The sequence below is a fragment of the Peromyscus californicus genome, unplaced genomic scaffold (assembly GCF_007827085.1).
Source record: "Peromyscus californicus insignis strain IS unplaced genomic scaffold, ASM782708v3 Scaffold_1__1_contigs__length_55948999, whole genome shotgun sequence".
In the NCBI taxonomy this organism is placed as follows: domain Eukaryota; kingdom Metazoa; phylum Chordata; class Mammalia; order Rodentia; family Cricetidae; genus Peromyscus; species Peromyscus californicus.
In genome coordinates this window covers 48,984,216-49,128,394 of record NW_026294492.1, presented here as the reverse complement: position 1 = coordinate 49,128,394, position 144,179 = coordinate 48,984,216, and the positions used below count along the sequence as shown (strand labels likewise).

Here is a 144,179-nt window from a genome sequence, read left to right as displayed (position 1 = left end):
CTACTCTTGGATCAGGACCTCAGGCCAGGAGTGGCCCTTAGGCATGCAGCCAGGGGCTGCTCTGGTTAGTCTGTGCAACACCTTGATCAGGCATGCTGGTTAAGGCTTGCTCCTCAGCTTGACACAAATGACAGTCACCTGCAGGAGGGAATCTCAGTGGAGGAGCTGCTTCCCTCAGATTGGCCTGCAGGCAACTCTGGGGTGTTTTATTGATTGATGGTTGCTGTGGGAGGGCCCTGACACCCCTGGGAAGAGGGAAGAGCAAGCCATGAGGAGTGAGCTAGCAAGCACTGTTCCTCCACGGCTTCTGATTCAGTTCCTGTCTCCTGATTTCCATCCTGACTTCCTGTCCAACTTCCCTCAGTGACGAACTGCTATTTGAGGGTACGAGCCAAATCCACTCTTTCCTTCCCAAAGTTACTTTTGGTCAGTGTTTTTATCATGGCAACAGAGGAGCAAAGTAGGGCAGCAGGTATCTGAGATTCTGGAAGCCACCCATGTAGAAAGACTTAACAAGGCTGGCTCCTGGGAATTCGGGTTTGGGGCTAGTCTGTGTCATTCTTAGTAGCCAGAAGAATGACTCAGGGTGACCACATACTTGTGACTACATAATCTTGCTTCTGAGTTTTTAATGGTCATCCCTGGTAGATGGCCTTTCATAATGTTGTCACAAGTTGACGGAGGAGTCAGCTGGGCTCTGTAGGACTCCACAGAGCAATCATTCTTGGATATTTACCTGGCATCCTGTGGGCCTCAGCCCACGAACCCTTTGTTCTTGTTGATTTATGATTTGTTGTGTGACTTTCCTGGAGACAGCCATGAGTAAATGTCTATTTATTCCAGGCACCAATAACAGATCAAAGAAATGACTCCATGCTGTCTAGCTTAGTGAAACAATGATTTTTACATGAAGGACTCAACGGTAGTTGTGTCACATAAAAGCCACCAAGCATAAGTGATGATTCATTTATGGGCAGCCTAGAGCTCTCTGTGGGACTTGTAGGCAGCTCCCCAGGTTGAAAAGTGTCCCTCCTTAGCAATCGTTTCTGCTTATATAACTTGGCAAGGGTCCTTCTCAGTCTTGTAAGTTTAGGGCCTTCCTGAACCTTGTGAGTTGTTGACTATTGGCTTCCTTTCTGAGACTCAAGGAGCATCCCTAGGATAGGATGTATCAATTCCCAGGAAAATGATAACCAGTATAGTCTAGGAAGGCTTCCTGGAGGAAGAGGTCTTTATGCTGGAAAGGATACAGGCCTGCAGGTGAGCTTGTTTCAGATGTGACATTAAGACATTAACTGAAGGCAAAACTACAACTTTTATTTATGAAATTTTGAAGACCAAGATTATAACTTTTATCTATGAAATTTTAATATGTAATGAAAATGAAATATATTTCTGCATTCTGAAACATTTGTTAAATGAGAAAATGTCATATGAATATACAGTGAATGTACCTGTTGTATTGGCAAGTTCTGACTTGGAGTGTTCAATTCACAATTTCCTGTGTGTATATATGAGTAATTTATTGAATACAGAATGACACAATGTAAAGCAGATTGGGAAATGGTACAGAGTCCATTTTAGGGATTTATGCAAGGCATCCCCGAGGCTGCACTCTTAGCAGAAGAGGAACTGGGGGGACATCTCAGCAAGTGTCGTAGTGACTTTTCTTTTTGCTGTGATTAAGTGTCACAAAAGCCACTTAAGTCAGGAGGTTTGAGGAATTCAGCCCACCTTGTGGGAGTGTGAGGCAGCTGGTGACGTTGTGCTCACAGTCAGGAAGGAGAGAAGGAGAGGGAGAGGGGGAGGGGGAGGGGGAGGGGGAGGGGTAGGGGGGAGAGGGAGAGGGGGAAGGAGAGGGAGAGGGAGAGGGGGAGGGGGAGGGGGAGGGAGAGGGAGGGGGAGGGGAGGGGGAGGGGGAGGGGGAGGAGGAGGGGGAGGGGGAGGGAGGGGGAGGGGAGGGGGAGGGGGAGGGGAGGGGGAGGGAGAGGGAGAGGGAGGGGGAGGGAGAGGGAGAGGGAGAGAGGGAGGGGAGGGGGAGGGGGAGGGGAGGGGAGGGGAGGGGGAGGGGAGAGGGGAGGGGGAGGGAGAGGGAGAGGGAGGGGGAGGGAGAGGGAGAGGGAGAGAGGGAGAGGGAGGGGGAGGGGGAGGAGGGAGGGGGAGGGGGAGGGGAGGGGGAGGGAGAGGGAGAGGAGAGAGAGGGAGAGGGAGGGGGAGGGGTAGGGGAGGGAGAGAGGGAGGGGGAGAGGGGGAGAGGGGAGGGAGAGGGGAGAGGGAGGGGGAGGGAGAGGGAGAGGGAGAGAGGGAGAGGGAGGGGGAGGGGGAGGGAGGAGGGGGGAGGGGGAGGGAGGGGGAGGGAGAGGGAGAGAGGGAGAGGGAGGGGGAGGGGTAGGGGGAGAGAGGGAGGGGGAGAGGGGGAGAGGGGGAGGGAGAGGGGAATGCAGGTGCTCAGCCCACTCTCCCCGTTCCCACCCATTAAACAATTGTTTGAAACTTGACAGTTCATACGCATATACAAGGGACTTCAAACTCTGTTCCTCTCCTGCTGAAACTCCCTTCCTAACAAGACCCCATCTGACTTTCACATCTTCTTTTTGAATGTGTATTTTCTCCTTTTTATTCAGCCTGGGGCCCCAGCCTGTGGAAAGGCACCACCTACATTCATGGTGGGTCTTCCCCCTCAGGCCTCTCCAGCCTCTCTCTTACAGGCAGCCTCAGCACCATGTCTCCCAGCTGATTCTGTCAGGTTGGCCACGAAAATGGACCATGGCAGCTAAGATATGGTCTCAGCTAACCCTCAGCTTGGCTCTACAGGGAACCTGGGACCTGGAGAGCCCAGGGAAGCTTGTCGCCCCCCGCCCCCCAGAGCCCGTGGATTTCTGTGCTTCTGTGATCTTTGGATATGGGCTGCAATTCAGGTCTGTGGTTTTCTGCAGCTGGTCAGCGAAGGGCAAAAGGGGGGAAGCTGTGAGCTGGTGGCAATCGTCAGAGCAGTTGGGGGGATGGGTACAGCAGCCAGTGCATGGTGCCTGGTCAGGGAGTCCCCAGGATCCACTGCAGAGGCCCCTCAAGTTTTGGTGGATGTATGGGGCAATGACTCAAGATGACAGACGTCCTGGATTTTTTTTTTTTTTTTTTTTTGTCAACTTGACACAGACTAGAGTTGTCTGGGAAGAGAGCAGCTGAGAAAATGCCTCCATGGGATTACCTGTGGGCAAGCCTGTGGGGGCATTTTCTTGATTGATGGTTGAGGTGGGAGAGCCATGCCCACTGTGGGCTGTGCAACATCTGGGCAGGTGGTTCTGTGTTGCAGGGAAGGCTGGCTGAGCGAGCTGGTAATCAGTGATCCTCCATGGCCTCTGCTTCAACTCCTGCCTCCAGGTTCCTGCCCTGCTTGAGTTCCTGCCCTGACTCCCTTCCCTCAGTGATGGAGTGCGACCTGGGAATTGTTAAGATGAAATTACCCTTTCCTGCTTATATTGCTTTTGGTCATGATGTCTATCCCAGCAACAGAGACCTTGAATAAGACATTAGACTACACTACGCCTATACACAGGCCTTAGGACCTTGTGGACTCAAATGTCCTCTCCAGGGCAGTGGGGAGCCATGGATAGGCGTAGAGTGCTAGAGGGGCATGGTCAATTCAGATGGGGCTTCCCCGGAGATCTCGTCTGGGGTCCTCCAGGTTCCTTTCCCCTACTCAGGGTGACAGCGAGTGGTCTGGGGACTCTGCTCAGCAGACTTCTCTAACGGTGACTGTCTGGTGCTTTCTCCACTGCTGGGAAAGTTATAAAAGGCTTTGGCTTTTGGAGCTGCTTGGCTACAATCACTCACTTCCTCTGCTGCATCCTTCCCCTTCTTCCCCTTCCCCCCACCTCCAGGATCTCTGCAGTCCAGGCTGGACAGCCCCAGGCATCCTTTAGGTTAACAAGGTGTGTAGAGTTTTCTGTCTTCAATGATTCTCACCATCTAGGGCTCACCTGGAGCAGGTAGAGTAAGGTGTGACTCCTGACTTCCCGAATTCCTATGTCCTTGTCAAGGCCGAGTATTTTCTCTTCCATGGAAAAGGATGGGTGTGTTAAGGACTTTTTGGCTGAATGTTATCCCAGGGTCCTTATATGATCAAGAAGGAGAGATGGCCGGGCGGTGGTGGCGCACGCCTTTGATCCCAGCACTCGGGAGGCAGAGCCAGGCAGATCTCTGTGAGTTTGAGGCCAGCTGGTCTACAGAGAGAGTTCCAGGAAAGGCGCAAAGCTACATAGAGAAACCCTGTCTCAAAAAAAAAAAAAAAAAAAAAAGAGGAGAGAGACAGAGACACGGAGAGAGAGAGAGACAGAGACACACGCAGAGAGGAAAATATGTGAGAAAGAAAGGAAAGAGGAGGGAGGGGAGAGAAACGAGGGGAGCAGAGAGAGGCTGAGTGGAGAGAGGGAAGGATGAGAGATACAGAGACAAAGAGAAAGGGAGAGATACCACCGTGGCATCTCTGGAGTCAGTTATCTCTCCAATGTGGGATCTGGGGATAGAACTCACACAGTCAGACTTGGCTGCCATCACCTTTTACGCTGAGCCTCCTCACCCCCCACAATGCTCTCTCTGGAGGCTAAAGGAGAACCACAAGCCGAGGGAGGTGGGAGCCAGATTCTTCCCCGCAGCCTCCAAAGGGCACCGACACCGCCAGCACCCCGACTTTAGCCCCGGAGAGTAGAGAAGCTCCCTGTAGTCTAGCCTTAGATTCCAGCTTCTCTCTCAGACTCATCTTCCTGTCCGTAGCCAGATGTACCCCACATGTTCTTGCTTTATGCCCCCACTTGTTCCTTTTTGCACATCTGAACTCCACTCCAGCCAGTGCACACCTTACACGGCGCCAGTGACGTCATCACGGGGCGCACCCACACTGTCCGGAAGGTCGGAGCCGGAGATGGAGTCCGAGGTGGTGTGAGCAGCCGGACGGGGCGTTGGACCGGAGCGCAGGCCATCTGATGGAGCAGTCAGAGCTCTTAAACGCTGAGCCACATCTCTAGCACCAGACACGGTTTTTCCTGAGATGGGGTCTCACTGTGAGGGCCAGGCTGGTCTCCAGCCCTCAGTTCCCCCATCTTGAATGCTGGGATCACAAAAGTTTACCGTCATGCCCATCTCAGAAAAAATACTTTCTTTTTGAAAATTTAAATAATATTTTTTATTTATTCTTTGAAAATTTCATAGGTATATCCATCCCATGTCCCTCTCTAAGCCTCCTGGCACCCTGAACACATCTCACTCCCAAATTTCATATCTTACTTTTTTCCAAAATATATTTATTTTTATTTCTTGTTTGCATGAGAATAGAAGAAATCTATTTAAGAAATTTATCTAAATTAAGAAATTATTAAAAATGACTAGCTTGTGTAATCTTGCTTAATATTATACATTACAAGTCCATCCATTTTCCCGTTAATTTTGTGAGTTCAGTTTTCTTTGAGATGAAATTCCCTTTTCTGTACATATCTGGTTTTCTTTTTCTTTTTCTTTCTTTCTTTCTTTCTTTCTTTTTTTTTTTTTTTGAGGCAGGGTTTCTCTGTGTAGTTTTGGTGTCTGTCCTTGATCTCTCTCTGTAGACCAGGCTAGCCTCGAACTCACAGAGATCTGCCTGGCTCTGCCTCCCAAGTGCTGGGGTTAAAGGCATGCGCTACCACTGCCCGGTCATACCTGGTTTTCATTGTCCATTAGAGAAGACATCAAGTTAAGGTAATGTTTTGTGAAGAACACATGAGTCATGAATGGAGGCAGGAAGCTGATGGTTTCAGTTTTAACTCTGTCGTGGATTTGTTTTTGTGGTGAGGGAGTGCATAAGAATGTATTGGTAGTGAAAGTGTAAAATCCAAAGTGGAGGCTCCACAGCTTCAGAACGGCTGTTCTAAGGTGTGTGCCCATGTTCACTGAGGCGTGCAGCCTTGGGTCTGACTGATCTCACTTTATGGTGTCTTTACTTTTTGGATGCTTTTTAATTGTAAGCTCTTCACAATAAAGTGATTTTTTATTAAAGAAATAAAAAAGAACTTAAGAGAAATCTGGGATGAACAGACATTTGCTCACATCTTTTCAGGAGAAGTGCTCAAAAACAGAGGCCTGTGGGAGGCGGCTGAGTGGGTGCTGTCTGGGAAGGATTAATGCAGCACCCTGGGACTGGGTTGGTTCCTGTGACGGTGGCCATGTCTCCCTCTCAGCTTCTTGCCTCCTGTCTTGTTATTCGATCTCTTTTGTACTTGTTTCTACTCTTGGATGCTCTCTGTCAAAAGGTCCTCCGACAAGCTGGGCACATGCCAGAATCATATTTTATCTTCAGAACTGTGAGCTAGGCAGACCTTTTGTCTTTGCAATGTCTTCAGTGATATTTTGCTATAGCAACACAGAATGGGCTAAGACACACGAACTCCTCCATAAGTGTTCTCAAACATCCTCACATTAGTGAACAATTGTGCCAAGTCATAGTGAGGAGGAAGAAAGCCACATGTCACCATAGCCTAGTCTCAGTGGTCAGACACTGTCACATTCTCTTTTTTATGACCATAAGAATCAAACCACTGAGTTCAGCCTGCACCCAAGGAGGGTGGAAATGAGCCCAATTGTTTGAAGGAGGATGTATCAGAGAATCTGTGGACATGCGGACAAAGTGCATGATATATTTAAATGAAGTTGTCGTTATGGGGCTGATGGTAGGCATGAGGATGCAAGGCTAATCCCAGGCACATAAAACAGTCACGCATGGTGATGTGTGCTTGCAATTCCAGCCCTGGGGATGCAGAGAGACAGGGGGTCCCTGGGACTCACTGGAGCTGTGGTTACCCAAATGAGACTGGCATTAAGATTGAGCCAGACAAACTTCTGGCATCGATGAGGGGATGCTCTTTAGGCCCCACCCTTACTGGAGAGTTACTGGCAGGTGCTTGGTGCTGGGGAGGAAGAAACCACCATTTCTGAGGGCGCAGCCCCTGGCTGGGTGTCTGTGCTTCTGTGTACCCCCCACCCACACCTACGGGCAACACTAACTGGACTTAGTGGGTTATTAAAAAAAGACCTGAAGTTGAGAAGGGGTGTGTCTGTGGGGGACATGAGGGTGCTGGAGGTGGAAATAGGGGTTGGATGTCATCATATTTCATTGCATGTATAAACTCGTGGATAAAGAAAATTTACTTTTAAAAGAGAATTAGAGAAGAAAACAGCGCTTGGCAGTGGCAGGGAGCTGACAGTGTCCCCTCGGGTGATTGGTTGTGGTTTCCACGTTACTGATGTGTGTCTGGGGAAATCCTCTTTGTGGCTATTTGGGCTTCTGGGACCTTCCTGTACCCAGCTTTGCATGTTCAGAAGTATCTTAAAAAGTCCTGGAGGAGCTGGGCATGGTGACCATACCTCTATTCCCAACCCTTGGGTGTAGGGGGACAGAGGCAGGTGAATCTCTGTGAGTTCCAGGCCAGGCTGGTCTACATAGTGAGTTACAGGACGGCCTGGGCTACAAAGTCACCAGCAAAGAAAAAAAGACATAAGGGAGGGACCTTAAGAAGATGCTCCAGTGAAAATTTCAGCAAAATGAAAGGGACAAACCCAAGAGAGCCGCTGTGCCATGTGGCTGCTGTAGCTGAGAAGAGACGCCGTCTTAAGCAAAGGGCTGGGAAGTCACAGTTAATCTAGGTTGAGCAGCCTCCACATCTGAGCGGGGCTGCTTCGGGGAAACGTTGGCGTGGGCTGAGAGATGGCTAAGTGGGTGAAAAGCCTTGCCATGGAATCCTGATGCTGGGGCTCGTGCCTGTGACCCCAGCTTCCACCACCCTCTCCAGGGGTCTCACTGTGTACTCACTGAGTAGACCAGGCTGGCCTCAGACTCACAGAGACCCACCTTCCTCTGCCTCCCGAATGCTGGGGTCCCAGCTGCTTTAGCATCCTTATAACAAGATAGGAGATAGAGACAGGAAAATCTTCTGGAAGCTCGTGGGCCAGCCGGCCCGGAGTATGGAGCATCAGGAACAAGACAGACCTGCCTCAACCAGGCGGAAGGCGAGGACCCATGCCTGAGGCTGTTTTCTGACCCCCATTCTCAAAGGTAGCACACACGTGCACACACACACACACACTCACACACACACACAAAGACACACACATTCACACATAAACATGTACACACACAACATGCTTGCACACATCCACGACACAAACAGGAACACATGCACACACATTCACTAACACACACAGGAGTGCTCAGACATGTACACACAAAACATTTGCAGACACATGCACATATATACATGCACATACATACCACACCCACCCACACACTCCCACATAGGCCCCCACACATATGTACGCACATACATGTACACATATGCATGCATACATGCACTCTAAACATGGACGGAATCCTAGAGCTGGAGGACTGTGGAAAGTTCCTGCAGAATCTGTCTCTCCTTGAAGTTCGTGGCATACATGTGAGCCTTGCCCTGTCCAGCACCCTCTTTCTGCTAAGCTTGATTGACAGGAGCCAGAGTGACCCGGGAGACTGATTCTGTGCTTGTCTGTGATGCCTTGATTAGGTTAGCCTGTGGTCATGCTTGTGAGGGGCAGTGTTAGGCTCACTGAGGTGGGGAGACCCACCCTGGATGTGGGTGCAGGTTCTGGACTGGAGATTTTCCAGGTCTCCTCTTATACTCCTCCAGAAGGCCATTGTCTCCATCCCAGCCTGGGTCACAATTCTGGCTTTGGCGTGTGTCCCCTGGCTCTGGCTGCTTGTATTCAACAGCGAAGGGACAAATTATCGCCCACCCCCGGCTGCCAGGAGTTTCAGCATCATTCATACGTGATGACCAGGGCCAGTGCTGCTCACGGAGCACATAGCAGCCCCAGACACCGTTTGCTGGGGACTTACCAGTTCCTGGACTCATTGCTGTAAGAAAACGCTCTGACACGGGCTGGAGAGACGGCTCAGCAGGTAAACGCACTTGCCACCAAGCCTGCCAAACCGGGTTTGACCCCTGGAGCTCACACAGTGGGAACAGAGAACCTGCACCAGCCCGGTTTCCTCCACTCTCCACAGTGCGCTACGGTACCCCGTGTCCTCTGCTCCCGTGACCCCAGGGGAGTCCTTGCTCTGGAAGAGATGGGGCTGGGGGGAGGGTGGGGGGTGCGGGAGGAGGGAGGACAGGGGAATCCGTGTGGCTGATATGTAATATTAAACCAAATTATATTAAAAAAATACCCTACAGAGCAACTTAAAGAAGGGTTTTATTGGCTCACAGTTTGAGGGTGCAGTCCATTACGATGCGGGTGTCAAAGAAGACAGCAATGGATGCCTACGCTCAGCTCACTTTTTACATTTTATTCAGTTCAGGTCCTTCAGGCCAGGGAATGGTGCCACTCATATTTAGCATGGTTCTTGTCACTTTAATTAACCTAATCATCCAGAGGCTAACCCAACCTAGGTCATCCCCCATAGGTGTGCAAGGCGGCTCATCTCCCAGGTGATTCTAGATTCTGTCAAGCTGACAATCAATATGAACCACATCATGTCCTTAGCGGTAGAGTTGATCATTGCCCCCATTCTCCAGAGAAGAAACTGATGCTTAGCCAAGTGTGGTAGAACTCAGGAGACTGAGGCAAGAGGATGATGAGTTTGAGTCCAGTCTCAGTTATGAAGTGAGTTCCAGGCCAGCCTGGGCTGCTTAGTGAAACCCACTTTCAAAAGAGCCAAGGGTTGCAGTTGTGCTCAGCGGCAGAGCTCTGGCCAAGCACCCCTGCCACCATGTCAGTTGTGGAGCGCTGTCCCTCTGAGCATCCCAGCTATTACCATCAAAATCGTTAGAACCAGCCTTGATGACTCCATGAGAGACCTTGGAGATGGGGCCGACTGGCATTCCCTCACAGCAAGGGGGTGATTGTGATCAGAGTACATTAAGATAGGTATGAAAATGTCATCATCAAACCCATTATTATGCATAGTTGATATATGTTAACAAAACATTTAGAATTATACATTGTTATCACAGAGGACCTTCAGCTATATCTTGTGTTTGCGCAACAAGGGACTGTCACTGCTGGTGCTGTGGTGAAAACTCTCAGGAGCTTGTCCCACTGAGGAGGATGCTAAAGAGACCTGCAGAGATGTGCAGATGGGATGGAGGGTGAGCCCGACTCCAGGCCATCAGACCATCTCCTCAAGGCTCAGTCCCTCCCTCCGGAGCCTTCCTGACAGCTGTGCCCTAGCCACATGTGGTTCTGAAGGTGCTGGAGCATATAGAGGTTAATTTTTGTCACTATGGGGAAGCTGTCATCCATTCAAGGGTGAGATGTGTTGTTGGTGAGGATGCTTTGGGCTCACCTGCACCCCTGAAAGTCACCTTCACTCATTGTCCTGTAACGAAGCCCGATAAACTCGTTGGCTCAGCAAGCTGGGCGTGGGTGGAACTGTCATTTTGATCTGTCATTGATGCCCTATCTGGGGGTGAGTAGATGTTTGTTTATGACTTCTAGGAGAAGTTCATGCAATGATGTAAAAAAAGTGAGGCTCAGCGTAAACTGAAGTTTCTCAGTCCTGCCCGGGCCCTCCCTTTTTAAAAATTATTTTTTTACTTGTTACAGAAGAGCTAATTTATAAAATAAGCTAGAAACACACATACTCAGAGTAAATCCCAGATGAAACCCAGCTTACTACATACTGGAGCTACAAGGATGATAAAAAGGACTTTCAATTCAACTACATTTACAGTGATATCTTGACATAGTCCATTCCATTGTAATCTGTACACAAATTCAAATTGTGGAGTTTTGGGTTTTATTTTTTTTTTAAAAAGATAACCTTAACCCTCAGACTAACTAGAAATTTATTGAGGCTTGAGGTGGCAATCTGCTCTTTGTGACAAAGTGCTCTGAGCTCTCTCTTCCACTTTAGACTGCTCCACCGGTTTAATGCCTGTTTTCTTTGTCCTTTCCATGTGACTTTTTATGCTAGAAAAATGGAGCACAGCCACTTGAGCAATCCACACTGGTATATACAAATATCACTTGACTTAAAAGTTCTTCAGTACATTGTTCCAGAACCTCCTTCTCTTCATGCATATCCTGACCAGCCTCTTTGTCATTTTTGAGCAGTTCAGCATCATTAACAGCTTGGGCTGTTTCTTTTGCATCTGATCAAGGAGCTATTTCTGTGGTTCAGTTCTCACCAGTGCTGATGGATATAAATAATTTTTCCTCTCTGGTGTCATACCTGTTGGGATATCTAGTTTCAGATCCTATTGCAGAAAGCAATTATATGTTGTCAAACCAGTTTTTTATAGTTTCATCAAGCTCTAGACTTCCTGCTTTTATTTTTTTTCACTAAACATTATCTCTATTAAGTTCTGAAGTTCCTCCTTCCTCTTGCTTAAGCACTGTGACCCCTCTTCAGAAAAATGAACTGTGCTTGTGTTCAAAGCTTCACACCTCTATTTGGTCTCCTGAGATACAGTTTCCAGGTTGCTGTTGAATGAATCACACTGCTTACAGATTCTTTAACCAACTATGTGCCTTCTTGGATAAAGTGTCAGAGTTCTTGTAATAATCCATCAGAAACAGCAATAATCCTTTCACTGTGAACTATTGTTTTGTTATTTTATCTGTAGACTTCTTCTCTGTATTTCCTTGAATCCTGTTCAGTGGTTTCTGGATGTTGTCACACTTCTTCTCCAAAGCACAGAGTCTCTCTGTCCAGCTGTTTATTAGCTGGGAAAGTTTCTGTGAGTGGGTTTACTTCATTGTCTTCAGGTCTTCGTTTAGATTTCCATAAAGCTTCTGTGATTGAACAAGGAAGAAACTGTATTTTCTTGGAGTTCAGGTAGATTGTTCAGGTAGATTACAATACACTGAGAAAACCATGCATTTCTTTTTTTTTTAATCTTCTATCTTTTCAGCCATTGCCAATGAAGCCCTGAAAATATGCTGCAGTTGCCTATTGATGTTCAAGATGGAAACCACACCAGGGGATAAGATGGTCTTCAGGGAATTGAGAAGGTCAGTCACAAGTTCATTTCCAACTTGGTAAGGTTCAGCAGTCGCTTTTCCTTGTGTCCTGCTTGTCCAGAATGGACAGAGTGCTTACTGTCAGCAGCCAAGGCAAGGGCAGTTCTTTGCCCAACAGGCCATTTATTTATTTATTTATTTATTTATTTATTTGCCAAGAAGAAGACAAACTCCATATGGAGTTTCTTTGATGCCCAACATCCTCTCAGTGCTTCCAGGAGCAGGACGTGTCTCACTGTCCAAGAAAAGTCTAAGTTCTTAAAGCATTTTAAATGCCATATTCTGTAGGTCTTTGAAGTGTTTGAAGAGTGCCTATCTATCTGAAATATATCTCTGTATGACCTTGAAAACATACCTAACATGACCATAAGCTTGCTAATACAGATGACTATTAATCTGTATTTCTTAATTATATATTACATTTTAAAATGAGCTGCATAAACATAATACCCTAAACAAGAGTAGAAATATACACACAGTATAACAAAATTAACTTTAAACTTGTATCAATAAACTAAAATCCATACTGATGTAAAATACATAAGATTAATAGCTGTTTTTTTTGGATAAAAGTAGATTTTCCCCATCATTTTTGTATCATATCCCCTTTTCTTCTTTTAGAAAGAGATTGACTATGACCAATAACAATTTGTAACCAAACCCCCTAAACAAAAACAGACATCTGTAATCCAGTTTTTGGGAATATGGGCATAGTATTCTAGGCTACTTCCTGCTTATTGGGGGCACTGGCAATCTTACAGGGATCCTGAGATAATTTAGAATTATAGTTAAATCTTGTCTGTAGTGGTCTGTGAGGGTGTATCGTCACAGTTGCCTTGCAGCTGTTTTGGATGTTGGATCATCTGGGCCATAGCTGTCATCAGAGACCTTTCAAAGGGTCTTGTTAATCAAACCATATTAGCCTGTAAGCAATCCACAGGTTCTCATCTTCTGTGGAAACAAAAGCAGAACCTCTTTTCCAAAGCAACATATCCTTAGACTCAAATTTTGAAGTCAAGATACCTTTAAAATATATGTATGTTGGTTTATCTTAGCAGCCCCCACAATCAAATGTCTCTCTGCAGTTAAAAATCCCAAAGACAACACAATGATATTCAGTATCCAGACTCTCTGTGTATTTTCCATTCTTATGTGACTTTTTTTTTACTCTATTTTTTTTAAGGACTTTCTCTATCCTTTTTCTTTTATCTCTCAAGTCTTTGAATATTTTTAAACACACTGTAAGCTGTCTAGAGTTTTTTTCCATTTGAATCCATTTTATTGTGTATCTGTAATCCTTTTCTGACCAGGAGAGTTTTTAAACTGCTAAGCTGCATTGGCTAGGACCAAAGTGTGACTTTGGTGGCTGGCTCTGCCCCACTCAGCTTTTCAACATGGCACAGGCACCAATCAGTCATGAGTCACACTTACCTCCCCAATTCTGGGAAGCAGTATTAAGTAGCGTACAGCTGTGTTTTTAAGCCTGAGGCTGTGCTCTCAAGCCTACAGGCATTGGCAGGGGGTTGGGAGAAGCCTCTCTGTACTGAAGCCTGTGGGAGAGACTTCAGGAGTCCACCATGCCCCTTAGCTCATGGTGGCTGGTGGCCAGCTCCATTTTGTAGGCAGCTATTGGGAGACGTGTCTCTGTGCTGCTGCTGGCATGAGACTTTGAGACCAGGAAGCCCAGTGTGGCTCCGTTTCTGTGCGTTAAGAATCCTTTTTAAGCTTTATCAGGTCTATGTGGATCAATGCCCAGTGGTGACCCAGAAGTAGCTCTCATAGTCCTGAAAGGTGCTGTGCTGGCAGCTGAGTGCCAAGAGATGTCAGTGGTCCCACTCAGCTGTGAATCCTATCTGCAAGACTGACCTTACCAGCAAGACGTCCCCACTTACACAGTAGTGGCTGTATTGTTATGGGGTAACCAACTACTCGCTGGTTGGTTCTCAGGTCCACTCCACAGGAGGAAACCTATGCCTGGTACTGTAAACCCATCAGAAATCCAAGGCGGGGGAAGTCACAGGCCATCGGGAGGACTGAACATTGTTGCTTGGTTAGCTTGACGCAGCATCAAGCTACCTTCTAAATATTTACATTTATGACTTCAGACAAATGCTACTCTGGGATTTGACCTGAAAAGTCTCTTGCGAATGGTGGTGAACGTAGAGACTCATGGTTTCACAGGGTGCTGAGACTAAGTGACAGATGAGTGCTCACCTCTGTGTAAGACATTCATACCATCCCTTCTGAGGGTCAAGGAACACTGTTAAGAGGGGGGCAGAAGAATATAAGAGCTGTACATTAGGGAGAAAGGCTGAGAAGTGTCACCTTCAAGGGGAAGAGACAGTCACTTCAACCATGAACCCACAGCTGTAGATGCACACAGTGGGTCTGCACAAGAACAGGCCAGATGGGGGAGGGGCTCAGGATCTCACCCCTCACTGCTGAACTATTTGTTAACAGATTTGGAAAGGGAGGAGCTGTTGTCTTTTGTTGTATATCCACTGATGGCCCAATCCAGATGGGGCCCTGGTCAAGCTAAGCTTTCATAAAACAAACCTAAAAATCGGGAGTCTGGGAAAGGGACAGGTAGGGATGGGGTGGAATCATGAATGAAGGGAATAGGAGGGGGGAAGAGAGGTACTAATCAGAATGCAATTTTCATGCATATTAAATTGTCAAACAACAGAATTAATCAATAAAAATGTGGAAAAGGTGAAGTTCAGAAAGGTGAATCATCACCTGTGGACACCTTGGGACTATTAAGAATTGAGATTTGATGACACTTCTTGGTGCCATATCTTATTGGCCAGAGTGCCTGGAGCATTTCTTATGCCAGGCTATGTTCCAGGCATGTAAGCACCAGGAGGTCAAGCTTATTGTATCTCTCTGTGCCGGAGAATCAAAGCTCAGCCCTTGGGCAGCTGTCCAGGGCCTCTACAACTATTGCTCTGGTGTCCTACCATTAAATAACCCAGTTTCCACACTATGATTTGACTCTCCAGCTGTCTGGGGTTATGTTCATCTCTCAGGGCATCTAAGGAACAAACTCATGAGCTGGTGAGATGTTGTTTCATGGGTAAAGGCACTTGTTGCCAAGACTGATGGTCTGAGCTCTGTCTCCAGGACTCACACAGTAGGAGAGAACAGACTCCTGCAAGCTGCCTCCTGACCTCCACATGCATGCTGCGGCACATGCACCCTGGCCTCACACGCAACAAAGAAGTCTGCCCGGCCGCTCCCTTTGCCTCCCTCCCAGGTGGATAAACTATATGGTCACAGTAGCTTTTTAATATGACATTTTAGTAATTCTTTGAGGATTCGTCACAAGGTACTTTGGTGATGCACATTCTTCTACTCTCTAAACCCTCCCAGATCAACTCCTTCCCAGCTTCATGTCCACCAAGTCTTATTTGTGTTGTCTGTGTGCTCCTGGGTGTGGGGTCAGCCTGGGAACCCCCCAAAGAACACAGACTCTCATTTCTGCAGAAGCCACCAACTGCTCTCAATCAGGAGTGGGGCTCGTGAACCCCTCCCTCCTCGTGCTTGAAGGCCGACTGGCTTGATCTGGTGCAGGTAACCACAGCCGCTGTGGGCTCATGAGTAATGGGGTCCTGCCATGTCTGGAAGGCACTGTCCGCTCCAGTCCTTCCAACTTCTGGCTCTCACAGTCTTTGGGGCCCCTCTTCTGCGACGGTCCTTGAGTCTTGAGGAGGTGACCTGATATTGTAACAGGGCACCAGACCTTAGTAGGTCCTGAGACCTTAACACAACTGACTCCATGATGGAAGTGCCATTCAGGCTGTAAAACTCAGCGGTAGACGACACCACTGGCCAAAAATAAAAACAAAGGCCTAATCCTTCCAAGTCCATATTTATTGGAAGTCTCTAGATGTACTAACCTTGCTTTTTAATCTGTAGTTCTGCTTTTGGTTGACTGTTCTTGTTAACTGAAATATCTCAACTCAGAACATGGTTTTTGTACTTAAAAGCTCATTCTGAGAAAGGCTTGGGGTTATACTGGGATCCCGAACACTCAGTGTGGTCCCAGGCCAGCTAATAAAGACTTTCTATTGGCTTAAACTCATGCCCCAGCAGTCTTCTCTGGTGAATACCCACAGCATTTCTGGAGGTCCCATGAAGATCCCAGAGGCCAGACCTTGAGGTGCCAGCGGTCTCATAGCACCTTGGAGTGAGACAGGGGGCAACAGTCAGAGGACTCTCGGGTGCCCAACTTGAGATGCCCCAGGTCCCCAGGGCTGCCTTTGACAGATCTCTGCCTAACACTTCAGAGGGGTCTGACACCCCAAAAGGAAACAAATTAGAAAGTTGCCTGGTCTGTTACCTCCAGAGGTTAAGTCTAGTTGAGGTGCCTTCTCTTTGGACACACAGGAGAGGTCAGACATGGCTGCTGAGCCAGTGTCCAAGGACCATGTGACACAGCACTGAACCCCTCTGTTCGTGTGTGTGTGTGTGTGTGTGTGTGTGTGTGTGTGTGTGTGTGTGTGTGTGATGGCCACCCCTAGTTGTTTTTACTGTGTTTCTGTGTGTGCATGTGTGTGTCCTTGTGTATCTTTCTATGTGTTTCTGTCACTTTTGTTTCCTGGTATTGACCAGTGACTTTCTCTTGTGTGAGACCCTTCCCTTACCCTGCTTAAGACCTTTGCTTTCTCCTGTTGGGGACCTGAATCATTTTGGCTTTGCTAGGTCATCTAGAGAAACCCAAAAACCATCCACCTGTCCCACTCCAGGGGCAGGAACACTTGCTTGTTTTATTGCTTGACTCCTGCTGATGGTCAAGGTGGGTCCCTGTGTGGGGGTCGGGAGGGGCCAGGGCTCTAGTTCAGGCTGCAGCCCCCGGCCATCTCAGCAGAATGTGCACAGGGAGGAGGAAATAGTCCCCCAGGTGAACCTTCTTCCCTCTGCTCTGAGTCTGCTCTTAAGCAGCCCCTGGGGAAGGGGAAAAGTTTCCCTGGGCTGAGCCTGAAGGAAAAGAGAAAGTTCCACTCCTTTCTCTCTCATGATTTATGTCTTCTTTTCAGTCAATGATCTGAATAATTGGAAAACTCAAAATCTACCATTCTCTGAAAAAAAAAAAAAGAAAAATGAAAAACAAAACAACCAACAACAAGAACAAAAATGCCCTGGGCTGGGCAGGGGATCACTGCCAGACAATGCAGCTTGGACAAAACAGATTTTCCTTTCTGTCCAACACTGACCAAGGAGACTTGAAACAATTATTGCTAGGTCCTTTTTAAAAGGATTAAGGGAGAGCTGCTAAAAAGATTTCCTTTGTACCAAGTCAGCACCAGATATTAGAAAAAAGTTACAAAAATCAGAAAAATTTAAAGGTATAAGTAGGCCACAGTTGCTGGAGGTAGCTCAAAAGGTGTTTAACAACAGAGAACTAATTGGGACAAGACCTTTTGCATAAACTGAAAGCCACCATCACCTTCTCTGATGTTGAGATGCAGTTAGATTTACAGACAACATCTCCTAGATGAAAGTTCTGCCTCCAATCAAAGGATACAGTGGATTATCTCTCAGACTGACGTTAAAGATTCCCAGGGGGATGGGAAGAAACCAGCCTCCCAGGATGGGTCAAACACCAAGTTCCTATAATTGTTCAACCAACTAGTTCAGCTACCCCTACCCAGATTAAACAATACACAGTGTTCCTGGAATAAAAAGGGAAATTGAAGTCCGTGTTGCCTGGTTTGAAGAGATAGGCATCCTGGTGCCTTGCCAATCACTCAGAATATACCTCTCCTGCTGTGAAGAAACCTGGGCCCTGATTTTTCATGAGTCCAGTTCTTCCAGAGAAACAGGTGTGCACTGTCTTGGACCTAAAATGTGCATTCTTCAGCCTCCCATTGGAAGAGGTGAGTCAACCCATCTTTGATCTTAAATGGACAGACCCAGATGGAGGTTATAGTGGGCAACATATCTGGACCAGGCTGTCCCAAAGATTAAAAAAGTTCTCCAACCCTGTTTGATGAGACACTAAATGATGATCTCCTGATCTTCCATGAGAGGTTTCCCAGGAAAGCAGATTATAAAAGGGCCACTGATGGACTGCTGCAAGAGTTACAAACCTTGGCCTATAGAATGTGAGCTAAGAAAACTCAACTTGTACAGCAGAGGGCTACCTATGCTGCCTACCAGCTGAGGGGAGGCAAAAGGAGGCTGTCTCAGAATAGCAATGCTGCCATCCTTCAGATCCCAACTCAAAGACTAAGAGACAGGCTCAAGAGTTTGTGGGTGCAGCTGGATATTGATGCCTCTGGGTACCAGTGTTTCTGGAAATGGCAAGGCCTCTATACATCAACACAAAGGGGGCCCCGAGCCCCTAATGTGGACTGAGACTAAAAACACCTGTGCCTTCTGCGCCAGCCCTAGCACATCCAGATGTGCTCAAACCTTTTCATCTGTTTGCCCATAAAATGAAAGACAAAAGAGGTTTTAACCCAAACTTTGGGGCCTTGGAAATGCCCTGTTCAAATGATTGGACCCTGTCTAAGAGCTGTGGTGGCTGATGCTAGTCTAATGAACAAACAAGCAAACAAGCAAGTTAACTCGGGGTCAGGATCTTATACTCATAGAGACCCATGATGCAGTTGAGGCCCTCCTCCGAGGGATACCACAACACTGGCTGTCTAACACCTGTGTGACCCAGTATTAGACTCTACTCCTGGACCACCCTCGAGTCCAGTTTGAGAAACTCAGCACCATCAATCCTGCTACCCTCTTGCCTGGTGATGATCTGTCATGATTTGTAAGATAAAACCAGGTATGTAGGAGTTGCAATAGTTACTTTAACTGAAGGGATTTGGGCCCATGCCAGGTACCTCAGCCCAGAGACTAAAACGGATTGATCTGGACCCAGGCGCTCAGGTGGGGAAAAGGAAAGTCCTTCACCATACACATGACAGTCACTATGCTCATACTGTCAAGCATGTCCAGAGTATGATCTATAGAGTAAGAGGCTTCTCACTGGGAAAAAGGACATTGAAAAATCTTGGCTCTTCTGGAAGCTATTTGGCTTCCCCTATAAGTTGCTGTCCTCACCTGCTGGGTTCTGAGTTGGCTGCCCAACAAAAGACCCTAAGACCAGTGGGGTCTATTGATACTCCTACGACATACTATGCATTTCTTCTTTACCATGACCCATTATTGCCTGAGACTCCATGGTAAAGAAGAAATGCACAGCTCAATCCCACAGGTTTCTGGAGGACACAGAGGGAGGATCATTCTCTCAGAAACAATTAGCAGGACTGTTGGTAACTAACCTTCACCAGGCTACTCATCTGAGGTTCACAAAACTTTCTGAGTTTCTAAGAAAAAGGTATGTTATACCTAGACTGCACAGCCTAACAATGGATGTCTCAGTCAGATGCCAGGTTTGTGCTCAAATAAATCCAAAAACAGAGAGCTCTTATCCAGAAATGCATCCAAACGAGAGAGCAAGACCCCCAAGAACTCTTGGAAAATGACTTCACCAAGATCCACACTGCCCAGGGAGGATTGCTAATTTTCATAGATACCTTTTCTGGGCAAGTAAAAGTGTTTCCCCACCCAGAATAAAAGCTCCTCTGGGAACTAGACCCCTGATTTAGCCTCCCCCTAGCAATGGGGTCCAACAATGGTCTGGATTTCATAGCCATTTAATTCAACTAATTGCTAAATTTTTTTGAGACAGGGTTTCTCTGTGTAGCTTTGGAGTCTGTCCTGGATCTCGCTCTGTAGACTAGGCTGGCCTTGAACTCACAGAGATCTGCCTGGCTCTGCCTCCCGAGTGCTGGGATTAAAGGTGTGCTCCACCGCTGCCTGGCTTAATTGGTAAATCTTTACACATAGATTGAAAACTTCACTGTGCTCATAGACCTCAGTGTTCTGGGCAGGTAAAAAGAATAAACAGGATATTAAAAGAAACTCTAACAAAACCCTCATTAGTAAAATAAATGGTCCTTAGGACCAACTACACCTCTTTAGGGCAGGATGAGTCCACAATTTTACTCATTTACTAAGACCAGTGGGGAATGTAACAGGCCCAGACCTTAGCACTGACTCCATGATGGAAGTGCCAATCAGGCTGTAAACATAGACAGCACCACATGCCAAAAAATAAAAACAAAGGCTGAATCCTTTAAAGTTCATATAGTTTTGGGAAAGTCTCTAAATGACTAACCTTGCTTTTTGGCTTCTGTATTTCTACTTCTGGCTAACTGCTCTTGTTAACGGAAGTATGTCAACCAATCCATGAAAAAGGCTCAGGGCTACCCTGGGACATTGAACACCCAGTGTAGTTGCCGGCCAGTTAATAAACTTTCTTGTGGTGATATTGTGTTCCCCAAAATATTGTGCACCCTAATAAACTTATCTAGGGTCAGAGAACAGAACAGCCACTAGATATAGAGGCAAGAAAATGGTGGCACTCACACCTTTAATCCTAGCATTCTGGAAGCAGAGATCTCTGTGAGTTCAAAGCCACACTGGAAACAGCTAGGCATGGTATCGAGAGCCTTTAATCCCAGGAAGTGATGTCAGAAAGCAGAAAGGTATATAAGGCACGAAAGCCAGGAACTAGAGCTGGTTAAGCTTTTAGGCTTTTAGCAGCAGTTCAGCTGTGATCCATTCTGAATGAGGACTCAGAGGCTTCCAGTCTGAGGAAAGAGGATCAGCTGAGGAATTGGCGAGGTGAGGAAGCTGTGGCTTGTTCTGTCTCTCTGATCTTCCAGTGTTCACCCCAATAACTGGCACTGGGTTTGATTTTATTAATAAGACTATTTAAGATTCATACTATAGTTTCTGTTGGTTTAAATCCATATCTGAGCAGTCTTCTCTGGCAAATACCCAATAACAGTATAGCTCACATTTGTCTGCTGACACTTTTTCTGCACTTTGACCAGTTGTGAGTTTCTGTGTTGACCGCTGTGCACTATACAAATGCACTTCTCTGATGAGGCCTGAGAGCTGCCAGTCATGATGGTGTCACCAATGAGAACTCCCTACCACACAAGCAGGTTGATATTACTGAAACTTTCAAGTGATGATGACATCAGATTAAAATATGTTTCTTAGAAGATACTGTGATTAATGATGAGTCTCATTATGATGTAGTCTGAGCATATTCACACCCCTTGCTGTGAACACATCTCTCCTGCTTATTCCAGCCAATCCCCTCCTCTTCCTGTGAGCCCTCCTCCTCTTCCCACCAAATCCCCCTTCTATTTTCATGCCTTCTTTGGTGACCTAGTGAATTTCATTGGGGTTGCTGGCATTTGAGTGGGTATGGGATTGGACACCTTACCGGTGGCCACACAACTTCACAAAAATGTCTCTCTTTCCTCCACCAACCATTAATTGCCAATATGAACTGAGAGGGGCGTTCTGAGCACTCCCCGCAGCTACCACTAACTGCGTGCGTCTAGATTCTCAGGGAGGGGTGGTTGTGCCTCAGGAGCTCTCCCTCTAGCCAATATTGATGGGTTCAATCCTGCACAGTTCTTGCCCATGTGACCACAGCTTCTGTGAGTTTGTAAATGCGAGAAATACAGCATTGCACAGCACTCCACCCCATCCTGAAACTCTCGCTTTCTTTCCACTCCTTCTTCCATGACACTCCCTGAACCTTGGGGGTGTGATGCTGATGTCCTCTTTAGGGCTGAGTGAGCATCTGATAGTCAGTTACTCCCTGTGACCTGTTATGAGCGTCTACACTGCCTAATGGAAAAAAAAAACTTCTCAGGATGTCAGAGTTCTGACCCAGAGCAAAAAGAGAGATTTTGCACTTCAAAGAGCAAAGGAAGTGTACAAACAACAAAACAAAACAACAACAAAAACCCCAAACCAACCAACCAACCAACCAACCAACTAACCAAGCAAGCAAGCAAGCAAGCAAGCAAGCAAAAAGCCTCCATAAATTGAGTGTTCACTCCAAGAGCTAGACCTGAACTTGCATTTCTTTGGTAGTTTGTATCTTGTTTGATCATACCTGTGATCCTTAACTGACCAGTACACACTAGCCTGATGTCCCACAGGCTGTTTTATTAGTGATGGAATGGTGTCAACTGGAACCAACCACCTGCTTGTGGGGCCCAGGCTCAGAGTGTCGTCATGCTGGAATCCCCAAGAGCAAACTGCACTGGATGACTGACAGCAGTGGAAACATTGACACCACTCAGGAGCACTCTGGGGAGTTTGCTCTCTGATGTTCTGGACACATTAAAGTCATCTGAGGGGAGGGACCCTCAACTGAGAAAATGCCTTAATAAGATCTGACTGTAGGGCATTTTCTTATATAGTAATTGATGAGGAGGGCCCAGCTCACTGTGGGTGGTGCCATCCCTAGGCTGCTGGTCCTGGGTTCTATAAGAAAGCAGCCTGAGCAAGTCATGAGGAGCAAGCTAGTAAGCAGCACCCTCCATGGCCTCTGCATCAGCTCCTGCCTCCAGGTTCCTGCCCTGCTTGAGTTTCTGTCCTTGGAAGCCAAATAAACTGTTTCCTCCCCAGCTTGCTTTGGTCATGGTGTTTCCTTGCAGCAGTGATGACCCTGAGTAAGATGGATGCTCTGCCTCCCAGAGAGCACTCATTCTTGGCTCTTTACTTTCCTTTTCTCACTGACCCCGAATTGGTCTATTGTTGGGTCATCTTTCTGAAAAGCTACTTTGACCAGGATCTTTGTGTTAGAGCCTACAACTAGGGGACCCCAGCTACCTCATGACTTGGCTTCTGCATTTCTGAGGTGGTGTTTGCACACATGTTGGGGGCTGGGGTTGGACTGGAGTGGTTGCTATGGGGGGGCAATCGGAGTATGGTAGTGTGTTTGTGTGTGTGTGGTGTGCTGTGTGTGTGGTGTGGTATGTGTGTGGTGTGGTGTATGTGGTGTGGTATGTGTGTGGTGTGGTGAAGTATATGGTCTGTGTGTGGTGTGTTGTGTGTGGTGTGATGTATGGTGTGGTATGTGGTTTGTGTGGTGTGATGTATAGTGTGGTGTGGTATGTGTGTGGTGTGGTGTGGTGAGGTGTATGGTGTGTGTGTGTGTGTGTGTGTGTGTGTGTGTGGTGTGATGTGTGGTGTGTGGTGTGTGTATTCTATGAGGTTGACATAATGACAGAATAGAATTTTCTCGGCAGCAAGCCCATGGATCACGGTGCCTGAGGCAGTATGGCTGTGAGGGTGGCTTTGAGCTCTTGAAAGCTGAGATGTGCTTCTCTGTGGGCAGCACATGTGGTCTCACTCGGTTGGTGCCATGGAAGGAGGGGGCAAGAGATGGGAGATAAATGGTGGTGCTGAAAAAGAGAATGAAAGGGAGAGGAGGCGGGAGATGGTGAGAGGAGGGAGAGGAGGGAGAGGAGGCGAGCAGGCGGTCAGGGAGGAGGAGAGGGAGAAATGTATGCACCGCCAGATTTAAGGGAGAAATTAGGGGATTGCCAGGCTGTCCACCTCTGATGGTGGCAACTCAGCAGAAAGTTGCTGGGGCTCCGTCTGGCTGCGTTGAGCAACCCTGGCTCCACCCCTTCCCTTCTTCACAAAGTAAGCTTTTAAAGGGAAGGCTCTCTTCATTGAATGACTGCCACAGTACGATGTGGGGCTTCTGGCTGCTCCTCTTCTGGGGTGAGTGTCAAGTTGAATGGGGCAAGGGAGGGATTGGTGAGGTGTGGGCTGGAAACGGATGTCAGGGAGAAGGCTCGGCCTTGGAAGGGTCCGGCCCATAGGCTACTGTCTCAGGTCTGTTGTACACAGCAAAGACCTACCTTGGGAAACCTTTGACAAAATTCCTTGACTCAGGGAAGCCCATCCACCAGGGTAGATCTTCCTAGGGCTGTTCATTTGGTATGTGTGTGTTTGTGAGCCATCTCAGTTCTAGCCAGAATGCAGCACTGAGTAAACACCTGGGGTTCCCATGTGTGCATCCAGGTCCCCCAGGACGGTGCAAGGGCAACAGAAACCCACACAGCAATGGCAACCATTCCTTTACCATTGCACAACACTTCATCTTCACAAAGCCCTTATCAGCCTTATCTTGCAGAGCAGAACCAGGGGGGTGAAGGAGGTGACTTGCTGGCTTGGGCAATAGCTCAGTGTGTAAAGTGCCTACTGTGCAGGTTGAAGATCTGAGTGGTTTTTTTGAGACAGGGCTTCTCTGTGTAGTTTTGGTGCCTGTCCTGCAACTCGCTCTGGAGACCAGACTGGCCTCAAGCTCATAGAGATCTGCCTGCCTTTGCCTCCTGATTAAAGGCGTGTACCACCACTGCTGGGGAAGTAGAGACCTGGTTCTTGATGGTCAGCCAGCCTAGCCTACTTGGTGGACTCCAGGCCAGTGAGAGAATCTGTCTCTAAACAATTAAGGTGGATGGCACCTGAGAAAAGATGTCTGAGGTCACACACACACACACACACACACACACACACACACACACACACAACAAACACACCCCACATGCAATGCACACACACAACACACATACATACTCACAAATACAAAAAGAAATACTTTGGACAAAGCTTAGCTAATGAGGGGTGGAACTAGAATGTAAAGTCGGTCCAGCTCTGGTCTTGTTCAAGATGGGTAAAAGAATTCCAGGCGAGTGTGAATTCTTTGAGAAACTGGGCTGTGGTTGGGGTTGTGCAGTGGGGAGCCAGGGAAGACACGTTCTGTGCTGGGACCAGACCAGGGGTGGTGTGGGGGGCTGCAGCGTCCCTTACTGGCTCCTGCTGCTTTTGTTTCAGGCACCAGAGTGTCTCACTGCGTGATCTTCCACTTCCCTGGTTTTCTTGCATGTTTTCAAGATTTTTTTGTTTTTTGTTTCAGGAGATAGAGATTTCCTGTTTTAGAGATGAGAGAAACTGAGTCATGGAGAGTTGAAATAACTTTTCTCAGTGCATAAAGTGTTATTGGTGAAGACGTAATTAAAAACCACCCAACATATTAAGAAATTGTGTGTATGTGCATGTGCACATGTGTGTGCCCACACATGACTCTAGAGGTCAGAAGACAACTTCAGGTGTTGGTTCATGCCTTTTACCTGCCAAGAAAGAGTCTCCTCTGTACACCAGTCTAGAAGGCTCTTGGGCCTCTGTGGATTGTGTGGTTTCTGCCTCGAATTTTGCTGTAGGCATGCTGCTGTTATAGACATGCACGAGGGCTAAATTTACATGCTTTCTGAAGATCTGAAATCAGCTCCTTGTGCTTGCATGGTCAGTGTTCTACCCACTGTCTGGATGGGCGTCTGTCTAGTGGAATGTCTGTGTAACAGCTCTCCATAGTCATTATCTGTCTGTCTATTTATGTATACGTGTGTGTATGTGTATGGATCTAACATCTATCTATCATCTCTCTCTCTCTCTCTCTCTCTCTCTCTCTCTCTCTCTCTATCATCTATCTACCTATCTATCTATCTATCTATCTATCTATCTATCTATCTATCTATCATCTATCTATCTATCTATCTATCTATCATCTATCTATCTATCTATCTATCTATCTATCATCTATCTATCTATCTATCTATCTATCTATCTATCTTTCTATCTATCTATCTGTCATCTATCTTTCTATCTATCTATCTATCTATCATCTATCTATCTATCTATCTATCTATCTATCTATCTATCTATCATCTATCCATCCATCATCTATCTATCTAATCTACCATCTATCAATTATCTATCTCTCACCTACCTATCTCTATCATCTCTCTCTCTATCTCTCTATCTCTCATCTATCTCTCATCTATCTATCTATCATCTATCTACCTATCATCTATCTATCTATCTATCTATCTATCTATCTATCTATCTATCTATCTGTCTATCTATCATCTATCTACCTATCATCTATTTATCTATCTGTCTATCTATCATCTATCTATCTACCTATCATCTATCTATCTATCACCTATCTATCTATCTATCTATCTATCTATCTACCTATCTATCATCTATCTATCTATCTATCTATCTATCTATCTACCTATCTATCATCTATCTATCTATCTATCTATCTATCTACCTACCTATCTATCATCTATCTATCTATCTATCTATCTATCTATCTATCTACCTATCTATCTATCTATCTATCTATCTATCTGTCTGTCTATCTATCTATCATCTATCTACCTATCATCTATTTATCTATCTGTCTATCTATCATCTATCTATCATCTATCTATCTACCTATCATCTATCTATCTATCACCTATCTATCTATCTATTTATCTATCTATCTATCTATCTATCTATCTATCATCTATCTATCTATCTATCTATCTATCTATCTACCTATCTATCATCTATCATCTATCTATCTATCTATCTATCTATCTATCTATCTATCTATCTACCTATCTATCATCTATCATCTATCTATCTATCTATCTATCTATCTATCTATCTATCTACCTATCTATCATCTATCTATCTATCTATCTATCTATCTATCTCTCTATCTATCATCTATTTATTTTCATAGCATTCATAAAGCTGCGGGCTTCTTCCTCAGCGCTGCATAAGCTGGGTTGGTGCACACTTTCAACCTCAGACAGAGAGATAATAACGATGGAGAGCTGTAGAGAGACATTAGGCTAGACAGACGCCCATCCAGGGAGGTGGAGGGAGGAGGATGAAAGGCCGAAGGTAGCCTTCAGCTCCATAGTGAGTGTGAGACCAGCCTTGGCTACATGAGACTCTAGCTAAGAAAAAAAGACCTATGGCAATGGTTACTCTCATGGCGTTGATCATAATAGTGACGAGGCATGGAGATGATCACAGTAATTGCACAGGTGGTGATGATGGTGACCACACAGGTGGTGATGGTGACCACACAGGTGGTGATGATGATGACCACACAGATGGTGATGGTGACCACACAGGTGGTGATGGTGACCACACAGATGGTGATGGTGACCACACAGGTGGTGATGATGGTGACCACACAGGTGGTGATGATGGTGACCACACAGGTGATGATGGTGACCACACAGGTGGTGATGATGGTGACCACACAGGTGGTGATGATGGTGACCACACAGGTGGTGATGATGGTGACCACACAGGTGGTGATGATGATGGTGACCACACAGGTGGTGATGATGGTGACTACACAGGTGATGATGATGACCACACAGGTGGTGATGGTGACCACACAGATGGTGATGATGGTGACCACACAGGTGGTGATGATGGTGACCACACAGGTGGTGATGATGGTGACCACACAGGTGGTGATGATGATGGTGACCACACATGTGGTGATGATGATGGTGACCACACAGGTGGTGATGATGATGATGTTGACCACACATGTGGTGATGATGATGGTGACCACACAGGTGGTGATGATGATGGTGACCACACAGGTGGTGATGATGGTGACTACACAGGTGATGATGATGACCACACAGGTGGTGATGGTGACCACACAGATGGTGATGATGGTGACCACACAGATGGTGATGGTGACCACACAGGTGATGATGATGATGACCACACAGGTGGTGATGATGGTGACCACACAGGTGATGATGGTGGTGACCACACAGGTGGTGATGATGGTGACCACACAGGTGATGATGGTGACCACACAGGTGATGATGGTGACCACACAGATGATGATGGTGACCACATAGGTGGTGATGATGATGACCACACAGGTGGTGATGGTGACCACACAGGTGATGATGGTGACCACACAGGTGGTGATGATGGTGACCACACAGGTGGTGATGATGGTGACCACACAGGTGGTGATGATGGTGACCACACAGGTGGTGATGATGGTGACCACACAGGTGGTGATGATGGTGACCACACAGGTGGTGATGATGGTGACCACACAGGTGGTGATGATGGTGACCACACAGGTGGTGATGATGGTGACCACACAGGTGGTGACGATGGTGACCACACAGGTGGTGACGATGGTGACCACACAGGTGGTGACGATGGTGACCACACAGGTGGTGACGATGGTGACCACACAGGTGGTGATGATGGTGACCACACAGGTGGTGATGATGGTGACCACACAGGTGGTGATGATGGTGACCACACATGTGGTGATGATGATGGTGACCACACAGGTGGTGATGATGATGATGTTGACCACACATGTGGTGATGATGATGGTGACCACACAGGTGGTGATGATGATGGTGACCACACAGGTGGTGATGATGGTGACTACACAGGTGATGATGATGACCACACAGGTGGTGATGGTGACCACACAGATGGTGATGATGGTGACCACACAGATGGTGATGGTGACCACACAGGTGATGATGTTATTGTTGGTGACTACATAGATGGTGATGATGATAGTGACTATGCAAGTGGTGATGATGATGATGATGATGGTGACTACACAGGTGGTGATGGTGATGGTGATGGTGACTACACAGGTGGTGATGATGGTGATGGTGATGGTGGTGGTGATGGTAATGGTGATGGTGGTGGTGATGGTGGTGGTGATGGTGGTGGTGATGGTGGTGATGATGGTGGTGGTGATGGTGGTGGTGATGATGGTGGTGGTGATGATGGTGGTGGTGATGATGGTGGTGGTGATGATGGTGGTGGTGATGATGGTGGTGGTGATGATGGTGGTGGTGATGATGGTGGTGGTGATGATGGTGGTGGTGATGATGGTGGTAGTGATGATGACTTCACAGATAGTGACGGTAATGATGGTGACTTGACAGGTGGTGATGATGGTGGTGACCACACACATATCAGTGATGGTGATGGTGACCTCACAAACTGTGAGACAATTTCAAGGAAGATTTTGTCTCACCGTCTGTGATGGTGGGGTCTGCCCTGTTGGGGAAGCCTTGGCAGAGTTCATGGTTGGATTGTGGGGCTGAACTGCTTTCTTCTTGATAGTCTATGAAGCAGAGAGTTAGGAAGTGGCACTGGAACACAAATCTTCAGCCACTTTCCAAGGCCTCACCTCTAAACCTCCCCAAATAGCTCCACCATCTGGTGACCAAGTGGTTAGACACTGTTTTGTAGGTTAAATGTCACATCGAGGCACAGCAAACGGTAGCCTTCATGTTTATATATAGTACGTGAACATGTGTCTTATATACAAAAGAGCAGTTGAGGCACCCTCTTCTCAGATGACTCTAGCTTGAGTAGAGTTGACATAAGACTAGCCAGGGACATACACACACACACACACACACACACACACACACACACACACACACACTTAAACTAAATGTGTGTCTGTGTGTATGTGCACCTCAGTGCAGGTGCCCATGGGGGCTAGAGGTGTCGAATTCTCCTAGACCCAGAGTTACAGGCAGAGCCCTCCTCCTATCCTCCTTCTCCCTCCTTCCTCCCCTTGTCCTCCTCCTTCTCCTCCTCCTCCTCCTCTTCTGCTTCTCCTCTCTTCAATTGAGAAAATACCTCTGTAAGATTGGGCTGCAGGCCAGCCTGCAGGGTACTTTCCCAACTAGTGATTCATGCAGGAGCATCCAGCCCACTGTGGGTGGTGCCATCCCTGGGCTAGTGGTCCTGGGTTTTATAAAAAAGCAGGCTGAGCAGGCCATGGGGAGAAAGCCAGTGAGCAGCACCCCTCCACGACAGCTCCTGCCTCTAGATTCCTGCCCTGTGTGAGTTCCTGACTTGCTTCAATGATGAACAGTGGAAGTATAAGCCAAAGGAATCTTTTCCTCCCCAACTTGCCTTTTGGTCATGGTGTTTCATCACAGAAATAGTAACCCTAAGTGAGAAAATACATACTCTTAAAATTAACCACCCTGCTCTCCTATGAAATTTCAATCCCACAGTGATCAGTCTGATCCTATGAGACATAGAAGTTGGTTCTGTGCCCATCTTCTGCAATAGTTCCTGAGCCAGAGTTGGGTGTTGGGGAGGGCTGGAGTGAAGCTGTGTCTTCTGAGCATGATTGCACTTCAGGATTTACAGCAGCTGCGGCCACCTGCACGAGACCTGCACTGGGTCAAGTCAGTCAGCATCCTAGTCTGGCTCCATCCCCAGCTAAGGATCTGCGGAGAGTTGATGGCTGCCGGGAGAAGAGTCCGCTTGCTCCAGGGATATGCCCCGGAAGGCTGCCTGTGCTCTAGTGGATAGCCCTGTGCCTACATGCAACTAGAAAGCACTTATTAGATTCAGTGGATTGTTTTTTAAGTAGAGAGTGGTCATAGAGAGCAAGGAGAGGTCTGAGAGGAGTTTTAAAGTAGTATGGGGGTGCATATGATCAAAATTATTGCATACATGTATGAAATCCTCAAAGAATAAATTAAAATATAATTAAATAAATGAATGTAATGGTATTTTAAGTTGGTTCTTGAGAAGACATTAAAATATGGGTTCGTTTCCCAGCACCCTCGTGGCAGTTCCCAAGCTCCTGTGACTCCAGTTTCAGGGGCTCCTTCCAGCCTCTGTGACACTGCACCTCTTAAAAAAGAAAAACGTCGTGAAAACGAAGCGCATAGAAATCAGGAGCACTCCGTGAAGACTGTGCAAAATGGCACAGCTCCCTCTGCGGGCTCCCTCGGAGGGCTCCCTCGGCGGGCTTCCGTCCAGCTTTGCCACGCTGACTTACACCGGGTCAGGCTACCGTTAATTTTGCTGGTTGAGCACAAACCACTTGTCAGCAGTTCATGCCTTTTCCTCCCTCTCTTCACAGGCTGCAGTGGTGTACACAGATGGGGGATGACCACACTCCCCACACTGGGACAAAGTCTGCAGGGTAAGTTAGCCAAAGAGAACAAATGACTGGTCTGAATGGGATGTGTTTTGGAGAGCGCTCATGTCCCAGCAGCCGAGCCTCACACTTCGTGGGACTGAGTTACAGGCGGAGCCACGGTATCTACATCCCCTAGTTCCCGCTCCAGGACATTTCCTTTGAGCTCTGAAATAGTTGTGTAACTTCAGGCAAGATACATAACCTGTCTGATCTTCACTACCATCAAGTGTGGGTTTTAGAAATTGATGTGTGTATGTCACAGGGGTGCTGTGAAGGCTCTCTTTTGGTATAAGGCCCCCCATATTCTGAGGTATTAATTCAAATTCTCTTTTCTAGTCTTCTAATCCTTGTTTTTGAGATAGTAATAAGGACATTAGCATGTCTTTTCCTGTTTTGTAACTCTGGAATGCCATAATCAAACCTGGTCATTGGGTGTGACCTTGTTTTGGGTCTGTGGAATCCAGCTTTGACAAGAATAAATATCGGAGTCAATTCATAAAGAGAAGAGGTTTATTTTTGTTTATGTTGATAGGGATCTCCATCTGTGGCTGGCTAGCCCCAAAGCGAGTGGAGCATCATTATCGCTCTACTTCTGGACTGCAGGTGCAGGGGACCGCTTGGTCCTCTCGCCGTGTTTCCTCCTGAAGAGGCATTTTGTCACTTTGTCACAGCATCGAGAAAAGCAGCTAACAAAGGCAGGGATCTGAAACTTACCTGAGATATGGTGTCTGTATTACTTATCTGAGAGTCTCAAGGACACCGTGTGTTTTGGTCGCATTCACTCCCATCTCCCCTCTGCCTCCTCCCAGAACCACCCCATCCTTGCCTCCCAGTTCTGTGCTCTCTTTTAGAAGTTATTCACATTTTTGTATTTTATTTAATATTAACACCCGAATTCCCTTCCCTCCAGCTCCTCCTCTGTATTTGCCACCACTTTTCCTCCTAACTTTATCTTCTATTTTTCCTTTTATTTTTTATGTGAAAATAATTAAAAAATTACATCATTTTGCCTCTCTTTCCTCCCTCCAACGTTTCCCATGTCCCTCCCCTGCCACTCTTGACATTCCTGGCCTTTTCCTTTAATTGTTCTTGTGTTATTGACACACACATTATACACACACACTCACACACATACACTCACACCCTCTCTCAACATACCAACACACATACACATGTACACACACATACACACAAACAACCCCTAATATACCATACATATATATGTATGCAATACACATACACACATACCCCTCCATACTCACACATACATATACATACAAAAATATACCCCAAATACCAACACAACATACCTATATACATACATACATACATACATACATACATACATACATACATACATACATACACAGACACCATCCCACATCAACACATACCCATATATACACACATGCATGCAACCTGCTCAGTCCAGTTAGTTCTACTTGTATGAATATGATTTCAGGACTGACCACTTGGCATGGGGTAATCAATTGGGGACTTTTCCTCGGAAGAATGATTCTCCCTCTCTCCACATTCCTTGGTTGTCTACATCTTTAGGGGTGGGAGCCTGTGAGGTCCTCCATCCCACGTTAGCATGTCTTTGGCGACCTCCTTGTTCAGTCATGCTTAGGCAGCTGTATTGCTGAGGTGTCATGGGCAAAGGGTCTCTGTCACTTCTTGGAGACAGGATCTCTCATCAGACTTCCTTACCCCCTGGCTCTTGCAAACCATCCACCCTGTCTTCTTTGGTGTCCCTGAGCCTTAGGTGCAGGGGTTGTGATGTAGACGTATCCTCAGGGGCCGGGCTCCCCCACGATCAGTTAGCTATGTCTGCACCTTGACCTGCTGTGCTGTGGTTTTCCGTGATGGTCTTCCTCTGCTTCAGAGAGACACTTCTTGATGAGGGTGAGATCTGTGGGAATGTGAATGCGTTTTTAGAATGCACTTAGAGGTTATGCTGGTCTGGTAAAGTGGCAGTAACGGGCTCTCCTTTAGGATCCATGACTTCACTAGCCCTGGGTAGTTGGCTGGGTTCCCAGCCATGCTTTCCCTTCTGTTTAGTGGGCCTTACGCCCAATTAGACAGCCGTTGGTTACATCTGAGATAGGAGTGCCACTGATGCACCTTTAGGGACATCTTACCATTGGGAAGCATTGTCTGCTCAGGTGGTATGACTTTATTTTATATGTATATATTATATATGCATACACACATACTTATATGTATTATATATAATTTTAGGTAAATATAAAATAATGATTCTTTATGGCTTTTCCAAAAATCCTTAGTGTTACTTATCCCTCCTCTCTACCCAGTCTTCCCAATGAAAACATCTGTATCCCGACGTTTCCCTCTATAGGGTACCTGCCCCCTGTGGCCCATTTTTACCTTCCTGGTTTCTGCAGTTACTCCAGGATCTGTACTCACATCTGAAGACATGGAGCTAGGAACTGAGGATGGGAGAGAACATGCCTGCATGTGCACATGTGAGGGACCATTGCCGGGGGGGTGGGGTAGAGGAGAGTCAAGGTTTTTTTAAAATTGCTGTGTGTGTGTGTGTGTGTGGTGTGAGTGTGTATGTGTGTGTGGTGTGTGTATGTGTGTGTATGTATGTATGTATGTGTGTATGTGTGTGTGTGTGAGTGGTGTGTGAGTGTGTGTATGTGTGTGTGTGTGGTGTGTGTGTATGTGTGTGTGGTGTGAGTGTGTATGTATGTATGTATGTGTGTATGTGTGTGTGTGTGGTGAGAGTGTGTATGTGTGTGTGGTGTGAGTGTGTATGTGTGTGTGTGTGTCTGTGTGTATGTGTGTTTGTGTCTCACTGTATAGTCCAGACTGGCCTTGAACTTGTTGTGAACTCTTGTCTCAGATTCCAAGTGTCTTGGATTGTAGGCGCACACTTTCACAACCGGTGTTAGTTCATCTTTTAACAATAAAGATCCATGTGCTCTATTGGCTGTGGGTACTAACAGGAAGTACAGGGACCAGAAACAAAGGCTCAGGGGAGAGTTGAACTGTTACAGTCTTCCACATCCCCTGATTGATTTGCACCGTGTCTGTCTTCCATGACTTGAATTTGATCAAGTAGCTATTGCTTCTACTGTGGTACACTTTCTGCTTATCAAAACTTACAATTTTATTAGATTTTTATTTACTCATGTCTGTGTATGCACATGCACACATGTAGCACACGTGTGAAGGTCAGAGGGCAGCCCAGGAGGGTGGAGTCTGCCTCCACCACATGGGTCCTGGGGTAGAATTTGGGTAATAAGGTTTGGGGGAAGCACATTCACCTAGTGAGACATTTATTTATGATTTAGTTCTTTGAGAATTTCTCATGTCCAAACAATGGAATATCATTTCCACCCACTTCCCCTGAACACACCTTCCTAACTTCAGCTGTGCTCTCTTTTAAAAAAATGACCCACCACATACAGTGAAGGTCTCGGGTAGTCCAATCAGGCCATGAGCTCACTATGTAGCCATTGTTTTAAATTTATGTTTTGAATGCTCCTGTCTTCACCTCACAGGTCCTGGAACGACAGGAGTGAACCATCATACCCTCCTCTCTTTTGTTTTCCTCTGAGAATTATTTACGTCATTAAAAAAAAAAGGCATCACCTGCTTCTTGTAGGACTTTAAAAAGAGGATCTGTTGAAAATGGGAGTATTGAAGCTGCCCAGATGAAACTGTGGAGACAGGAGGCTGGCGTAGCAGCAGGACAGCACGTACAGAGGGCCCGGGGCTATGGAGACTTTGGCTTTTAGGTCAAGGCAGGCTGTGAGCTGGGGAGGTCGTCAGATGACCAGGCTCCCAGGACAGGGTTCTTATTCTGGTTTTTGGAAGGACTTGAAGTTTGAGAGGTTTAGGATAGAGGGCCCCCAAAGAAAAAAAGATAGAAGGTCCCAGAAGTGTGCAATGTGGCCACTGCAGAGAAAGAGGAAGCTGGAGAGAGATCTGAGGCTCCGTGGGTGGGTGGGAAACACTGGGTAGACTGCAGGGCCAGGAAGTGGCTCTGAGCCAGTGTGACAGGAACACAAGGGAGACATGTAGGGCAGTGGTAATCTGTCTTTGGGGTGTAGGGCAGTGGTAATCTGTCTTTGGGGTGTAGGGCAGTGGTAATCTGTCTTTGGGGTGTAGGGCAGTGGTAATCTGTCTTTGGGGTATAGGGAAGTGGTAATCTATCTTTGGGGTGTAGGGCAGTGGTAATCTGTCTTTGGGGTGTAGGGCAGTGGTAATCTGTCTTTGGGGTGTAGGGCAGTAGTAATCTGTCTTTGGGGCATAGGGCCATGGTAATCTGTGTAGGGCACTTCCCAGGGTTTCCACTCTCCCATTTGATGTCTGCACCATCACTGCTTTTCAATGCTTCACTGTTCGCACATAAACTCATATGTAGTAATAGGTTTTGCTATAACACTTTCTTACATGTATATTCACCCCAAATGCCTTGTCTTGTGCCCCATCCCCTACTTCCACAGATCTCTCTCTTCCCAATAAAAATATAAATAGTATTCATACACAAATGATGTAGATGCTGAGAAAGAAATCAAGGAACAAAATCCACTCACAATAGCTCCAAACCAAACCAAATCAAACAGGACATGCACACGTGCACAGACACATACACATATGCCCACATATACACGTGCACACACGCATACACACATATGCACACAGACACACAGACATATATATATATATACATACATATGCACACACACATATGCACACAGACACACAGACATATATATATATATGCACATATGCACACACACATGCATGCACACAGAAACACATAAACAGATGCACACATACACACACACAGACAAATATGGACACACACATATACACATACACATAGATACATACAAACAGGAATGCACACACACATATGCACAAACATACAGACACAGGCACACATAGTCACACAAACAGATACACACACAGACACATGTACACATACACAGACAGACAGACAGACAGACACACACACACAGAGACTCACACACACATACAGACTCACACAAATCCACCCCACCTGGGGATAAATCTAATCAACAAGGGAACAGAGTCTACCCTGACAGTTATAAAACACCAAAGCAGGAAACTGAGGCCGTCACCCCACAGTGGGAAGTGTGGTCCACTCCTGGAAGGGCCTCTTGTGTTCATGGTGGGAAGAGTGAACAGAGTGACCATTCTGCTAAATGCAACCCACACAGCCAATGCAATCCCCATGAAAACATCAGCACTATTCCTCACAGAAATCTTAAAATCTGTACAACAGGCCTGGAGAGCCAAAGGCAATTCAGACTAGGGGACAGCACCGGAGGTGTCCCTTTCCTGATTTCACGCTATCCCACAGAGCTGCAGTTAGACAAACAGCATGGTTCTGGCACAAGAGCTGGTTCATGCCAATATCTGAATCCATTCCATCTACCACTCATATCAGCATCCTGTTCAAAGCATACCCAGAATCCCAGGCTCTTCCTGTTCCTGCCTGGATTGTACTGAACATTCCACTTACAGGCACGGGGCAATCGCTCCACCCCTGACCATCCTGCTTCTGAATCTCCAAAGCTAATGGATCCAGCAGTTGCTGGAAGGGCTGTTAAAATCATCACCATGTTTCCTCTACCCAAACCCTTGCCACGGTCCCCATCGCTCATCTCATTAGCTGCTTCTCCCATTGCTGTGACCTCACACGCAGCAAGAAGCAGCCTGAGGGAGGAAGAATTGATTTTGGCTCCTGACTTGAAGAGATGCAGTCTGTTAATGCAGGGAAAGATGTGGTGGCAACTGTTCACACCACATCTGTGGTAAGGAAGCAGAATGAGGTGGGTGATGGCACTCATGACCCTGTGCCTTTGCTCTGTCTCTGTCCCCAGCTGATGAGGTGCCAACCCACTTCAGGAGGTGTTTTTTCCTGGAAGTATATCACAGACTCATGCAGAGATGTCTCCCAGGTGACTCTGAATTCAGTCAAACTGACAATGAAGACGAATCACCACACTCATTTATACATAAAAACATCAGAATCATACAACAACCTAGGAGGCCCTGTGTGATCGGACTGTGGGTCTCCTCTGCTCTTTCCTCTTTTCTTCACCAATTCTGGCCTCAAATTTATACTGACCTCCTTGCTACCTGTAGGATCAGGAATGGTTTTGCTGGAGTGCCTTTACATTTATTATATTTACTTATATGTCTCCATAACTCATCTTTAAAAGAAATATTATTACTGTGTTATCTATCTATCTATCTATCTATCTATCTATCTATCTATCTACCTACCTATCATCTATCTGTCTATCTACCTATTATCTATCTATGTATCTATGTATCTATCTATGTATCTATCTACCTATCATCTATCTATCTATGTATCTAGGTATCTATGTATCTATCAATCAATCATCTATCTACCTATCATCTATCTATCTATCTATCTATCTATCTATCTATCTATCTATCTATCTATCATCTCTCTCTCTATCAATCATCTGTCTATCTATCTATCTATCTATCTATCTATCTATCTATCTATCTATCTATCCATCCACCCAACATCTTTATTTGTATGTATACACGTGCAGCTCAGAAGACAATGTGAAGGGAGTCTGTTCTCTCCTTCTATCATGTGGATCTTGGGGACTGAACTTAAGTCATCAGGACTGGCCCAAGCACCTTTACCCACTGGGCCCTCTTGCTGGCCCAGGCTCCATAAGTCTTTTGTTCATTCCTTTGAGAATTTTGCTAAATGTCACACTTGGAAGGAAGCCCTGTATGGGAGTCCTTCTAAAAAAATTATGCCTCCTCCCACCTTTCAATTCTCTCCTCCCTAGTTCTCTTTATTTTTAATATGATCTTTGCTCACCATCTGACATTGTATAAAGTTTAATTATTTAGTTCTCTACACCCTTTGCAAAGCCTCTCTCCATTCATTTCCCACCAAGAACCTACTGCTGTATGTATAGGGCCCAGCTCTATTCAGTGCACCTCATGCCCCAATTTCTTGGCATGGTGGTTATGGGTGATACAAATCACTTTCTGATTGGCTGTAAGGCCTGCTCCATGGTAGGGGTTCCATGCCTGATTCTGTAAACTGAGTCAAAAGACTAAGGGACCTAAGTGGGAACCAACTGGTGGTGTTTTGATAAATGGTCACATTGTCAATTTACATTTATGTCTGTAGGTTTGTGGTCTCAGCCTTGGTCAGAGGCTCATGGGTCTTGCAGACACTCTCCACTAGCCAAAGTCCTGAGAATAAGTGACTCAGAAAGTCAAAACACCTTCCACATCAGATTCACATGATTATATGAATGATCATCAGTTGAGCTGCCTGAGTATGGTTTGGAGATAATTTCTTTTGCCTGTGGCCAGTGTCCTATCTGGGGTCAGAGTAGAGGTTTATTTGTTTCTCCTCAGGAAGTCACACAACAGAAACTCACCTTGACATTCCACTCTTGGGCCCTTAAAGTTGGAGTGCCATCTTTGGGCAGTGGCAACACCTTTCCTTGATGGCAGTTGCAGGCAGGGTTCTCTAATTTCGTCCTCCATCCTGACATTGCTTTTCTGCTTGGTAGTGGTCTGTTCATGGTTCCTACTGTGGTTTAAAAATTTGAGTCATGGCTTTCAGTTGCTTTCCTCTCAACATGTCTGTTTATTTATTTATTTTTAACCCCCCCCCCCCCCCCCCCCCCGCCACTGCCCCAGGAACTCCAGCTTTGCTCACTGGACTGTGTTTCAGACTCCCCTCTCCTGAGTCACCTTTGTCTTCTATGTTGAGTCTCTCCTCTTTCCACTCAGGTTCAGTCTCCTCATTTCACTCCTCTGCTTGCTGGCACGACCTTTAAGGTCATGGATCATTCTGTTAGCACAGTTTCAAGATCTTCACTCAGCCTTTGACTCATGTCAGCACTGATGGACTGAGTAGCCCAGCAGTCATGGTCTTTGGAGGAATTACGTCACCTGGCTTCTTCATTCCCGGGTTTCCGCTGTCGTTCACTCTTGTGCTGGTTTGGACATCTCTTCTGCTCTTTGAGACACCTACACTGGACAAATGTGCTGGTCTCTAGGCCGTTCTTATAAAGACCAGTTGCTCCATCCATTTACCTTCATCTCTCACATCCACAAGACCACTTTCTGAAGAAGATCACCCTGACAGGCAGTAGACTCTAGGGCATGGCTCCTTCATTCCTTTATGCGACTCCTTGGAAGCCCCACTCTAGTGCTTTATACACACCCATGCTCTTCTTTCCATGCTACCTAGGTGTGAATGAATGTGAAGACACTACAACGTGCCCAGCTTACGCCACCTGCACGGACACCAAAGACAGTTATTACTGTACCTGTAAACGAGGCTTCCTGTCCAGCAATGGACAACACAACTTCAGGGGCCCAGGAGTGGAGTGTCAAGGTGAGTTTATGCTGTGTGACTTTCTGGGGAGGCATGAATGAGTATCTACTCTCACCTCATGTAGGGCACTGGTCACAGGCCAAAGAAATGATCCCCACCCCACCCCATGCTCAGGCAGCCCAATTGTTTATTGCTCATATAACCATGGGGAGGGGCCTTGTGATTTTGATGTGGAAGGTGTCTTGACTTCCTGAGTCATGGGAACCTCCTCCTCCCCGGGGAGGGAGTGCTTCAGTTCAGAAGAATCACTCCACAAGCGTTCACATTCCATCAAAGCCTTCCAGGGTTTGGTAGGTCAGGCTCATGCTAGCTTGGTATTGGGTATAGTTACTCCCAATTCCTGTCACATGCCCCCAAATTCCTCCTTTCCCAGCCCCCTTCCTTTATATCTATCCATTGGTACAAATACATATCTAAATATGCACAAACTTTCCCTTTTCTCTCCCTCACATCCTCCCTTCTTTCCCGTTTTCATCTATACATCCATTCATGCATTTGCCTATCCATCCACCTGTGGCTGATATAATGCACCCCAATAAACTTATCTGGGGGTCAGAGAACAGAATAGCCACTATATTAAACATAGAGGTCAGGCAGTGGTAGCACATACCTTTAATCCTAGCATTCAGGAGGTAGAAATCTATCTGGATCTCTGTGAGTTCAAAGCCACACTGGAAACCGCCAGGCATGGTGACACACGCCTTTAATCCCAGGAAGTGATGGCAGGAAGCAGAAAGGTATATAAGGCGTGAGGACCAGGAACTAGAGTCTTGTTAAGCTTTTAGGCTTTTAGCAGCAGTTCAACTGAGAACCATTTGGATGAGGACTCAGAGACTTTCAGTCTGAGGAAACAAGATCAGCTGAGGAATTGGCAAGGTGAGGCTAGCTGTGGCTTGTTCTGTCTCTCTGATCTCTCAGTGTTCACCCCAATACCTGGCTCTGGGTTTGTTTTTATTAATAAGACCTGTTAAGATTTGTGCTACATCCACGCATCCATCTTTCTATCTGTATGCCCATCCATTATGCTCCTCAGTTCATCCATCTGGCCATACATAGGAAAGCTGTCTACACTCAACTGCCTCCTTGCTTCACTCTCTATCTCTTTCTTCTTCTGTTCCTTCACTCTCTATCTCTTTCTTCTTCTGTTCTACTCACCTGTCTGCCCATCTGTCTGCACACAGGGATACTTATCTCCACACACCCCTCTCTCCTCCCCCACCATGCACTTTTCCTCTGACTCTTGTTCCCTACAAAAGTTCACAGGTGGCTGTGCTTCAAGACTGAGTATCTCGAGAGGACAAGGTGAGGTGTTTGACTTAGCAACCGAATTTTATGAGCTGGGAACCCAAGTTGAAGACTGCTCAGGTTTAAATAGAGAGACCCTAGACCTCACCAAAGTCACCAGATGATGACCATGTAGACGGAGGTCCAGCCGTTGTTTGTAGGGTGAGAGCAGTTTGTCACTCCAACCTTTTCGTTTGCTCAGATGTTAACGAATGTCTTCAAAGTGACTCGCCGTGCGGTCCTCACTCGATCTGCACCAATATCCCAGGGCGAGCCCGGTGCAGCTGTCTTAGCGGCTTCTCTCCTCCCACTGGGAACAGCTGGATCCTGGGAAGACAAGATGATTTTCTCTGCACAGGTAACATTTTTCAGGCTCTCTGCTGTGGGGCTTTGGTGGTCAGCACAGGATTCCCTTCACTCACTCTCTTCCTCTGCCCTGCAGATGTTGATGAGTGTCTGACGGTCGGGATCTGCCCTGATTATTCCAACTGTTCTAACTCTGTGGGAAGCTACAGCTGCATCTGCCAACCTGGTTTCACTTGGAATGGCCTTGCTTGTGAAGGTTTGTGGCACCTGGTCCTTGTCATTTCTCATAGGGTTTTGTTTGTGCTGAGGACAGAACCCAAGGCTTTGCACCTGCCAGGATGGGTCACTCATCTACACTCCTGTTCTTTTAAAATTTAACCATTCACAAATCCTTCTGCCACCCCCTTCTTCTTTCCAATAGATCTCTCCCCTCCTTTCCTGCCTTTGTTGTGGCCCTGTTGTGTTTGACGTGACCAAGGAAAACCTAACAGTGTCTATACCACTAAGGAAATCTCCCTTCCTACCATCTCCAGTAACCATAGCTGCTCAGGGAGGGGTGGGGCCTCAGGACTAGCCACAGCTGTTATGAGTTCATGTACACAACAGTTCTGTCATGTGCAGAAGATGTGGTATCTCACAGCACCCCCTCCCCATCCTCTGGCTCTAACATTCATTCTGTCCATTTTCTATGAACACTCCCATTCTTTACATTAACCTGGGTCTCATTCATGTGGAAATGCCAGTCAGTCCCAGAGAAAGAACAGAGGCAATCAGGCTTCTTGTGGCCCAAAGTTTGGAACTGACACTCATCACTTGTGCCTTCTATTGGCCAATACAAGTAATAGGACAATATGGATTCAAGAAGGTGGGGAACCAAGTGTCATTTCCTCATGGGAGTAGTGGAGAAACCACATGGCATGTTATCCACACCCCAAAATGTGGTTACAGGAGGTACAAGGATTATGGCTATTTTTGTGAATGTTGATAATTATGTTTTTAAACTGTGCAACATTTCTGCTTACATTCTATTTGCCAGGATTTATTCTTATGTGTATGTGTAGCTGCAAGGGAGGCTGAGAAACACACCTCTGAGTGACCAGGAAGAAAGAGAGCCCACATGTGTTGGAGAGTCTTCAATTTGTCTGCTACCAGTTAGCACACAGCGCATCTCTAGTGTGTAGTCCTCGCTTCTTAATCCCCTCTTAAATTCTCCTGCATTTTATCCCCAACTCATCAGATAAGGATGAATGTTCAGAACACAATGCTTGCCCAGAACATGCAACGTGCCACAACACTCTTGGAAGTTATCGCTGTACATGTGACTCAGGATTTGAATTTAGTGGTAGAGGGTCAACGTTCCAGGGCCTGGAAGAATCCTGTGAAGGTAGGTGAAAGTGTTGACCAGGAACTCAAGTAAAACCTACTTGAAAAGACAATGATAGAAGATTTGGGCTTAGGATAAGTTCAAGACTTCCATTTCAAAAGCCAAGATTTCTTCCTTCTCCTCCCCTCCTCCCTTCTCTCCTCTACCCTCTCTTCTTCCTTCCTTCCTTCCTTCCTTCCTTCCTTCCTTCCTTCCTTCCTTCCTTCCTTTCTTCCTCCCTCCCTTCCTTCCTTCCTTCCTTCCTTCCTTCCTTCCTTCCTTGAGTATGGGCATGTGTACATCACAGTGCTTGTGTGGAGGTCAGAGAACAATTTTTGGGAGTCAGCTCTTGACTTCCACCTTATGGAGACAGGATCTCTCTTGTTTCTGCTGCTGCACTGCATACCTACCGAGATCAGCCAACTCCTTCCCCTGTGCTGTAACTGAGGTTCTGGATTTCGTCAGAGGGAGGACAGCCCACCTGACCTTGACTTTTCTGTACATGCGTCTATTCTTTCTTCATTCCCTCACCGCCTCAGCCAGATTTCCAGGACCTGCCAGTGCTGGATGCAACACACACCCATGTGTATAAGTGTGCACATGCCCTGGCATGTGTGTGGAAGTCAGAGGATAACTTCTGGTGTCAGTCCTTGCCTCCCACCTTGCTGGAGACAGGGTCTCTTGGCTGTTCACTGCAGAATGCACCAGGGCTACCTGGCCCACGTATGGGCTTCTGAGGATTCTCTCTCTGCCTTTCACCTTGATGCATGAGTGTTGGGGTTAAACATGTACTGCCACATCTAGCTGTATATGGCTTCAGGTCCTCACAGTCCCATGGTGTATTAGTTACTTTTTTGTTCCTGGAAAAAAAAATACACCCTGACCAAAGACTCCTTAAGGAAGAGAGAGTTAATTTGAACTTATGTGTCCAGAGGGATGAGTTCATCATGGTGGGAAGGCATGGAAAAGGGTGAGAGGCATGTCCAGTGGTGGGGGGCATGTCCAGGGGTGGGGGGCATGGCCGCAGAAGCAGGAAGCTGAGAGATCACATCTCACCCACAAGCATCAAGCAGAGAGAGCAAATTGGAAATAGGGTGAAGTTATGTACTCTCAAACCCCTCCCCCAGTGACACACTTCCTCCAGCAAGGCTTCAGCTCCTGAACCTCTCCAAACAGCACCATCAACTGGGGACCAAATGTCCAGATGCCAGAGCCTATGGGGTCATTCATATCCAAGCCATCCCATTCCACCCCCTGGCCGCCACAGGCTTGTGGCCATATCATAATGCAAAGTGCATTTAGTCCCAGCCAGAGGTTTACATGCTAACAATTTCCTGGTTCAAATGTCATCATTTCTCCTAACTTTCACTTTCTACTTAGATGTAGATGAGTGCTCCAGGAACTCAACTCTTTGTGGCCTCACCTTGATTTGCATCAACACCCTGGGTTCCTACAGCTGCTCCTGCCCATCTGGATTCTCCTTGTCAGTTTCCCAGATCCCTGGTCATCCAGTAGAGAGAAACTGTATAGGTAATCTCCTCAGCCATGTGGAGGACTTGTCAATGGGTATTAAATGAATCTCGAGCATAGTGGTTTATAGCAATGACCATCTGTTCTTGCTAACAGTGGGCTAGTTTTTCTGTTTCATTTAATGTCCTTAGGGCCTGTGCCTAGAGTGGCTGGTAGGTCTTAATAGGTAGTCTCTGGCTGGGTACTCTACTGAGACATCCAGTTTCCACTGTGACACTTTGGGCTTCCTCATAACATAGCTCCTGTCTTCAAAAAATGTGTGTTTCCAAGAGGAAGAATGCAGAATATGCCAGGTATTTGAGAGCCTGGGCTTGTGGATCTCAGAACACCACTAACACCTCATCTTGTTGGTTACAGTCAAGAACCAAACTAGATTCCCAAGGGGAAAAACTCTATATGTCATTTGATTAGTTTTGTCAGCTTGACAATCTAGAACTGTCTTGGAAGGGAGTCTCGATGAGGAACCGTCTAGGTCAGGCTGATCTGTGGGTATGTGTTCTAGTTTCATTCTGTTGCCGTGACAAACACCACAACCAAAGGCAACTTGGGGAGGAAAGGGTTTATTTGGCTTAGACTTCCAGGTCACAATTTATCACTGAAGAAAGTCAGTGAAAGGAAACTTACAGGAACCATGGAAGAATACTACTTGCTAAGTCACTTTAAGGATTGCTCACAGGCTCATGCTTAGCTTTCTTATACCTCCTACCCAGGGAATGGTGCCACTCACAGTGGACTTGGTTCCATCAATTAAGACAATGAAGGCATTTCCTCACAGACAATCTGATGACCAATCTGATGAATACAATTAATGAAGATTTCCTTTCAGGTGTTTCTAAGCTGTGTCAAGTTGGTGGTTAATGCTAACTAGAACAGCATGTCTGTGGAGGGTTGTCATGACTATGTTAATTGATGTGAGGTGATCTTCCTGTCATGGATGATGCCATTCTCTAGTCGAGGTCCTGGATTCCTTGAAAGTGGAGAAAGTGAGCTGAACGCTGAGCATTCATGCCTTTGCCTCTCTTCGCTCTTGACTGTGGATGTGACTGACTGTTCCAAGTTCCTGCCTTGATTTTTCTGCAATGATGAAACGATAACCTAATCATACTTTCTCCCATAAATTTCGTTTTTCTGGGATACTTTATTAAAGTAACTGGAAAAAACACTAGGATGGGGAGCCATGTGTGTATTCAGGAAGTGGAAGGGTAGACAGCAGCCATCTTTGATATATCTACCATACAATGGAGCCCAGTGCACATTCTCCAGTCTCTGCGAAGGAAATGCTTGTTTATATTGACTTAAAATATTCTATTTCTCATGACTTGTTGATCTTTAATGATGGTATTTGTTATAAGAAATACAATAAAAGTAAAAAAAGTTAAAGAGACCTTAGAGTTAAATTAATTTGGCTTTGTTGGTTCCCATGAAGCCTTCCAGGATCCCTATCAAGACCAAAAGGAAATGTGAGCAGATAAGACCATTTCTGTCAGTGTGACAAATGTCTGAGAAAAATAGCTTTGGGAAAAAGGTTATTTTAGCTAATGATAATAAGTATCTATCTCATTGGCCAACTCAGTTTCGTTTTCTTTTCCTTTTTCTTGTTTCTTTTTTTGTGTATGCATCTCTATGTGTGTGTTCATGTATGTGTTTGTGCAGATGTGTTTTCATGTAGTGCATGCATATATACATAAGTAGGCCAGAGGTGAACGTCAGGTGCCATTCTTCAGGGTCCATCCACACAGCCTTGAGCTCCCTACTATTATATGTGAAATGATCAGCTTTAATTGTCAACTTGACACAAGCTAGAATCATCTGGGAAGAGAGCCTCAATGAAGGATTGTCTAGATTTGTTGGCCCATGGGCATGTCTATGGGGGATTGTCTTGATTACATATTAATTAATGTGGAAAGACATAGCCCATCATGGATGGTAGCATTCCCCAGGCTAGGGGTTCTGAATTGCATGTAGTAAAAGCTAGGGACATACATTCATTCTCTGCTTTTGACCGTGGATATGACCGGCTGCTTCAAGTTCATTCCTTGACTTCCCCACAATAATGGCTGCCAGCTGGAGTTTGTGAGCTAAAGTAAATCCTTTCTTCCCTAAACTGCTCTCTGCCAGGGTATTCTATCACGACAACAGAAGTGAAACCGGGGGAACCGGCTGCTGGGGGTCAATCTGAGATCTTTATACTTGTATTGCAAGCTCTTTGCCCACTGAGTCATTGTTCCCCCATACTCATTCTCCACTGTGCAGATATCGATGAGTGTGATGCCGTGTGCCCTTCCAACTCATCATGTACTAACACTCCAGGGAGCTACTTCTGCACTTGCCACCCTGGCTTTGCACCGAGCAATGGGCAAGTGAATTTCACAGACCCAGAAGTGGCATGTGAAGGTGAGCAGAGGATTTCCCAGATGGCCTGAGGTATACACTGCTCCCTGTTTTTCTAAATTTCTTTATATAATTTGAATTTTATTGCAGATATTGATGAATGCATCCAAGATCCATCACCATGTGGACGAAATTCTGTCTGCACCAATGTTCCAGGCTCCTACATCTGTGCTTGCCTTCCCAGCTTCCGACCAGATCCAGAAGGATCCCAGGCACATGGCAACTTTAGCTGCAAAAGTAATGTTTTGTTGCATTGGCAAGGGGAGCTGTGTCTTGGCTTCGCTCATAAAACCTTTTTTCTCTTCCAATAACTGGGTTCTCTGCTTGCTTTCATTTCACCCATGCAGTATTTTCCTACCTATTCACTCCTCTGAGGGTTCATTGGTACACTCAATAACAAGTTACTAAGTGGAATTTGGATCAACTATGCTTTTTTTGAGACAGAGTCTCCTATAGTTCAGGTTAGCCTCAAACTCACTGCTGGGCTTGAACCTCATTTCTCATCCCTCCATCTACCAACTGCTTGGATCATAGGTGTGCAGGACCACATGAAGTTTGAAATATAAACTTGAAAGAGTTGAGGTCACATTGTCCCAGGCTATAGTATGTGCAAAGGTCCCGGGGTTCACACAGAGTGAGTAGCTTTAGATGTAAACTGAAACCATGGGTGGAGTTCGGTCTCTCTGGTGCTTTGGTGTCTTGTGAAAGCATTTAGTTTTTTTTCTCTCAAGAACAACAAAAGGTTAAACATTTCAAGTAATAGATATTAAAAGGTCTTTGGCTGAGTTACAGTACTGAGCATGAACGGAGCTCATGAGCCTATCCTCACTGAGGGGTAGTTGCTAGCTGCCCAGGGAGGGTCAATTTTCTTTAAGGGTGTGGCCCTGTGTATTGGTTACTTTCCTATTGCCGTGATGAAACACCATGACAAAGGCAACTTTTACAAGAAAGAGTTTCTTTGGATTATGGTTCCAGAGTATTAGAGTCCATGATGATGGAGAGTGACTGAGGATCCAGTGCCACCTCTGACTTCCACATGCACATGCATATATACATCCATGAAAATGTTCATGCACATGTACACCACACACACACACACACACACACACACACACACACACACACACACACTAAAATAAACAGAATGTATGTAGCTTCAGCAGTTACAATGAAGCACAATAACAACATGAATTTATCTTTTCCACCACATGGGTGAGGATGTCATTGGTGCCGTTCTGTCTCCCACATGTTCCTTCCTTATTTCATTTTTTCTCTCCTCCTCACAAAGAACCTTCTAGAAATATGTGTTTGTTATACCTCTTCATTCTTACTGTTAATTTTTTTTATTTATGGTGCCTAACACACTATAAACACTATGTTATTTCTGAGGAAATAGTGAGAAGAGCATCATTCAGATGCAAACCCTTCCTCTCTCCCCTCCTCCTCTTCCTCCCTTCTCCCATCTCTTCTTCCTCCTCCCTTCCCCTCCTTCCCTCTTCTCCACTATTTCCTTCTTCTTCTTCTTCTTCTTCTTCTTCTTCTTCTTCTTCTTCTTCTCCTCCTCCTCCTCCTCCTCCTCCTCCTCCTCCTCCTCCTCCTCCTCCTTCTTCTTCTTCTTCTACTTCTTCTTCTTCTTCTCTCCTTCCTCACTTTTTCCTTCTCCCTCCTTCCATCTCCTCTCAGATCTCATGTGTTTTGTTACCCTGTACAACCTACTCTTTAAAGCCCCTTCAAACTTCCTGTTTTCTCCACACACTTACATCCACTTGAACATATTTAACCTGTGGGAATCAGGATCTGTGCATGAGTGACAATATGTAGTATTTGTCTTTCTAAGTCTCTGTTACCACAATATTACATTTTCCAGTTCCATTCACTTTCTTAGAAATTTCATATGGCTGAATAATATTCTACTGTATATATCTACCACAATTATCTACTCATCTGTTGATGAACAGCTAGGCTGCTATCCCTTCCTGATAATATTCCTTTTCCTGAAAAAAATCATTCTGCCTTCAGGCATGCACCAGCTTGCTTACCTTTGTCTTAGAGTTTTGTAACAATGATATCTTAATTTCTTGTCACTGTGAAAAATAACTTGACAAGACCAACCCAAGGGAGAAAGGGTTTATTCTGCTCTTGGTTCAAGGTATAATCCATTATGGTGGGGAAACTGAGGCAGCTGGTCACATCACATCCACAGAGAGCTGCGGTTGCTTGATTTTTCCCATTCTGTGCAGTCCAGGCTCTCCTGTCCAGGGAATGGTCCTGCCCACAATTATGATGTGTCTTCCCACACCAATTAGCCTAATTAAGATGATCTGCCACAGGCATTCCCAGTGACCTATCTCCCAGGTGATTCTGGATTCTGTTGAGATGATAGTTGACAAGGAATGGTCACTGCGACACTGGGCATCATACTCTGCATACTGGCTTGCTCCCTTTAAACCTGTGCCACGCCCTCGGAGATTCTTAACCTGCTGTGTAGCTGCAGTCTAGTCCTAGTCACTGCTGTGTGTTATGGCTGAGGCTGGATGTTATGCCCAAAGGACATAAAATCAGCTTTTCCTTGTAGTCACACCTTATTGTTTGCTGCGGTTGATTTTTCTTCCTCCCAGGGATCCCCTTCAAGTGTAAGGAAGACTTGATACCCAACAGCGAGCAGATACATCAGTGCCTAGCAGGGCAAGCCGGGGATCTTGACTATGTAAGTTTTAGAACATATTGTTTTTCTTTATTATTGAGAGTTTCACGCATACTATTAAATATGATAATAATCACCCCCAACTTCTCCCTGACCCCCAACCTCCCTCAGCTTAGCTCTCTTCCAACTCCATGTCCTGTTTTTCTTTGATGACCCACTAAATTCAGCCACTGGTGCCCATACATGCACGGGTATGGGGCGTTCACTGGAGCATGGGACCCCACCAGATGCCACACCCTTAAGAACAAATGATTCTCATTCTCTCAGAAGCTCTCACTGCCAAGAGCTTTTCAGTGAGGGGGGCTGGAGACCACCTCCCCAATCTCTGCCTGGAATTTTGTCTGGCTTGTTCTTGTGTAGACACCCACAGCTGCTATGTGTTCATGAGTACTGTTGCTCAGAAGATAACATCTCACTGCCTTCCTCCCCACCCTTCTGCTCTTACTTTCCTTCCACTTCTTGGTCCACTATGTTCCTCAAGCCTCGGTGTGTGTGTGTGTGTGTGTGTGTGTGTGTGTGTGTGTGTGTGTGTGTGTCTGTCTGTCTTTGATGCCCCTTTTAGGGTTGGGTGTGTATTCTTACTGAATATGTAATTGTTGTTGAACATTCTTAGTTCTTGATATATTCCAAGAAGCCACATAGGTTAGCTATTTCAGCAATCTTAACAAAATAAATCCAGTAGTGAAATAGCAAAACCCACAGTGGCTGTATTGTTTTTAAAAGTAGAGACTATTCCTTTCTTCACACAAGACTCCCTCTCTGTGGCCCAAAATGACTGTTCCAGCTCCTGCCATCAGATCTGTATTTTAGGTAGTGGAGAGAGGACAAGAAAAAGTTAAAATCACTTTCCTGTTTAAGAACATGGCTTAGACATTCAGTGGCATGGCTGAGGGAAAGATGCCATCCCCACTTCCCCCTTGCTACCTGTGGTAGGTGAGAAAAATGGCCCTGGGGTCACAAGAGTGAGAGAATTAACCCTGCCCCCACCCTGCCTGCAGCACACAGGAGAGTGGGCCCTGCATCCCACCTGGACAGCACACTAGAGCTGTTGTTGGAGGCTCAAGTGAGCCATCCCTGAGAATGTGAGAGGGGAAGAGCTGACCCTGAGCCCTCCTCATATTCCCCCTATAGCAATCAGGAGAAAGGATCTACATCCTGACTGGGCAAAGAAGTAGAGCTAGCCCTGGTCACATGAGTGTGAGGGACCCAGATATGAGGACCCAAGAGTAAGAGAACTGGCCCCACTCCTTGCTGCAGGCTGCATTGGGCAAGCTAGTCTAGGCAGTGCTGGAGAGCTCACCTGAGAAGCAATGGTGAGGGACAGCTTAGCAGGCTGACCAACCCAGCTACCACCCAGGCCCAGAACCAGGGCAATGAGTTGGCCCACCCCAACATCCACTGATTCTATGAACTGTTAGAACATGTGAAGGGGATGAATGTACAGGTAAAATCTTTAGGATCTCCACAACACAGAACAACAACAGGCTATCCAAGAGGAGCCCCAGTGAGAGCCCATTATTGGTGGTGTAGCAGAAGCCAGAGGCCTTGAGCCAGACCAATCAATGGCTCAGGGCAGTGAACACTTGCAAATAAAGATGAATGGACTAAAGGGTGAACTGTGCTACTCAACGGACCACACTACAGCTTCCATGACAAGATTTTTTTTTCATCCCTTTGTTTTGTTTGGATTTTGATTTTTCTTTAAGTTTGACTTAGATTTGGGGGTGAGGTTGCAAGGGCAGAGGGCAGAGGTGAGGAGATGGCGGCATAAGTAGGATCAGAAAGTATGATTTGAAATCCACAAAGAATCAACAACAGTTAAAGAAGATATGGCTCAGATAAGAAGGTTGGAGCTGAAAGGAACACGCTGATTTTTGCCTTGGAGGTGGTGCTTTTTATGTGTTGATCCTCACTATTGAAGATGGAACTTTTGAAATCAAATCAATAGCTGGAGACACCCAGTTGGGTGAAAAAGACTTTGATAACTGAATAGACAACCATTGCATTGCTGAGTTTAAATAAATGCATAAGGAGGACTTCAGTGAGAACAAGAGAGCTGTCAGGATTCGTACTCCCTGTGAACAGGCTAAATGTACCCTCTCCTCCAGCACCCGGGCTGGCATTGAGATTGTTTCTCTTTATGAGGGAACTTACTTTTATACCTCCATTGCCTGTGCTTGATTTAAAGAACTGAATGCTGACCTGTTCCATGGCACTCTGGATCCTGTAGAAAAGGCTCTTCAAGATGCCAAACTAGATAAGTCACAGATCCATGATACTGTACTGGTGGGTGGCTCTACAAGAATCCCCAAGATTCAAAAGCTTCTACGAGACTTCTTCAACAGAAAAGAACTGAATAATAACCCCGATGAAGCTGTTGCTTATGGTGCAGCTGTCCAGGAGGCCATTCTCTCTGGAGACAAGTCTGAGAATGTTTGGGCTTTGCTGCTCTTGAACATCACCCCTCTTTCCCTTGGTATTAAAACTTCTGGTGGAGTCCTAACTGTCCTCATCAAGAATAATACTGCCATCCTGACCAAGCAGATACAGACCTTCTCCATTTACTCTGACAAGCCAGGTATGCTCATTCAGGTGTATGAAGGTGACAAGGCCATGACCAAGGGTAACAACCCGCTTGGACAACTTGAACTCATGGCCTACATCCAGCACCCAGTGGTGTTCCTCAGACTGAAGTCACCTTGACATTGATGCCAATGGCATCCTCAAAGTTTCTGCTGTAGATAAGAGCACAGGGAAGGGGAACAAGATGAGCATCACCAAGAGCCACTTGAGCAAGGAAGATATTGAGTTCGTGACCCAGGAAACCGAGAAGTCCAAAGCTGAAGGTGACAAGCCAAGAGATAAGGTACCACCCAAGAGTTCACTGGAACCCTGTGCATTTAGCATGAGAAAGCAACATCTGAAGATAAGAAATTTCAAGGCAAGGTCAATAATGAGGACAGACAGAAGATTCTAGACAACTGATGAAATCATCAGTTGGGTGGGTAAGAACCAGACCGCAGAGAAGGAAGAATTTGAACATCGACAGAAAGAACTGGAGAAAGTCTGCAACCCCACCAATACCAAGCTGTACCAGAGTGCTGGTGGCATGCCTGGAGGAATGCTTCCCTGGTGGGGGAGCTCCCCCATCGAGTGGTGCTTCTTCAGGGCCCACCACTGAAGAAGCGGATTAAATCAGTCCAAGTAGAGGTGTGGCTTTGTTCCACAGAGAAACAGTTGGAGGAAACAGCAAATTATGTGGCTGTTTTAAATTTAAGCTGCTGTAATAGATTACTGGGCATTCCCAGTAGAGCTTGAACATGGAACATGTGTACAGGGAGAGGAAATGAAACATTGCACTTTATAAGCATGGTATCCCAAATGGAAAATGAAAAGTCTAAAAAAATAATTTAAATTGGCACACTCACCAAAAAAAAAGAATATTCCTAAGTATCATCTCTGGTCACATCTCATTGGCCAAAAATAATATTCAGTTAGTTGGGAAGACAGGGTATTTATTTGCCTGACAAGACTCGAGGAATTCTTTTTTAAAGAAAAACAAGAGGCAGGGGAGCTGGAGGGTTGAGTCAGTGTGAAGAATGTGTCTGGTCTCACAGAAGACCCGAGTTAGATTCCCTCTGTCTACATCAGGTGGCCCACACCTGCCTATAGCTCCACCTCAAAGGGATATGGTGTCCTCTTTTGGTCCCCCAAACTACCACACTTACAGGGTACATGTGGGCATGCATGCGTGTGTGTGTGTGTGCATGTGTGTGTGTGCATACATACACACACATACAAAACAAACCCTTCACACTAATTTTAATTACATTTTTATGATGCTTAGGATTGGTCCCAGGGTTTTGTGCCTGCTAGGCAGGTTCTCTATTGCTAAGCTGCTTCCTAGCCCAAGTAATTGTTTTGAGATAAGTTTCATGATTTATTACCAGCAAATGTTTAATTTGTATACATGCGCACGTGCGTGCATGCGTGCACACACACACACACACACGCACACACACAAATAATACTTATATATCGGGTATAATACTTATACCCTGGAGTTATGTAAGCATTTCTCAGGCAAAAGTGGGTTGTGAGTGGAGAACCTGACCTATTAAACTCACTGTGACAAGTAAAAGACTTCATATCCACCTTCAGAGATTGTCAACATTAATGCGAGTTTATACATTATCTGTGGAACCTCCACACACCTTGGAATACTGTTGTGATTTGTTGTGGTAGAATACATACAATAAGTAATCAGTTCATCTTGGTTACTTGTTTTGTTGCTGTGATAAAATACTGTGACAAAAGCGATGTAAGGAAGGAAGGGCTCACAGGGTGAGGATGCAGTCCATCATGGTGAGGAGGGCCTGGCAGCCAGATCTTGAGGCAGCTGGTCACATCGCATCCACAGCCAGGAAGCAGAGACCGGTGAATGTTAGTGCTCAGCTCACTCTCTCCTTTATATGTACAGTCCAGAATCCTAGCCAAGAGCATGGTGCCACCCAAGGTAGGCAAGTTTTCTCACCCCAATTAATCTAATTAAGATATCATCCCCCACAGGATTTTGGAGAGATTGCTTAAAGTTTAATAGCACTGCTTGCTCTTCCAGAGGACCCAAGTAAAAATCCCAGCAACCATATGGTGGTTTACAACCATTTGTAACTCCAGTTCCAGGGCATTCAGCACCTTCTCTGTCCTCCACAGGCACCAGGCAGCTACATAGGCAGTCAAGACACCAATACACATAAAATAGTAAATTTTAAAAAAGAGAGAGAAAAAAGGAATCCCCTACAGACATACCCAAATTGTGTCTCCCAAGGGATTGTAGATTTCATCAAGTTGGCAATTGAGATTGGCCATCATATCACCATCTTAAAGTGTACAGTTCAGTGGTTTGCAGTGGATTTACAGTGCCAAGAAAAAATCGTTAGTATCTTGTGCTGGACCTTCATCATTCCCAGTGGAGCCTCCACACCCACCAGATAGGAGCTGCCACACCCCTCTGAGGCCCCAGGAACACTAACAAGTGCTGAATTGGTGTGAATCTTTGTATTCCGGACATTTTCTGTAGCCAAGACAATTCTTTAGGCATGTCCTCGGGCTAGGTCACATGATGAGTTCTCATCCTCTGAGAACCTGCGTACCGAGTTCCATGACAGCTGTGCCTACCTGCACCGGCACCAGCACTGCACAAAGCCGTCTCCCACAACCCTCACCAGCATTTGCTGTCATTTTGTTGTATCATTTTATTGATTGAGAATTTCATACATATGTTTTTATCAAATCCACTCACTCTAGTTCCCCCACCACATTCCCTCCCAACTTTATGTGCTCTTTGAAAACTCATCGAGTCCACTCAATGCTGACATTGTCTGTTTTGAGGGTATCCTTCTGACTCAGATGAGATGGAATCTCAATATTGTTTTGAAATGTATTTTCATTTATGGCCAGAATTGAATGTTTTTTTTTTCTTTCATGTAACTCTTGACCATTTGCATTTTTTGAGAACTGGCTGTTCATTCATACATTTATTTTATTAACCTGTGTGATGATTATGTATTTTTTGTTTTGTTTGTTTTTGAGAAAAGATTTCACTACGTCGCTCTAAGGTCCCTGGAATTTGGTATGTAGACCAGACTGGCTTCAAAATCACATGTATCTGCCTGCCTCGGCCTCTCAAGTGCTAGGACTAGAGGTGTGCACCACCACACATGTCTGACCTTGATGATTAATTTTAATTGTCATTTTGACCCAACCTGGAATCACCTGGGAACAGAGTCTCAATGAGGGACTGTCTGCATTGTGTTGGTCCGTGGACATGTCTGTGGGGGATTGTCTTAATTAAATCAATTGGTATGGGAAGGCAGAGCCCATGGTGGGCAGCACATTCCTTAGGCAGGGTCCTGAACTGTGTAAGAGTGGAGAAATAAAGCTGAGTGTATAAGCAAGCGAGTGAGCAAGCATGTGTCCTAGCTCCATGCTACTGACTGTAGATGAGCCATTTCAGGTTCCTACCTTGAGTTCCCACAATGATGGACAGTAGCCTAGAACTCTAAACTGAAGCAAACCCTTTCTTCCCCAAGTTGCTTTTTGTCAAAGTATTGTATCTGAGCAACAGAAATGAAATAACTCTCCACACCAATATTGGGGCTGTTTCAACATGGGTATGCAGTGTGCTCTGATAAAATCAGTCTAGTTCAGCACTTCTTTCTTCTTGCCCTCTGTTTATAGCTGGAGTCTTCACCTCTCCTAGTTACTCATTAACTAAATATTAGGCCATTGTGAACTGTGGTCTCCCTGCTGGGTGGGGCATGCCAGAACTCTCCAGAGCAAATGAGCCCGTTATCCACCATCCTTCTTAACTTCTGTCAAATGAAAACTTGATGGGATGAGCGTTTATTTCCCTGAGAACCAAGACTCAGAACTTTGTAACACTCATATGTTGGGCTTTATTGCTCAATTTGTAGACTTCGTGATTCACAACAGCCTGGCCAGTACTCATATGTGCTCTTTCTCCTGGGACTTAGGCCTCCTTTTGCACACTGGTGAATGCCACCTTGGGCATCCTGGATAACACCTGTGAAAACAAAAGCACCCCAGTGTCCCTACAGGTAACGGCAGCACCTTCTTCATCTGTGTCTGTCTGTCTCTTCCCACCACTCTGAGCATGTGCAAACATGGCTGCATGAATGTGTGTGTGTGTATGTGCACATGTGTGTATATGTGCACGTGTGTGTAGGCCAGATGTTAATCTCAGGGATTGTCTTCAGCATCTCAGCATGGCTTCACCTTTTAGATTTTTCATTAGCATAGAGTATAACGGGTCTTGTCCTGACATTTTCAGAAGTGTGTCATTATTCTTTGTTTGTGTTCCCACCCCTTCCTGTCTGGTACCCATCTCTTCACCCCATTCACTTCCCTCTGGATGATCACCCTCTGATTTCAAAACATATCACTTTCTTTATTATTTATTTTGAGATTGTATTATTTTTTCAAAATGGAGTATATTTTATTTATTGTTTGGCAACTTCATACATGAAAACCACCGTTTCACACATTCAGACTGTCACACCTAGCCCATTATGTCCCATGAGGAAGGAGAGAGACAACACTTATGGGTTCCAAAGATTTTAATAACTCACCACATAAGCAGGTCACTGATTGAGTAGGGCTGCAGGACAAGGACATAGCAGTCTTGCTTCTCCTGACATCCCTGAGCAAAGGCAGAAGTTCCCCCACCTTCCATCTGTACCTTCTTTCTGCCCCCTCTTCCTTGATACTTCCTAAGCTTGGGGAGGGTGAGATAGACACCCCATTTAGGTGTACGTACGCTGACCATATGGCATAGTCACTTATTCTCAGCACCATTTCTAATTATTCTATCCCTTTAGGCTCTTTTCATATTTTATTTAGAGTAGACACCTTGTTTTTCAGATGGCTTCTCACTGGGAAATCTTACCAGTTCCACCTAGCTGGCTCAGTGCCTCAGGAATCCTCCTTCACCTTCTGGATTCACAGGGGTACACTGCTGCCCCCAGATTATTTTTATTATTATTTTCTTTATTTTCTGAGATTATGATTTCCTTCTTCCCTTTCCTCCACTCAAACCCTCCACATGCCGCTCCTTGCTCTCTTTCAAATTCATGGCCTTTATTTTCAGTAACAGTTGTTACAGGCTACATTACATGTTACATTACACTCCTTATTAAATGCTACATGTTACATATGTATATGTACATACATATATATTATTAAATACACAAATGTACCCTGCTCAGCTGTATAATGTTGCCTAGATTATTTTAAAAATGGGTTCTGGGGACCTAACTCCAGACTTCACATAGCAAGCATTTACCAACTGAACCATCTCCCTAGCCCTGTGTCTGAGCTTTGAACATCCTGGAGCAGCTTTGGGTGCACAAAGTTCACAATTGATTGAGTGTAGTGGTAAGCCTGGAAACATGAATGGAAGATGAAGTTCCTTCTGATCTTCCCTGAGGTGTGGTTCTGGATGGAACTGGCTTGTTTCACTTCCCTTTGGAGATTTCCTTCTCCTGCGATGCTGGAACTCAAGGCCACTGCAAACACCCAGCTACCAGGGCTTCACCCAGCCTGGGCTCCCCCATCACCTATAAAACCCCAACCCAGCTCCCTTGTTACAGTTTTATCATTTCAAAGATGTTACGTAAGTAGAAACTGTTTATGCCACAGTATGACTGTAGTGCTCCACATGGGAGGCCGAGGCAGGAGGGCAGTGAGTGTGAGGCCCCATATCAAAAACAAAGGATTAATTTCAGTTTACAGTTTGTAGTATGTCACGTGGGAACTCAAGCTAGGAACCTGGAGGCAGGAGCTGATGCAGAGGTCAGGGAGGGTGCTGTTCACTGGCTTGCTTTCCATGACTTGCTCAGCCTGCTTTCTTATAGAACCCAGGACCAGCAGCCCAGGGATGGCTTTATCCACAGTGGGCTGGACCCTCCCACATCAACCTTCAGTTAAGAACATGCCCTTTAGACTTGCCTGCAGACAATTTGATGAAGACATTTTCTCAGTTGAGGTTCCTCTTCCCAGATGGCTCTAGCTTGTGTTAAGTTGACAAAAAACAACTAATACCACAGCTGTTTTACCTCCTCTGTGTACACTTGTGTGCATATGCATGTGAACACACACACACACGCACACACACACACACACACACACACACACACACACACACATGCACATACACCGGTGACTTGTCTGTTGACCACTAACTGAGAAGCTCTAGTATACCAAATAAAAATTCAATGTTTGGTTCTGGGCCTCTAAAGTTAAATGCAGTTTTTAAAAGATAATTTTATTGATGTGTCTGTGTTTCCTTGTGTGTATCTGTAAGAGTGTAAAAGTGATGATGGTGGTGCATGCCTTTAATCCTAGCGCTTGGGAAGCAGAGGCAGGCAGATCTCTGTGAGTTTGAGGCCAGCCTGGTCTACAGAGCAATTTCCAGGACAGGCACCAAACTCTCTCAAAAATCTCTCTCTGTCTCTGTCTCTCTGTCTCTGTCTGTCTGTCTCTGTCTCTGTCTCTCTGTGTGTGTGTGTGTGTGTGTGTGTGTGTGTGTGTGTGTAGTTACCTGTGGAGGCCAGAATGGTGCTGGATTCCTTGGCCCTGGAGTTTCCAGTGTTCGTCTGTGAGCCACTTGATGTGTGTGCTGGGATCTTTAGTTCAGTCTTCATGCGTGAGCATTGAGAGCTCTTAGCCACGGAGCCACATCTGCAGTGCCACAGCTCAAATCCAGGTGATGTCACTTAATATTAATGAAATGTGAATCCTTGTTTTCTCATCTCAAACTAGAAATAATTGTTGCCTATAATTTCATAGATATCGGCTCCATACTAAATAAGATGATGTGTATTTATGCATATGCTTACATATGACAGTTAAACTGTGTGCATCTAACTCAGGTTGTGGCTCAGTGGGCAAAGGGCTGCTTTGTAAGCTTGAAGACCTAGGTTCTATCCCCAGAACTCATATTAAAAAAACCCAAAAACCTAGGCCGGGCGGTGGTGGCGCACGCCTTTAATCCCAGCACTCGGGAGGCCAAGCCAGGCGGATCTCTGTGAGTTCGAGGCCAGCCTGGGCTACCAAGTGAGTTCCAGGAAAGGGCACAAAGCTACACAGAGAAACCCTGTCTTGAAAAACCAAAAAAAAAAAAAAAACCCAAAAACCTCACAAAAGCTAGCCAGAGCTCATGCATTTGAAAATCCAGCACCAGGAGACAGGGCCCTGGGGTCACTGGCCACCCATCGTACTCTATTTGGTGAGTTCCAGGCCAGGGAGAGAGACCCTGTCACAAGATGAATGGCATCTGGTGTTATAACTACACTTGGCATATGAGCTCCATGTGAGCATGTAACCTGTGTGCTTGCACACACACTCACGCCCATGCATGCACATGATACCTACTTTACAACTCTATATAGTTTTTTATTCTTATATTCCAGAAATTGCTGTGGGATGTTCTGTATGGCAAATGTGTTGCTCTGATTGGTCAATAAATAAAACACTGATTGGCCAGTGGCTAGGCAGGAAGTATAGGCGGGACAAGGAGGAGAATAAAGCTGGGAAGTGGAAGGCTGAGTCAGAGATACTGCCAGCCGCCACGATGACAAACAGCATGTGAAGATGCCGGTAAGCCACGAACCACATGGCAAGGTATAGATTTATAGAAATGGATTAATTTAAGCTGTAAGAACAGTTAGCAAGAAGCCTGCCACAGCCATACAGTTTGTAAGCAATATAAGTCTCTGTGTTTACTTGGTTGGGTCTGAGAGGTTGTGGGACTGGCGGGTGAGAGAGATTTGTCCTGACTGTGGGCCAGGCAGGAAAACTCTAGCTACAAGAAATACAAACACTACACTCACATTTTTAAGAGTTTATTTTTCGCCAACTTTATATGTCTTGTTTGTTTGGCCCACAGAGGCCAGAGATGTCGGATCCCCCTGGAGTTGGAGTTATAGGCAGTTGTGAGCTGTCCCGTGTGTGTACTAGTACTGAACCTGGGTACTCTGCAAGAACAGTGTGTGCTCTTGACCTCTGAGCCATTTCAGCCCTATACTTACAACACTTTTAGCAACATTTTTCTTTAGTTTTGACAGTTTCGTGTATCTGTCTGTCTACTCTATTGCGGTTATGTTCTCCCCAGTACCTCCTGGCACCCCTGGGACCTCTTCTGTCCACCTAGTCTCCAGTGACTCCACCATTAGTGAAAATGACACCCCCCCAGCAGCCATTGACAGTCATTAGTGTCACTGGAAGGGATGGGGCCTTGTGGGCATCTCTGTAATCCATGGTGGGAAGCTGGATGGTCAGGTCTTAGGCAGGTTATCCATGGCTGCTGTGTTGTGGTTGCCATGGTGATGTTGCTCTGGCAGCAGCATGAGGCTCTCCCTCATCTTCCAGCTCTTCAGTTCTCTCTGTCCCCTCATCTGATCATTTCCCGGGTGTTGGGGTAGAGATGTGACATACATGTCTGGTCTAGGGCTGAGTTCATCATTCACTTATTCTCAGTGCTCTGGCCAGATATGAGTCTCAGAAGTACACTTCAAATTTGCTGTTCTTCCCAAGCTTCACTAGACAGGATATCAATGTTAGTTCAAAACTTTCTCTCCTTAGTGCATGCAGGTGCCATGTTGCGTGTTCACACAGATGGCTTCATACGGCATTCTTCCCTAACAGCTCTGTAGTGATCATGTGACTGGATTCCGTGTTCAAACTGTTCAACAGCTTCTTGAGAACTTAATTTTTTTTTCTCAGAGACAGGGTTTCTCTGTGTAGCTTTGTGCCTTTCCTGGAACTCACTCTGTAGCTCAGGCTGGCCTTGAACTCAGAGATCCGACTGCCTCTGCCTCCCGAGTGCCAGGATTAAAGGTGTGCACCACCACCACCCGGCTGAGAACTTAATACTTTAGAAAACAATTTAAATGATCCCCATGGAGCCAGGTTTTTGCAACATTTTCAAGTGTGTCTGGAGAGATTAATTCCTAGAAAAGAAGTTTCTGGGTCAAACAGCATGTGGACTGTAAGCTGGCTCAGGCACCGGCTTGTTGTGTCCTGCAAAGGCAAGGCTGGGCTTAAACATTCATAATGGGACCCCTGAAATCTAGAAATGGAGCTGAGCAGATGCCATTTTTGGCTCTTTTTGTTGATGAGACAGGGTCCCGCTGTCACCCAGGCTGGCCTCCAACTGGCTGTGTGGCCCTGGACCCTGTGATTTCAGAGCTGTGTCACCACACTGTGCAGCGCTGTTCTCCTTCTGCCTCATCCGCGACCTTCTCTGATAGTGCCAGGAATGACATAGGTTATTTTGTTAGCTAGAGGAGGGGGGAGGAGGAGGAACAGGGGGAGGAGGGGAGGAGGGGGAGGAGGAGAAGCAGGAAGGAGAGGAATTGGGAGAGGAGGAAGGAGAGAGGAGGAGGAGGGGGAGAGGAGGAGGTGGAGAGGAGGGGGAGGGGAGAGAAGGGGGAAGGGAGAGGAGGGGGAGAAGGGGGAGAGGAGGAGGGAGAGAGGGGGAGAGGAGGAGGGGGAGAGGGAGGAGGATGAGAAAGGGGAGAGGAGGAGGGGGAGGAGGGGGAGAGGAGGGGAAGGAGGGTGAGAAGGGAGAGAGGAGGAGGGGGAGGAGGGGGAGAGGAGGGGAAGGAGGGTGAGAAGGGAGAGAGGAGGAGGGGGAGGAGGGGGAGAGGAGGGGAAGGAGGGTGGCGAGGAGGGGGAGAGGAGGGGGAGGGGGAAGATGAGGGAAAGAGGAGGAGGGGGAGGAGCAAGAAGAAGAGGAACCTGGGGAAGAGGAGCAGGAAAAGCATGGGGAGGAGCAGGAGGGAGAGGGGGAGGAGGGGAGGGAGGAGGGGGAGGGGGAAGATGAGGGAAAGAGGAGGAGGGGGAGGAGCAAGAAGAAGAGGAACCTGGGGAAGAGGAGCAGGAAAAGCATGGGGAGGAGCAGGAGGGAGAGGAAGAGGAGGAGAGGGAGGAGGGGAGGGAGGAGGAGGGAGAGGAAGAGTGGGAGGGGTGAGACTATCAGCAAATGTTTCCTTCCTTGCAGAATGCAACTACAAGTGTTTCCCTCATTCTGGAGCAAGCCCCCACGTGGACTGAACTCAGCAGGGAAGAGACATCTGCCCTGGGCACCATCTTGCTGGCGACTGTGGAAAGCATCATGTTAGCCTCCCTTCTGACACCCTCAGGGAATGTCAGCCAGACTGTTCAGACAGAGTACCTAGGTAATGCATACCCTTGAAGGCAAGGCTGCTTTTCAGGGATGACGTAGTTGGATTCTCAAGACTGTCCATGAACATTCAAAACCTCTAACTCACAGCAAAGCAGATCTGATATTAGTGACATGACACCAAGAGTGTGTCATTAACTCACTTAACACACATTGTGAGTTGTCTACTATGTGATTTAAGACATGACAAGCACTTTCTTGTTTAGATATTTCCAGTTTCCCCTTCCAAGGTTGGATTGTGCTCCTTGGTGTGGCATTAGGAAGGGATTTGTGACTGTGTCAAGTCACCGTTTTAGAACGTTCTTTTCCTTTCCCTTAGTGACTGAGCATCTTCGCACCTCAGCTCCTCTGCCTGCTGTGTCTCAGAGTTAAGACGACGAATTGCAGGTTACAAATCAATTCATGAAGGACACAAAGCATTATTGAGAAATATGTGTTATTTTTAATCCTGGAAGACTTGGGGGGCTGTTTGTTACTGCAGCGTGGCTCATTCTTCCCTGACTGATAAATGTTTGATTACTGACCACTTGGGGATATATGGTGCCACTGATCTTTTTATGCACTTCTCATTCCGGTGAGCAGTTCTTGTATCAGTCAGTCCCGCAGATATCAGAAGTTCTCTTTCAGTCGCTGCTCTGACCTGGGCATAAGAATGTAGGTAGCATTTTATCAGCTTTAGGAATTTAGACATCTGAGATATGTGTGATTAGATCAAACGTTATCAAGAAAAATACTACAGACTGAGGAAATTAAGGAGAACTAAGTTATTTTATGTAGTGCAGTGTGCTGGTGAATTATGAAGCATTGAAAGACACCCAGGAGACTGGTAAAGCATGCTCCTTGGTGAATCTGCCAGGCCATCTCTAGAGGTGTTTTGGTTTGTGGGATGGCGGTGGATGGGAAAGGCCCCCTTTGAGCCAGGGTAGGGCTGTACAGCAGCCAATGGTGCCCATTGGGTCAAACAGGAGAAGGAAGAGGCAGCTTGCGGGTGTAAGCATTCTGCCACTCTTCCTTTGCTTCCTGGCTGCTATGATGGGTTGAACCCTCTGAAGCCAGTGTCTCCTGCTTTAAACTGGTTCTCTCAGAAATTTGTCACATGACTAACATAGGATGGGTCTCAGGGATGGCAACAACGCAGGGGCAGGAAGTGCAATTTATTCATCTCACTCTGTAGCCCTGGTGGGCCTAACACTCATTGAGATCTGCCGGCTGCAGCCTCCTGCATGCTGGGATTAAAGACACACACCTCGCAAAAAGAGTCATTTCCAAAGTAGCTGATGACGGTAAGGAGCAGTAAGGAGGCCAGTGCAACTGCAGTGGAGTGGATGGTGGCGCCTCTGTAGGAGGAAGGCTCACAGAGAGAGAAGGGGAAAGCACGGGATGCTCTGTTGATTCCAGATGTTGGGGAGGAGTGGCTTTTACCTCACTCTGGCAATGTTATTGACTTCTGATGCTGCTGGTGTGTGGGTCAGCTGAAACAAACTCCTGAGACTAATCAGCTTTTGAAATCGAAAGGTTTGATTACGGCACATGCTTTCAGAGGTTTCAACCACGGTTGGTTGGGCTCCATTGCTTTGGGTCTGTGGAGACAGAGCACATTATGGCAGGAGCATGGACTGAAGAGGCATCTCACCTCATAGTTGTGAGGAGAGTGAGATCGAGAGAGATAGAGTGAATGCAAGAGCCCTAGTCCTTCAAATTGTTGGGATGCCAACAATGACCTAACTTTGTCCCAGGCTTGCAGCCTAAGATTTCCACCACTTATCGGTGGTGTCTTGAGTGGGGAACCAAGCATTCTATATAAGGATTCTTAGGGGGAATTTCTGCATTCAAACTATTGCAGTTGTCTTCAATTCTATTGCTTTCTAATGCATCCTCCCCCCTTTCCTTTTAGACATCGAAAGCAAAGTAAGATATGAAAGTTTCTGTCTGTCTGTCTGTCTATCTGTCTGTCTCTCTCTCTGTATTCATGAGTGTGCAGGTATGAATGTGTGTATGTGCATGCGCGTGGAGGCCGGTAGACATGCTAGGCTTTAATTTCCCTTAGGTGCCATCCACATGTTTTTTTGCAGCAGGGTCTCTCCCTGCCCTGTACCTCACTCTGTGGCTTAAGATGGCCAATAAGCCCCAGCACTGGAATTTTAAATGTGTGGTGATATATTGTTTGTAATCTAGGAAATAAAGCTTGCCTGAAGATCAGAGGACAGAGTTAGCCACAGAGTTAGCCATAGAGGTCAGGCAGTGGTGGCACACACCTTTAATCCTAGCACTTGGGAGGCAGAGGCAGAGATCCGTCTGGATTTCTATGAGTTCAAGGCCACACTGGACTACATGAGATTAATCCAGTCTGAAGGAGAAACAGAGTCAGGCAGTGGTGGTACACACCTTTAATCCCAGCACTAGGAAGGTGGAGACAGGAAGTGGTATGGCTGGGTGGAGAAAGGAATATAAGGTGGGAGGAGACAGGAATTCACTCTCTTTCAGGCTGGTGAGGTAAGAGGTAGTGGCTGTGGCTTGCTCTGCTTCTCTGATCTTTCAGCTTTCACCCTGATGCCTAGCTCTGGGTTTTTATTATAAGACCATTTAGGATTTGTGCAACGTAAGTGTGTACCACCATCCCTGGATTTCTCTTATTTGAGGCTTCTGGGAATGGAACACAGGTCTCCATGCTCGTTAGGTGAGCTCTTTGCCCAATGAGCCATGGCCCTAGATGGGAAAGCTTCCTTTTGAAGCTACAGCAAGGCTTTTCCCTGTTCTGTGGTAAGGTCTGTGAAATATACATAGGGAATTGTTCTGTGCTGTTTAAGCTCACTGAGCCAGCGATGGAGGTGGGAAGAGCCCCTTTCAGACTCAAACATGTTTGTCATAGAGTGTGCCCTCCAGCACCTCTTGTCCAGGGATGAGCTGTCCTCCAACTCTGTGAGAAGGGGAAATGAGAATTAAAAGAAAGAAAAAAATAGCCCAAGAGGGGAAGTACCATGCCTCTAGAATAGAAAGAGTGACTGCTACCGTGAAAACATTATGTCTTGAATATGGCTGGGGTGGGGGTGAAGCATCCCAGGAACCTTCTAAGGCAGAAGACTCAACTACTCTTCACCCCATGATATAAAGATTTCTGTGGTGGGGATGGCCAGGGGACACTCTCATCTGGGCGAAGATATTCCCCATGGTACCCTGTGCTGCTCAGAACTGCAGCTGACTGTTCAGTTCTCAGGCCTGCTGGTGTGGAAGTGTCAGATCTGGTCTCTACTGTTCCTGCTCTTTGTTTTATTATTTTATGTCTGCTTGCTGTGCACTTAATAAGCATACTGACTCAAGGCCCAAGTCACAGCTATGGTGGGTTGTTGTCCATATGTAACACTTCCTGTCATCCATCAAGACTCAAGAGTTTCCCTACAATGGACTAGTTTTCCATGATTCCTTTTGATTACAACTATAGATTTGCACATTTTCTTTTTAAAGATATGCTTTTTTATTATTTTAAATTACGTGTCTCTGTGTGTCTATTTGTGGTTATACACACATGAGTGCAGATATCTGTGGAGGCCAGAAGAGGGCATTGTATCCCCTGGAGGTAGTTGTGAGTCCCCTGGCATGGGTTCTGGGAACTGAACTGCAGTCCCCTGCAGGAGCAGCAAGTGCTCTTAACCACTGAACCAGGCCGCTGGCCCCTGTGCATCTTTCTTGGGCAGAAATCAAATTCAAGATAGATACAGTTTCTGTGTGTCCTAACGAAACACCCCCCTTTCCTTTTAGACATCGAAAGCAAAGTTATCAATGAAGAATGCAATGGGGAGAACGTGTCTTTTAACTTGAAAGCCAGAGGGAATGAGATGAAAGTTGACTGTTCCATCATCAAGGAATCAGAATCCACAGGTACAGAGCCATCCTGAGCACCAAGATGGCGGAGCACCCAGTCCACCGGCCTTACCAATCATCTGTAGTTTTGTGAGGAGCACCCAGTCCACCGGCCTTACCAATCATCTGTAGTTTTGTGAGGAGCACCCAGTCCACCGGCCTTACCAATCATCTGTAGTTTTGTGAGGAGCACCCAGTCCACCGGCCTTACCAATCATCTGTAGTTTTGTGAGGCAGTTATAGATGGTGGAGAATTAATGAGAGTAGAGGCGTGGACAACCCATGCACTCAGAGTTTTCTACCTGGGAAGGGTGTCTAACATTAGGTGCATGACATGGAGCTTGGTGCTGTTACCACCCAGTGGGGTGTGGCCACCAGCCATGTGTGACTGTTGAACTCTTGAGTGGCGATGAGCCCTCTCCCTGGCTCACTCTATTGTGAGGCTTCCCACTGAGTTCTAAAATCTGATTTGTTGATCATCTCATTTCTACAATTTCAGGGTGATGCTGTCAGAATTTCTATCTTTTTACAGAACCTAGCTTTTGTGACCAGTTTGTCTTCCTTATTTTGTTCAGCTATTTATTTGTGTCCTCTTTGGATTCATTGAGCTTATCCATGTCCTCTTTGATTTTTGTTAAATATTGTTTTTAATTTGATTTTATTAATTTATTCTATTTTTTGAGAACTTTGTGTATGCATTCAATGCATTTTGATAAAACCTGTCCATCATTCTCTTCTCTCCAATCCCTTCCCTACCTCTACAGTTTCCCCTTCTCAACTGTATGCTTTTTTAAAAAAAAACCTATGGAGTTTACTTCATGCTTCCTGTAAGTGCAAGGGGGTAGGTTCATCTGTGCAGATGGGCAGCTTCTCAGAGCACACGCCAGTGAAGACAATGGCTCCCCAGTAGCCACCAACTACCAACAGCTCCTCAGTTAGGGCTGGGACTCCATGAGCCTCTCCCCATCCATGATGGGATTTGAGTCTGGCTTGGTTTTATGTATGCTGTGAGAGTTCATGTCTGGCAAATGCTGGTTTTCTGCGGATGTTCATTCTCTCTGACTCCTACAACCTTCCTTCCTCCTCTGCCGGGTGGATCCCCAAGCTTTGAGGAAAGGGAGGTGATACAAATGTCCCACTTAGAGCTGAGCATTGATGTTCTCACTCTTTTGCATTTTTTTTAATTTGGGATTTCACCCACTTCACCCTCACTGGCATCTGTCATTGTGGAGTTGGTGATTTTTGGATCAGCCATGTTGCCTTGAGTTTTTCCATTTTTTATGTGTTACTAGATTGGTATTTGCATATCCAGGGTTAGGGCATAGCAAGGCAAAGAAAATGAATAAATAGCAGATAGATAGATAGATAGACATAGATAGATAGATAGATAGACAGACAGTAAGAATCAGATCAGGTGCTCAAAAGACTCAGCATAAATCAACTGGGGACACCCCACTGAGGCAATCAAGAAGGTCCCAGGCAGAGTGGGGTCTCTCAGATGAGGCTTCCACATCAAAGAACAAATAGCAACACCTAGAAATGATATCATCAAAGTGAACACTCACAACGTCAGGCAGGAACTGACTAGTTGAGACATGAAGCTGGAGTTCCAGACCAAGCTCTGCCCTCTTGGCTCAGTTTCCCATGGCCAAACTTTTAGCTTCTCTTTCCTACCACAGATACTTTCACATCATGGGATTAAACACAGCAACCTCTCTTGAAAAATACATACATCTAAATAAATGAACAAAAATTTGAGAAGAGAGAAAAGAGATAGAAAAAAAATCCCAAAATGCAGAATTAGGGAGCTAGTGGATAAGGGAACATGTCACCAAACCTGACAACCTGAGTTCCATCCCCGGGACCTATGAGGTGGAAGTAGAAAACCGGCTCCCACATGCTATCCTCTGACCTCCACACACGCCTCATGGCCTGCTCACACTGTAACGAAAACATTCAAAGATAAGCAGATGAAATAAAATAGAAATAAAAATGCAACCAAAAGTACAGATAATAACAGGAAGAGTGGTTAGTGGGACTGCCTTGTCTGGGGATGCCCTTGCCCATGTGGGATGAAGCCTCAGGCTCTGCACATAGTTTCTTGGTTTCTTTGCCAAGCTGTGTGGTTGATGTTGGTCTGTGCAAGCCTCTGTGAATCTCCCTTCCAGTGTTCAGCTGTAGGCTGTTTCTCCAAAACTAGAGGGTGTGGGTTGTGGACCTGGCAGTAGCAGATTTTGTGTGTGTGTGTGTGTGTTTTAAATGGAGGTGGTGACAGCACAGTTCTCTCTATGTAGTTCTAGCTCTCCTAGAACTACCTACATAGACCAGGCTGGCCTCAGACTCAAAGAGACCCTCCTCCTCTGCCTCCCAAGTGCCGGAATCAAAGGCATGTGCTACCATGCCTAACTTTACATATTTAAAAATGTATTCTTCTGTGTCAAAAATTCCAGCATGGGTGGAGACCTCCAGGTGAGGAGCTGTTGGCAGCTGGAGGAAAGTCAGTTTTCTTTAGTGATGACATCCTGGGTGGAGTGCCCAGGATCCAGCAAATGGCTGTGTGCGGGGGCAACAGGAGGTGGACTCTGTGGGTTGGAATCTCTCCCTCCCTCTGCCATTTCTCCCTCTCCCTTTCTCTTCCACTCCCTTCTCTCTTGCTTTTCTGACTTAAAGTCTGTGCTGGTTAGTTTTAATTACCAACTTGTCACATTTGGGAGAATCATTTGGGGAGAGTATTAACGAGGGACTGAGTAGGTCAGGGTGGCCTGTGGTCATGTCTGTGGGGGTCTGTCTTACATTAGTTGATGTGGGGAGACCCGGCCCACTGTGGGAGGCACCACTCCCCGGACTGTGTGGGGATAGAGGAAGCAAGCTGAGTAGTCTAGAGAGCAAGCAGGCAGAGACGTGCACTCTCTCTTTGCTCTTGATTGTGGATGTGATGTGACCAGCTGTTTGAATACCTCCTCTGGCAAGTTTTAAAGACTAATGTGCTTATTAGCACAATGGTACATAGATTAAATTAGACAGAGGGAGACAGAGACACAGAGAGAAACTTTTAGGTGTCTTTTAAATTATTTATTAACTTGTTATTTATTTATTTATTTATTTATTTATTTATTTATTTATTTATTTATTTATTTATTTATTTATTTATTTATTTATGTGTGAGTGTGTACATGCATATGAATGTACCAAGACACATAAATGTCGGTTAAAGGACAACTTTTGGGAGTCAGTTCAGTTCCCTTCTTCACTGTGTGGGGACCATATGGAACTCAGGTCTTCAGGCTTGGTGACAGACACCTTCCTTTGATGAGCCATCTCTCCAGCCCCAGGTGTCTTTACAATGGCTGTGTATATGATTCTGTGGTTTCTAAGTTACGTTGCTCAATGGCGTCATTTACAAACCATTTATTGTGCATGGTACTAGGTAGTGAGCAGGAGGCCCTGCACACACCAGCAAGCTCTCTACTGCTGAGCCCCCAGCCCTCTCACAAGATTTACAGATGAGGCAAAGCTAAAGCTAATGCACTTTAAAACTGAAGAAAGTCATGAGGTCTGATCCACTCACTTCTTGCAAACTATGTCCCTTTGTACACGAAGTCTGTTGGTTCCACAGGCTGCCCTGTTTATATCAGGGATGAGTGAGGAGTGTGGATGGGGTGAAAGTGTGAACTCTGCCCCCAACTCAGCACAGCTCCACTGGCCTTTCCTGTGCCCTCTTTGAAATGGCTCCAGGAAACACATGTCCCATGGGGGTTTGGCTTATTAGATCTGTTGGAGTTTTATGACTCTCAGAGAGCAGGAACAGCAGACTGGAGTTCAGGGTGGGGCTTGCTTTCCTTCCTTTCCTTTCCTTCCCTTCCCTTCCCTTCCCTTCCCTTCCCTTCCCTTCCCTTCCCTTCCCTTCCCTTCCCTTTCCTTCCCTTCCCTTCCCTTCCCTTCCCTTCCCTTCCCTTCCCTTTCCTTTCCTTTCTTTCCTTCCCTTCCATTTCCTTCCCTTCCCTTCCCTTTCCTTTCCTTTCCTTTCCTTTCCTTTTCTTTCCTTTCCTTTCCTTTCCTTTCCTTTCCTTTCCTTTCCTTCCCTTCCCTTCCCTTCCCTTCCCTTCCCTTCCCTTCCCTTCCCTTCCCTTCCCTTCCCTTCCCTTCCCTTCCCTTCCCTTCCCTTCCCTTCCCTTCCCTTCCCTTTCCTTTCCTTTCTCACATCCCCTTTTTCCCTGTTCTTCAAACTCTGCCTCAGCTGATCTGGAAGTTCTCTGGTATTTCAACCTTAGAGTAAACTGGGGAGAGTCTGTGTATGTACGTGTTGCCTAAGTGAGCACATGTTGCCTGTGCTCACATGTTGACGGTGTACCTGTGTGCACATGTGCAATCTATAATTTCCAAGAAACAAACAATTCTCTCTCTCTCTCTCTCTCTCTCTCTCTCTCTCTCTCTCTCTCTCTCTCTCTCTCTCTCTCTTATTTTGGGGACATACAGGGAACCCGGGAGTGGCTTTTGTCTCCTTTGCACACCTGGAATCGGTTTTAGATGAACGCTTCTTTGAAGAGGGTCAGATCTCCTGGAAGCTGAAGATAAACTCCCCTGTTGTCGGTGGCATCATGACTGGGGAGAAGAAGGAGGACTTCTCCAAGACCATTGTCTACACCCTGCAGCACATCCAGGTTTGTGCAGCGTCTCGCAAGACCCCTGGCTGTCTGCCAAGGAGTCCTGCCACCCCAGCTGAGATGGCACCTATTTAAGAAACAGTTTCCAGATCATGACATATTTGGGTGAAGAAAATGGATTCCCATTTCTCCTTTACTAAGAAAGATCCTATGCACCCTTTTCTAAGTTTTCTCAGTGGTGACAACTTCTGATGTAGCAAGTGTTCATGCTCTTGTGTATGTATTTGTGCAGGTATGCATGAGTGTATGTGTGTGCATGCACATGGGCTTGTACTCACGTGCACATGTGGCAGCTAAAGATCAATGTTTGGTGTCTTTATTGCTCTTGTTTTATTTCTCAAAAATTTGTATTTATTATTTATAATTATGTGTGTGTGTGTGTGTGTGTGTGTGTGTGTGTGTGTGTCTGTCGGTGGGTGTGTGCATGTGAGTGCAGGTGCCCATGGAGTCCAGAGGCATCAGATTCCATGCAGTTGGAGTTATAAGTGGTTGTGAGCCACCTAAAATGGATACCAGGAACTCAACCCAGCTTCTCTGGAAGAGCAGCAAGTGCTACTGAGCCATCTCTCCAGCCTCCTCTCAACCTTACTTTTTGAGACTGGATCAGTCTTTGAACCCAGAGACTGTTGATTCGGCAAGGCTGTCCGGTCCACAAGCCTCATGGAAACTCTTATCTCTGCCTCCCAGGGCTGGAATTACAGACCTTGGATGCCACTTTCAGCTTTTTTACATGCATGTTGGGGATTTGAACTCAGTTTCTAGTGCATTCATAGCAAGCATTTTAATCTTCTGAACTATCTCCCCAACTCTGAGAGGAGTTTTCTTGTAGAAATAACAGTGTGGTCTAACAGTAGATCAAATACCACTACAAACTGAAATGTGGTCAGTTTTTCCATTCCCTTGAATGTCTGGTCCCAGATGGTGTTTGAGCTTGGTCACATTGAATTCGTTCCAGCGAAGTTCTCTGGTAACTGGGGTCTCTGATCTTTCAGCCAAAGCAGAAGTCTGAGAGGCCCATCTGTGTCTTGTGGAACCCCAATGTGGAGGATGGAAAATGGACACGCTCAGGCTGTGAGATCACAAAAGCATCTGAGACATACACAGAGTGCAGCTGTAACCGGATGGCAAACTTGGCCATCATCATGGCTTCTGGGGAGCTCACAGTGAGCATTGGCAGCCTGTTCATGTTTCCCTGAGTATCTTGCCTGAAACCTAATGGGGGTGTATGGTTAGAACATTGTTGGTGTTTCCCCACAGTCTTGGGTATTTCAGAAGGTAACCATGGGGGAGGGGAGATATGTGTTACACCCCCATGATAGAGGAATTCATGATGTGATTAGAAGCCATGGAACTAAAGCACAAAGTCAGATGTAATAGCCTTGCATTAGTCAGGCTTCCTAAGAGGGACAGAACAGGAGAACATGTGTTGGAGGGGCTGTATTAGACTGGTTTGTACGATATGACCTATGCATTCTAACTATGGCTGCCTTCACACTGGAGAGGCTGAGAACCCAGTAAACACTCAGGCCAAGGCGCTGGATATCAGCCTGACACTAATGGTCTGGAGGATTTTTGGAGCAACCTGTATTTCTGTACACACTGGAAACCTGAAAAATCTGGATTCTGGTACAGTATCAGAATAGATGAACTTGCCAGCAAGATGTGAAGGCAATGAGGCAAAAGCAAACCTTTTTCCTTAGACTTACTTTTGTCTGGGCTGCCAACCGCATCTAGGATGGGTATTTCCACATCCTGATCAATAACATTTCTCTTGGGTGTGCCCAAACAGCTGATCTCTTGTTGGATTTCAGGTTCAATTAAATTGACCACTAAGATGAACTGTAACAGACTCTAATTAGGCCTACCCAATATATTTCCCAGGTCTTGTTTAATGAGCAGTTAATATATGATGGGACTTTTTGCTTAAAGCCAATTGTTTATTGGTCAATTTCATGGGATAGAAGATTGATGCTCAGGGGCCTGCCTCATCATGGAATTAGTAACTCATGGAAGTGGGACCTGAACCTTGAAAGCCTGGCCCCAAAGTTCTCTTTCTACTAAACTATAGACATCAACTAGAAATTGAGCTGTAGGAATTCCTTGAAGCCAGCGAAGGCTGACAATACACTGACATCCCTCAGTACTCATCCCCACTCCCAAAGGTGGTCTACACTCCATTCACTGGAGATCATGAAAAAACTACATTTTTTGAGGTCCTGGGTGTATTATAGGGTCTCCACTGAATATATCCACTAGAGGGTCCATGAAGTGAGCACAGATGAATGCATTGACTTAATAGAGAGGAAAGCTGTCTTAATTGGTGTGGAAAGTGTCCTTGGTTAATGTATTATGTATTATGAATGAGGAGTGGTGTATTTATCTAATTAATGTTTATTAATAAAAAATCAGGAGTCAGATATTGGGGTAAGAACCAGAATAATGAGAGAAGTGGTGGAAAAGCCACCAGTGACCTCCTATATCTTCAGTTCCTCCATCAAAAAGGACTGAAATCCTCTCTAAGCCCTGACCTACTACTTCCTGTCTTTCTATCTGTCCTCAGTCTTCCAAAACCTCTATAGTTAATTTTGGTCAGCTAGTGGCTAGCTCCGCCCTCTCCTTCAAAGCAAGCTTTATTATCAGAATCCAATCAAAATGTCACACAGCATTTCCCCCTTTTTGTCTAAATAAAACAGGAATATTATAACTCTAACATAGTAAAACTATATACAATAAGAACAATTATCAGTTAAGACTTAATTTTACAATGCCAAGTCCATTTGCATTTGTCAGATTCATAGAAAATATTCTATTATCTATCCTACCTTGGCAAGTCCAAAGTTTTGTACCTAATTTATTTTCTATCCTAACTTGCATTACCAACCCAAACTATTCCTTTATGTCTCTCAACCTTATACACATTACACCTTCTTTGTGAGTTTCTTTTCTGAATTTGGTAACAAGGAAAAGTATAACTATCTCGTCTTCAACTCCATCAGAGACCTGAGAAGGATATAATATTACCTGAGTAAACAGGTAGTACAGAGCAAACAACTTCCCAAATTAAGAAATGACAGAAACAGCTGACTGCCTGGACAGTCACCCAAGGTTCCTCTGTAACATTGGGACATACATCTTCAGCCTACAGGCCTGGAATATCTAACAGACTTTTTTGTGAAGCAGGAATTTTTAAGGACTGTTCTGCCTTATCTTGGCAAAGTTTGGCAGTCACTTTTTTGTGTGTCCTGCTTGTCCAATTTGGACAGCATACTGTCAGCAGTCAAGGCAAGGGCAGTTTCTTGCGCAGTGGCTAACTTTTGCCACAAAGAAAGTAAACTCCATGTGAAGTTTCTTTGATGCCCATCATCTTCTCTGAAGTAGATTGGTGCTGCCAGGAGCAGACATGTCTCATTGTCATAAAAAAAGAACCTTATGTTATTAAAACATCTTAAATGCCATATTCTGTAGGTCTCTGAAGTGTTTGAAAACCACCTGTATATCTAAAATGTATCTCTGTTTAACCTTGAAAACATACCTAACATGACTACAAGTTTGATTGTGATAGGTGACTAACTATTAACCTACATTTCTTTATTATCCTAAATAGTTTGAATAATATTTTTCAAGGACTAGAAATTTACATTACATTATTAAATGAACTGTATAGGTACAATACCTAAACAAGAGTAGAAATATATGTACAGTATGTTCTAACAAAAATAACCTTAAACTTTTATCAATATACAAAATGGTCTCAAACAAGAGTATATATATATATATATATATATATATATATATATATATATATATATACAGTATAACAAAAATAATCCCAAATTTGTGCCTTCCCCTGTGTCTACCAATCCCTCAATTTCAATGCCATTTATTTATATTTTTAACTTTGGTCTTTGATCATTTATAGATGTTTGCCAAAATATTTGCCTTATGGTTTATCCTGAAAATTCTGTTTCATTTTCTAAAGCTGTTCTGTCATCCAGAGCAGTATTGTTTTCCAGAACAGGCATTAAGTCTTTTAATTGCTCTGGGAAGGAGTTTCCTCAATTCTAACAGGGATGATTGAACCAAATTTGGTATGGGGGTCTGCAAGAGGCCCTCTAAGACATTTCCTGATGCTAAAGAGTTACCTTGCTTGTCCTATGTTGATCCTCATTCCTTAGTTCAGTGTTGGCCTTTGCCACACCTGCGTATTCCAGAATGCTGGGGCCTTCTGTTGGGATTCTCTCTAGAAAAAATATTATTCCTAGGAACACCTTGCCTACAATCCCTTTTAAGATGACCTGGCTTACCTCAATTAAAACATCTAACCTTTTGATTTTTCTTAAAATTTTTAGAAGTCACTTCTCCTATCCAAGTATCATCATAAACATGAGATTCAATATCAGCTGTATTTCTAATCCATTAATATTTGGGTGCTGATCTTGCCTTTAAAGGTCTATAACCCTTTTACATTCTGAATTAGCATTTTCAAAAGCCAAAGATTCAATTAATATTTTTCTAACTTCTGATATCTGATATCATATTAATTATAGCTGAAGTCAATCTTGGTAAAATAATCAGTGAAGGCTTCTTTTGGGCCTTCTATAATTTTAGTAAATGGCTCAGTCCTCTTTCCCAATTCTTCAGTATTGTCCCAAGCATTCAAAGCTGCTGTATGGTATAGGACCAAGGTGTGATCATCAAATGTAATCTGGCTTGCCACATCTGCACAATGGCTCTCACTGAGAATTTGATCTTGGGAAATCTCATATCCTCTAGCCCTTCCTCATTGTCTCTCCACTGTGTTTTCCATTGTAATTGAGGACCAGCTCCCAATACTGCTGTAACTAAATCTTTCCAGTGTTGTGGAATAATTTGTTCTGAGTGGCCCATGAATTTAACATCTGCTTCACAAAAGGTGAATGCATGCCATATGATACCATTGCTTCCTTAAATCTCTTCAAATCTAACATTTCTATAGGATCCCAGTTAATTTCTGAAGAGCCTTGGGGATGCCTATGATCTTGTGGTTGTTCTTGAATGGTAACTGAATAAATTAAGCTTGGTTTTCTAATAACCTTGGGCCACTCCTCTTCAGTTTCATAATGCAAAATTGCAGTAGCTTCTGCTCTAAACTCCTGTCTGTGTGGGAACATTTTCTTAGTTTCATTAGTATGTCTTTCAAAAGTCTGTATCTTACTAGTCAATTTTTTTGTATTTGGTACTGATATCAAACAACCTTTTTAGTGATAAAACACGAATTACCAAAATGATGATTATAATTGACATTATGTCACTCCCAGCTAAGTTGACCATCCCTTCATTTAATTGCTCCATTTTCAAATCATCCAATTATGGAACTACACAGAGACCTAACTTCCTGCACCATAATATTTCCCATTTTTAATGTGGGAAAAAACTTTTAAAAAACTAATTCCTCCCTTAAGAATTTCCAGTTGTCTCACCAGATCAGCTGCTGCTGACTGTGAAATGTGAGGCTGGTGTTGCTGTGTAGCATGGCTGGGCAGAGAATTCAGGCAGTGCACAGTCTGGCTGAGGGCAGCTGCAGCTGCTTGCACATATCTGTGAGCTGCGAGTGTGTGGCAGGCACAGCAACAGTAGAAGCCTGAGTGATTGTTGAGTTGGCTGACCTGGTGTGGCAGCAGCCCAGAGGAGGGGGTTTCTCTGTGCAGCTTTGTGCCTTTCCTGGAACTCACTCTGTAGCCCAGGCTGGCCTCGAACTCACAGAGATCTGCCTACCTCTGCCTCCTGAGTGCTGGGATTAAAGGTGTGCACCACCACCCTCCCTCCCCCCCCCGGCTTTTTCTGCTTCTTAAATGCTTATATTCCATAGAGAATCAATACTACACCCAGGACTTCTATGGCAAGGGGTTATGGGAATTGTAGTTTGTGAATGTCTTCTCCAGTATGGAGGGCCAAGCAAATGTTGGGGGTGAGGATGAGTACTCAGGGATGCTTTTGGATTGTTCAGAGTGTTGTGGATAACATTCAGATCACTCTGAGTTCAGGGGACAGAAGCCCCGGGACTCTTCTCCTAGCTCAGGTCTGAGTAAAGTGTTCTCTCCTTTCTTTGTGGGGCTGAGGATGGATTTCAGTTCTGTTGTCAGGCCAACAATGGTTCTTCTCCCTGACAGATGGAATTCTCCCTGCACGTCATCAGCCATGTGGGTGCAGTCATCTCCCTGGTGTGCCTCGCCTTGGCCATAACCACCTTCCTGCTGTGTCACGCTGTGCAGAACCAGAACACCTACATGCACCTTCACCTTTGTGTGTGTCTCTTCTTGGCCAAGTTCCTCTTCCTCGTAGGTGTAGACAAGACGGACAACCAGGTTAGTGACCCTTGGGCTGTGGCCCAGTCCAGCTGCACCGTCTGCCCATGTTCCTTTGCCCATCACTGTCTAGTTCCCTCCCCAGGGCCTTTTCATGGTGTTCTCTGCCAGGGTCCTAGTTTTCTTTCTGTGGCTGTGATAAACATCATGACCAAAAGCAACTTGAGGAGGGAAGGGTTTATTCCAGCCTGTACTTCGATGTCACAGTTCACTGCTGAGGGAAGCCACGGCAGGAACTGAAGTAGAGGCCATGGAAGAATGATGCTTACTGGCTTGCTCCTCCTGGCTTACCCAGTTTGCTTTTTTATACAGCCCAGGACTACCATCCCAGGGATGGCATTGCCCACAGTGAGCTGGGCCCTCCCATCTCAGTGCACTACACTCTTGCCTACAGGTCAGTCTTATACAGGTGATCCCTCAGTCATGGTTCCCTCTCCCCAGCTGACTTTCGTTTGTGTCAAGTTGACAAGAAACTAACCAGCACTGTCAGCTTCTCACTGTGTTGACCTCTTGTGACAGGTGTCAGTTTCAAATCAGCTCCTTGACCATGTTATGAATTATTTTGGTTCCTCCTATTGTTCTATTTTTCTGTTTCTTCGTGTGTGTGTGTGTGTGTGTGTGTGTGTGTGTGTGTGTGTGTGTGTGTGTGATGTATGTGTATGTGTTTGCATGTTTTCATCTGTGTGAAGACAAGTGCGTGGCATGCATGTGCATGTCGAGGCCTCATGTAAGGTCTCATCCTCGATCACTCTTCCACATTTCTCATTGGGGTGCGGTCTCTCAACCAATCCAGAGCTGGGCAATATGAATAGTCTCCCTAGCAGGCTTCCTTCCAGGGCTGGAATTGCAGGTGAGCCACTATGCCCACTTAGCACTTATATGGGCTCTGGGGATCTGAACTCTGGCCCAGTCCTCACACCCATGTAGCAAGCACTTTAGCAATAGAGGTGCCTCACCACCTCTGCTTCAAAACATTATGTATTATTTATGTGTGTGTGTGCATGTGTGTTTGAATGTGTGCACACATGTGCACATGCCATACAATACATAGGACAACTTGTAGGAGTAAGTTCTCTCCTTCCATGTGATCACGCTTGGGAGAAAGCACATTGACCAGTTGAGCCATCTCATTGGCCTGGATCTTGCTTTTTTTTGAAACAGAATCTCTCATTGGTCCGGAACTTACCAACTAGGTTAGGCCAGTTGGTAGTGATCCCGCAGTGACCCCTGTCTCTGCTCCTTGCTGTGGGGCTACCAGCGTGCATTTCCACACGTGGCTTGTAAAAGGGTGTTGGGGGTGGGTTTCCTCATCCATGGTGCATGGAGTGGGACAAATACTTTGCTGACTGATGACAGACCAAAGAAAAGATTCCACACAAGCCCAGTTAATGAACAAATGTGTGTAGTGGACTTGCTTACAGAGCACAGGTGAGGGAGGGGTTACTTACAGGAGCGTGGGCAATTCTCAAACAGCAGCGTCCCTGCAGCGTCCCACCCCATCATCGATGATGAGCTCATGGAAGCTGCATCACAGAGTTCCTCCTTCCCCTGACCTTCCATTGCTTATGGACCCTTACTTTCAGCTGAGGGAGACCTGGAGGAAGTAGCACCTGGAGTCCCAGGTGGCCTTCCTCGCCCTCCTTTCTGATTAGCTCTGTCATCATCACCACAGACCTTTTTCTGTTGGTTGCCAGGCTACCTGGTCCAGGTACTCACCACTCCAAGATGGTAAAGGGGTGACTACATTATGCACAGAGGAAAAGAGGCTGGATTGTTTGAGGAGCACCAGTTGAGGCCATCTCCCTCTTTCTCTTGTCCCTGACCTGCCTGCATGGGAAGATCCTAACATGCAGACTTCTCCCCTACAGATAGCCTGTGCCATCATCGCAGGATTCCTACACTATCTTTTCCTTGCTTGCTTCTTCTGGATGCTGGTGGAGGCGGTGATGCTCTTCCTGATGGTGAGAAACCTGAAGGTGGTGAATTATTTCAGCTCTCGCAACATCAAGATGCTGCACCTATGTGCCTTTGGCTATGGGCTCCCAGGCCTGGTGGTCATGATCTCGGCCAGTGTACAGCCACAGGGCTATGGGATGCATAATCTGTGAGTGTCACTTTCTTCTTTATGAAGGTCCTGCTGCCAGGCTTTGTGATGACAACTGTACTAGCTAGCTACCTTGATTGTTGCCTTGACAAAAATACCTATAATAATATCAAAATGAAGGGAGGAAGGTTTTATTTTAAATACACTTTGAAGGGGCACAGTGTATCATGGCAGATAAGTCAGGGAAAGAACTCCAGGCAGGAACCTGGAGGCAGGAACCATGGAGAAATGATGCTCTCTGGCCTGCTCTGCTTATGGCCATGCTCATTGACCTTCAGCATACAGCCCAGGCCTAACTGCTTAGAAATGGGGCTGCCCACAGTGGGCTAGGACCTCCTGCATCAATTAGCATTAGAAAACAGCGCACAGACATGCCCACAGGCCAATCTGATGGCGGTAGTTCCTTAACTGAGGTTCCCTCTTCCCAGGTGACTCTGGTTTGTATTGAGTTAACAAACACTAACAGGCACAACATTGCAACCACAAAATCCTTGTGTGGCTTCTAAGAGCAGCCACTCTAGCAGTGATGTCACCAAGTGACCAGATGGAAGCCTTTTACGCCACCCTGATGGATAATGTGTATAGGCAAGGAGAAACATTTCCAGGGTGGAAGTTGTGGGCCTTTGAGTGTTCAAGGCTAATGCAGATGCCTACAGCTGTCAGCTGCAGGGGCTAGTCGTCTATAGCTCTAGAATGTAGAAAGCAGAGATTTATGACTCGAAATACTCAGGCTGCAGGCACTCAAGCTTCATTTCTGTTGTTACGATAAAGTACTTTGACCAAAGGCAGTGTAGGAGAGGAAGGGATTTATTTCAGCTTGTAGTCCATCATCATGGGGAAGTCAAGGCAGCAACAGCAAGCAGCTGGTCACATGACATCCAAAGCGACGAGCAGAGAGAAATAAATGCACACGTGCTCACTTGCTTGTACTCAGTTACATTTCTCCACTCTTATGTAGTTTAGGATACTCAGAATAGAGAATGGTTCTGCCCACAGTGGGGAGGGTTTTTCCCACATCAATTAACTTAATTCAGACAACGAGTGAGTGACCCCTGCTGATCTCCATCTTCCCAATGAGTTCACTTCTACTTTCATGTCATTTTTAGGGGTGACCTAATGAGTTTAATTGGAGTTACTTATAGAGTATGGATGAGGGATTATTTATAGGAGTGTGAATAACTTACCAGAAGCTGCCCCACTGAAGAAAGTGTCTCATCTCTCTCCTCCAGCAACTATTAGCTGCCTACAGATGCTTAGGGAAAGGTAGGGCCTTGTGGGGGTACTCAAGATAGTTGGGTTATCATGATGGCAGATACTTGGCTGGTAGTCCTTTTCTTAAGGCAGCTGGGGAGCCAATGAAGGATGTAAGCTGTCAGTCAGATAATCAGATAGTCAACTCACCCTGGATCCCAAAATTTTAACTTACTTAGAGAAAAATATTAAAATGTGCCCTTGTAATTGTGGCTTATCATGAACATTAAATGCTGGTTTAACAGCATTTTACAATTCTCTAACAATGCTCAACTCTTTCTGTGCCCAAGGGAGAGGTAGGTCCCTCTAGTTTTGTTGGTATTAGGGCCACCAAATTGTTCCCTACATAGAAGACTTACAACCTTATGAGTCTAATTTCATAGGAAGAGAGTATCTAGTTGGGTTAATTTGACTATTTTCCTAAATGCATAAGTAAAACCTGCTCGGTCTGTATAATGCTACTTGTATGTATGTTTTCAGGGCTTACCATTTGATATGGTTCACTAATTCATGCGCTCTTCCCTAAAGAACACCATGCCTCCCTCTCTCAGCATTCCTTAGTTGCCTGTAGTTCTTTGTGTAGGGGTGAGACCTTCTGGGATTTCCCCCATATGAAGTCTTTAAATCACAATGATGATGACTGACAGGATAACTCTACAGGTGCAACAGTGGTATGCGTACCTTGGTGGTAACCAATAGCTCTCTAAGACCAGTTCTAGACTTAAGACCTGGTTGACAAGAGGGAAATCACACCTGGTAATAGAAACCTAGCCAGTTCCCTTAGGACTAGTGAAGTCTCAGATCCTAGAGAAGAACTTACAACCAATACTTTACTACATCAGCATAATTTCTAACCATATTCTAAATATTTGTTCTTATGCACAGATAAATGTAGTCCTCATCCCTCATCAAAGAAACCTATCAATTTGCAACAGACAGAAACCACTATAGAAAACCACAACCAATCAAAATGCAGAGTTGTGGGGCCCAGTTCCAACTGATACATCTACAAAAATTCCTGCACCTAAGGTTCAGGGAATGTTGAAGATGAGGGTTGGAAAGATTATAAGACCTCTAGTGTATTCCTTAGCTGAGGATGGTCAGTAATGAGTTCTCACTTGAGGAAGTGTTGGAGCTGAGGTCCGAATGACACAGTGTGCTAGTGGGGAGCTACATGGAGAAAGAAATTTCTGTGAAAGTTATGAACTGATCATCACCCTGGACTCTACTCTAGGCAAAGGTCTCAGGAATATTTTCCCATGGAGCATCTTGGTCTGTTTGACACTGGTATGCACCCACCCCACAATCAGCATTTCCGAATGCACCTCACCCTGCAGTATTCTGCAGAATGCACAATTGCCAGGCCAGTGTGATGAGACAAATGCTCATGCCTCCTGTGTTTTCCTCTACAGCTGCTGGCTGAATACGAAGACTGGGTTCATCTGGAGTTTCCTGGGGCCAGTCTGCACGATCATCGTGGTAAGGAAAACGTTTGTTCAAGTACATCTTGGTGTACAAGGAAAGACAAGTTTAGGAAGTGTCATCACACTTCAAAGCCTGCTACTCTTAAAACTCTTCCCTGTGATTCTTGGTTCTTAAGATTTCACCTAGTGGGGTGTGATTTCTCTGTCTATCACTCTTCATCCATGCTCAGGTGCAGAAACATCTAGAGGGACAACAATTTTATCCATGCTTTGTGTTTTGGTGGGGGAATAGATCTGTCAGTTTCTTCTAGGTGTAGACGTTGAAAAACAAGGTGAAAAGAATTTAACCACACTTAGGATCTACAGATATCTGTCAGTCTGAGGTCAGCCTGGTTTACATAACAAATTAAGTTTTAGACCCGCTAGGGCTACATTGCAACATAGAAAGATACCATATACAAAAGAAAGAAAGAAAAGGAAGGAGGAAAAGGAAAGAACTGAGGGGCAATGGTCATGATTAGAAAAAGTAAAATGAGAAATTTTGAGAAATTAGCAGAAGCCAAGTGATATTTGCAGATGCTAAGTACTGTTCTGGCTTTAATACTATTGCTGCAATAAAATGCCATGACCAAAAGTATATCAAGGGAGAAAAGAGTTTATATCAGTCTAGAGGTCTGTTCCGGCTAGTTTTAGGTCAACTTGACACATACTAGAGTCATCTGAAATATGGGGGCCTCCATTGAGAAAATGCCTCCACAAGATGCAACTGTAGGGCATTCTCTTAATTAGTGATTGATGAATGAGGGCTACTCCCACTGTGGGTGGGGCCACAGACTGCTGATCCTGGGTCCTATAAGAAAGCAGGATAGACATTTGATGAGGACACCTTATGGTTTCTCTGCTGTTCTCAAGATGACTGTCTCAGTTAGGGTCACTATTGCTGGATGAAACACCATGACCAAGCACCTTGAGGAGGAAAGGGTTTATTTTACTCACAGTTCTATGTAAGAGTTAATCATCACAAGCAGTGAGGATAGGAACTCAAGCAGGGCAGGAACCTGGAGGCAGGAACGGATAATGCAGAGGTCATGGAGGAGAGCAGCTTAGTGGCTTGCTCCCCATGGCTTGCTTGGTCTGCTTTCTTATAGAACTCAGGGCCACCAGCCCAGGGGTGGCCCCACAGACAATGGGCTGGACCCTCCCTCATTAATCACTAACTAAGAAAATTCCCTACAGGCTTGCCTACAGCCTCATCTTAGGGGGGCATTTTCTCAGTGGAGGCCCTCTCCTCTCAGATAACTCTAGTTTGTGTCAAGTTAGCATAAAACTAGCCAGCACAATGACTGTAATCTTCAACTAGGATTGGCTAATTGTGGCATGGCCTTTCCTAGAACATGTGGACAAATGTCTACTTACACCAGATAGGGCGCACATGACACACCAAAGTAGTGATTCTAATATAGTACAGCTTGGCAGACCAGTGAATGTACCAGGGTTACACATAGGAGCATGAGAAGGGGTAAACCTGAGTGTAGATGACCTGAAGGTGGCTTCATCATTAGAAAGCCCATCCCAAGCTGGGGGAACACTCATGAAAGGGTTCTCAGACCTCCTTTCATGGCATCAGGCATTTAGCAGGTTAGAGTCTCCCTTCTCAGGGTCATTACTGTTTCTATAACTTGGGGAGAGATCTTGTAAATCCTGTAAGTACAAGGAGTTTCCTGAGACTTGTGGGTTGTTTATTTCCTGAGTCTTGACTATAGGGCAGACTGTTTCATCTTTGAGGAAACTTCTACAAAACCACGATCCTTCTCCATCTAGTCCTGTCACATTCCCCAGTGTCCTTCTTATGGCTCTCCTGCATGCTCCCTTGCCTAGCTGTATCAAAGCATTTTCTTCTCCCTCATAATGCCAGTCTAGATTGTCATACAGGGTGGTGTTGGGAATCAGACCTTGTGTGACTAAGACAGGACAGTGCCTGGCATTTGCTGCTCCTCAATACATAATAGGTTTGAGAAATGATTGGGATAAAATAGTAATGAAATGTTTATCTCTATAAAAATTACTTTTAAATCTCATGTATGCTTCCTATGGGGTAGTATTCAAACCCACTCAGGAGGTAGTTGGCTGTTTCCAAGCCATTCATGCTGCTGTTGCACCCGTGGGCATGTCTTGCCCGGCAGGTTGGTATTGTACTAATTTTACACAGGGTTCAGAGAGGTTGGACTGTGGATGGCTGTTCTCTCCTGCCTGGTACAGAGCCTTCCAGAACCGTGAATGTTAGCCCAAATGGAGAAAGCTGAAATGTTAATTTCCCCCATTCCCAAATCTTCAAAACCATTTTTCCTTCTGGAAGCTTTAGTCGTTAGGAAAAATAATTCCTCTGTCCCATCAGCTTTCCATTCGGTCTTGGCCACTGGGGTAGTTTTGCTTTCCAGGGGACTCATGGGAAAATATGGGGATATTTTTCTGTTGTCACAAAAAGGAGGGAGGAATATCCAGTGCAGTGTCCAGGATGCTGCTCAGCAAACTGCAGGGCACAGGGGAGCATTGTACATCTCACATCAGCTATGCTCTGACCCCGGATGTCAATACTGCCAACATGGAACTGTGTCCCCGGTGTGTGGGAATCCCGCTGTCTTAGTTTTCTTCCCTGATGCTGTGATAAGATGCACTGCCTATTTCTCCTGTTCTCAGTGCCCCTTCGGTGTTTATCATTCTTCGTGTAGGCTGAAGCCTCATGGTCTTTCCCACCTCCACTTTGACACGTCCATTGCTGTTGTTCTTGTTTAGCCCACACTCCTGCAGTCCTGTTGGTGGACTTTAGGGGTGTGGCTCCTGACATTATTAAGAGACACAGTCTCACAGCAAACTCCCTGATCCTCTGGTGCCTAGAACCTTTCTGCTCCATCTTCCATAATGTCCTCTAAGCCTTAAATGCAGAAATTGTATTCCCAGGAAAAGAGCATACCAATTGGTTATCCAATACCAAATGGTCACCTCTGAAAACACACATAAGACTAACACTATGTAGACTGAACAGGTTGCATTTAGGAATAAAAATACATGTATGTTTACATATATGTATATATGTAACAACAATTAATGGAAAAAGAGGTCATAAATTTGAAAGAGAACAAAGAGGGGTATACAGGAGGCTTTGGAGTGAGGAAAGGGGAGAAGAAAATGATTATAATTATGTTCTAATATTCCTCCAAAATGCCATTACCAAGGCCACTTAAGGGAGAAAGGGTTTCCACTTAAGGGAGAAAGGGTTTCCACTTAAGGGAGAAAGGGTTTATTTGGTCCACACTTCCGAGTTACAGCCAATCACTGTGAAAAATGAAGACGACAGGAAGTCAAAGCAACTAGTCACGCCCACCCTTAGTCAAGAGCAGTGAGCAGTGAATCTGCACGCCGCTCTCAGCTCAGTTTCTCCACTCTGATACACACACAAGCCTCTGCTTAGATAATGGTGCCACCCACAGTGGCTGAGTCTTCCCACTAGTCAAGATACCTCCCACATACATACTCAGAGACTACACTTAGACAGTCCCTTACACGTGTTCCCGGAGGCTTGCTTCCTAAGTGTTGACAGTTAGTACAGACCATCAAACCACTTTGAGAAGCCTGGGGGAACACCTTTGAAGAGAATGAACCATCTCTCCAGGGTCATAATCTATGATATCAACCTTGGTTTCAATTCCAACTTACCTGATGGGAAACAGCTAGTGGAAATTAAAGAAACCAACATGGGAACAAGAAAGGATGATTTGTTGCAAGGTTGTTGTGGTTTAGCAGGAGAGATGCGCACTGCTGTTACACCGTGGACTCCAGGTCAGGCAGGGAGGGACCGCTTTCACTGCATAGGAAGTGGGCATTGGGTTCAGCAGCATAGGGAAGCAGCAGGTCGGCTAACTACAAATGGGGCCAGTCGGGGTGATGATGGGTTTCTGATGCTCATCCTAAATTGGAAGAAGAGACATCAGCTGGGAGTTGTCAGTGACAGATCAAGTCCTGGTTACTTGGGCTTGACAAATCCAGGATTGAAGCCTGGTATCCTGGATGGGGCCAGAGTTTTATGTGAGGTGGATTGGTCACGGCCAGTCTGTGTGTCTTGTCTACCTACCCTCTGTTTGACCTTGCAGATCAACTCTGTTCTCCTTGCCTGGACACTGTGGGTGCTGAGGCAGAAGGTCTGCAGCGTCAGCTCAGAAGTCTCAAAGCTCAAGGACACCAGGTGCAGTCTCTTTCTCCCTTTCTCTCACCACTCACTTTTCTGCATATATCATGTGCATGTGCAGATGCGTGCATGTGGCGGCGTACATGTGGGGGTCAGAGGACACCTTGGGTGTTGGTCTTTCTTCCATCTCGTTTGAGATAGAGCTGTTTGTTGTTCACCACTGTGTCTTCCAGGACATCTGACTCAATTCTTCTTCTCCTCCTCCCTTCTTACCACAGGGGCACTGGGGGTACAGATGTTCATGTTATGTACTTGGCTTTATGTGGGTCCTCAGGATTTGAACTCAGGTCCTGACATTCGTGCAGCAAGCAACACTTTACCCACTGATCCACCTGCCAGCCTCTGGTCACCTATTGCATGCTCATGGCATGTAAATGATGGGGCTTGTGCAGAACAGCAGAGTCCACGTGTCAAGCTCCCCACTCCATAAATGTCATTTATGATCTGTGTGACATTACGTTGCTTACACGACCTTCACACAGCTCAGTTTCTTCATCTGTAGAAATGGGACAGTGGTGTGGTTTGCTTTAGGTGGCTAGTAAAGCCTTGCCACAGCTGCTTGGGACACCAAGCCTTTCATAGATTGCAACTGCCAATACATTCAGTGTGAGCACATGTACATAAAAACATGGGCATACATGCATAGTGCACGCACACACAAACATGGGCATGCAGATACACACAAAAATATGGACATTGTCTTAGTTAGGGTTTCAATTGCTGTGAAGAAACACCATGACCACAGTAACTCCTATAAATGAAAACATTAATTGAGGTGGTGGCTTGCAGTTTCAGAGGTTTAGTCCCTTATCATCATGGTGGGGAGCATGGCAGCGTGCAGGCAGATGTGGTGCTGGTGAAGGAGCTGCTCCATGTTGATTCTGCAGGTAACAAGAAGTGGACTGTGACATTAGGAGTAGCTTGAGTGTAGGAGAACTCAGAACCCACCCCCACAGTGACACACTTCCTCCAACAAGGCCGTACCTACTCCAACAGTCACCCCTCCCAATACTGCACCTACCTTTGGGGGTCATTTTCTTTCAAACCACTGCAGACATACACATACATGCACACACACATACACACACATGCATGCACAGAAACACACACACACAAATGTGAGAAAACTAATATTTTAAGATGTTTGTCTATTTCAAGACAAACTCTACTTCTGTAGGACAAACAGGTCTGAAATCCATGTTCTTGGGTACTGAGATTACTCAGTATGCTAGGTGGTCTGGCCTAGAATCTCTTTCTCTGGCTGGGGAGACAGTGTGAGAACCTGAGTCATGTGAAGAGTGTGAGGTACAGAGAAAGTGAGTATCTTGTAAATGTCAGGGAATTAGTGAATGAATCAACCTTCACTAAATGACCCTGAGCCTGGAACATTGCTCAGTACAGCACGTTGTCACTTCCCTTCTTCTTCTTCTTCTTCTTCTTCTTCTTCTTCTTCTTCTTCTTCTTCTTCTTCTTATTATTATTATTATTATTATTATTATTATTATTATTATTATTTTATTACTTTACAAAATAGCCTTACAATCTGTTCTCTTTCTCTTTCTTTCTCTGTCTGTCTCTCTTAATCTATTCTTGATATCTAAATAAATTCACACAATAAATGGCATTTGTCTAGATTTTTATTTATTATGAAGTTCATAGGATTTGCCCATATTTGTCAGCTATCACTGCCTCATTCCTTATTATGGCAGCATAGTATTCCATTGAATGGACATGCCACATTTTCTTTCTCCCACATTTATCAGTTTTATTCTATTGTACGTTCATTAACTGACTATACCATATATGAACTATCTCACATTTTTTAATTATTATTTTTCATATATTTTACATACCAGGCATAGTTTCCATTTCCTCCTCTCTTCCAATTCCCTCTCCCCACCTCCCATCTGTCCTCCCCCCATCCACTCCTCCTCCAATCAGAAAGGGGCAGGCCTCCCATGGGAGTCAACAAAGTATGCCATATTACATTGTGGCAGGACCAAGCTCCTCCCCCCTGCATCAAGGCTGGGCAAGGGATTCCTGCGTGAGGAATAGGTTTCAAAAAGCCAGGCCACGGGCCAGGAACAGGTCCTGATCCCACTGCTAGGGGCCCTACAAACAGACCAAAGTACACAACTGTCATCTACATGCAGAGGGCCTTTAGCTTTGGTCCCATGCAGGCTCTTTAGCTGTTGGTCCAGAGTCCGTGACCTCCCATTAGTTCAGATCAGCTGTCTCTGTGGGTTTCTTCATCATGATCTTGACCCCCTTTGCTCATACAATCCCTCCTCCATCTTGTCAACTCAACTCCCAGAGCTTGGCCCAGTGCTTGGCTGTGAATCTCTGTATCTGCTACCATCAGTTACAGGGTGAAGGCTCTCTGTTGGTAATTGGGGTATTCACCAATCTGATTACAGGAGGGCAGTTCAGGCACCCTCTCCATTATTGCTAGGGTCTTAGCTAGGCTCATCCTTGGGGATTCCTGGGGGTTTCCCTGCCACCATATAGAAACTACCCTACCTTTATCTGTTTTATTCTATGGTGTGTCCATTAGCTGGATATGCCATGTCTGATATAGCCTGTATTTATCTGTACTTACTCTATTCATTCATATTTTGATGAATAATTGGTTATTGTCTTCCTTAGGGAGGGGGTAAAGAGAACAGTTGCTTTGCATGTATGGTGTTTCATTTTTAAGGTAATAAAAAGGTCTTGGACCTATATAGTATTGGTGGTTGCATTATGTGTGAGTGCACTCAAAGCTACTGAATCACAGTGTTTGTTCTTTAAATGGTGAATTTTGCCTCAATGAGATAAGGAACTCTGTAAGTATTTTATAACCATGGATTTACCTTTCACATAATGAGGTCTAAGTGTCTGGACAATGGGCTTAGCCATTCATTGCTAAACCAAAAGTCTATTCAATACACACCCCCACACATGTGTATCTGTAGACAACACCATTTTAATTTCCCACAGGACTTGATCTATTTACCTTGAGACAGCAAATTTCACTCGTCTGCATCCCCAGCGTGGTGCTGAGCCAGTTGGCATCATCTTCAGACAGTGTCAGGTGTCTCCATGGAGGCTCTCAGGACAATTCATTTTGTAAACATTACCTTCCAGGTTGCTGACCTTCAAGGCCATTGCCCAGATCTTCATCTTGGGCTGCTCCTGGGTGCTGGGCATTTTCCAGATTGGCTCCATAGCAAGCATCATGGCGTACTTGTTCACAATTATCAACAGCCTGCAGGGGGCCTTCATCTTCCTCATTCACTGTCTGCTGAACCGCCAGGTATGCGTTTGCCTACCCGCACCTGCCTCTGCATAGAACTACTCACTTCATAGGCTTGAAGCAGACCCACTCTCCTATCTAGGATTCCATGGTGTGTGTGTGTGTGTGTGTGTGTGTGTGTGTGTGTGTGTGTGTGTGTGTGTGTGTGTGTGGTATGTGTGCATGTGTGTTGTACATGTGTATTCACACATGTACTCTTGATTTTCTGGAGGCTAGAGACTGACATTTGGTATATTCCTCCATCGTGTCCCCCTTACCTCTAGTATTTTATTTAAATTGATATGCATATGTGTGTGATCTCCTCTTGGAGCAGTTTGATCAAGGGAAGCAAAACTGTGAGTTCTGCACTTCCCTCCCTGTGCTTCCTGTCTGTCTGCAGTCTGTAGTCTGTGGCCTCTTTGACCTACCTGTGGTCTATGTTGGATTTGTCTATTGCCTGTGTGTTGTCTGTCTGTTGTGCCTCCGTTTAACAAAGGGATCACTCTTTGTTTACTGAACAGCACAGAAAATACAGCATGGAAAAGGGACATGGAATTATTTACAGAAAGCTTTGACAGTTTTACAAGGGGAGAAATTACATTATTGATCCCAGCTGACCCAAAAGAGCATTCAGAACTGCAGATCTTATCAACCTGTTTTCCACATTTCCTCTAAATGTGTTTTCCACATTTATAGGCTATTTGTTTTGCTTCAGATTGCTTCCAACCTGTTTGCTGCTCTCAGAAAATGATCACAACACACACACACACACACACACACACACACACACACACACACACACACACACACACACACACACACAGAGTTCTAGGCCAGGTACAGGAGAGGGCACATAATTTAACATTAAAGCTACACCTTTGGCTTAGATTTTTAAAAAGTGATAACATGGGCAATCCAAGGCACAGTAAGACTGGTTGCATTATTCTCTTAAAGGCTGGTTAGACTTAAGCATACAGGCTGAGCACATGGTAGGACAGAAGGTTGAGCACATAGTCTTAAATGATTTCAAGGTACAGTATTAACCTGGTTGTAAGGGCTGGGAAAAGTTCATTGTCTTCAAAGGCAGATGGTACTTTCAGAAGAATGTGTGTATGTGCCTGTAGCAGCCAGAAGAGGGCACTGGATCTCCCAGAGATGGACCTGTGGGTGTCTGCGAGCCTACTGATATGGGTGTTAAGAACCAAATTCAGGTCCTCTGCAAGAACAAGGCATGCTCTTAACCACCTACTCTTCTCTCTAGCCCTTCTATCTTATCTTTTCAGCCAGGGCATCTTACTGAGCCTGGAGCACCAGTTGAGCTAGACTGGTCAGCCAGCAGGCCCAGCAAACACCCTTCAGTCTCTGCCTCCACAGAAATGGGATTGCTGATGTGTAAAACCATATTGGTTTCTGTAAACAGAGTTTCTACGTCCTGCACTGTCCTACAGCTGCCTCCAAATAATCACGCAGGGGCTTATATTAATTATAAATATTTGACCAATGGCTCAGGCTTATTACTAACTCGCTCTTACATTTTTTTCTTTAAAACTTTTAAAATTCATTTTTACATACCAACCACAGATCCCCCTCTCATCCCTCCTCCCACTCTTCCCCAGTCCCCCCCCCTGAACCCCATCATCCCTTCCTTCAAAAAGGTAAGGCTTCCCATGGGGAGTCAACAAAGCCTGGTACATTCAGTTGAGGCAGGATCAAGACCCTCCACCCTGCATCAAGGGTGAGCAAGGCATCCAACCACAGGTAATGGACTCCAGAAAGCCAGCTCATGCAGCTCTGCCTCCACAGAAATGGGATTACTGATGTGTGAAATCATGTGAAACCTGTTCCCACTGCCAGAGGCCCCTCAAACAGACCAAGCTACACAACCATCTCCTGTATGCAGAGGGCCTAGTCAGGTCCCATCCAGGTTCCACAGCTGTCAGTCTAAAGTTCGTGAGTTCCTACGAGTTTGGTTCAGTTGTCTCTGTAGATTTTCCCATCATGATCTTGACCCCCCCCCCTTGCTCATATAATCCCTCTTCACTCTCTTCAACTAGACTCCATCCCTCCCCCAGCTCAACCATCCTGTTCACTCATGTTCTCATCTTCCATCCCCTCTCCTCTTTTGCCCCCCCTACCCAGTTTACTCATGGAGATCTCATCTGTTTCCCCTTCCCAAGGCAATCCATGTGTCCCTCTTAGGGTCCTCCTTGTTAGTTAGCTTCTCTGGAGCTGTGAGTTGTAGTTCAGTCTGGTTATCCTTTGCTTTACATCTAGTTATCTATTTACAAGTGAGTGCATACCATGTTTGTATTTCTGAGTCTGGGTTACCTCACTCAGGATATTTTCTAGTTCTATCCATTTACCTGCAAATTTCATGATGTCATTCTTTTTTACTGCTGTGTATATGTACCACATTTTCTTTATCCGTTCTTCAGTTGAGGGGCATTTAGGTTGTTTCCAGGTTCTGGCTATTATGAATAATGCTGCTATGAACGTAGTTGAGCAAATGTCCTTGTGGCATGATTGAGCATCCCTTGGGTATATGCCCAAGAATGGTATCATTGGGTCTTGTGGTAGATTGATTCCCAATTTTCTGAGAAGTCACCATACTGATTTCCAAGGTGACTGTACAAGTTTGCACTCCCACCATCAGTGGAGGAGAGTTCCGCTTACTCCACATCCTCTCCCACATAAGCTGTCATCAATGTTTTTGATCTTAGCCATTCTGACAGGTGTAAGATGGTATCTCAGAGTCGTTTTGCTTTGCATTTCCCTGATGACTAAGGATGTTGTAGCTCTTACATTTAAAATAAACCATTTCTATTAATCTATGCATTGCCACATGGCTCATGGGTTACCGGTCCTTTGGCATCTTGCTCCTAAGGGGGCTGGTTTACATCTCCTCTGTCTCCACCCTTCTTCATCACTTCCTCAGTGATTGTACCACCTAATCTTATCTTGCCTCACCATTGGACAAACAGCTTTATTATCAACCAATGAGAGCAATACATATTCACAATGTATAGAAGGGCCATACCAGAGCAGGTTTCCTTTATTTTTGAGAATTTCATATATATACACAATAAAATATGACTATACCCATTCCCATTCTTCCCCCAAATTCCCACATATTCCTCTCAACATGTTGTCCAAACAACTTTATCTTTCATGACTTGAAAAACCCTACTAAGTCCAGTTAGTGTTTTCCATACATGCATGGGTATGGGGGCACCCACTGGAGCACCCAGAGAAGAAAAATTTTCTCTGTCTCAGGAATGATCAACTGCCAATCAATCCTCAGTAAGGGGAGGGGTTAGAGGTCTTTTCCTCAATCTATGTTATAATTTGGCTGCTTTGGTCTTGTACAGACAATGACAGCTGCTGTGAGTTCATGAGTTTGATGACCATGTATGTCATGTCCAGAAGACAGCACTTCCTAGCACCCCTCCTCCTCCAGCTCTTACATTCTTTTCACCTTATTTTCCATGATGTTCTCTGTCCCTTGGTATGTTGGGTAATGTACTTGTCTTGTCTTGTTTTTTTATGTGGGTGCTGGAAATCCAAACTCAGGCCCGCATGTTGTATAGCAAACTGACTGACTCACCCAATGCCTTGCTTTGTTGTGTCTCCATCTCAGATACGAGATGCATATAGGAAACTCATCACCAGGAAGACTGAACCCAGCTCCCATTCCCAGACTTCAGGGGTCTTACTGTTATCTATGCAGTCCACTTCCAAGACGGTAAGGGAGTATGTGTTTCCCACTCATGCTGATTAGAAGGGGCACACTTTCTCAGCAGTACTGAACAATGCCTCATGTCAGTACTGCTGGCTGCTAAGTATGCTTATGCAGAATTGTAGGATGGGGATATTAGAGCAGAATGCCTGGGTTTACACACCACCTTTATCACTTATTAATCATGTAACTTAAACTGGGTGACATCCACAGATGCAAAGAGAACCTACACGTTAAGGATTGTATTCTAGTCAATGACCAATGAGGCTATCAGGGATTTGTTCTTACTGGTTCAAAAAATGTGATAATTTATGTTCTCAGGTTCTGTGACCCGCCTCGTTGTCAAGTGATAGGTAGGTAGGTGAATTAGTCAAAGAAGGTGTCTTGGCTCCTTTTTTGTTGCTGGGACAAAATACCTGATGGGAGCAGCTTAAGGAAGACAGAGTTTATTTTGTCACAATTCAAGGGTACAGTCCATTATGGCAAAGGAATCATAGTAGCAGGGGCATGGGACAACATGGCATCCACAGTCAGGAAGCAGAGAAATGAACTCTAGTGTTGGGCTCACTTTCTCATTTTTATTCAGTCTAGTCCCAGAGCCCATGGAATGGCACTGCCACATGTAGAATGGGTCTTTCCATCTCAGTTAATGTAATCTGGATGATCCCTCATGGGCATGGCTAGAGGCTTGTCTCCTAACTAATTCTAGAATCTGTCAAGTTGACAGTCAATGTTAACCATCACAGATGGTATACACACGGGTTATATTCTGCCACAAAGAAAAAGAAAATGGAGTAATTTTTCAGGAACATGGTTAGAACTGGAGATCATTTTATAGAGTGAAATAATCCAGACACAGAAGTACAAATAATCACATGTTATCTGTCATTCATGGAATTCAGGTTAGTAAGTGACATGAAATTAAAAGTGTAACAATTTGGGAGGAGAAAGAGGATCAGTGGGAGTAGAGAGGGGTGAGGAAAGGGTAACAGGTATTTTGTGATCAAAGTACGTGATGTGTGTGCATGAAACCATTATAGAGAAACATTATTTTGTTCAATACACTAATAAAGAAAAAACAAACAACATATACATGTTTTCATATATATACATATATGCACATAGTATTTGCTATATTAAGTGGATTTTGTATCAACTTTTACCTTAATGGGACTTCATACTGTGACTTCATGATTCACTTAATGCATACCAAATACTTGGTCCTGTGGGTCTTTCTTAATTTCCCTTCCTGTGGCTGTGACAGAAGATCTTGACAAAAGCAACTCAATGGAGAAAGAGTTTACTTGTCTCACAGTTCTAGATAATAGTTCATCTTCTGGGAAGTCATGTCAGTAGGATCTTGAGAGAACTGGTCACCTTATATCCACAGTCAGGAGCAGAGAGAGATGAATCAAAGCCTGTATGCTAGTGCTCAGCACACTCTGTCTACCATTACATAGTTTAGAATCACCTTTCTAGGGATTGGCACCACCCATGGTGAGTAGCTATTTCTACATCAGTCAGTGTAATCAAGACATGCCCATAATCTAACTTGATCTGAAAATCCCACACTGAGATTCTCTTGCCAGGTGACTCTAGATTGTGTCACGTTGACGGGTAAAATTAACTATGACAGCTGTCATATTTCTTGGTAGTGTACCACTGATCATAAATTGCCTACACTCCAGTAAATCACCAACCTCACACCCCAACAATGTTCACACAAGTAACTAGTTAAACTCAGCGAGTCATGAAGAAGGACAACCACGATTAACACGTCAATGTTTATAGTCTATTTCTATATTGATCTCAGTGTACATGTAAGACAGATGCCCCTGCAGATAAGACATTCAGGATAATTTTTGGATCAATCCTTTTGATTGATGATGAGGTTATTGTCTTTTGTGTTTTTCAGGGTTAACATCATTTGTGCTTTTAAATATATTATGGAGCAACATTTTGAAGATTGTAAGTGCTTGCAGGAGTCTACTTTTAATCACTCTCTGGCTTATTGAAATTCAAGATCTCACAAATGGGGGAGTTTTCTTGCTAATTCAAAACATGAATGGATGGGGACAAATTCCAAGGGTTTCATGCACCGAGGAGACACATCAGTTACTGTCCCCAAATTAGTTTGTCTTCTGTGCCTTACAACCATGAAGGCCCATATGTTTTGAAAAGAGCATGTCCCAGTTCAGTAGCACAAATGCTACTACTTACCTGTCTCCTATGTCCGTTTTTGTGGGTCTCCAGGCATTTTCATCCATTATGTATTGGACATAGAATAGCTCTCAATAAATGATTTATCTTTCTGAGCAACTTACCTATCTGCTATTTACTCTTTGACAGTTTCATACGTGTATGCATTGATCATTTCCACCCTAATTCTCCAGCTCCTCTGGGCAAACAAATGTGTCCCCTCTCACTTTCACGTTCTACCTCTTGGAACCCAGTAAGTCGGTACAGTCAGTACTTCTGCCTGCTGGGATGTGGACAACCATGTTGTTACTGTGGCTTGATCCTATGAAGCACAGCCACAGTTAGTTCATCAGTACATTGGTCGTGCCATGTCCAGAAGACACTTTCACCTCTGTCCTCCCCATCCTCTAGCTCATGCATTCTTTCTATCTCCTCTTCCATGATGTTCCCTGAGTTAGGAGTTACACATAATTGTCTCACTTAGGGCCAAGCACTCAATAGTCATTTTTTTTTCTTAGAAATTGGACATGTTATGAGTCTCTACAGCTTCCTGATTTAAAAGAAATAATCAGTAAAACCATAATGGGAATACCAAGCAAGCAACATCACACAAAGAGCAGAGCGGCTGTAGCACAAACACAAAATCACATATATTGGTAAATGAGAGCCCTTGACGGCGCATAATTTTCTCTGTTTCTGGGGAGTCGAGGCACTCAGTGGTGACAGTATTCACTGGAGAGTGCTTGTCTTTTCCTGGGGATTCAAGGAACTCAGCGATGACAATACCCATTGGAGAGTGCTTCTGTTTTCTCTTTTCTTGTTTCTTTTTTTTTCCCAGATAACTAGTGAAAGGTTACATGTTTGGGGTTCAAAGGAATCCTGAGGTGGATTGTCATTTTGGGTAAGAGATTTTCAGGAAAGGCTGTTTGTGACAGCTCACAGCTGACATAATGTTAAATGGACAAGAACCAAAGCATTCTCTTTAAGGTTAGGGATAACAAGGGTGTACACTCTTTCCACTCCTCAGTGTTGTGCTCACAGTCTTAGCCAGAGCTCTAAGACAAGATGAGGAGATAAAGGGTGTCGGGAAAAGAAGTCAAAGTACTCGGATTTTCATATGACAGGAGTCTGTGCACAAGAGATCCTGAAGCCCACAAAAAATCTCTTCCTGCTGATAGACACATTCAGGAAAGTAGCAGGACACAAAATCAACACATACAAACCACCAGCATTCCTGTATCCCAATGAAAAAACCCTGGACAAAATATCAGGGGAAAACAATTGAAAAACATTGAAAAACAAAACATTTATTTGAGGAAAGATTTATTAGAAGCATTATTGATGCAAGAGTGAGTGAGAGAGAGAGAGAGAGAGAGAGAGAGAGAGAGAGAGAGAGAGAGAGAGAGAGCGAGAGAGCGCAGTATTGCTGGGGCTCTAAGGAGAATTCAGGAGTCCTTGATAGGATTCAGATGAAGGCAGAGATTCTACAATGTGTGGCTGAAGACTGACTAGCTGTCACCATAGAATGTGCTGCTGTCAGGACACCTCTGGGTCAGCTATGAGGATTGGAGGGCAAGGAGGCCACCTCTGAGTCAGCTATGAAGGTTGGAGGACAAGAATATAGAAAAGCAAATAATGTTAGTTCTAGGAACCAAATTGCTTAGTTTTGGGAATTGTCACTGTTCAATAAAAATGAACGAGCATTACAAAATGGTGAGAATATGGCCATTTATAATTCCAGAAACTTCTTCATGACTTGAGTAGAACTCTTTACCAATTTCTTTCAAGTGTTAAAAGGTGTGAAAGCGCTGGGCGATGGTGGTGCACACCTTTAATTCCAGCACTTGGGAGGCAGAGGCAGGTGGATCTCTGTGAGTTTGAGGCTAGCCTGTTCTACAGAGTGAGTTCTAGGACAGGTTCCAAAGCTACACAGAGAAACTCTGTCTTGAAAAACCAAAAAAAAAAAAAAAAAAAAAAAAAAGGTGTGAAACAGGTGAAAATTCAAATGTAGTTATCTATTTTAAATAAAACGTACAGAAACCAAGGAAACACCTAAAGAAAGAAGTCTACTGATATCCATGCTGTGTTACAGCTCAGAAGGGAAAGGTAGCCCAGCAGTCGGAAGCCAAGGAATACGTGTAAGTGTTATGGCTCTGAAGAGAAAGGTATCCTGGTAGTTGGAAGCTAAGGAATACCTACAGTTTGGATGGAAGAGGTATCCTGGCAGTTGGAAGCCAAGGAATACCTGTATCTCTGAAGGGAAAGGTATCCCAACAGAAGTGTTGCAGCTCTGTTCCTGTGGGGGATGGTTTCCCCAGGAAAGTGATACAGTCCTTGCTCTGGAAAATAGTTCCCTAGTGCAAATGTAACAACTTTGCTCCATCAGGGGAGGGTTTCCCCTGGGAGGTTGTCTCGGCTCTTCTTGCTCTGCTCTCGAGAAATGTTAGAGCTCTGCTCAGGTTTCTTGGAGTGTAACAATTCTGCTCCTCCAGCAAGGCGAGGTTTTCCCAGCCACAGAGTTACAGTTCTGCTCTGCTCTGGCAGGAGCTGTTACATCTCTGGCCCACTCTGTTCTGGTGGAAGAAAGCTGTTACAACAAACAGCTTTCAAGAGGTTTATTGGGAGAGAGGAGTTCAGAATGCCTGCTTCTGCCAAGGTGGAAAAAGGGCAGTTCCAAACTGAACAGGTACAGTGTAACCCGAACTGCTAAACGGTCTTATTAATAAAAAAACCCAGAACCAGGTATTGGGGTGAAAGCTGAAAAATCAGAGAAGCAGAACAAGCCCCAGCCAACCTCACCTTGCCGACTCCTCAGCCAATCCTGTTTCCATGAATCCTCAGACTGGAAGCCTCTGAGTCCTCACCCCTGAGGGTCTCAGTTGAACTGCTGCTAAAAGTCTCTAGTTCCTGGTCCTCATGCCTTATATACCTTTCTGGTTCCTGCCATCATTTCCTGGGATTAAAGGCATGTGTCCTTCCCAAGCAGAGACATGAGATCTCAAATGCTGGGATTAAAGGCATGTGCCACCATGCCTGGCTCTGTTTCCGGTGTGGCCTTGAACTCACAGAGATTCAGAGGGATCTTTGCCTCCCTAGTGGTAGGATTAAGGGTGTGTGCCACCACTGTCTGGCCTCTATGTCTAATCTAGTGACTGGCTCTGTGCTCTGACTCCCAGATAAGGTTTATTTGTTAAAGCACAAATAAAATACCACCACAGTACAGGGCTTATATAAAGCCTCTTAGGGCTGGAGCTTTCCAAGGTGGAGATTTTCAGAGTGGGATTGGTAGGATCTCAATTCCTGAGCTTGGGACAAATTTAGAGATTGGTTGGATTTTGTGCTCTTGGATTGTTTGGTTTTCTTGCTTAGGGATTGGTTGGATTTCAATTCCTGAACTTGTTAGGAGCAGGGTGTGCTTCCTTGGCTCTGGTCTCAGGGCCAGGGTGTTCTTTTAGTGTCTCCTTTTAATCTATATTCCCCTTTCTTGTTTATAATTAATCAACAACCAGGGGTTGGGAAGGGGGTGGCATTATCATTAGACTACTTCCTGTTGAATGGAGGCATCAAAGTTCTTGGGGAACAAGCCTGATCTTTGTTGTCAGGATGTAAGCAGGTGCTGCAGGTATCTGACTCCATAGCCAGGGGTTGGTAAACCTGTAATAGAAACTGGTTATAAATCTTTTGAATCAAATGTTGAAGAAATCTGGACAAGAGGTTTATGAGGCAGGGCACAATTAGTAGGATTAAGAAACAGAAGAGAAGAGGGTTAAGAAGGGCAGCATCCACTTCCATATCTGACTGTCAGAGATCCACTGGCCAGAGGTATCAAGCTGTTTATGGTTTTGAAGAGTCATCTTCAGTTGTTGGATCTTGTCTTTCACTATACCTGATTCGTTAACATAGAAACAACATTCCTCCCTCAGGAAGAGACAAGGACCACCTGAAACCTCCAACCATATCTCTCAATGTTAAGATGAAAAGAACTAGAGATAACTTAGCTTCTGGAACTCAATTCTTTTTCTTTTTCTTTGTTTTTTCAAGACAGGGTTTCTCTGTGTAGTTTTGGTGTCTGTCCTGGATCTCCCTCTGTAGACCAGGCTGGCCTCAAACTCACAGAGATCTGCCTGGCTCTGCCTTCTGAGTGCTGGGATTAAAGGCGTGTGCCACCACCGCCCGGCTCAATTGTTTTTCTTAATCATTAACCCAAGCCACAGTCAGTATAGCTCCTCAAGATAAACTAGCTGTTGACATTTTCTTGTTATTATAAAAGCATAGGATAATCAGACTACAACCCACAACTCCAGAGAAGCTAGGAAACAAAGAGAACACGAAGAGAAATGCATCCATTGCCCTGGGATGGGGAAACAGATGAAATCTCCAGAGTAAACTGGGGGTGAGAGGGGCAACAGAGGAGAAGGGATGAGGAATGAGAACATGAGGAATGGTCAAGCTGGGGAAGGGATGGAGTAGGAGAGTAATGAAAAAGATATCTTGATAGAGGTAGACATTATGGGGTTAGGGAGATATCTAGTGCTAGGGAAATTCCCAGGAATCTACAAAGATGACCCCAGTTTAGACTACTAGCTTTAGTGGAGAGGGTGCCTGAATTGGCCTACCCTGGTAATTAGATTGGTGAATACCCTAATTGTCATCATAGAGCATTCATCCAGTAACTGATGGAAGCAGATGCAGAGATTTACAGCCAAGCACCAGGCTGAGCTCCAGGAATCCAACTGAAGAGAGGGAAGAGGGACTATATGAGCAAAGTGGGATCAAAATACAATGGGGGAAATCTACAGAGACAATTGAACCAAGCTCGTGGGAATTCCTGAACTTCAGGCCAACAGCTTTGCAACTTGCATGGGAACAGACTAGGCCCTCTGCATGTGGCTGACTGTTGTGTAGCTTGGCCTGTTTGGGGGGCTCTGGATTTCTAGAGCCCATTACCTATGGTGGGATGCCTTACTCATCTCTTCTCCTGCTCCCTCCCTCCAGACTTTCTCCTGACCCACCCACCATCCCTTCCTCCAAAAGGGTAAGGCCTACCATGGGGAGTCAGCAAAGCTGACTCTTTCACCGTATAGTCACATCTTTCCCCTCATATAGCTCTCTCCTATATACATGTTTCTTTTCTATACAACTACGTCTTCTATGTCTCTCTACCCACTCAGCTACATCTGTCTTTCGGCACACACACACACACACACACACACACACACACACACACACACACAGACACACACACTGCACAGCTCTTTACACAGTTCCTTCACATTCCCCCTCTCTCAGCCAAACTCTGCACCAACATGACTTGCATTTTCAGGGTCACAAAGAATTTCTTGAGTAAACAGTCAGAGGTAGAGCCAAACTGATATACATAAGGAATCACATGGTTTCTCTCAGGCTAGGAAGATCATGATGATAGGTCAGTGAGTAATGATTGGCCAAGCATGTAGCCTGAGTGGTTAGCATTCTCAGACAGAGAATGACATTGAAATTAAGGACTAAACAATAACAGCTATTTGGTTGAAGCTTGAGTGGTTGGGGTAAATTCAGAAAGAGAATTACTGCAGGGGGTTATGTCTGCCAGTGTTGCTTCAATCTGACCTTGATTCAGCAATAAACACCTGGCACTTCTGTTTGTGTATTCTCTGCAGGGGCAGATAGTCTGTTTTTTTAATTTGTTCTGAAATCTAAAACCAGCCGTCTTTGTGACTGAAAATACTGCTACTTTTCTTTGTCAGTTATGAAAAATATTCTAGTATTATAAGAATTATACAGCGTAAGCAGAGATCATTTTCCTGACCATCCACAGCTATATGAGTGCCCAAAGATGTAAAATACACTACCAGTGTGCCATGGAAAGAATCCCATAGCTATTCTTTTAAGGGAGGGATGTGGTGGCATATGAGGAAGTTACAGTCAGAAAACAACTAGTTTCCACAGCCAGTGATCCCATGGATTTGCCTAGTGGGGTTCCCCAACAAAGAGTTATTTGTCTAGTGGGTTGACCTGTTAAATGCTAGCTGTCACCTGCTGTATATTCCCAAAGTCCTTGGCATGAATGATTCTGAGATCCTGTCTCCATCAGCATTATACTCCTGTCATCACCTCCCGATTGTGCTGGGATTAAAGGTGTGAGATTCCCATGTGCTGGGATCAAAGGCATGATTCTCCCTAGTGCTAGGATCAAAGGCATGATCCTCCCAAGAGCTTTGAGTAAAGGGGTGCACTACTACTTCCTGGCTCTATGGTTAACTAGTGGCTAGCTCTGCCCACTGATCTCAAAGCAAGCTTTATTTGTCAGACCACAAACAAAATATCACACAAAACTTCCCCCTTTTTCTCTAAATATAATAAATACAGAATTATATTAACAAAGTTTTGTCAATTTGCATTTGACAAATTCAGAGAAAGTATTCCATTATTTATCCTATCTTAGTGAGTCCAAAATGTTGTACCTAATTCACCTTCTATCCTAACTTGCATTTCCAACCCAAAATTATCTTTTGATATTTCCCAACCTTATACGATTTGTACCTCTTTTGTTAGTGCCTTTTCTGGATTTGTTAAAAAGGAAAACTATAACTATCTGGTCTTCAATTCCATCAGAGATCTGAGAAGGAGTTTCCCCCTTTGTGATATGGAATGACTGAACCAAGTTAGACATGTTTGCCTGTGAGTGGCCCAAAGGTGTTTCTCAATTGCAAAGGGTGACCCTGTCTTTCCCTTGTTAATCTACATTCATTGGTCCAATGTCTGCCTTTGCCACACCTTCTGCATACTCCAGAAGGGAGGGGCTTTCTGTTTGGATTATTCCTAGAAAAAACATTGTTTCTAGGAATGCCCTGTCTACAATCCCTTTTTGGTGACTTTGTTTGCCACAATTAAAAACCTGATGTTTTGATTTTTCTTAAAGCCTCTGGAAATCTCCTTTCCTATTCAAGAATCATCACGGTTCTGAAATTCAGTATTGATATAGTCTTAGGGATGAGGGATATTAACTTGGAGGCACCACGGCTTGAAAGTCTGGGTTGCCAATGTCTCAACACAATGCTTTGTCTACTTTGGATGGAGAAACAGAGACGCTGGCCTACTGAGGCAAAAGTGATGGTAGTGGCTTCCGTTGCACATTTCTGCCGTATCTGCAAAGGAATGGCACCTATGGCTGTACGGAGGTATGGGTAGACATAAGCACTCTGCCCTGACTTCATGAAAGAGCTGGTCGCTGAACTCAGGAGAGATGGCCCCACCCCTCACATGTGGCTTGAGATTGCTGGCACTGATTGTCTGGTTATAGGAGAGTTGTCTGTGCTGCTTGCCTGATGGTGGTAGTTTCAGTGGCCTGGACTGACTAGCTCAGCTACCACCCAGGTCCATATCCTGGGACTTGGGTTGGGACAGCCCAGCATCTACCCCATCTGTTATCTGATGGAGTGCATGTAGGAATTGGTCCTCTGGAATAATAGCTGCAGAATCTCCACGACTCAGGGCAACAGCAAGGTATTCAAGAAGAGTTTCAATGAGGCCCAGTGATGATGCTGGGCCAGGTGCCAGAGGGCTTGAATCAGATCAATGATTCATTGTAATGGACACTTGCAGATGGGGCTGACTGTACCAGAGAGTGTCCTGCACGACACACTGCAGCTCCAAATGCCTCTAGGAAGAATGAAGAGGTGAAGGAGAGGAGGTCAAAATGGAGGAGCAAGGTGGTTTCCTTGTTTGTTTTGTTTTTAACTAATGTTTTGGGGTGGTCTCTTTGTTGGGATCTGCGACCAAGTTCCTGGACTGGTGGCAGTCCTGTGAAAACAAATGGTTTATTTGAAGTACATCTAAGCACCTGTCTGTATCAAACTGGCTCTCTCTTACTTCCTGAATCTAACAACTATGTGTCACTTTTCTGAGTGAGATGAAAATTAGAATCTCTTTGGAATTTCCAAGGTATTTTCGATTGAAAACTATGTCTGCAGTGGTTTAAAAGCACAGAGATCATGCTGTTTGAAGCACGATCTTATTGACTATACAATGGTACTATACTAAGAGAGGAAAAATGTTATCTCTACAGTTGTCTTTCAAATCCTTTACACTTCGTGGCATGGAAGATGTACTGGCATGAGATAATTTGGTAACCAGGAAACCTCACTCAAATCTATGTCAAATTAATGCCAAGGTAACTATGCCAAAGGACCCTTAGAGAAACAATTTTTCAGTATTTTATAGGAAGTCTTTGAGAATGGACAATTAAAATACACCTTCCATATTTCTGAAAAGAACACATCATATGGGTATTTGGATGGGTTTACAGTCTGAATAAAATCTTTAAAAGCAGAAATCTCAGGATGTTGTTATGAAAAAATTAGAGTTCACGGGAATGAGTCCAGAATGAAATATCTCATACTGCCAGTAAACTGCCTTTTTGAGGCGGTGACCCACACCCTCAAAGGTCTACACATCCCCAGTTGTGAATACATCACAACTAGAGTAGAATCATATCAGCCAGAACAATGATACCTTTGCAGTTTCCCTCATGATTGCAGTATTAGAGCTGAACAGATTACTCAAGTGTACCAGTAGTTGACTCTGAGCATTTGCACAAAGGCTGCATACACTCTGCCTCTCCTCTCGCTCTGTGCCTCTCTTCTCAAGTCCGACCGGAATCTAAAACCCATTTCATTCTTTGAGATGACCAGCCCCACCCAAGTCCACCAGAAAGGAACCATCCAAGAGACCATGGCAAAACTCAGACATGTGTCCTGAGGGGCTGTCTGATAGAAAGAAGAAAACTTCACATGATTGCTCACAGTTGCATCAAAAGGTCATTAGAGGAGAAAGAATTTAGGAAGTGACGTGAATAAAACAAATCCATGAATTTCAAAAAGATCTAGTAGCTTCTAGAGAAGAAGGATAATTAGGAGTGAATATTTGTTCATCATTCCAAAGTCACCTGTAACATCTACAGAACTTTATAGGAAATTACTAAGCAAGATAAAAACTTGACCATAACCCTTTTTCTTATTCCCCTAAACTCTATTAAAACAATGGATATGCAGATATTCCATAAAATCTGAGGTTAGCAATTTTTGGAGTCGAGATTTTAAGACATTCATGGAACCTGATCTCATAATTTCATTTCCCTTTAATGCCCAAGAATGTCTTCAAAGGAAAAAAAATTACTCATCCATCTTACTCAGCCACACCTGAAGATACATGTAGAAACCTAGAAAGATGCCAATTCAGGAAGGAATTTCCCATGTTCCTGTAACTACTGGCTGCTGATTTTTTCTCTTTTTTTCAGGTATAGTTAGGAATAGCCTCATTCATTCCTGGTGGAAGTCTGATGGAAGTCTCTCATATCATTGCATGATTTTAAATAGCAATGTACATATCATAACCTAGAGATGTGTTAGGTAATATATGTGGACTCTTGTTTATTTCTTCAATGGCAGAATCAGTGTCATCACTTGTAATTTTTTGGATGTATCCTGCCCACAGGCATAGGAAACATTAAATTTGGTAATTATTAGTGTTGATCATATACAGTGATAATTAGATATTGAAAGATGGTTTTCTTTTGAAAAATATTCTGAAAACACACTCTGTAAGGTGCTATGAAAACACTAGGTCTTCTGAAGCTAATTAGAATAGGATATGTCATGAAGGTCACTCTCTCAGAAATAAGATCAGTGGCCCTAGTTCATTTCAGAGAGATGCCACTTTAACATGTTCACTGTTAAAGTATGTTGTCAGAAGATTGTCTGCCATTTGTTGACCAAGACACATGTTGACACCAAAGTGTAGATCTGTTCTTGCCTCAGTCCCATATTTTCTGTCCATGTAATAATATGAAAACTATATCATTGTTGTTTAAGGCATTTGGTTGACCAGTAACATGTCTTCTCTTCCAGTCTCACTGATGTTATTATTATTCCAGAGAAATTATTGACAATACCTTTTGCTTTACATACTTAAGACTATGTATGTTGTGGATTATATTAGTCAATTTACATAAGTTGTCCATCATTTAGTCTCTGAGATGAAGGTGATATGATCATGTGGGTTTCTTTTCATGTGTGTTTTTCAATTCACTATGCAAGAACTGTATGGAGAATTTTCATACCTGCATTACTTAGGGTTGTTGGCCTATCTTTTCTAATTTCTCTAAAGAAACAGTGCTAATATTCATATGGAAACACAAAAGACTGTAGCTAGAGTTTTCCTGCCTGGCCCACAGTCAGGACAAATCTCTGTCACCCGCCAGTCCTGCAGCATCTCAGACTCAACCAAGTAAACACAGAGACTTATATTGGCTACAAACTGTATGGCCGTGGCAGGCTTCTTGCTAACTGTTCTTACAGCTTAAATTAATCCATTTCCATTAATCTATACCTTGCCACATGGCTCGTGGCTTACTGGCATCTTCACATGCTGTTTCTCATCATGGCGGCTGGCAGTGTCTCTCTGACTCAGCCTTCCACTTCCCAGCTTTATTCTCCTCCTTGTCCCGCCTATACTTCCTGCCTAGCCACTGGCCAATCAGTGATTTATTTATTGACCAATCAGAGCAACACATTTGACATACAGACCATCCCACAGCACTCCCCCCCCCTTTTTTTTTTCAAAAAGGAAGGTTTTAACCTTAACAAAGTAAAATTACATATAATTTGGGAATTTGGGCATAGCTTCTCTTACTACTTCCTGCTGGAGGGGGGTGCTGTATCTTATGGGGACACAAAGAAAATTTTAGGATTATGGAATAGTCCATGAGGCTGTATTGTCTGAGCCAGTTGCCTTCAAACCAATCTGGATGTTGGATCATCTGGGCCATGGTGTCATCGGAGACCTTTCAGGGGGTCTTGGCTGGTCAAACCTGATGTATCTTAATCTGGAACAAATCCATAGCCTTTGCCTTTCTGTGGGAACAAAAGCAGAGTCTCCTTTCCAAAGCAACATATCCTTATATCCAAATTTTGAAGTCAAGGTACCTTTAAAATATACATTTTGGCATAACTCAACAGCTTTTACAATCAAATGTTTTTCTGCAGTTAAAAATCCCAAAGACAACACAATTCAGATTCTCTGTATAATATTCATCTTTACGTGGCTTATTTTTTATATTAATTTTACTGTCTCTTTAAAAACTTTATTTTTTAAAACTATGTATTTGTTTATATAACTGTATATATCACCTTTTTGTCTCTTTCAAGCCTACGAATATTTTACACACATTGTAAACTATTACATCTGAATCTGTCTTATTGTGTATCTATTGATTTAAACTGCAGCAGCTGTGGCTGCTGGCTCTGCCCACCTCAGCTTCCCAACATGGCGGTGCTTTACCGCCAGCTCTGGGAGCTATTGTGAGTCTATGCTTTTATCCAAGCAGCGTGTAGCCCAGAAACCTCTTTTTTTTTTTTTATTTTTGCTTGCAAACTGTATGGCCGTGGCAGGCTTCTTGCTAACTGTTCTTACAGCTTAAATTAATCCATTTCCATTAATCTATACCTTGCCACATGGCTCGTGGCTTACTGGCATCTTCACATGCTGTTTCTCATCATGGCGGCTGGCAGTGTCTCTCTGACTCAGCCTTCCACTTCCCAGCTTTATTCTCCTCCTTGTCCCGCCTATACTTCCTGCCTAGCCACTGGCCAATCAGTGATTTATTTATTGACCAATCAGAGCAACACATTTGACATACAGACCATCCAACAGCAAAAGACCAAAAATAATCAAAGCAATCATAATCAATAAAATATTTCTGGTGATATCATCATCCCAATTTCTAAGTTATGTCCCAGAATTATATAATCAAATAGCATATACCAGCACAAAAACAAGACACCTTGACCAATGGACCGATATTGTGTACCACATATAATTCCGCAGTCCTTCAGCCACTTGATTTAGACAAAAATGAGTGGGTGAGAATGTGAGGAGGATATTAGATTTGGAGGAGGAATAATCATTACCAAAATATAATATATAAAGTTATTTTTTAAAAACAGTTACACATTGAATAAAAGATTCACCTCCAACTCTTGGTGCTGGGCATACTGAAAAGCTAGCCATTTGCAGAAGAATGAACTAGATCCTTACCTCTCACTCTATTGTACAAGCTCAACCCTAAATGGATCAAGGACCTCAATATAACACCTGAATATGATAGAAGGGAAAGTATGGGACATTTTCCAAATTAGAGACACACTAAGGGAATTTCTGAAAAGCCTGTGCAACCATTAACTGTGTATAATTAATAAATGCTAATGAAGTCGGGGAGGAAGGGAATATTTCTTTTGATTTCTATCTTTTAATTCAGTTATTTTGCTTGAGTTTGAAAACTATTAATTTTCAAATCAGTCTAAAATCCTGCATTTGCATAAGGAAATCTAAAGGGGATCTGAAATGAGTGGCAAGTGTCTCACATCTGTGAAATGAAAAAGAGGAATGAATACAGACCTGGAGTGGCACCACACAGGCTCTACAGAGTCAAAATGTCTGATTGTGGGCTTCCAAGTGACTGTCCTTTCCAGAAGTAGCCATGGCTGTAGTGAAACATGGCAAAATTTGGGAGAAAAGTGAGGGCACTGATGAACTTAATACAAATGTTGGAAAGTTGTAGCACAAATATGCATACTCTATTGTTCAGTAACTCTCATGTTTTCAAAGTAAAAATTACCATAGAAGGAGAATGAACCTCTAAAATCCTTTGGAACAAAACATTTCTATTGTGACTGTAGATATGACTCACAAGTTAAGAGCACTGGCTTCTCTAGCAGAGGACCTGGGTCTAATTGCCAACACCTTCATGGTGGCTCATTGTGAGAAACCTCCAAAACAACAGGACAAGAGATTTGTGACCTCTATTTCTTCTGATCATAGATCTGCTCTTGGAATGTGCTTTTGTGCTCCTCCAGGGTGTTGTTAAATAGGATTGGGTTTACTTTAAATTACACACACACACACACACACACACACACACACACACACACACACTGTTGCTTGGTTTTTTATTCAAAATATTTACAAGCAGGAATTGTCCTTGTGATTTTATAAAGCATAAACATGTGAACTTTGCTCATGACCTTGCCTAACTCTCAGAAGATCCTCAGAGTATAAATTGTCTGATGCCCAGAATGAAGATGGCTATTGCATGATGCTTTATTCTGCCTCATTCTCCCAGGTCCAGTGACAAGTAGAAAAGTAAACAAGGAGGGATAAGAATCAGATCTGAAGTCTACTACAAGTTAAGAGAGAGGAGATCTTCACAGTAGGTGGTGAGAATAATGGGGCAGGAACCATGGAAGGCTTTGACTTCTGTCAGTCATGTGCATCATTTCTTAAAGAAAGGAAGAAGACAAGTATCAAAATCACTGCTATTAGATGGCATGTAAAGAGTTTGTGATTATAATTCCTGGTTTCCAGAAGAAGGAACTTCAGATGAAGAATTATGAGACAGAATCCAAAAGAATATTGAAAATTGATATAAAGAAAAGGAAAGATCCATGTTCAATTTTAGGTTAATTGAGTATTGATTTGGACTGTTATCAAAGTATGTAAGGGAGTTAAGGAGGTTACTAATCATGAGGAATAAATGGCTAACTCCCTGCATGATAGTAAATTGGATGATCAAATCTTAAAATTGCTAAAATAGACCAAAAAAAAGGAAATTGCCATAATAACAATAAATTCACAGAATTAGAGGATTTAAAGACAAACAGTAAAATTTGTGACAGCTTCAGCTTATAATCAATCTATCTTTCCTTACAAGCTGCTACTCAATTAAGGGTTCCTATTGTTCTTTGTTCTTGAGGGAGAATTTGGTAGTTCAGATAAAACTGTAGCTTTAAGCACCTCATTGAAGGAAAATGCTAAACTATTATCACATTTAAAATAAGAGGAAAAACTTTTATAGGATTGGTTGATGCTGGAGCTGATGTCTGTATTATAACTATAGAAAAATGGTCAATGTACGGCCTATCATGGGGGTAAATTCAACCCTGATAGGATTTCAAAATATGAGTGATAATTAAATCAAAGTGCTATAAAATTATAATACATAGGTCCAGAAGGCATAATGATAGTCCTACAGCCTTATGTAAGTCGTGTTACAATTCATTTATCTTTGGGGATGAGAATATGAGGGAACAGTATGGTCGTGAGCTGGGGGAGGGATGGAGTGGGAGAGCAATGGAAGAGATATCTCAATAGAGGGAGACATTATGTGGTCAGGGAGAAACCTGGCACTAGGGAAAATCCTAGGAATCCACAAGGACAACCCCAGATTAGACTACTAGCAACAGTGGTGAGGGTGCCTGAACTGGCCTACCCTGGTAATCAGATTGGTGAATGTCCTAACTGTCATCATAGAGCCTTCATGCAGTAACTGATGGAAGCAGATGCAGAGATCCACAACCATGCACCAGGCCAAGCTCTGAGAGTCTAGTCGAGGAGAGGGAAGAGAGATTACATGAGTGAAGGTGGGGTGTCAAGATCATTACGAGTAAATCTATAGAGTCAACTGAACCAAGATCAAAGGAACTCACAAACTTTAGACAGACAACTGTGGAACCTGCATGGGACCTGACTGGACCCTCTGCATATGAGACAGTTGTGAGCTGGGTCTGTTTGAGAGGCCCCTGGCAGTGTGATCAGGATCTATCCCTGGTACATGATATGGCTTTCTAGATCCCGTTACCTATGGTCAGACACCTTGCTCAGCCCTGATGAAGTGGGAAGGGGCTTGGTCCTGCCTCAACTGAATGTACCAGGCTTAGCTGTCCCTCCATGGGAGAATTTACCCTTTTTGAGGAAGGGATGAGGGGTGGGGGAAAGTGGGAGGAGGGATGAGAGGGAGATCTGTGGTTGGTAAGTAAAATGAATAAAAAAAATAAAAAATGTGGTAAACTGAGATATTTTATTGACTTGTGGAATGTTATTGCCACCATGTGGCTGATGGAAGCTTTACAGTCTGGTTTATCTATGCCCAGAGCTATTCTTACATTGACATTTCATAGTGTTGTATTGAAAGGATTGTTTTCATGTCAAAAATATTCATACTGACGAATAAATAATCTATTTAGAACTCTAGAAGGAGAGGTAGCATTATACAGTCCCTGCATGTTTTCTACAGATGCAAAGAAAAAACTACAGCTGTTTAAATTCATATTAAAAGAGACATTTGTGTATCTAGAGAATCCTTCACCACTATTAAACTTACTTATTTTACCCACTAAATGGTCTCTACAGGTACTATAGCAAAAGAGGACAAACATTTAGAATGAACTTATTTACACCATAAAGGATATAAAATACTAATTGCTTATCTTACTCTTCTTGCTCAATTAGAAAATCACGGGAAGACCTGAAGTCAACAATTGTATGGATTTGATCCTTGCTGTATTATATTACCATTAATTAATAAACAGGTGTTAAAAGTGTTACAGATCTGTATTATTTTCAAATTTCATTTGCAGATTATTATGGAAGGATATGGAATCACCCAGTAGGCAAGCTATGAAATTTTCTCATACAAGTTAAATTTGTAATTACAAAAACTGTCCAAACTTTTCCCATTCCACAGGCAGGTACTGTTAATCTTATTGGGTGATAAGAAGACTACTAACACAATTTTTAGCCAAATTTGAAGCAAGCTTAATTTTGATTTGGGTCCATCAAAGAGACGGCCAGCAACTGCCTCTTAAGTTGGGTTGGTCCATTATTTGGCCTCCTTTAAGGAGTAATACCACAAGGAGTTGCAAAGTCAGTTTCTAGAAGGAGATGATAGAGCAATAAGGAAGCACAGGATAAGAATCAGAAAAAAACACCTTCTGGTCACCATATGACTGGAAGTGTTAGTGAAGTTGAGGGTATTCTCAAAAACAAGTCAATTTCATGGGGTGGGGCAGGCTAGGCCCCAGAAAACAGACTTCAAAACAGCAACTTAGCTTCTACTGTAAATGCAAATATATTTTTAACAATACAGCAAAATGGCTCCTGGCTTCAAAATGGAGTCAGACAAATTCCTCAATACTCATTTTGTTGATGGCTCATCCAGTGGTCTAAGGGGCAATGCCTGGTCCAGATACTCATCAATCTATTAAAACTTCCATTTCTTCATGGCGATGACTGGAACTAGCTGTTTAGATTTATTTATTAGTTAGTTTATTGAATGAAAAAAAGGAATAAAAGGGTAAGGAAATGTCTGCCCCTAGGTATGGTGGAGGAGAAAGTTTGTTGTATATAAAAGGGAGAGGTTATCCAGTAGCCAGAGGTAGACCTACCAGGGAGAATCCAGAATGGTCATGACCCTGAGATGAGGTATGTGAGGACAAGGGGAAGGAGAAGTGGAGGGGAGATAGTGTAACCAGATGCAGCAGCCACAAGGGCCAAAGGTACAAAATGGGTGGGTAACCAAAAGTCTGGACCATATAAGAAAGAGCCTCTGGGGGGAAAGCATACCAGTCCTTGTGCTGGAGAATTAAAGGTAGAGGGAAAGGTATGCCAGGTATACTCTATAACAGGTAGGGACTGAGGGATGCTGGGAGAACCTAGAGGCCAAGTCTGCTTTCATATGTTAATAGGAGCCGCAGACTTTGTCTCGGTTTGAAACTTCTTTTTGCCCTAGCTGTCCTGGAAATTATTCTGTAGACCAAGCAGGCCTCAACCTTCCAGAGGTCCATCTGTCATCTGTCCATCCTGAGTGCTGAGATTAAAAATGTTTACCACAACTGCCCTACAAAACTTTACATTCGGTGATGATTGGAAAGAAATTGGTGAGTTGCAGGCCAGCAGGCAAAAATCCTGCTTGACTACCACCCCCACATCGGACCCTGTAATTTACAAGTCCCATTTAGCCTCCCAAACCCACCGAGCCCCGGAGACCACAGCTGCTCCCTCAGACATAGACTCTACCAGGACTTGGTCCATAGACTGAACCAAGAGGTGAGTGATTATTCACCCAGCCAGTCACCCCAGCCTCTAGGCCTTAGGCCCAGGGGCACAACCCATGCCCCCATAGCACCTCCCATCAAAGCCCCAGTTGCAGACCAGCAGGCAAGACTCCTACAGGAAGGCCTGACCACCACCATGCCGAATCAGACCCTGTAATCTACAAGTACCACTCCATTCCCCTACCCACCCATCCCCCAAACCATAGCTGCTCCCTGAGACACAAACACCACCTGTGCCAATTAGACCAAGAGCAGCTTCCTAAGACACAGATCCCATTTGCACCAACTGGAGGAAGAGATGGAGAGATGCCCATACAAGAATATATTCAAGCTGCCCCAGTTCTTGGTCAACAGGGAAGACTCCTGTGGGCAGGCTCCCCCAAGAAAACTATACATTGGACCTGGCAATCTACATGACCCACACCATACCCCTAACCTACCCATCTCCCTGCCATGCCAGTGGCTTCCTGAGACACAGAATTCACCAGCTCTGATTGGACCAAGAGGCGAGTGACTCTTCCCACCTCTAGATCGAGGTCCTGGGACACAACCATCCCCGGGAACCCTCATCCATTGCTGCCCCAGTTGACAGCCAGCAGGGAAGACTCCTGTGGGCAGGCTCCCCCACCAAAATCCCCCATTGGACCCTGCAATCTACAAGACCTACACCCTACCCCAAACCTACCTATCCCCCTATGATGTCAGTGGTTTCCTGAGATACAGAATCTGCTAGCTCTCATTGGACCAAGAGCAGGTTCCTGAGACACAGAATCCACCAGCTCCAATTACACCAAGAGCTAACATTGGACCTAGAGTAGCCCCATGAGACATAGACACAGCAAGCACAGATTGGGCCAAGAGCAGTTCACTCAGACACTGGCTCCTCTTGCACCTATTGGAGGAAGAGACAGGTAGAGGCCAGTGCAAAAATACTTAGAACAGAATAAAGAACAACATGGTATCACCAAAACTTAGCAGTTCTATAATAACAAGACCTGAACATCACAATGAAGAAGAGGCAGAAGAAAGCAACCTTAAAATTAACTTTATGAAGATGATAGAGGCCTTTAAAAAGGAAATAAAAAATTCTCTTTAAGAAACTGAGGAAAAGACAAACAAAAAATTGGAGGAAATCAATAAATCCCTTTTAAAAAGCTAAGAAGACCATGAAAAAGTGATTAAACAGGTGAAGGAAACAGTTCAAGACCTGAAAATTGAAATAGAAACAATGAAGATGACACAAACAGGGGAATAGTGGAAGTAGAAAATCTGAGTAAACAAACAGGAACTACAGATACAAGCATAACCAACAGAATAGAAGAGATGGAAAAGAGAACCTCTGGCATAGAGGATATAATACAGGAAATAGATTTGTCAGTCAAAGAAAACACCAAAGCCAAAAAAGTCATAACACAAAACATCCAAGAAATCTGGCACACCATGAAAAGGCCAAACCTAAGAATAATAGGGATAGAAGAAGGAGAATAATACCAACTCTAAGGCCCAGAAAATGTATTCAACAAAATAATGAAAGAAAACTTTCCCAACTTAAAGAAGGAAATACCTATGAAGATACAAGAAGCTTATGGAACACCGAATAGACTAGACCTTCCAAAAAAAAGTCCTCTTGCCACATAATAATCAAACCACCAAACATACAGAATAAAGAAAGAATATTAGAGCAGCAAAGGAAAAAGGCCAAGTGACTTATACAGGTAGACCCATCAGAATAACACCCGACTTCTCAATGGAGTCTCTGAAAGCCTGAAGGTTCTGGACAGATGTAATGCAGACACTAAGAGACCACAGATGCCACCCCAGATTACTATACCCAGCAAAACTTTCAATCACCATAGATGGAGTGACCAAGACATTCCAAGACAAAACCAGATTTAAACAATACCTATCCACAAATCTGGCCCTAGAGAAAGCACTACAAGAAAAACTCCAACTTAAGGAAGTCAGAAGCACCCACGAAAACACAGGTAATAGACAACCCCACAGTAAGAAATCCCAAAGAAGGGAAATACACACACTACCACCAAAAGATAACAGGAATTAACAGTCACTGGTCATTAATATCCCTTAATATCAATGGACTCAATTCACCTATAAAAGGACACAGGCTAGCATAATTGATATGAAATCAGGATCCATCCTTCTGCTGCATATAAGAAACACACCTCAACTTTTATTTTTTATTATATTTTTTATGTTTCTTTGTCTTTGCTATTTTTTTCATTTTTCTTTATTAAGAAAATTTCTACTCACTCCACATACTATCCACAGATTCCCCCATCCTCCCTCCTCCCACTCCCCAGGCCTCTTTCCCAAGCCACCTCACATCCCCACATCCCCCAAATAGAGGTCTCCCATGGGGAGTCAGCAGAACCCAACACACTGAGTCTAGGCAGGTCCAAGCCCCTTCCCACTGCACTAAGGCTGTGCCAGGTGTCACACCACAGGCACCGGATTCCAGAAGCCTGCCCATAGACTAGGGACAGATCCTGATCCCCCTGCCTGGGTGCCCCCCAAGCAGTTCGAGCCAAACAATGGTCTTCTGTATCCAGAGGGCCTAGTCCAGTCCCATGGGGACTCCACAGCCACTAGTCTGTGGGGTGTTTACCCACCAACCCCACAGCTCCCCAGAGTTTTCTTGAGTGCAAACAGCAGGAAATATTAGATAGAAGGATTTATTGCGGAGAATATTGCGAAGATAAACAGATAGAAAATAAAGGATAGTCTCAAGAGGGCCTGGAACCTTTTCCAACAGGCCCTGACTATCTCTGCCCCAGGGTTTTTATAGAGATGCCAAGAGGTGGAGCAAATGACCTCCTCCCCCAGAACAGCCAAGTGCAGACCATCTCAGACACCTGCACTCAGGCCCGTGGTCTAATCATCCTCTATGTGGACCTGCTGGGAAAAGCCACGAGGAACCCGAGAATGGGCTCCCACAGGTCCCCCTTTCTTAATATATGAGAAATAACTATTAATGGCTTACAGCAATCTCCATAGCTGTTACACCTCCCAATATGGGAGTAGAGGATGATAAAGATGGCATTTCTCTTTTGAATTAGGTCCAAGGTGACTACAGCAGTCTTAGCTGCCTCAAGCCCTTTCTAAACCAAAAAACTCTTAAGGCGACTACAAACTTAAAGAATCCCTTATCTTCATCATTACCATTAACAGATTAACATAAATATTGCTATACATAGTCACAATTCTCTCAATCTTACAACTCAAAGCAAACTCTTAACAGAACCATTTGAGTTAGCATATATGGTGCTATATATAGTTAACAATTTTCTCCATCTTACAACTTTAACTCTTAATCATTTGAATTTCCTTGCTACAGAACATAGGAAAAACTTCGATGTATTCACATCAAACTTAAATATTTCCTTAACTCCACAAATCCAGGGTGCTTTAATATCAATAGGGTAAATATAATTTCTGCAAACATAATTCAATCTCATAACTCCTCCTTTTCTTTATAATTTTTTAAACAAAATCTCAAACCTAGTTAGAGGAACCCAAACTTATACAATTCCTACAAACCCATATTGAAAATCAATATTTTCAATCTAACCATTAACACATTGAAAACTTTTAGCAAAACATCCAAAAGCAGTTTCTTAATAAAACTCTTTACACACTTTAAAAGTAGTCTCTTAGTATACCCCATTTGCATTTCTTACTAACAAAACATGACATTAATCCACTCAAAGAAAATATTTTTTAAATTAAATAGACTAAGGAATATTAACTCTCCCTTTTATAATTTTTTAAGCAAAATCTCAAGCCTAGTTATAAAGCCCAAACTTCTGTTTAAACAGTTCCATTGTAACACAAAACCAGTTTTGTACGTAATTCCATTTTTACATAAACAGTTCCACAAAACAATTGCATTCTTAACACAGAACAATACATGAATCACCAGCATATATGCATACACAAAACTGCATCTTGAGTCAAGGTAGAAACAATAAATTTCTTCATTTAAACAGTTCCATTTTTAACCCAATTCCAGAAAACAGTTCCTAGGTCATTACTATAAGTCAACTCAAAATTGTCCCATATCAATGAAATCTCTATTGTTTATTTCATTTCTTAAGTCTTAAAATTCAAATGATAAATTCTGGTACGAGCCTTCCAAATATGAGAAATCCATAACCAAAATCTTTTTGTAATTTTATCTCATTTTAAGTTCAAAAAATTCAAACAAGAAATAAATTCTGGTATCAGGCTTTCACTTCCAAATATGAAGAGATGTTTTTCAACCAAAACTTTTTGCAGTTAACAATTTTTGTTCAAACAAGCATCCCTGAACTTTTATTCTCAAGCCAGAGACCTTTTTAGGTACAGTAGTATTCTAAACCGCACTGTTTTTGATGTTAGCTCAGGTTTTTCTGTGTTGCGTCGATTTTCCAAGGATCTCAGCTGCGGATGCCTTGTTGTGCTGGGTCTGGTGTCTGCCATTCTTAATGGCTTCTGGAGCTTTTGAAACCATTCAGACTGCCTACTTTGCAGTCTACTGGGATACTAACCTTCTGTGTCTCGGGTTCTTTCACCATATACATTAAGCATAGATTCACACTTAACATTTACATTTTTTTTTTTTTACAAATTCACATATAACATTAACATCTACTTATTTATACTCTTTAAGGGAACTATAGAACTACTTTAGCAAATATATTTCTTATTACTTCTTATATACTTCTTATCTTATTTCTTATTTAAACTTACATTTACAACTAGTATCTTTACTCCTTACAAGCTTATTACTACATTTCTTAAGACTACCTTAGCTATTTTTTGCAAGCTTATATTCCTAAAGAAACTCTATAGATCTATTTTACAAACTTATATAGGGCTACCATTAGCATATATTTAACTTAGCAAACACCTAAAGATTTCTTAACACAGATCTAACAAAAGAATTTTTACAAACTCATCTTATTTTCATCTTTTTCTATTTCTTACTCTTAATTATTATCACTATCTATTAGAAAGATTCTCTTAACTAGACAGGAAGTACGCACATCATTTCTAAAGTTTAGAGTTTACAGTCAGCTTTGCTATAAAGCACTGGGAATTTAGTGAGTGTTGTTGTTATAGAATTGTGATAGTTGTTGCTAGGGGATTATAACTTTCCCAGGATGACGCCACACTCCAAAGTTGCCAGTTCTCTCAGCCATTCCGGACCGGCAGAGATGCACTGTCAGCGGTAGACAGTTTTTAACTAGAGGCTGTCCCTTCACCCAAATTCATAATAGCTCCCCTAAGTGCTTCAATTCAGACAAACGTTTCTATTACAGCAGTACTTTTGGTTTGTTCTACCAAAAAACTTCACTTCACGCTGAATGAAATTACCCATATTTAGCTGCTGTAAAGCTCTTTGCCAAATACTGCACAGCTATTAGGTGATATAAAGTATTTTTCTAAAGGAGCTAGTAAAGCCAAAAGCAGCACAGCTCCGAACTCTATTTCCTCACCGTTTGCATTAACCAGTGACAAAACCTCAGAAACACTAATCGAGCCACTTTCATTCTGGTTCCTTTATAGGAACGTCATTGGAGCTGACCCTTCCTTAGTTCCATGCTCCTTACCAAATGCTCTGGTAACCACCAAGCTTCATTCTCTTCTTGTGAAAAAACACAAACATATCCTCGACCCCATATTAATACAGGATCAGGACCCTTCCATAATCCCGAGCAGGGATCTTTCCATTTCACTTGAGCAAAAGTCGCTTGGGTGGCACTGTGCCAAAATCTCATCTGTGGAAGACTGTTCATAGACATCCATATTCAAAAAGTTCAGAACAAAAAGAGCATGATTTAATGCATTATGTGGAGATTGAGAGTAAATTTCTTTCTTTTTTATTTTTATTTTTTGAAGTTGTATTTTAAGACTGCTATGAGCCCCTTCCACAATACCTTGTCCCTGAGGATTATAAGGAATACCTGTTTTATGTACGATTTCCCATTGGGTACAAAATTGTTGAAATGCCTTACTACTATATCCAGAACCATTATCAATTTTAATAATTTTTGATATACCCATATACGAAAAACACTTCAAGCAGTGCATAATTACATGTTTTGTAGCTTCCCCAGGTTGTGCACTAGCCATAAAAAATCCTGAATAAGTGTCGATGGTCACCTGTACATATCTTAATTTGCCAAATTCTGCAATATGAGTAACATCCATTTGCCATAGATGATTGGAAAGAAGACCTGGAGGGTTTACCCCTAAGTGAGGGACAGGAAAATATTTTGGACATATTCCACATCGTTTAACTATTTTATGAGCTGCTTCTTTGGTAAGGTTGAATTGCTTTCTCTTAAGCTTTTGCTATTTTGATGAAGAGCATGTGACTGTTGAGTCATTTCCACTTGAGATAATGCTACTATCTTTGTTAACTTATCAGCCATTGCATTACCCTCAGCTAAAGGAAGATTGGAGTGAGCTCGAATATGGCCCACAAAGCATGGCAGCTTTTTTTTTGTGAATAGCATCTTGAATTTGTTGAAACATTTTGACTTGATTGTTGTTAGTTCCAATATTTTCACCAAAACTGTTACTATTCAAAGGAGTGAAAAACATAGATGTTCTTTCATGAAACATATCCTTCATTAGCTTACTTTGAGAGAAAGCACTTCCAGGATTTAGTATTTTCACTTCATTGGCTTTAACTCCTGATGTTATTAGCAGCTGTGATATTTAACATTGATTTCTTATAAGGAACCTTCAGGTAAAGCCACACTTTTGTAAGACAGCTAGATTTTCTGAAGTTTGTTCCCATCTATAAAGCAGTCATTTCTTTTTTGAATGCCTGTTTCTTATCCCCTTAATTAGATTTGCAAAGGAATCACTCATTGCAGGCAGTTTGTTCAAAAGGCAAAGAACTTTAATTTCAACATAAGTTTCTTCATATCTAAGACAACGTTCAGTGTATAAACTGCTTTCCCTTGTTTTAAGGATTGTAAAGTGGCTTGTTTGCTCCTATAGGTAGCTTTTTGTCATCCAACTACCGTAAAAACTTTGCACAGCTATTAGGGTAAATAAGACATTTTTCCAACGGAGCCCCAAACCGCGAAGCACCTAGTTCCGTATCCTTTCCATTTTTCATTGGAACTGACACTTAAACTCTTAGATGATTTTTCTTCTTATTCTTTTAAAAGCTGTATTTTAAGTTTACCATAAGCGTATTTTCGAGCTGACAAAAGTGTTTCAGGGCAATGTCGCCATCTTTAGCGGAAAAACTACCTTTCCCAGAATGCATTTCCCTTATATCAGTCCATAATAATATCAGTCCCTTATATCAGTTCCTTATATCATTTCCCTTATATCAGTCATTTCCCATAGTTCTTTTTGGGTCTGAGAGTCAACTTCTAAGTTCTTTTTTTTACCAGACTTGCTTACAAATTCTTGCCCAGGAGGTTTGAACAAAGTTTTTTGCTTTTGCAACGGGAGATTTGAACAAGCATTTTACATTTTCAGCTATGGCACATAGCTGAAATAGAAGATTTCTATTCTCTCCACAGCTGGCTTTAACAGGTGTCTCTCCTTCATTTGACACTGGCCCCCAAATCAGAACTGCACCTGCCTCATTAGCACGCATTGAGGTGGACAATTTCTGATAGCAACTTTCCTCGGGGCTTGTGTTTGCCTTAGCCAGTCAGTGAAACACAAAAGCATTTACAACAGCTTTTCCATAGCTCCTTCAGAGAGATTTTCTCCCACTGATTTTATTCTCATTTTGCTTGTTCCTTTCCCCCCAGATGCAGAGCTTCAGATATCTCAGGCTGCTCTGTTCCTCTGCTAGCTGCCTTTGGAGGTAGCGCCCCCCCCCCCCCCCCCCAATCTGCCTCAAACTCTTAGCAGCTTTCACAGGTCATGAATTTTCTGGGGAGGAATCTGTCCCTTCTCTGTTTCTTCAGAGTCTTTTTCCCAGACAGTTCGCAGTTTGGTCTCAATTTATCCCCTTTACCCCAGAAACAGTTTCTGACACTAAAGTGGCGGCTTTCCCTGCTACTGAAGGTAGGGGCTTTTTGTCCGTTTGTTTTCTGGGTCTGTGTGGTTTGCGTACAGACCGAAAATCTAACAAGGGAGGTTTTTGCCATTTCTCAACTCCCATTAGGACAGGTGCTTTGCCTCATCAGGCCTTCACCTGGCCCAGACCCCAGGGGTTGGGTTTGTTTGTCTGGGTGCTCAAGGTCAGAGCTTATACCAGAGGCAATCAGCCCTCAGGGCTATACTCCCTCATCTCACTGGGAGGCAGTTGAAACAAAGCTTTTCTCAAAGAGGTGCTTTCTCTGACAGAAAAGAAAGCTTTACTCCTGGATAGGTCTGTTCTGCACTGGCTGGGCTCTTTCCCCAGACAGCATTCTGACTCAGCAGCACAACTGCTTCACACACAGTTTAGCTTTACTGTTTTCCCAGAGAGGTCCTTTCTCTGATAGGAAAGTTTTTTCTCAGATTTCTTTTTGCAGCTGTGGATCTATAAACCCAGGACTTGTAGGAAAATGGACAACTATGCTGTTCCCACCGGCTTTAGTTTTGTTTGTTCATTAGCAATCTTCCGCTGGGTCCTGCACCTTCCTGTCTCAGCTCTGTGCTCCAGGAAGTTTGCAACTGCAGGATTCAGAATGCAATTAGCATGGTTTATTTCTGTTTGTTTACAAGCCGGGCAGGGAAGCTCGATCCAAAGCACTCACTCGTAGTCATGAGGCCAGGAGGAACTTGCTTTTTCTTTGTGTGGCTAGCTTTTTAAAGGCAAAATCCACAAGCCCTTCAGGGGGGTTGGGGGAGTTTTGCACGGGTGCAACTCGAATTGGTTTATTTTTATCTCTGTTCTCTTTTAATTGGGTGAGGGTATGTAACCTTTGAATTTACTGATTGGTGGTTACAATTTATTACTTTGGGGGCAGTCCAGCACAAGTCCCAGGTTTTGTCCTTGAGCCACCATGGGGGCTGGCTGGCCAAGCACGTACTGCACATAACTCTAAGTTGGTGAGGGGCCCCAGAAAGTAAACATCTGGCTGAACTTTGAGCAGTCTTTTGTTCATGGCCCTCCCAGAAACTGCTTGCTCAAGTCTCAGGAAACTGAAATTGAGGCCTGATCTCTGAGAGAAGACTGAGCAGCCTGTTATGGCATCTGCTTGGTCCTTTCACTAGTATCCCGGAAATGTACCCCCAAATTTTCCAAGAAAAGCTTTTTAGTTTAAGAGGAAGATGTTTTTCCCCTAAGAGAGAAAGACCAACTTTTCCCAAAACTTCAACTTTAAACTTTTTGGCTTTTTATACCCCCATTTTTGTCTCAGGGAGAAAACAGTTTCTCCTGCTGCTTGGACTTAGCATTTCAGCTGTCCCCAGGACCAAAGCTTCCATAGGAAACTTTTTCTTCCCCATAAGCTCAGAGAAGAGCTTTTTTACTACCCGAAAAGTCCAAAGAAAGATTTTTTCCCCCAGTTTACATTCTTAGCTCCCAAAGTTAGAAAATTGAAGAGTTTTTCTGTCTAGTTGCATTATTTTTTTCTACACGATCTTACATTTCTAAGTTTTTCCTACACTATATTACTACCCTATACCTTGTACTTATTTTTCACAGATGGAAATTAAGAAAGGGATAGAAGATAGAAAATTTTGACAGAAGAGAATTTCGCTGCAGCATCGGACATCCTTCCAGTCCGCTTTCCTTTTCTCTCAAGGATAAAACCCCTGCCCCTCAATATATATATAAAATATATATTTTCCATAACACCGCCATGCCTTTCTACTGGCAGGGCTGACTCAGCACTCTTGCCAAAACTCTGTAATAGAACTATTATTTTCCTTTATCTTTGGTCTCTATTACTTTGTCTTTAGTCCCTGTTCATTTGTCTTAGTGTCTTTAGTCCCCCCTTTTTTCTTTAGTCCCCCCTTTTTTTCTTTTGTCCCTGTTCATGGTGCCATTCTGTGGGGCATTTACTCACCAACCCACAGCTCCCCAGAGTTTCCTTGAGTGTGAGCAGCAGGAAATATTAGATAGAAGGATTTATTGTGGAGATAAACAGATAGAAAATAAAGGATAGCCTCTAGAGGGCCTGGAACCTTTTCCAACAGGTTTGCTTTTTTATAATAAGCAAAATGTTGGAATGTTAGGATCCTGCCCTTACTCCTCTGGGTCTGGCATCTTATGTCATCAGCAGGCGTGGAGGACTATGTACCAGCCTTTAAAAAAGTCTGACACAGACCCCCATCTCTCTCTCTCTCTCTCTCTCTCTCTCTCTCTCTCTCTCTCTCTCTCTCTCTAAGTGTGTGTGTGTTTTTTTCTCTCTGTTCCCACTCTGCTCCCTCTCCCCAGGCCTGGCTCTCTTTTCCCCCTTTTCCCCCAATAAAACTCTAAAAGATATCACTGGGTTCTGTCATGGCCCGTGACTTTTCTGCTGGTAATCAGCACCACCATTCAGTGCTATTTTACTATCAGTTCCTTCACAAGTGACTAGGCTGGCTGGAGAGCTTCAGTAACTATTTGACTTGTGTTGGGACCTATGAAAGTCTTCACAGAGAGCAGTCATGCTGGAGCTTTTACCTCATCGCCTCTTTGTCCTGATTTAATTGCCATCTGAATACCTCCACTCCTGTGCCCTGGGGTTCCTGTTCCCTTCTGGGTGGCATTGTACAACCGTTTCATCAACTTATGCCTTTGGGGAACAGCACAGAGAAATGGCTGCTGCTTCTCTTAGTTTTTTTCTATGCTCAAATGATGAAAAAGTTCTGCTTAACAATCTACTGGGAGACAACATAATCTTGTTTGCTATCCTCAGGCAACTTTCCCTCTGGTAACCTACTGTCTTAGGGATGAAACTTCTTTGTTCATTTGTTTTGGTTTTTTTTTTTTGGAAAATATTATTATACTGTCCCTCCTGTTGATTATAAAGGATAATGTGGGACAGGATATATTATGCCCATTTTCCTCAGTAAACTTTTGCCATTGGTCATTAGAATTAAGAGCTTTTTTCCCTGAGAATTGCGTTGTTTTTTTTCAGTCTACTAGATTGTATAATGATTGCAGCTACAATGACTTTTTTATTGCCTATCTCAGTAATAGTTACTGGAATACAAAGAGAGTCTTAAAGATGGCCTGTATGATTATAAAACTACTACTATTATAACCTTATTCTAGCTCTTATAGTCATTCTGCTTACTCTTCTCAGAAGTTTCCTAAGCCACAGATGCAGGAGCTGTGATGTAGATGTATCCACTAGGGCTAGGCTCTCCATGATCTTCCAGAATTTTCATGTGTCCAACTGTGGTTTTCTGTGATGGTCTCCATTTTTTGTAAAGAGAAACTTTTTAAATGAGGGGTGATAGATACACTTATCTGGGGGTATCATTTTGCATTAAGACATTAATATGATACTTCAGGAAGCAGGTGGATCATTGATGTAAAATTCAAGTGTTCATGAAAAATGTGTGATAGATAACCTTGATGGTATACTTGATGGTACCTAGAATTACCAAGAAGACACCCCAGTGCGTGAGTTTATGAGAATATTTTCACAGAGATTCAAATAATGTTTGAAGAGACATCCTGACTATGGAGATTATCATTCTGTGAGTTGGGTTCCAGACTAAGTGAAAAAGAGGAAGTGATTAGAACATCATCATTCATCAACATTCATCCCAGTTGTGGATATAATGTGACCAGATGCCTTGCTACCTGGCAATCCCAGAAATGATGGAATGGCTGTGTACTCTCACCTTTGAGCTGAAATGAACTTTTCTATCTTATATGTACTGAAAATTTCTCACAATATATTCTTTAAAAAAATTATCTCATACAATACATCCTGACTGTAACGTCCTCTCACTTCACCCTTTACAGTTCCCTACTAACCTCCTCTCTCACCCAGATCTACACCCCAACTTGTCTTTCCCTAGAAAAAAGCTTCCCAGGGACATCAACCAAAAATGGCACAAGATAGGAGAGGCAACCCAGTAGGAGGAAAAGGGTCCCAAGAGCAGGCAAAAGAGTCAGAGCACAAAGCCAATAAACATAACCTATAAGCAGAAGTCCTAGAGTAGACTCATGTAGACTTCATGATTGAGGATTCAGTCTCTCTGAGACCTATGAACACAGCTTACTTGATTCTAAAGGCTGTGCTTTCTCAATGCCCATGACCCTTCTTGCTCCCATGTTTTCTACTTCCCCTCTTTCACTGAGTGCTGAGTGGAGGGACCCAGTGGAGACCTCAAACCTGGGCTGTTTTCTCTCTGCCTCTGCCTCTGTCTCTCTGTCTCTGTCTCTCTCTCTTTCTGTCTAATGTTTGACTGTGGACCTCTGTTTCCCCTTCCATTAACTGTTGTACACAGCCTCTCTGATAATGACTGGACTAGGCATTGGATTATTTGGTTTGACAATGTCTAGTTTCTTTAGTTCTTTATTTACTTTGGCTATTAGTGCTCTGTGACATGTGGAGTTGGTGAAAATATTTTTCTGTTCTGTAGTTTGCCTGGTTTTCTCAATGACAGTGTCTTTTGCATTACAAACCTTTTCAGTTTCATGAGATCCTATTTATAAATGTTTGATCTTAGTGCCTGAACAGTTTTCTGTTCAGGAAGTTGTCTCCTGTGCTAACTCATTCAAAGCTGTTTCCCACTTGCTTTCCTATCAGGTTCATTTTGATTCACTTGGACTAGAGCTTTGTGCAAGGTGATACACATGGATCTATTTGTATTCTACATGCTGATATCCAGTGAGACCAGCAATATTTGTTGAAGATGGTTTCCCATTGTGCATTTCTGGTTTCTTTATCAAAAATAAATTGTCCATATGTGTGTGGATTTGTGTTTGGGACATCAGTTGATTTCCATTGACCATGGACCAACATGTCTGTGGTTATGCCAATACCATGTAGTTTTGATTACTATGGCTCTGTAGTACAGTTTTAAACCAAGGATAGTGATACCTCCAGAAGTTGTATGATTGTTCAGGATCATTTTAACTATCCTTTTTTCATATGAAGTTGAGTATTGTCCTGTGGTGATATATTGTGCACCCTGATAATATATTGTCTACCCTAATAAATTTATCTGGGTATCAGAGGACAAAGCCAGCCACCAGATTAGACATAGAGGCCAGACAATGGTGGCACACATGTTTAATCCTATGACTCAGGAGGCAGAGCCATCTGGATCTCTGTGAGTTCAAAGCCACACTGGGAACAGAGCCAGGCATGGTGGCACACGCCTTTAATCCCAGCCCTTGAGATCTCATGTTTTTACTTGGGAAGCGCACACGCACACACACACACACACACACACATGCCTTTAATCCCAGGAAGTGACATGGCTGGGTGGAGAATGGTGTATAAGGCAAGGCGTGAGGAGACAGGAACTGAGCAGCATTTCAACTGAGACCCTCATGGGTGAGGACTGTTGGAAACAGGATCAGCTAAGAAGTTGGTGAGGTAGAGTTGGCTATGACTTGTTGGGATTCTCTGATCTTTCAGTTTTCACCCCAATTTCTGGCTCTGGGTGTTTTTCTATTAATAAGACTGTTTAGCAATTCATGTTATATTGACCTTTCAAGTTCTGTAAAGCATTGTGTTGGAATTTTGATGTGGATCGCACTGATTCTGTAGCTTCCTTTTGACAAGATGACCATTTGTAGTATGTTAACCCTCCTGATCAATGAGCATGGGATTGTTTCCATCTTCTGATACTGTTTTCTTCAAATCTTGGAAGATTTCTCATACAAGTCTTTCAGTTGCTTGGTTAGTTATCCAAAGATATTTTATATCATTTGTGGCTTTGAAAATGGTCTCCTTGTCCTTATTTCTTTCTCAGTCCATTTGTGATTTGTAAATAGGGGTGCTACTGATTATTTTGTGTGTGTGTGTGTGTGTGTGTGTGTGTGTGTGTGTGTGTGTGTGTGTGTATCTTAAGCTTGTTTCCACTGACTTGAAGGTGTTCATCAGCTGTAAGAGTTCCCTGGTAAACCATTTGTGGTCACTCATGTAAAGTATTATATTATCTGAAAATACCAATACTTTGACTTCTTTGTTTCCAATTTGTATACCTTTTATCTTTTCCAGTTGTCTTAATGCTCTAGCTAGAGTGTAAATTACTACACTGAATAGATATGGAGAGAGTGGAAAGTCTTATCTTGTTCCAAACACAACAGTCATCTAGTGTTCTGGGCCTTCCACATTAGGGGTATGGTGTCTGAACCAGTGAGGAACAGATGAATTGCTGGAAGCTAACCTTAGCAGTGGAACCACAGAGCATCTGAAGCCAGTGCCTTTAGGAGGGCTGCATTTCTCCCTCTTCTCCAGTATGAACCAAAATCAGGTTTAATATATATATATACTTCTTGGTTCCTATAACCTCTCGACCAGCAAGCAGCTCACAAGCACTAGATGTGTCTGCAGACTCTGAACTTTCATAACAGTTAACCACTCTGCCTTCTTTGGATTTAATTGATTGAAACGATGTTGCTGTGGGATGGTCTGTATGGCAAATGTGTTGCTGATTAGTCCATAAATAAAACACTGATTGGCCATTGGCTAGGCAGAAAGTATAGGCAGGACAAGGAGGAGAATAAAGCTGGAAAGTGGAAGGCTGAGTCAGAGAGACACTGCCAGCCGCCATGATGAGAAACAGCATGTGAAGATGCCGGTAAGCCACGAGCCACGTGGCAAGGTATAGATTAATGGAAATGGATTAATTTAAGCTGTAAGAACAGTTAGCAAGAAGTCTGCCACGGCCATATAGTTTGTAACCAATATAAGTCTCTGTGTTTACTTGGTTGGGTCTGAGCGGCTGTGGGACTGGCAGGTGAGAGAGATTTGCTCTGACTGTGGGAAAGGCAGGAAATCTCTAGCTACACAATGTCACATGACCAATTTCCTGGGAAGCTAGGAAATTGAGTGATTTTTTTTTAATGAAGGAAGGAATAAACAAGAACAATAGTGATGTATTTCTCTCAGAGCATTTACTAAGCATGATAATCACCCAAGAAAAGACTATGGGAGACCACTTCCTTCTAGTATTTGCTTAAATTGTGAGTAAATTTTTGCTCCTACAAAGGACCTGAAAAATGTTGCTCCCTGTGGAACTGTAGCCTTCTGGAGTGTGTGTGTGTGTGTGTGTGTGTGTGTGTGTGTGTGTGTGTGTGTTGTTTATGTATATGAGACAAAGACAGAGACACAGAGACATGTGAAAATTGTTACCAGATTATAGGAAGATCAATATAAAAATATCAAATATTAATAAGGCACATGGATATACAGGTGCACACATTTGCTCTGTATTTAAGAAGCCTAAACAGCAATAGTTCCCAGATTAGTGAGAGTTTCTAGTACATCTTACTTTCTAAAGTACTCCATTTATGTGGTAGTCTATAAGCCTTTTTGCCACTGCATGAATTAGGTTCCTGGAAAGAAATAATTTTACTTTGAAGAATCTTAGCAATGACTTTAATCACCTATAATGAAACACAGTGGAATTATGCCTAGCTGATAGGATGCAGTGTGAGAGGGGTTAGAAATTGTGGTGGCTTTTTTTCTTTAGGGTTAGTGTAATGAGGCCTTTTCCAAGCTCCTCTCCTTGGGAGCTTGAGCCGTTTAATCATAAGAATCATTCTCAACACCATGGCTGCTATCTGTTTCCCATGGACTCTCTTTAAAGTGCTTTCATTTCCTCTCCTCAGCTGTTACAGTGCATTTTCATTAACTGCCAACTGTAGTGATCTCCCATCAGTTTCTTTTAATTGATAATCTTCCTCTATGAATATTCTTATAGATTTAGACTCTTTTAAAGTTTTCCAAATAGATCAAGCCTCATCTAGAGAGAAGGCTAGACAGTTTTCCTTTTGGAATCAACTTCAGAAAACTTGTGAGCTTAGTGCGTAGAGTATAAAAGGCCTCAACAAAAGTTAACAGCTGGGAGAGTAGAGGTCTCGATGGTCAAATAGTTGCAAAAGCAGGTAAAGTCTTGTGTGTCTGTAACACCATTGCACCTACAGAGTGGTGGGAGGTAGAGACAGAGGAAACCATCAACTCTGGACCAGCTGTCTGAAGCAGCAAATGAGACATTTCAAGTTCAATGAAGATGACTTACACCTGAGGTCATGACCGCCACATGCACACAGGAGCAAGTGCACACCTACATGCATAGTAGGATTACTGTTTCCACAATGTGCAATATTTTAATACTTTGATCCTTTAAGATTACAATGCAGTAATCTGTCATAAAGAAAAAAATCATCTTTTTCTTTATGTATGTTATTTATAAAAGTAGATAAATTCTTAGTGCAATGAAAATGGCAATTTATTTACAAGTAGAAGTACTGGATCTATACAAAAAAATCTAGGTTTTGTTATCATATGAAAGGAATTGCTTAGAACACATCTTGAACAGAATTATCAAAAAGGAGCCAAATATATTTAAATGCATATGAAGCATATTTTCCTTAAAAAACAACCAAGGATGTGAAGAACCTGCAGAATATCAAAGCACTTAATTCATGATGAGAATTTGTAATTAAGGAGCCAGAGACCTTATACTACCTTAGGGAGTACAGAGTTTTGAAGCAATGCCACTTTCAGATAACAAGAGCTAACTGACCATTGCCACCAACACATAGCTCACAACCAGTGTCATCTCTTGGCATATATCAACTATTATAATATGATTTTATTTAAAATGGCAGGATACACATTTACAAAATCCCAAGATACCCTAAAACAGCTTTCTATCTCATTGCTACTGAGATCTTTGCAATAATCTTTCATGCCCACATTCTGTTATTGAAACAATAATTTTTTACTAGCATATTGCATGAGAATACAATTTTGAAAGAAAAATGACAGAACTTGTATATATGTAAGGTTGGAAATGTGCAATGATGGCAAAGGTCTCATAACCTATAAAATGGGATATAAATTCCTATGCTGTATGACTCAGTCAGTACAGACAAGAATTCATGATTGAAAATATTTACTCAAATTGTATTTGTCTGCCCCTTTCTCACCAAAATGTGTTAATGCCTAAGACTGCAATTAGCACTGGTTTGCCACTGCAAACACTTTAAGTTTGATGTAATGAGAGAACATTTATGTTCGTCTCTAGAATTCTCTTCTTTTAAAAAAAATCTCTGCAAATATTTTTGTTACAAATATCTAACACAATACTAAATTTGCAAAACAATAATTACCACTACTTAAACACATTGCCCAGAAACATTAAATTCCACATTCCTCAGTAAACGTCTGATTGTGCGCTGCAGCTCCTGAGATCCTGATCCTCTGTACAGAAATGAGAGGTACTACTAACTGCATTAAGACTTGGTATCTACTGAAGAATGTTCTAGGAATACATATAGTTTATGAAAACATTTCAGAAATCATACTGATTTTGTTTCCTTTTTTGTGAATAAACTTAGGTTCCTGTTAATTTGTACCCTTAAAAACCATTTAAAGCCAAGACTTAATTTTCAGAAGTCTTTTAAATTACTCACATAAGGAGAAACTAGATTAGAGAATTTCTATTTCGTGAGACAAGTGAAACAATTTATATAAAGTAGCTTGATTAAACACTTGCATTAGAATTACTGCAAACAATTCTTTATGCACTAAGAGAAAATTGTAAGAGACTAAAGCCTTCTCTTAAAAACTGAAATTAAAGAAGCCATTATATCTACATCATGTGGGGTATGCTTTACTAAGATATGACAGGCCACTCTACCTCCCCCTGCACAAGGATTGTGTCCTGTCTTTGGGGAGAAAAGATGCCTAGTGCCTTGTATAGTTCCCAGCATGTGACAAGCACTGAATAAATGCTGAGTACATAAATTCTGGTTTAAAAAATTAAGCTTTGTGATTGAAACTTTAAAGTGTTTTTCATCATTAGACTGTGTTTATTAAAACAATGGAATCTATCCTTTATCAGGATGGAACATACAGGAAGATTAGTTTTTCCTTCCAATAGACAGTGTTCTGTCTGTGGAAATGCCATCAGTGTACTGGGCAACAGAGATGAAATCCAAATGATCAAGATTAAATTGCTGTAGTAGCCAACTGAAAATGAAGTATTAGTTCTAATCTCACTGTGGTATCTGTTAGATTATTTTAAGCCCTGAAGAGAAAAGTCATGGGGCAGCTTTAATATATGTACATTAGTAGGCATCCTTCATGGAGCTGTGCATAGCAGAAATAAAATTTGAAGTGTGGAGAGAATTAAAATATTCAAAGAAAACTACACTAAGTCAGGGCCATGTGGGAGACAGGAAATAATATAATGTTGGAGCAGAGTTCTGAAATTGGACAATAGATAGTGAAATATAAACTTTGTCTCTTGCACAATTTTGCCCAAGATTGTCAATGAAAATGATAATCCATGTAAAAATATTACAGATTGTGCAGAATTGACAACTAGGTGTATCAGTGTGCAAATGGACTATAAATGAAACAGCTGTGCAAGTAGAGTCTTTGAGGTGATTTAATATTAAATAGATAGTGATTTGCCTAAATACATACTTCTAAAAGACAGACATCCAGACTTCTAAGTCCAGTTGCATTTTAATCTGACTTCAAATATTTGAAGTAATGCTTCACATATATTGAAGCTATTGTTTTTGCTGTTAACTCATCTATGCTTAAAGGATTAGATAGACATATTTGACTATATATCATATTTAGTAAAGACTGTAAGACATGCTGGAGGTGAGTGAAAGGAAAACCATAAATCTATGATCCTTCGGTCTCAGTAGAACTAACCATAAGTTCTCAGCTGATGCTGTAATTACTAATGAATCCATTTAGTGACTAACTGAAACACAAAAGAGGAACCCTTTAAAACATCACTACTCCTTTTAATACCAACATTCACCATTGGTAAGAGATTACCAAGGTATCAATTGCATGAATTGGGATGTAAATATCTGATATTCAGGACATCTGTTATGTGACCTCTGAAAGTGTCACTTCTCATAGTTTGAAAACCACTGATCTAACACTTATTTTCAAGATTTATTTTAATTACAGGGATGTGGTGCGTTTTTCTGTTTGCAGGAATATTTGTGTATATTAAAATAAAAACATTCATCTCCACAGGCCAAAGGCATGTGATCCTTTGCCTTAGAATTAGGGGTGGCTCTGTGCTGTCTGATGTACATGCTGGAAACAGTTCATCAGTTCATCTTCAACAGCAGCATGCACATTAAAATTCTCAAATATCTCTCAAGCTCCATTCTCTTTAAATAACCTCTGAATTTCCATCAAGTGGATGCCTAAAAGAGATCTTCGCAAAGACAACACGGGTTGGTAGGCCAAAGCGTGACTCTCATAAGACAGCACCCACATAAGGCAGGAGAGGGCAGCCGAAAACAGGAGGATGAGTGTTCACTGGGGATGAGGCCACTGTATATTGTCTAACACCTAGTGATCAGGACTGAAAATCCATACAAGCAACATCATTAACTGGCGCATGAAGCCCATGACCTTTATTGAGAAAAATTATAGGAATCCTTTGACTCATGTCTTCTCAATGACTTATTAAATGTGTAAGCTCTGATACTGATCATTTCTGTCTGGAATTCTGTTGTATGCTGATGTAATGAAACTAAAATAAGATCTTTTTAGCTGGTCCACACATCTAGAATTCTGTACTAGATAGAATAACTGAGGACATGGCTGAGAAACTGAGTGAAGGGCTGCAGCTGCAGTCTGAGGAGGGCTAAGATGGCTGCCAGGGTAGCATTCTTATTTTTATTAACTGGAATTTTTTCTAAAATTGCTTTTTCCTTCTTAAAAAGTTTTATTTTTTATAGTTTTAAGATTATTGTATAATTATAACATTTCCTCTTTCCTTTAATTCACTCCCAACTCTCTAGTATACACATTATTGCTCTCTTTAAAATTGATGGTCTATTTTTCACTATTTGTTATTACATGAATATTTTTATGCACAAATATATTCCTTAATATTGGCAACTAAGTTTATATAATGTTCCTTGTATGTATATTTTCAGGGCTCAATCTTTGGTATTGGATAACTAATTGGAGTGGTCTTTCACGTGGGAGATTATTTCTTAATTTTGTTTTGGAGTGAAAAATTTAGAAAAGGAAACTTCATTGTTTTTGAAGGGTTGAGGCATCCTTGTTTTTCCCAATCCACCTTGGCATGACTATTGTTGCTTTCCTTGTTCATCTCATGATTACGCAGCCATTTTAGTAGACAACTATGGGTATAGCTTTGAAATTACTAGAAGATACGATATCACAGCAACTCCCTGGATCTTACAAACTTTCTACACAACATTTGGTAATGTTCCCTGAGCATCAGATTTGGGAGTGGTTTGGTAGATATATCCAATTGTACAGGTTTCTAAAATTCTGTCTTTTGATTGGTTTTGTTTAATAGTCTCCATCGGCAGCAAAGTGAAATTTCCTTGATAGGGAGTACATTTATCTATGTGTATAAGGATGTTTTTAGAATATAGTTAAGGACTGTGCTGCTAATACAGTGGTGGTTGTATGTATTCTCCAAGACTAAAGACTTCACAAATCCTGGTAGTTGGTTAGTTACTAGTAGCCATCCTGGGTAAACTGGGAGGGAGGCATAAAAAGAAGGGATGGGGGAATGGGGACTTGAGAAATCAAGATGGCTGAGTTGGAGGAGGGACTGAGAGGGAGAGCAATCAAAGAGATACCTTGATGGAGGGAGCCATTATGGGGTTAGGGAGAACCTGGTGCTAGGGAAATTCCCAGGAATCAACAAGGATGACCTCAGGTTAGACTGCTAGAAATAGCAGAGATGGTCCCTGAGTTGGCCTTCCCCTGTAATCAGATTAGTGACTACCTAATTGTCATCATAGAACCTACATTCAGTAACTGATGGAAACAGATGTTAAGATCCAGAGCCAAGCGTTGGGCTGAGCTCCTGGAGTTCAGTTGAAAAAAGGGCAGAGGGATCATATGACAAAGGAAAAAAGGGCAGAGGGATCATATGATGAGGAAAATCACAGAAACAGCTGACCCCAGCTTGTGGGAGTTCATGGACTCTGGACTGACAGCTGGGGAACCTGCATGGGACCAAACTAGGCCCTCTGAATTGTGGGTGACAGTTGTGTGGCTTGATCTGTTCGTTGGGCTCCTGGCAGTGGTACTTATCCCAGGTGTATGAACAGGCTTTTTGCAGCCCATTCCCTAGGGTAGGATACCTTGCTCAGCTTTGATGCAGACGGGAGGAGCTTGGCCCAGCTTCAACTTCATATGCCAGACTTTGTTGACTCCCCAAAGGAGGCCTTACACTCTCTGAGTGAGGGGTGGAAGAATAGGAAGGAGGGGGAACTGGGGTTGGCATGTAAAATGAAAAATAAATAAATAGGAACACCAAGTAGATTGGATCAGAAAGATGGCCCCACCCTGATGTAATAATCAAAACACTAAACACACAGCACAAAGGAGGAATATTAAAAGCTACAAGGTTAAAAGGACAAGTAACATCTAAGGGCAGATGCATTACAACTACACCCGACTTCTCAATGAGTTCTCTAAAAGGGCATGGACAGATGTTTTGTAGACTCTAAGAGACCACAGATGCCAGGCCACACTACTAAACCTGGCAAACCTTTCAATCACCATAAATTGTGGAAACAAGATATCCCAGGACAAAGTCCAATTTAAACAGTATCTATCTGGCTGGAACTCCACTGCTCTGGCAGAGTCCCCACCCACCAGCAAGCAGGTGAGAGACCTGCCTCCAGGCTGTACCACCACCCCTGCCACCCCTTGGACTCTGACCCTCTAAGACCCACTCTGCTTCTCAAGCCCATACATCTGAACATCCTCCCCATGCCCAGCCCTCCCTGTAACCCCAAGAGACTACATAGGCATGGGCACAAATGACACCAGTTGGAAGAAGAGGTGAGTGACTGGTCTCCCAGCTCAATTGCCCCAACATACAGACCCTAAACCCCAAGGCACATCCCATGCCCCTCTCTCTCCCATCTCAGCACCAGCAAGGCAGCTTGGCCCTGCCCCCAAGTCTGGTGGAACTCCACTGCTCTGTTGCAAACCCCACCAGCCAGCAAGCAGATGGGAGACTTGCCTCCAGGCTGCACCACCACCACCCACTTGTCTCTGTCCCTCCAAGACCCACTCTGCTACTCAACCCCAGACACCTGAACATCCTCCCTGTGGCCAGCCCTTCCCCACAAGCCCAGCAGACTACATAGGCACAGGCATAGACCACACCATTTGGAAGAACAGGCACAGGCACCACACACACCTGTTTAAGAACAGACTACATAGGTACAGGAATGACCCATACTAGTTGGAAGAACAGACGAGTAAATGCCAGTGTAAGAATATATTCAACATCCGAAAGAGCAAGATGGCACCACCAGAGCCCAGTGATCCTCCAACAGCAAGACCTGAACATTCTAATGCAGTGGAAACACAAGAAAAGGACCTTAAAAACAACTTTATGAAGATGACAGAGGCCCTTGAGGAGGAAGTGAAAACGAGTTCCAGGAAAGGCGCAAAGCTACACAGAGAAACCCTGTCTCCAAAAACCAAAAAAAAAAAAAAAAAAAAAAAAAGAAAAATTCTCTTAACAAAATTGAGAAAAAGAAAAAGAAAAAATTCAAAGAAATCAATAAATCCATTAAAGAAAACAAAGAAAAAGAAACAGGTAAAGTAAACAGTTTAAGACTTGAAAATTGAAATCCAAAAAAAAATAAAGAAAACACAAACCCAGGGATTCTGGAAATGGAAAATTTGGAGAAGCAAACAGGAACTACAGATGCAAACATCATTAGGTACAGAATAAAAGGGATGGAAGAAAGACTCTCAGGTGTTGAAGATACAGTAGAGGAAATAGATTCATCAGTCAAAGAAAATGTCAAATCCAATAAATTCTGAGACACCAAGAAAACACCAAACTTTAGAATAACAGGGATAGAAGAATCCCAGCTCATAGGCACAGGAAACACACTCAACAAAATCATAGAAGAAAACTTTCCTAACCTGAAAGTGGACATGCCTATAATGGTACAAGACTATTACAGAAAAGTGAAATATGCTGGGCCAAGAAAAAGTCCCCTAGTCATATAATAATCAAAACACTAAACATACAGAATAAAGACAGAATATTAAGAGTTGCAAGGGAAAAAGACCAAGTAACATATAAAGGCAGATTTGTCAAAATTACATCTGACTTCTCTAAAAGGGAGCAGGTCCTGGACAGAAGTATTAGAGAAACTAAGAGACCATGGATGCCAGCCCAGACTGCTATACCCAGTGAAGCTTTCACTCACCATACATGGAGAAAACAAGATATTCCATGACAAAACAAGATTTAAACATTACCTGTTTACAAACCCAGTACTACAGAACATATTAGAAAGAAAACACCAACCCAAGGAAGTTAGCTGCACCCACCAAAACACAGGCAATAGATAACCTAACACCAGCAAATCCCAAAGAAGGGAAACACACTTCACCACCACCAAACCAAAATTACAGGAATTAACAATCACTGGTCATTAACATCTCTTAATATCAATGGACTGAATTCATGAATAAAAGGACACTGACTAACAGAATGGATATGAAAAGTAGATCCATCATTCTGGTGCATACAAAGGACACATATTAACTTCAAAGACAGATATTTCTTCAGAGTAAAGTATTGAGAAATGATATCCCAATCAAATGGACCTAAGAATCAAACCTGGTATAGCTATCCTAATATGTAACAAAATAGACTTCAAGCTAAAATTAATCAAAAGAGATGGAAGACATTTCATACTCATGGAAGGAAAATCCATCAAGAGGAAGTCTCAATTCTGAACATCTATGCCCCAAATACAAGGGCACCTATGTTTATAAAAGAAACATTACTAAAGCTCAAATCACATATTGAACCCCACATATTAATAGTGGGAGACTTCAACACCCCACTCTCACCAATGGACAGGTCTGCCAGACAGAAACTTAACAGAGAAACAAGGGAACTACCAGATGGTTTGACTCAAATGGACTTAACAGACATCTACAAAACATCTCATCTAAACACAAAAGAGTATACCTTCTTCTCAGCACCTTATGGAACCTTCTCTAAAACTGACCACATACTTGGTCATAAGGCAAATCTCAACAGGTACAAAAATATTCTAATAACCCGCCCCCATACCTTATCCATCACCATGGGTTAGAGTTCAGAAACAACACAAGCTACAAAAAGCCTACAAAATAACGGAAACTGAATGACTCTCTACTGAATGACCACTGGGTCAAGGAAAAAAAATAAAGCAATTAAAGACATCCTAGATACAGATTGGAAAGAAAAAACTCTAAATCCACTATTTGCCCGTGATATGAATGTATACAAGAAGTAACCACAAAAGTCCAATCAGGGAACCCCTACAGCAGAGAAACACATTAATGTGGCAGGATACAAGATTAACTCAGATAATTAGTGGCACTTCCATATACAAATGATAAGGAGGCTGAGAAGGAAATCAGAGAAACAATGTTAGTAAACTGCAAAAGCTCTGGGTTTGGTGTCCCGGGTTTCGGCACCAAATTTAAGTAAATTGATGGTTGAAACTGTGAGGAGACAGTTCTGCCCTAGAGGGTGAGGTATCCCGGACACCTCAGAGCTACTTAGGACAAGAGCTCTGCCCTGAAGGTGTCCCGGACACCTGGAGCTGTTTAGCACAGCTCTGATGGCTGAGACTGCAAAGAAACAGCCCAACCTTGGAAAGGAAGGTTTTCTGACTTCTCAGGAGAGACAAGCCTGGAACTGCTTCAGCAAGGAAGGGTATCCTGACTCTTTGGGAAGGTCAGGCTATACCTGGTATGATGGTATGATGGGGGATGGTTTCCCCACAGGACACAGCAAGGTCCTGCTCTTCTCCTGGAGAGCCACAATCTCTGGCTCAGTGTTACCAGCTCTTTCTCACTCAGTCCACTATGGGACGTCCCAGCAAGGTTCTTCTGTTCAGCTCCGCCTTGCTCAGTCCACTATGGGACATCTCAGCAAGGTTCTTCTGTTCAGTTCCCCCTTGCTCAGTCCACTATGGGATGTCCCAGCAAGGTTCTTCTGTTCAGTTTCCCCTTGCTCAGTCCACTATGGGATGCCGCAGCAAGGTTCTTCTGTTTCAGCTGTCAATGAAGGTCTTCACCCAATACTCTTTTGAGAAAGAGGTTTATTTGGGAAGGAGGAGTCCAGGAGAGTAGCTGCCTCTACCAGGGTGGAGAGAACAGCTCACAACTGACCGGGCAGGGCGCTTTATCTAGGATGTCTAGGGGGCAGAGTCAACTGTGATTGGTTTGTTTATTTTCTGCCCAGGGATTGGCCAGTTTTGTGAGCAAGGGGCAGAGATGACTCTGATTTCAGGGCCAAACTGTATTTCTTTCACTGACATTTCTTGGCTTTTTGACACTACCTCTAAGGCCAGGGCACATTTCTTTCACTGACTCTGATTCTAGGGGCCAAGAGTATTATTTTGGTACTAGTCTCAGAGTCAGGGCATATTTCCTGGGTTCTGGGTTTGGGGATAAAGTGTTCACTTCTCTGGCTCAGGTCCCAAACACAGGCTGTGTTTTTTTTTCCCTGGTCCTGGGCCCTAGGGCCAGGATTCTGCTGTCCTGCTCTGTGATTGGTTGATTTCACAAGTCAGTTGGACAGGGGCAGAGATGGCTCTGATCTGAGCTAAGCTGTGTTTCTCTCACTGGCTTTATCTGAGCCATCCTTCCCTAATTCTGGGCTCCAGGGTCAGGGTGGGTTTCTCTAGCCAGTCCCCTTTCCCTACAAACAACACCTTTTACAATAGCCACAAATAACATAAAATATCTTGGGGTAACTCTAGCCAAACAAGCGAAAGAACTGTTTGACAGGAACGTAGCTTTCTCCGCATTTATTCAAAATAGTACCTGAAGTTCTAGCTAAAACAATAAGAAAACTAAAGGAGATCAAGGGGATACAAATTGAAATGGAAATTTCAAAGAATCATTATTCACAGTTGATGATAGTGTAGATAAGTGACCACAAGAATTATACCAGGGAATGCCAACTGCTATAAACACCTTCAAATAGTGGTTGGCTACAAGAGTAACTTCAAAAAATCCTCCTATATGCAAATGGACTGTGAAAGAAATCAGGGAAACAATACCCTTCACAAGAGCCACAAATTATATGAAATAACTTGGTGTAATTTTAAGCAAGTGAAAGATCTGCATAACAAGAACTACAAGTCTTTGAAGAAAGAAATTGAAGAACATATCAGATGATGGAAAGATAGCCCATGCTCATGTATTCACAGGATTAACAGTATAAATGGCCATCTAGCCCAATCCCCATAGAAATTCCAACACAATTATTTATAAATTTTGAAAGAAAAATACTCAACTTCATGTGGAAAAACAAAAAATCCAGAATAGCAAAATCCCATCCTGTACAGGAAAAGAACTTCTGGAGATATCAACATCCCCAATTTCAAGCTCTACTACAGAGCTATAGATATAAAAACCTCATGGTATTCACATAAAAACAGACAGATTGATCAATGGAATCAAACTTGAGACAGACATAAAGCCACACACCTATGTGTTGTTGGTTGTTTTTTTACTCATTGGCTTTTTGGGAGGACGCACCACCCAGCTCCCAATGAAATATATATGGAGCCTTATTATTTCTTATAATAAATGCCCAGCCTTAGTTTGGATTGTTTCTACCCAGCTTTTCTTGACTTCAATTATGCCAACTACCTTTTGCCTCTGGGCTTTTTCCTTTTCTCGTTTCTGTATATTTTACTTTCACTCTTACTCTGTGGCTGGCTGTGTGGCTAAGTGCCTGGCCCCTCGTAGGCTCCTCTCCTTGTTCTTGCCCCTTCTTCAATCCTTTCTTCCCAGATTTCCCAGATTTATTCTTTCTGCTTGCCAGCCCTGTCTATCCTTTCTCCTGCCTTGATATTGGCCACTCAGCTTTTTATTAGACCAATCAGGTGTTTTAGACAGACAAAGAGTGACACAGCTTCGAGGAGTTAAACAGATTCAACATAAAAGAACCCAACACATCTTTGCATCATTAAAGCAAATGATTCACACCATAAACAAATGTAACACATCTTAAAAGAATATTCCACAACACTTATGAAAACTTAATTTTTTACAAGGAATCAAAATTATACACTGGAGAAAAGACAGCATCTTGAACATATGGTGGTGGTCTAGATGGATGTCAATATGTAGAAGAATGCAAATAGATCCATATCTATCATCCTGAAGAAAACTCAAGTTCAAGTGACTCAAAGATGAAATAAAAAACTGATACACTGAACCTGATAGAAAAAAAGTGAGGAATAGCCTTGACTTCATTGGCGCAGGAGATAATTTTCTGAACAGAACAACAGCACAGGCACTAAGGACAACAATTAATAAATGGATCCTCATAAAACTGAAATGCTTCCGTGAGGCGAAGTACACAATCAACAGGGCAAAGTATCAGCCTATAGAATGAGAAAAGATCTTCACTAACTCTACATCTGACTGACCTCTAAAATATATAAAGAACTCAGGAAACTAGATATCATCAAACCAAATAATCCAATTAAAATAAAGGCTACAGATCTAAACAGAGAAATATCAACAGAGGGATCTCAAATGACTGAGAACCACTGAAAGAAATGTTCGACATCCTCAGCCATCAGTGAAATGCAAACAAAAACAACTCTGAGATTCCATCTTACACCTGTCAGAATGGCTAAGGTCAAAAACACAAGTGACAGCTCATGCTGGTGAGCATGTGGACCAAGGGACACACTATTCCATGGCTTTTGGGAGTACAAATTTGTACAGCTACTTTGGAAATCAATATCATGGTTTCTCAGAAAAGTGGGAATTGATCCATCCCAACACCGAGCTATAACACTATTCAAAACATACCTAATGGGTGCCCCATCAAATCACAAGGACATTTGTCTGCTTAACTTTGTTCATAGGAGCTTTATTTATAATAGCCAGAAACTGGAAACCACCTAGGTGCCTCTCAACCAAAGAATGGATAAAGCAATTGTGGAACATTTATACAATGGAATATTACTCAGCTATTAAAAACCATGACATCACAAATGGATGGAATTAAAAAAAAATCTCAAGTGAGTTACCCAAGACCCAGAAAGACAAAGATGGTATGTACTCACTTATAAGTGGATTATTAGCTGTAAAGTAAAAGATAACCATGCTACAATCTACAGACCCAGACAGGTTAAATAACAAGGCAGGCTCAAGGATGGGGGGTATATGAATCACCCTGGGAAGGAGAATTAGAATAGACATCATGGATGGAGGAGGTGGTGGCAGGGGCAGGTAGAGGAAAATTAGGTGGATAAAGAGGGAGGGAGAGAGTACTGGGAGAGACAACTGGAATTGGGGGGGGTATCTCATGGGCAAGTAAAAACCTAGTACAATGGAAATCCCCATGAATCTTTGAAGATGACCCTAGCTAAGACTCCTAGCAATGGAGATATGAAGTTTGAACTGGCTATCTCCTGGAACCAAGCAAGATGTCCAGTGGAGGTATTGGGACACCAATCCAGCCACATAACCTTCGACCTACAATTGGTCCTACCTCTAATATGTGCTGTGGTAAAGGCTGGGCTGAAATAGTGAGAGTGGCCAAGTAATTACTTATCCAGCTTGAGTGTCATGCCAGGAGAGGGAAACCATCCCTCACAGTACCTGGAGAGCCAGGACCCAGAAATCGAAAGTCAAGGAAGGATAGAACTAAATATGTCTCACAAAAAAATCAATGAAATGATTCTTAATTATACTCTGCTATACTCATAGATTGGTACTTAGCCAAATTTTCATCAGAGAGACTTCAACCAGCAATTGATGGAATCAGATGCAGAGACCCTCAGGCAAATATTAGGCAAGGCTCAGAGAATCCTGTAAAAGAGGGGAAGGAAGGGTTGTAAGAGCAAGAGGGCTTAAGGACACTACAAGAAACCCTACAGAATCAAGTAACCTGGGCTCATGGAGGCTCACAGAAATTGATATGACAATGAGGGAGCCACCATGGAACTGACCTAGGCCCTCTGCATATGTGTGACAGTTGTGTAGCATTGTCTTCTTGTCAGACTTCTAACACTGAGAGCAGGTGCTGTCTTTGAATCTTCTGCTGGCTTTTGGGAACATAGAACTCATACTATGTAACCCCATCCAGCCTTCAACTTGATATGCCATGTTTGGTTGATATCCATGGGAGTCCAGCCCTTCATTGAAGAGAAGGAGGAGTAGATGGAGGTGGATGGAGGGGAGGTAGGTATGGGACTGGGAGTAGAGGATGGAGCAGAAACAGCAGTCAGGTTGTAAAAAATAAATAAATAGGCTGGGCGGTGGTGGCGCACGCCTTTAATCCCAGCACTCGGGAGGCAGAGCCAGGCGGATCTCTGTGAGTTCGAGGCCAGCCTGGGCTACCAAGTGAGTCCCAGGAAAGGCGCAAAACTACACAGAGAAACCCTGTCTCGAAAAACCTAAAAAAAAAAAATAAAAAAATAAATAAATAAATAAATAAATAAATAAATAAAAATTAAAACTTAAAAAGAGTTGCCATGGTTGTGGTGTCTCTTCACAGCACTAGAAAGCCTCACTAAACAGTGGGTTACAAGCATGAGCCAAACACAGTACATTCATCAGGAGTTCTGTGTTACATGAATAACCTTCCTATAACACAAGCACCATGTTTGTTAGGCTACTCATGTCAGACTTGCACAGTACATGCACCATGTGTAGTGATAAACTGATCTCAGTCTCACACAGTTCATGTACCATGAGTAGTGCAATTAAGGGGTGTTGTCCCACAGCATATGAACCATGAATGTTGGGTTATTTCCATGGGACCACCACCATACATACACCATGAATGCTGGGTTATCATTTTGAGCCTCACACAGTATGTGCAACTTGATGAGTACTGGGTTATTGGCATGAGCTTCCCACATTTTATAAGCCATGGCTGCTTGATTGTCACACAGTACATTCATGAGGACAGTTAGGATAAAGGCATGAGCCTTCTGGCACAGCCATAGCTGATAGGAACAGCAAACATCAAAATCCTAGCATAGCAACTTGACAAAGATCCAGCAAAGCAGAGTCAGATAATTGCCACGATGACAGTTTGGGTTTTGATCTCATGACAGATCAGATGACAGATTTTTTAGTTTGCATACTTGGGGGACTTTTAATATTTTTACAATTTGGGGATATTGGATTGATGGAAAATTTCTTAAGAATCATTTATGCCTTCTCCCAGGAGTACTGCTTCTATGCTTCTCCAGGAAAGTCCTGAGCGTACCACCCCTCCCGCTTTTAGAGAGATATCCTTATCTACTTGAAGGTCTTCCTTACACCTTGGAGGTTATGACACACATTAAGAAGCCAGAGATCTCTTTGTGAGGCTCTGAGATATTCTTGAAACATCTTCCCCTATACTTACTCAGAAACAAGATAATCAAAACAAAGTAAACTTCAAAAGGTCAACAAGGCTCAGTGGGCTAGAGGATTTGGCTGCAGATCAGATTACAAGCCCCTTCCTACTATACACTCAGGTGTCCATGTGGCATATACAGCAACAAAGTTAGATTAGCAGAAGTTACCTCTGTCCTACACAGAGACCTATATCGATGAGCAAAGAACGGTGTGGAAAGATGATAAAGGAAAGTGTCAGGACCTCCCTTTGTTAGAGAACTTAGCTCATGCAATGCCACTGTGTTATCTGTGACCAAGGAACAAATGAAGGTCAGGATTAGATATATACATAAAGTCTGAGAATATATAAGACATAAAACAGTGTTTTATGCCATATGTTGAAAAATAACTGCAGCAGCTTTGGCCTTAGGATGCTTCTTGGGCACTTTGGTCATTAAGAGTTAATAATACACTGGTTGGGACAAAGCAATCTTCCCAGCATGGCTTGGAGGTTTTTCTCTCTGTCTAGCATCCTTGAAGCCACAAGAAGTACCAGCCTTAGAACAGGCTGTTACATGCCTTTGAATTCTTAAAAAATGGTTTTTGGGTTGATGATTAAAAAATATTATAAAAGATAATCAATTATAAAAGATAATGATGACTAGACTTGAGGGAAAATAATTGTAAAAGATAACTCTTCTCTGTGATGGTTTATCAATGATGACTAAACTTATGACCTTTGAAGTGCAAGAGAAAAGGTTAAACATATGGTATGATCTATGTTTAGAACAACATGAATCTAACCCTGCTTTCTGAATTCTGTATACAGAAGCATTCTGACTGCTGGCTAGTCAGGGTGCAAGATTCTCTCTACCATCATGATTTACTCATCCTTCCCTTGCCAACTCCTTACCTCCTCTTTGGGACATGGCCACCACCAGGGCTGGCCCCAGGCAGCCTAGAACAATAAATGATACATGGTTGATGCATTATATCCATGAACAAAGCATAGTACATGCACCATGAACGCTGACTTACAGCCATGAACCCACTGAATACATACAGTATGCATGCTGACTTACTAGTCTGAGTTCTGCACAGGACACTTATAAAGAATTCTACGTTATTGGCATGAGATGTCCACAGTACAGTGCAGCCTAAGTTCTGGATTACTGTGTTGAGTCTCACACAATACATTCACAATGGGTGCTGGGTCACAGACGTAAACCGACCACAGTAGAAAACTATGAATCCTGAGATCCAGATGTAAGCCTCCACAGTACATGCACCATGGGGGACAGATTGAAGTCATGGGACCCCACACTATACGCAACATGAATTCTGGGTTGTAGGCATAGCCCTCCTAGAAAAAAAAAACATGTTTTCTGGGATACTTCTGTCAGCCTTATACAGTACAAGGATTATGAATATTTGGATACAGGCATGAGCCTCTGACAGTACACGTACCATAGGTGCTGACATGCTGGTGTCAGTCTCACACAGTACATGAGCCATGATTGCTGCATTAAGGTTGGATTCTTCCACAGTATATGATCCATAAGTTTTGGGTGACAGCCATTGGGCCAACACAGAGCATGCAAGAAAAATGTGGGGTTATAGGCATGAATATTCTACAGACACGCACCATGAGTGTTCGGTAACTATTCCACATTTCATAAACCAGGCATACTTGAGTAGAAAGGTACATTCATGATGATTGTTGAGTAATTAGCCTGAGCACCAACAGTACAAACACCATGTTTTGCTGGTTAGTAGGCATGACCCTGCCAAAGTCCTTGCACTATAGATGGTGGTACATGTATCAGTCGCCAATAGTTCTTGCATCATGCATGAGTGCTGCATTACATTCATGACTAAGCCACAGTATATCCTCCATAAATACTGGCTTACAGTCATCAACCCAACACAGCACATACAGCACCAGTGCTGACTTAGCGGTCTGAGTCTCACACAAGGAATTCTATGGTATTGGACTGATGCACCCAGAGTACCTGCCCCATGAGCTTTGGATTACTGAGTTCAGTCTGACATAGAACTTCCACAAAGATAATTGGGAGAATTATCTTGAATAATAATTAATGCAGAAATATCTAGGCATAACCATTCCATGAGCAGGTGATGCTAGGCTGCATTAAAAAAG

At 43.7% G+C, this 144,179-nt stretch overlaps 1 protein-coding gene and 1 pseudogene across 1 annotated transcript; both read left to right on the top strand.

The window, feature by feature from the left end:
* The first annotated feature begins 23,577 nt into the window (after nucleotides 1-23,577).
* Adgre1 (adhesion G protein-coupled receptor E1) lies at nucleotides 23,578-94,724 on the top strand. The gene is made up of 22 exons (XM_052746784.1): nucleotides 23,578-23,640; nucleotides 30,683-30,745; nucleotides 39,012-39,158; nucleotides 40,645-40,800; nucleotides 40,885-41,004; nucleotides 41,986-42,132; nucleotides 43,492-43,641; nucleotides 45,895-46,035; nucleotides 46,123-46,269; nucleotides 48,651-48,739; nucleotides 55,273-55,356; nucleotides 61,320-61,497; nucleotides 65,259-65,378; nucleotides 69,837-70,021; nucleotides 71,017-71,187; nucleotides 76,174-76,368; nucleotides 78,237-78,472; nucleotides 81,136-81,202; nucleotides 85,296-85,387; nucleotides 88,517-88,685; nucleotides 92,302-92,406; nucleotides 94,316-94,724. Exons 1-22 carry the CDS (start codon nucleotides 23,610-23,612, stop codon nucleotides 94,319-94,321), a joined length of 2,799 nt encoding a protein of 932 aa, XP_052602744.1. The 5' UTR covers nucleotides 23,578-23,609; the 3' UTR covers nucleotides 94,322-94,724.
* On the top strand, nucleotides 50,173-51,930 carry LOC128116050 (heat shock cognate 71 kDa protein-like; annotated as a pseudogene).
* Nucleotides 94,725-144,179: the final 49,455 nt, after the last annotated feature.

Coding starts and splice junctions, on each gene's coding strand:
- Adgre1 (XM_052746784.1), top strand. CDS start 23,610: ATGTGGGGCTTCTGGCTGCTCCTCTTCTGGG. Junction 41,005..41,985: donor GAATGGCCTTGCTTGTGAAG/GTTTGTGGCACC, acceptor CCAACTCATCAG/ATAAGGATGAATGTTCAGAA. Junction 76,369..78,236: donor TAGACAAGACGGACAACCAG/GTTAGTGACCCT, acceptor TCTCCCCTACAG/ATAGCCTGTGCCATCATCGC.